Source organism: Aquarana catesbeiana, linkage group LG08 (assembly GCF_042186555.1).
Source record: "Aquarana catesbeiana isolate 2022-GZ linkage group LG08, ASM4218655v1, whole genome shotgun sequence".
NCBI lineage: Eukaryota > Metazoa > Chordata > Amphibia > Anura > Ranidae > Aquarana > Aquarana catesbeiana.
Genome location: NC_133331.1, coordinates 266387907 through 266532085, shown reverse-complemented (window position 1 = coordinate 266532085; position 144179 = coordinate 266387907). Strand labels below are relative to the sequence as shown.

Here is a 144179-nt window from a genome sequence, read left to right as displayed (position 1 = left end):
ATCAATCCGATATCAATACAATATCCCCTCCTCGGGGTCGTATTTAAAACCAAATACTCAATGGCCAAGTATAAAAATTAATATGAGGATAACATTCAATAGATAATCACTATATAAGAACCTCAGACAAATGTGAGAATGTGGATGATAAAGCATACCATTTCAGTTAATCAATTGGATTAAAAAATAGTAATAAAAAATTATTATTAATAATAATAAAATAATTTTGACTAAAATATGGACCTAATGAGGGTAAAATAAAAAAAACGTACAATATATTCAAAAACGGATATATATGTATGCTGGAGTTATACACATATCAGTTTCTGGATATATTTTTTTTAGTCAAATGATTTTTTATAGATTTTTTTTGCAAGTTACAAGTTACATATAAAAACAAAGAAAACAGAAACAATGAAATTGAAAGAATACTATTGCAGAATCACATTCCATTCCGATACATAGTAGGTGAGGTTGAAAAAAGACACAAGTCCATCAAGTCCAACCTATGTGTGTGGTTATATGTCAGTATTACATTGTATATCCCTGTATGTTGCAGTCGTTCAGGTGCTTATCTAATAGTTTCTTGAAACTATCAATGCCCCCTGCTGAGACCACCGCCTGTGGAAGGGAATTCTACATCCTTGCCGCTCTTACAGTAAAGAACCCTCTACGTAGTTTAAGGTTAAACCTCTTTTCTTCTAATTTTAATGAGTGGCTACGACTCTTGTTAAACTCCCCTGTGCGAAAAACTTTTATTCCTATTGTGCGGTCACCAGTACGGTATTTGTATATTGAAATCATATTCCCTCTCAAGCGTCTCTTCTCCAGAGAGAATTAGTTCAGTGCTCGCAACCTTTCCTCATAACTAATATCCACCAGACCCTTTATTAGCTTTGTTGCCCTTCTTTGTGCTTGCTCCAATTCCAGTACATCTTTCCTGAGGACTGGTGCCCAGAACTGGACAGCCTACTCTAGGTGCGGCCAGACCAGAGTCTTGTAGAGCTAGAGAATTATCATTTTATCTCTGGAGTTAATCCCCTTTTTAATGCATGCCAATATTCTGTTTGCTTTGTTAGCAGCAGCTTGGCATTGCATGCCATTGCTAAGCCTATCATCTACTAGGACCCCCAGGTTCTTTTCCATCTTAGATTCCCCCAGAGGTTCTCCCCCCCAGTGTATAGATTGCATTCACATTTTTGCCACCCAAATGCATTATTTTACATTTTTCTACATTGAACCTCATTTGCCATGTAGTTGCCCACCCTATTAATTTGTTCAGATATTTTTGCAAGGTTTCCACATCCTGCGGAGAAGTTATTGCCCTGCTTAGCTTAGTATCGTCCGCAAATACAGAGATTGAACTGTTTACCCCATCCTCCAGGTCGTTTATGAACAAATTAAATAGGATTGGTCCCAGCACAGAACCCTGGGGGACCCCACTACCCACCCCTGACCATTCCGAGTACTCCCCATTTATCACCACCCTCTGAACTCGCCCTTGTAGCCTCCTGCGCTCAGGTGTTACATGAGGACAATTACTAGCAGTCTCATAAATACCCGGCTGATGAGTACTCTCATCGCCTTGGTATCTCTCTCCTTGTGCCCTGACCTTGCTTGCCTGTTACCCGATCCTGAGCCTGCATCCGACCCTGTTCCCGAGCTTATCTAGACCCAGTTCCACCCAAGTTCCTGTTACCTCTACCTTACCCTTCAGCCCGATCCACCCCCTCCCTGTCCTGTTGGTTCCCTGTCCCTCATCTACTGATCTCCCTGTGTATGACCTTGGCCTGGCTAACGTTTATGTTTCTGGAACATCCCTTGTCCACCTGTTTATCTGCTGTGTATGACCCTGGCCTGGCTTATGTCTGAGATTCTGGTATTGCCTCTTTGCTGTATATACTATTTGTTGTTTGTGGGGTTTTGTTTGGTTGGTTGTGCACTGTTTGTATTTACTTATTTATCACTTATCTTAATAAACATCATTATTATTCATCTTACATGCATTTGTGGTTCTCTCTGTACAGTCCACACAGTCTGGTCTACTAATTCCCTGACAGTCAGTAAAAATTAGGAACAATGGTCTGGCAATTACTTGACTGAGTTCCCTAAGTACCCTCGGTTGCAAGCCATCTGGTCCCGGTGATTTATTAATGTTAAGTTTCTCAAGTCTAATTTTACTTCTGTCCTCTGTTAACCATGGAGGTGCTTCTTGTGATGTGTCATGAGGATAAACACTGCAGTTTTGGTTACTAAAGCCCCCCGATTCTCTCGTGAAGACTGAGAAGAAGATCAAATTCAATACCTTCACCATCTCCCCATCCTTTGTAACCAGATGTCCTTCCTCATTCTTTATGGGGCCAATATGGTCTGTCCTCCCTTTTTTACTGTTTACATACTTAAAGAATTTTTTTGCTCTCGTCCACTATGTGTCTTTCATGTTCTATCTTAGCCGTCCTTATTGCATCCTTACATTTCTTGTTGCATTCTTTATAAAGTCTGAATGCTTATGATGATCCCTCAAACTTGTATTTTTTGAAGGCGCCTCCTTTGCTTTTATATGCATTTTTACATTGGAGTTGAGCCATCCAGGACTTTTATTCGCTCTTTTAAATGTGTTACCCAATGGGATGCATTGGCTAATGCCCTTTTTTAATATGCTCTTAAAGCAAACCCATCTCTCCTCTGTGTTCTTTGTTCCTAAGATTTTATCCCAATTTATGCCTTCTAGCAAAGCTCATAGTTTAGGGAAGTTGGCTCTTTTGAAATTCAGTGTCTTTGTATTTCCCTTATGTTACCTATTTGTGTGATTTATACTGAAGCCAATTGACCTGTGATTGCTGTCACCTAAATTGCCCCGTATTTCCACATCCGTGATCAGGTCTGTATTGTTGGTAATCAGTAGGTCCAGTAATGCTTTATTTCTAGTTGGCGCATCTACCATCTGACCCATAAAATTGTCCTGCAAGACATTTAGGAGCTGGCGAGCCTTAGATGAATGCACAGTTCCCTCCGCCCAGTCTATGTCTGGATTATTAAAATCCCCCATTATGATAACACTTCCCATCCTTGCTGCTAATCCAAATTGTGATAGGAGATCTGTCTCCCCTTCTTCCCTCAGGTTAGGGGGCCTATAGTATACTCCCAGTATTATTTTCCCCTTAGCTTCATTCCTTTGGAGCTCTGCCCATAAGGATTCCACCTCCTCCCTAGCTCCCTTAGTGATGTCATCTCTCACATTCACTTGTACATTGTTCTTGATATATAGGCATACCCCTCCCCATTTTTTACCCTCTCTATCCTTGCGATAAAGGGTATACCCTTGAATGTTTGCCAGCCAATCATGAGAGCTGTTGAACCAGGTCTCTGAAATTCCAACAAAATCCAAATCCTCCTCGTACAACAGTATTTCTAGTTCACCCATCTTGTCCGCCAGGCTCCTGGCATTGGTGAACATGCCACGTAGTTTAGGCACATACTGTCCAATATAATACGATGGTGTAGAAAGAGCCATGAGAACACTGGAGACTCTCTCCTCTATCATGTATCCATGAGGATAACAATTTAAATCAAATAGGCATATATAGTTGTAAAAATTATCGTGGAGTAACAGCACCGTCAGACAAATCTAATGGGGATGTAGCAGTAGAGGCAGCTTTTTGGATACATTTATTCTCATTAGGTCCATATTTTAATAAGAATGTATTATTTTGATTAATATTTTTATTCCTATTTCAGAAACAAATGCAGGCACTCCCACCATGAGATTATTTTAAGTTTTTAAGAATAAGATTAATTTTCACCATTAAACGATCATAGCTGTTTATGCCACAGTTATTTCAGGCGAGTGTTCATGGATAAGCACTAAATGCACCCTAAACTTTGGCTTTAATTTGAGGAAACAATAGCAATAATCAAAGAAAATTTATTGTAGATGATTGATTGTTCCTAAAAATTGCTGGGTCAGGGGGCGCTTACTGAGAGTGTATCCTCTCTCAATCCAAGTAAAATTGGATCTTCATCTAATGTCTGTTTATAGTAACAATTACTGTATGGCTGGAAAACCCTAAAAGGGTTAAAGCAGAGTATGTTTCTACATACTGTAATTGCAAGACTGTGTCTGATTCATACAAAGACCTCTTACACAACCCAGGACAGACCTGCTGTTGTTTTTTACAAAAGATTCTTACAATAAAGATTTCAATAAAATGTAAGGGGTGGAAAGATGTACCCCTCACCTTCTAATAGCTGTCATTTGAGAAGGTGTTACCACTCACGTTCTGTTCCAACAACAAAAAGAAGAATTTGCCCTTGTCTTTTCTTCTATTAGGACAGTAAGTGAAGGGAGATTTACCCAAAAAGAACAGAGATAGCAATTAAAAACGTAAAGCTTGTATTTACCATAATATCACATGTGGGCCAATGCCTAAGGCAGCAGGATGAACATTGTAAATGTTGGGGTTTGGCACTGCCAAAGTTGGTATAACTTTTTGATCCCTTCTTCTAGCCCCCCTGTGGACAATTTTGGCTAAATTCAGCAGGAGAACTGGAAAGAAAGGGAAGAAAACAAACCAGAACAATATTGCCCAAAAGAGGCATTGGTACTACAAAAAATGTACACATAGTTACATAGTTAGTCAGGTTGAAAAAAGACACAAGTCCATCTAGTTCAACCACAAAAATTAAAAATAATTATACAATCCCTTACACCATACACCCATCCCATTACATAATCCTTCACCCACAGTTGATCCAGAGGAAGGCGAAAAACCCCAGCAAAGCATGATCCAATTTGCTACAGCAGGGGAAAAATTTCTTATATTATGTAAATTTGGGAAAGAATCCTTTTTTTTTTTTAAGCAATCTACTGAGCTGGCCAGAACCACCTCTGGAGGGAGTCACATTTTCACAGCTCTTACTGTGATGAAACCTTTCAGTATTTAGAGGTGAAATCTTTTTTCCTCTAGACGTAAAGAGTGCCCCCTTTTCCTCTGTGATGATCTTAAAGTGAATAACACAACAAGTTCACTATATGGACTACTTATGTATTTGTACATGATGATTATATCCCCCTTAATCTCATCTTCTCAAGAGAGAATACATTCAGTCCCTAATCTTTCCTCATAGCTGAGCTCCTCCATACCTCTTATCAGTTTGGTTGCCCTTCTCCACACTTTTTCCAGTTCCCCGATATACTTTTTGAGAACTGGTGCCCAAAACTGAACTGCATATTCCAGATGAGGACTTACTAATGATTTGTACAGGGGCAAAATAATATCTCTCTCTCTGGAGTCCATATCTCTCTTAATGCAAGAAAGGACTTTGCTCACTTTGGAAACCGCAGCTTGGCATTGCTTGCTATTATTAAGCTTATGATCTACCAAAACCCCCAGATCCTTCTCCACTATGGATTCCCCAAGTTGTACTCCCCCTAGTATGTATGATGCATGCATATTCTTAGCCCCCAAGTGCATAACTTTACATTTATCAGCGTTAAACCTCATTTGTCACTTAGTTTCCCAATTAGACAGTGAATTGAGGGCGGCTTGTAAATTAGAGACATCCTGTAAGGACGTTAACCCATTGCTTAGCTTGATGGACAGCTAAAGGGAGGAAAGATGAAAGTTACTTACTTTTTGACACTTTATCCACGGCATCATTTTTCAACTGTTCAATTAGGATTTCTTGGGCTGTAGGAACCTTGACCTGTCCCAGGTTAAGTGCCAGAAGAACACTGGGATCAGGAGGGACACACGGCCCCACGCTATGAGCCATGTTGATGGCCAGGCTGGTGACATAAGACTTTTTGGTTTCTGGAACATCTGCAAAAAAGATGGAGATCCATTTGATTTTTTTTTTTATCAGAATGGAAGCCACATCATGTCACTTTTCATCTTCTGATACTTATCATACTCACAACAGGTGTTATTAGCTTCGCAGAAACAGGTAACGCTGAGTAGCACAAGGAATAGTCCAAGCCTGTTCTCCATGTTGATAATGTCTTACAAAAGGACAAGTTCTGTCTTATATACCGGGTTTTGTCTTTGGCTTCAATCCAGGGATTAAAAAAAGCAATCTACCTCCCAGTTTACATATTCCACCTTCCCTTAGCAAGATGTAGCTAGCTTTCTGTGATGGACAACAGAGCACTGAAAGATTACGCAGTGCAAGGCACGATTAGGCTCCGTTAGCTTTTAGAGAAGGGAGTATTGATTGCAAAATACCAATATGAAAATTTCTGAGAAGTTAGCCACCTTTAAAGCAGAACTCCATGCAATCATTTTAACACTCAGTTTAAGTACATATCATTTTCGTAGGAAGATGTTAAGAAAAGGGGTAAATTGTATCGAGAGTCAAAAATTTGGTTTGTAGTTTTGGGTGACAACCTCTGTTAATTTTGAGTTGTCATTAGAAGAGTAAAAGAGGGGACATATTCCAATAGGGACACTAACAAGGAAATGCCTTCATTTTAAGGGAACTTTCTCTTATATCCTGTTGTGCATACAGGACAGGAACTGAATGACAGATAATCGCCCTAATGGGACAGAGATGGCAAACAAAAATGCTGAGGGTTTTAATACTCCAAACTATATACAAAATATTCCAAATTATATATAAAAAATAAATAAATAAAAAAGTTTGGGCTGAACTAAAGCTCCAAGCATGCTATGGTATAGCTTAGAACCAGGAAGCAGCAAACTTTTGTGTATACCTATAAACTGAGGCAGTGGCATTTGTGATTCACAAAATGCATCCTTTTGGTGAATTAGCATTCTGTGGTGTTTGTCAAACATGGTGACTCTGATCCATCCCTAGACACACCATATTCGCATTACACACCACAATGGGCGCCTCTGCTATTTAAGACCACCAATGGGTTTTTCTGACCCCCCCTATCCAACAAGTGACCACAGATTTTCAATGAGGTTAAGATCTCACTGACTAAGTCATGCAAGGACATTCAACTTTTTATCCTTCAACCACTGTGGGGTCATTTTTGCTGTGTGCTATGGGTCATTGTCATGTTGGAAGGTAAACCTTCTTCCCATTGACAACTTTTTGGCAGAGGGCAGCAGATTTTCCTCAAGAATTTGATGGCATTTCGCCCGATCCATTAATCCTTCTATCCTGACAAGTGCTCCAGTCTCTGCTGCAGAGAAACACCCCCATAACAGGATATTACCACCCCCATAACAGGATATTACCACCTCCATAACAGGATATTACCACCTCCATAACAGGATATTACCACCCCCATAACAGGATATTACCACCTCCATAACAGGATATTACCACCTCCATAACAGGATATTATGACCTTCATGCTTTACTGTAGGAATGGTGTTATTTGGATGGTGAGCTGTATTGGATTTCTGCCAGACATATCGTTTGGTGTTGAGGCCAAATAGTTCAATTTTAGCCTCATCTGACCAGAACACCTTTTTCCATATGGCCTTAGAATCTTCAAGGTGTGTTTTGGCAAAGCTCAGTCATGACTGCATGTGGCCTTTGTTGAGGAGCGGCTTTTTTCTTGCAACCCTCCCATACAAGACACAGTCCAGTTGCTTCAGTTTGCTTAAGTGCACATTTGCAGATGATGTTGGCACATGCAAATACAGGGGATATTTCCTAAACCGTACAGGTAAGCCTGATTATAGGCTTGCCTGTAGTATAAAGTGGTTGTAAATAGGGATGAGCTTCGAGTACGAGTCGAACTCATGTTCGACTCGAACATTGGCTGTTCGCAAGTTCACCGAACAGCGAACAATTTGGGGTGTTCGCGGCAAATTCGAATGCCGCGGAACACCCTTTAAAAGTCTATGGGAGAAATCAAAAGTGCTAATTTTAACCGCTAGCCTACCGCCCACCGTCATATGACGGCCGGACGGTAAGCCTATTGTTCTGAGTGGACGTCATATGACGTCCACCGTTTAAACAGGGCATGCGCGCGATCGTGAGCGCGCAGCCCTGTACTGTCGGTGGCGGCGTGTCACCGAGACACCGCTCGTCACCGACAGGGGTGAACAGCCACTGCGCATGGTTGTTTACCACGTGATCGGCCGTGATGAAGTCACGGCCGATCACTAATGGTACATCCCGCATTGCACGGCGCATGCGCGCGATCGTGAGCGCGCTGCGCGTGCACGTCGGTGGCGGCGTGTTCCCCGGGAACACTGCTCGTCACCGACGATAGTTTACATCCATTGGCCAGTACTGTGTACCATGTGATCGGCTGTGATCCATTCACAGCCGATCACTAAGTGTAAACAAAGACCTGTCACTAGCTGTTACTAGCCCTTCTCTCCTCACACACCGTTTCCAGTGTGAGGAGAGAAGAGCCAGGAGCAGTGAGTTACAGATCTTTGTATTTGTAGTGTCTGCACCAACACCACTTCTGTCCCATCGCCCCCCCAATTGTCATCTGTCACCCAACAGTCACCCCATAAAAAGTGCACCTGTCACATAGAGACTGCCATTAGTGACCATCAGCGGTGCCCTGTCACCCACCAGTGACCGTGCCCTGTCACCCGTCACCCATCAGTGACCTGCCCTGTCACCCGTCACCCATCAGTGACCTGCCCTGTCATCCGTCACCCATCAGTGACCTGCCCTGTCACCCGTCACCCATCAGTGACCTGCCCTGTCATCCGTCACCCATCAGTGACCTGCCCTGTCACCCGTCACCCACCAGTGACCGTGCCCTGTCACCCGTCACCCACCAGTGACCATCAGCGGTGCACCCGTCACCCATCAGTGACGTCGCCTGTCAACAATCTGTGACTGTCACTGTCCGTGGCCTGTCACCCATCAGTGACCGTGCCCTCTCACCCGTCACCCATCAGTGACTGTACCCTGTCACCCATCAGTGACCATCAGCGGTGCACCTGTCACCCATCAGTGACCGTCGCCTGTCAACTATCTGTGACCATCGCCCATCACACCATCACCTCTCAGTGAACGTCACCTGCCACCCATCGCACAGCCCATCAGTGACCGTCACCTGCCACCCATCTGTCACCTGTCGCACAGCTACCCGCCACACAGCCATGTCCAAAAGAGGATATACAAGTGAGGAGGCGTTCCAGATCCTCTCTATGACTGATGAGAGCACCGGGGAGCTCTCATCAGAGTCCCATTCTGATTCCAAATCAAGTTCGGCATTTGAGCCGATCGAGAGTAGCAATGGTTCGGATGAAGAATGGGTCCCTGCTAAAAGGGCACGACACTCTGGAACCCAGGAAGTCGCCAGCAACCGGGATTATATTCCCAGTACCAGCTCTGCCACCAGAAATAGGCCCCAGGAAGAAAGGCCCAGTACCAGTGCTGCCGCCAGCAATAGGCCCCAGGAACAAAGGCCCAGTACCAGTGCTGCCACCAGAGATGGGCCCCGCGCACAAATGCCCAGTACCAGTGCTGCCACCAGAGATAGACCCCTCGCACAAATGCCCAGTACCAGTGCTGCCACATCACACCTGAGTTCCAGCACAGGAAATTCAACTCCCCCAACTACTGGAGTGTCACGTCCCCCAAGAGCCAGGGCCGCTACCTATATGCCAGATGGTCTTGCCAACCCAACATGGCTGCCTTCCAACTCGGGATCACCAAATATTCCCCATTTCACAGCACAGCCAGGTGTGCAGGCCAACACCCAAAATTTTACAGAGATCAATTTTTTTCACCTGTTTTTGCCCGACACTTTGCTGCAGTTCATTGTCGACCAGACAAATTTGTATGCCCAGCAGTATATTGCCAGCAACCCCCAATCATCTTATGCCCGTCCGTTTGAGTGGAGAGATTTGAATATGGAGGAGTTCAAATTGTTTTTGGGCCTCACCCTAAATATGGGGCTTACAAAAAAAAATGAAGGACATACCTATTGGTCCACCCACCCCATACACCATATGCCCATGTATTCTGCCGCTATGTCCAGGTCCCGATATGAGATGATTATGAGATTCTTTCATTTTAACGACAACACCCAGTGCCCTCCCCGCAATCATCCAAATTCCGATAAGCTGTACAAGATTCGCCCACTAATAAATTCATTTTCCCAACGATTTGCAGAACTTTATGTCCCCGAGAAGATTATATGTGTGGATGAGTCCCTGGTACCATTTTCAGGCCGGCTAGGAATAAAACAGTATATTCCTACCAAAAAAGCCAAATATGGAGTCAAATTTTACAAGCTGTGTGAGAGAGCCACGGGATATCTATATGCATTCCGCATATATGAGGGAAGAGATTCCCAGCTCCAGCCCCCTGAGTGCCCGGCCTACATGGGCACAACTGGAAAAATTGTATGGGACCTGGCTTACCCACTTCTAAAAAAAGGCTATCATATATACCTGGACAACTTTTATACCAGCCTGCCCCTTTTCAGACACCTTTATATTGAAAAAACCCTGGCCTGCGGAACTTCAAGAAAAAATAGGAAGGGCTTCCCACAATCCATTGTGAACAAAAGGCTGAAAAAGGGGGAAAGAGCAACACTGAGATGTAATGAAGTGCTGGCCTTGAGGTGGAAGGATAACAGGAACGTGCACATGATGTCCACCATTCATGATGACACTGCAGTTGTAGTTCAGCGAAGACGAGGTCCCATTGAAAAACCGACATGTGTCCAAGACTATAATCTCTACATGGGGGGGGTGGATTTCAATGACCAAATGATTCAGCCCTATTTGTCAATAAGGAGGTCCCGATTCTGGTATAAGAAGGTAGCAATATATCTAATCCATTTGGCCATTTACAATTCCTACATAATCTACACAAAATCCACAGAAAGCCCCGCCTCCTTCCTAAAATTCATAGAAGAAGTAGTCACGTCCCTCATCTATCCACAAAGACCCCTCCCAGAATTACCTCGTTCTGATGCTGTTAGCCGACTTCATGAACGCCACTTCCAGTACAACATTCCACCATCGGAAACAGGCCGAAGACGGCAAAAAAAATGTCGTGTGTGCAGCAGAAGAGGTTTTCGAAAAGATACAAGCTACTATTGTCCCCAGTGTCCCTCCCAACCTGGCCTTTGCATTGGTGAATGCTTCGAACTGTATCATACATCCCCAAGTTATTAGCCCATATTTTCCCCATTTTCGCTGATCATTTTCCATGCTTCCCCAAAATAACCATGCCACTGCCTTCAATGTGAACTGACCCTGGCCTGCTTTTTGACTATGCCTCTGCCTACCGTTTGGACTGCTTCCACATGAACTGACCCTGGCCTGTTTTGACTATGCCTCTGCCCACCGTTTGGACTGCTTGCTCGTGAACTGACCCTGGCCTGTTTTGTGACTACTCTTCTGCCTACCGCTTGGACTGCTTGCACGTTAACTGACCCTGGCTTGTTTTATGGACTATGCTTTTGCCTACCACTTGGACTGATCTGTTGCCCTGCTACTATAGTACACAGGGGTCTCACATATGTGAGGGGCTCCAGAAAAGTTTTTCCGGATGGAGATAACAATTTTTTTTGTTTTCTCCCGGTTTTGTAATTTCCGGATTAGGGTCTGGAGTCCGGAGGCTTCATAGAGATTTGGGTGGGTCGAAGCCTCTACCCCTGTGCCCCTGTGCACAGGTCTTACCCGATTGCGGCCCTCAGCCTTCTGCTGACTTACTGCCATCATGCCTTTGCCTGCCGCATGAACGGACCACACATCTGCCTGCTACCTGGACTATGCAAATAATTCGCTGTAGCAAGAGGCAGTATGTTTATGAAGGGCTGGAGAGCGGTACAATAATGTGTGTCTGCAGGTAACAGTGTACCAGGACCAATATTATGGCTGTGCTGGCTGTCTCTGCCTGGACAATTCCTATGGACTGTGCTGTGCCGACTATAGACAATATTCCTGCCTGCTGCCTGGATAGTTATTGCTGTCGCTAAGCACATCCCTGACTGCTGCCTGGACCAGTGCTCTCTTCTGTGGACACTACTAAAAGCACAGGTAATACTTTTTTTTTTTAATCCTTTCCGCAATAGAATTTATTTTGGATTGTAATTCTTGGTATGTACATGCTATGTGTTAGAAATATGAAGGGCCTTCAAAAATGATAGGTTGCCAGGAAATTATCTATGTAATGTATGCTCCTAGAACGCCTGATGGTGCTACTTGGATGTTGGGCCACTGTATGTGGCCAAGCTGTGTAAGTCTCACACATGTGGTATCCCCATACTCAGGGGGAGTAGCAGAATGTATTTTGGGGTGTCATTTTTGCTATGTGTTGGAAATATCTTATAAAATGGACAACTTTGTGTAAAAAAAATGCGTTTTTATTTTTTTTCCACATTTTCCAAAAACTTCTGGAAAAAAAATAACCGTTCAAAAGACTCATTATGCCTCATAGATTATACGTTGGGGTGTTTGCTTTCCAAAATGGGGTCATTTTGTTGGCAATTCCTTTGTCCTGGTGCTCCAGGGCCTTCAAAAGTGTAATAGGTGGTTGAGAAATGAGATGTGCAATTTATGCTCGTAGATCGCCTGATGGTGCTACTTCAATGTTGGGCCTTTGTATGTGGCCAGGCTGTGTAAAAGTCCCACACATGTGGTATCGCCATACTCAGGAGGAGTAGCAGAATGTATTTTGGGGTGTCATTTTTGCTATGTATTTGCTATGTGTTGGAAATATCTTATAAATGGACAACTTTGTGTAAAAAAAAATGCGTTTTCATTTTTTTTCCACATTTTCCAAAAACATCTGGTAAAAAAATAACCGTTCAAAAGACTCATTATGCCTCATAGATTATACATTGGGGTGTTTGCTTTCCAAAATGGGGTCATTTTGTGGGCAATTCCTTTGTCCTGGTGCTCCAGGGCCTTCAAAATTGTAATAGGTGGTTGAGAAATGAGATGTGCAATTTATGCTCGTAGATCGCCTGATGGTGCTACTTCAATGTTGGGCCTTTGTATGTGGCCAGGCTGTGTAAAAGTCCCGCACATGTGGTATCGCCATACTCAGGAGGAGTAGCAGAATGTATTTTGGGGTGTCATTTTTGCTATGTATTTGCTATGTGTTGGAAATATCTTATAAATGGACAACTTTGTGTAAAAAAAATGCGTTTTCATTTTTTTTCCACATTTTCCAAAAACATCTGGTAAAAAAATAACCATTCAAAAGACTCATTATGCCTCATAGATTATACATTGGGGTGTTTGCTTTCCAAAATGGGGTCATTTTGTGGGCAATTCCTTTGTCCTGGTGCTCCAAGGCCTTCAAAAGTGTAATAGGTGGTTGAGAAATGAGATGTGCAATTTATGCTCGTAGATCGCCTGATGGTGCGACTTCAATGTTGGGCCTTTGTATGTGGCCAGGCTGTGTAAAAGTCCCACACATGTGGTATCGCCATACTCAGGAGGAGTAGCAGAATGTATTTTGGGGTGTCATTTTTGCTATGTATTTGCTATGTGTTGGAAATATCTTATAAATGGACAACTTTGTGTAAAAAAAATGCGTTTTCATTTTTTTTCCACATTTTCCAAAAACATCTGGTAAAAAAATAACCGTTCAAAAGACTCATTATGCCTCATAGATTATACATTGGGGTGTTTGCTTTCCAAAATGGGGTCATTTTGTGGGCAATTCCTTTGTCCTGGTGCTCCAGGGCCTTCAAAATTGTAATAGGTGGTTGAGAAATGAGATGTGCAATTTATGCTCGTAGATCGCCTGATGGTGCGACTTCCATGTTGGGCCTTTGTAAGTGGCCAGGCTGTGTAAAAGTCCCACACATGTGGTATCGCCATACTCAGGAGGAGTAGCAGAATGTATTTTGGGGTGTCATTTTTGCTATGTATTTGCTATGTGTTGGAAATATCTTATAAATGGACAACTTTGTGTAAAAAAAATGCGTTTTCATTTTTTTTCCACATTTTCCAAAAACATCTGGTAAAAAAATAACCGTTCAAAAGACTCATTATGCCTCATAGATTATACATTGGGGTGTTTGCTTTCCAAAATGGGGTCATTTTGTGGGCAATTCCTTTGTCCTGGTGCTCCAGGGCCTTCAAAAGTGTAATAGGTGGTTGAGAAATGAGATGTGCAATTTATGCTCGTTGATCGCCTGATGGTGCGACTTCAATGTTGGGCCTTTGTATGTGGCCAGGCTGTGTAAAAGTCCCACACATGTGGTATCGCCATACTCAGGAGGAGTAGCAGAATGTATTTTGGGGTGTCATTTTTGCTATGTATTTGCTATGTGTTGGAAATATCTTATAAATGGACAACTTTGTGTAAAAAAAAATGCGTTTTCATTTTTTTTCCACATTTTCCAAAAACATCTGGTAAAAAAATAACCGTTCAAAAGACTCATTATGCCTCATAGATTATACATTGGGGTGTTTGCTTTCCAAAATGGGGTCATTTTGTGGGCAATTCCTTTGTCCTGGTGCTCCAGGGCCTTCAAAAGTGTAATAGGTGGTTGAGAAATGAGATGTGCAATTTATGCTCGTAGATCGCCTGATGGTGCTACTTCAATGTTGGGCCTTTGTATGTGGCCAGGCTGTGTAAAAGTCCCACACATGTGGTATCGCCATACTCAGGAGGAGTAGCAGAATGTATTTTGGGGTGTAATTTGTTGTATGCATATGCTCTGTGAGAGAAATAACCAGTTAATATGAAAATTTTGAAAAAAAAAAAAAAAAAATCTTCATTTTGCAAAGAATTGTGGGAAAAAATTACACCTTAAAAAAACTCACCATGCTACTTACTTAATACTTTGGAATGTCTACTTTCTAAAAAGGGGTCATTTGGGGGGTATTTGTACTTTTCTCACTTGTTAGTACCTCAAGAAATGAGATTCACCTGATGTACTGAAGGCCTGATCAGATGTTTTCAATTTTCAGTGATTGGCACCATAGTTTGTAGACTCTATAACTTTCACAAAGACCAAATAATATACACTAATTTGGGTTATTTTTACCAAAGATATATAGCAGTATAAATTGTGGCCAAAATTTATGAAGAAAAATTACTAATTTGCTAAATTTTATGACAAAAACAAAGAAAAAGGCAATTTTTCACAAAATTTACGGTCTTTTTTTATTTATAGCACAAAAAATAAAAAACCCATTAGTGATTAAATACCACCAAAAGAAAGCTCTATTTGTGTGAAAAAAAGGACACAAATTTCATTTGGGTACAGTGTTGCATGACTGAGTAATAGTCATTCAAAGTGTGAGAGCACCAAAAGCTGAAAATTGGTCTGGGCAGGAAGGGGGTTTAAGTGCCCTGTATTGAGGTGGTTAAAGGCTAATATGCAAGTTATTGTCATAAAAAGTGTTTGGGGACCTGAGTCCTGCCCCAGGGGACATGGATCAATGCAAAAAAAAGTTTTAAAAACGGCCGTTTTTTCAGGAGCAGTGATTTTAATAATGCTTAAAGTCAATCAATAAAAGTGTAATATCCCTTTACATTTCGTACCTGGGGGGTGTCTATAGTGTGCCTGTAAAGGGGCGCATGTTTCCTGTGTTTAGAACAGTCTGACAGCAAAATGACATTTTGAAGGAAAAAACTCATTTAAAACTACCCGCGGCTATTGCATTGCCGACAATACACATAGAAGTTCATTGATAAAAACGGCATGGGAATTCCCCAAAGGGGAACCCCGAACCAAAATTAAAAAAAAAAAATGACGTGGGGTTCCCCCTAAATTCCATACCAGACCCTTCAGGTCTGGTATGGATTTTAAGGGGAACCCCGCGCCAAAAAAAAAAAAAAAAACGGCGTGCGGTCCCCCTAAAAATCCATACCAGACCCTTATCCGAGCACGCAACCTGGCAGGCCGCAAGAAAAGAGGGGGGGACGAGAGTGCGGCCCCCCCTCCCTCCTGAACCGTACCAGGCCACATGCCCTCAACATTGGGAGGGTGCTTTGGGGTAGCCCCCCAAAACACCTTGTCCCCATGTTGATGAGGACAAGGGCCTCATCCCCACAACCCTGGCCGGTGGTTGTGGGGGTCTGCGGGCGGGGAGCTTATCGGAATCTGGAAGCCCCCTTTAACAAGGTGACCCCCAGATCCCGGCCCCCCCCTGTGTGAAATGGTAAGGGGGTACATAAGTACCCCTACCATTTCACGAAAAAAGTGTCAAAAATGTTAAAAATGACAAGAGACAGTTTTTGACAATTCCTTTATTTAAATGCTTCTTCTATCTTCCTTCATCTTCTGGTTCTTCTGGTTCTTCTGGCTCTTCTGGCTCTTCTGGTTCTTCCTCCGGCGTTCTCGTCCAGCATCTCCTCCGCGGCGTCTTCTATCTTCTTCTCCTCGGGCCGCTCCGCACCCATGGCATGGGGGGGAGGCTCCCGCTCTTCTCTTCTTCTCTTCTTCTTTTCTTCTTTTCTTCTTTTCTTCTCTTCTTCATTTTCTTCTCCGGGCCGCTCCGCAATCCATGCTGGCATGGAGGGAGGCTCCCGCTGTGTGACGGCGCTCCTCGTCTGACAGTTCTTAAATAACGGGGGGGGGCCACCCGGTGACCCCGCCCCCCTCTGACGCACGGTGACTTGACGGGACTTCCCTGTGACGTCACGGGGAATGCCACAGGGAAGTCCCGTCAAGTCACCGTGCGTCAGAGGGGGGCAGGGTCACCGGGTGGCCCCGCCCCCCCCGTTATTTAAGAACTGTCAGACGAGGAGCGCCGTCACACAGCGGGAGCCTCCCTCCATGCCAGCATGGATTGCGGAGCGGCCCGGAGAAGAAAATGAAGAAGAGAAGAAGAGAAGAAGAGAAGAAGAGAAGAAGAGAAGAAGAGAAGAAGAGAAGAGCGGGAGCCTCCCCCCCATGCCATGGGTGCGGAGCGGCCCGAGGAGAAGAAGACAGAAGACGCCGCGGAGGAGATGCTGGACGAGAACGCCGGAGGAAGAACCAGAAGAACCAGAAGAGCCAGAAGAACCAGAAGATGAAGGAAGATAGAAGAAAGAAGAAGCATTTAAATAAAGGAATTGTCAAAAACTGTCTCTTGTCATTTTTAACATTTTTGACACTTTTTTCGTGAAATGGTAGGGGTACTTATGTACCCCCTTACCATTTCACACAGGGGGGGGCCGGGATCTGGGGGTCACCTTGTTAAAGGGGGCTTCCAGATTCCGATAAGCCCCCCGCCCGCAGACCCCCACAACCACCGGCCAGGGTTGTGGGGATGAGGCCCTTGTCCTCATCAACATGGGGACAAGGTGTTTTGGGGGGCTACCCCAAAGCACCCTCCCAATGTTGAGGGCATGTGGCCTGGTACGGTTCAGGAGGGAGGGGGGCCGCACTCTCATCCCCCCCTCTTTTCCTGCGGCCTGCCAGGTTGCGTGCTCGGATAAGGGTCTGGTATGGATTTTTGGGGGGACCCCACGCCGTTTTTTTTTTTTTTTTTGGCGCGGGGTTCCCCTTAAAATCCATACCAGACCTGAAGGGTCTGGTATGGAATTTAGGGGGAACCCCACGTCATTTTTTTTTTTTAATTTTGGTTCGGGGTTCCCCTTTGGGGAATTCCCATGCCGTTTTTATCAATGAACTTCTATGTGTATTGTCGGCAATGCAATAGCCGCGGGTAGTTTTAAATGAGTTTTTTCCTTCAAAATGTCATTTTGCTGTCAGACTGTTCTAAACACAGGAAACATGCGCCCCTTTACAGGCATACTATAGACACCCCCCAGGTACGAAATTTAAAGGGATATTACACTTTTATTGTTTGACTTTAAGCATTATTAAAATCACTGCTCCTGAAAAAACGGCCGTTTTTAAAACTTTTTTTTTGCATTGATCCATGTCCCCTGGGGCAGGACCCAGGTCCCCAAACACTTTTTATGACAATAACTTGCATATAAGCCTTTAAAATTAGCACTTTTGATTATTCATGTTCGTGTCCCATAGACTTTAACGGTGTTCGCATGTTCGAACGAACTTTTTTCCTGTTCGCATGTTCTGGTGCGAACCGAACAGGGGGGTGTTCGGCTCATCCCTAGTTGTAAACGGTTTACAACCACTTTAATTGCGGCTCTTTTGCTTACATTCTGCTGTCAGTGGGTAATCCTTCACTGACAACAGGAATGACTCAAACCACTTGCCGACCAGCCACAATACATATACCGCAGCAGGTTGGCACGTGCAGGTAAAATCATGTACAATGTATGTGATTTTGCCTGCTTGGGCTAAACCCCTCCCCCGACCGCTGTGTCACAGCAAATTGGGGACCGGTGATCATGTGATGCGATCACATGATCACAATGTCAACAAAGCTGTTAGGAATTAATTGCTGTGCTGTGATTACTTATCACATGGTATCTGGGCCAATCACAGCAGCCTGTGATTAGCTGTAACCAATCACAGATCAGTAGTGATCACAGCTGTAATGAATGGTTAACCCATTAATGACAGTTGAAAACTTTGCTGTTACATGTACACAACATGTAATTACACAAAATGTAATAGAAAAAAAATCCCTGATCCACCCCCCCCCCCCCTCACCCCAGAGTAGTACAATGTTACTATAGTGACACTGAACTACTCCGATGAAAGTATATAAAAAAAAAAAATTAAATAAAATGTTCAAAAAGAATTAAATAAAAAAATTATTTGTTTTTAACATACTGTCAGTGTCCCTGACTGGTGGCAGTATGCAAAAATAGTGAAAAAACCCCCAAAAAATTACAACTTCAAAAGCTCACCATGGCTCTAAATGCCTCAGACTGTTTACTTTCCAAAATAGGGGTCATTTCGGGGTGTTTGTATTGTCCTGGCATTTTTTGACCTCAATATATATATACCATAGTTTGTAGATGCTATAATTTTCACAAAAAACAATTTATATGCACTTATTGGGATTTTTTTTGTATCAATGTAGCAGATTTTTATGACATGTAGCAGAATAGATTTTGGCCAAATATATGAGGACATTTGATTTTATTAGATATATATTTTTTGACAGATAGTAGAAAATATTGTTTTTCTTTTTTTTGTTGTTGTTTTTTTTCCATTTATTTCACAAAAAGAAAAAAACCCAGTGGTAATCAAATACCACCAAAAGAAATCTCTATTTGTGTGCAAAAAAGGATATAAATTTCATTTGTGTACAGTATTGCACGACCGAGCAATTGCCAGTTAAATTAGCGCAGTGCTGAATAGCAAAACATTTCTTGGTCATGAAGGGGGTAAAACCTGATAACCCCCCCCCCCTTACTCTATCCAACATAAAAAAAAACATTTGCCTTTAGTTCTAGATTAACCCCTTCCCATCCAGCGATGTACCCATATGTCACTGGACTAGAGTTGGGTGAACAGTTTGAGCTGAGCAAAAGTTCAGCCCGAACATTGCCTGTTCGACGAACAACCTAATTTGGGGTGCGCTTGGGGAAATGTTCGCCTACCGAGCGCCCCACAATGCACTGCGTGCTGCATGTTGATGGGGACAAGGGCCTCTTCCCGACAACCCTGGGTGTGGTGGTTGTGGGGGTCTGTGGGCAGGGGGCCACCCTATATGAATGAGTAGGGGTACATTGTACCCCTACCCATTCACCAAAAAAAGTGTAAAAAAAAAAGACAGGAGGCAGTTTTTGACAATTCCTTTATTAAAAAATAAAAGAAAATGCCCCCGATGTAGATCCATCGTCAATCACAATGCCCGCCACATCGCTGGACGAAAAAAAAATTTTTATAATGAAGGCTAACCGCTGAATGCCCGCTCTGCCGTTTGACAGTTCTTAAATAGGTAAGGGGCGGGGCCACCTGATGGCACTGCACTCTTGTGGCGGTTAGTGACGTCACAAGGGGGCGATGTCACCAGGTGGTCCTGCCCCTTATTTAAGAACTGTCAAACTGCAGAGCAGGCATTCAGTGGTCAGCCTTCCTTGCATGCAAAGTTTTTTTTTTTTTTGTTTTTTTTTGGGTTCGGCGGTGCAGCAGTAGGTTCTGTACACAGTACAGATGCACCACTTTACAGGCAGACTAGGGGGACACCCCAGGCACTATATTTAAAGGAATTTTTCATTTTTATTTTTTCACTTTAGGCATCATTAAAATCACTGCTCCTGTAAAAACGATCTTTAAAAAAAAAAAAAATTGCATTGAAACATGTCCCCCAGGGCAGTAGCCGGGCCCCCATACCCCTTTTTTCTGGCCAATAACTTGTATAAAAGCTTTTGTGTTCGAGAGTTCTGGTGCAAACCAAACCGGGTGGGTTTTCGGCCCATCTCTACACTGGACTTTCGGTGGTTATTACCCCAGTATAGTTTTTTACAGCTGGCGGTAGTCTATCTAATAGCAATCGGAGAGGACGTCCCCTCTCTCCCGCTGCCTTTCCACGGCTCTCTCGGGCTCTGGAAGCGATGACATGACATCACTTGTGATTTACTTGAAAACCATCAGCGCCATTTTTTAAAAATTGAAAGCATTCAAAAAACACAGATCTTGGAGTTTTGAATGCTTTTAAGTGCAGAGGAGGGATTTGGAGTCTTAGACCCTAGATCCCTCCATAAAAAGGACCTGTCATGTGCCTATTGCTATCACAAGAGTGTTTACAGCAATAAAAGTGATATTGCTGACACAAGCATATTTACAGCAATAAAAGTGATAACATTTTTAAGAAAAAATTAAAGCAGGGGGCGTGTCTGGATGCGAATGGAGAAAGACGTGTTGCTGTGAAGCTCCGCTGGCCCTGCTGCTTTCCATTGCCATCCGGAACCGAGGCTTTCACTAGCAACCTCCAAACTACACATCCTTGACCCTGGGGATCCCTTGAGCGTTCCTAGAACTGTATTATTTATCCTGGACATCTGCTCGCTCAGGTTTCCAGCCTTCAGCCGGCCCTGTCCATAAGTCCGCCGCCGCCATCTTGAGGCCTTTGGTACTTCCAGGATCCTCCGCTCACAAGTGCCGCATTATGGGGGACGAACAGCTGCCTACACCTCCGGAGGAAACGGAACGGGCATACAGCAGTGGGGGAACCCCGGGAGACACCAGACGATTGATCGTGGCCTGCTCCCATCACCATCCCGGAGCCTACGGTTTCGGCCGCTCTTCCCTATAGTGCTGTACGGGGAGCATCCCACACTCCTTACCTTGTGCCAGCTCCCCCTGACAGGGACAGATTATCTCCATAGCAGCGGTACACTGCCAACCCCCCAAAAGAACAGTGGCCCAGACGGGACGCCAACCTCCCCCCTCGTGCGGCAGACATTTTAGGATAGGCCGCGGCTTCGGCCTAGTCCCGGAGGTCAGTGGCCATCTTGCTACACCTGGATTCCGGCCTACTTCTGATCCCAGCCTCCTGAACGCCTTGCTTTCCTCACACACACCATGAGAGGTGGATCGGAGTGCTGAATATCTACAGAAACACTGTTATAAACCAATCTCTGATCAGCACCTGGTCCTAGCTGGGAGGTGTAACCCACGACCCCCACAGTTCTCACCCTTCCCCCAGGCCTGGTCTACATCTCCCTGGACCCTCAGGACTCTTTCAAACATCTACAAACTTCCTCAGGCCCCCCCCTGTGTTCTCTACGACGCAGATGCTATCCCTGGGGTCACATGTGGGGCGCTCAATGACAGAAGGTATGTAATCTCTCTACCCTGATCCCTGCCGCTTTCCATTGCTGCCAGATAAATGACCATTGCATCAACCACATGAGATTCCACAATTGACTACTAACATACCCAGACATCCCATGGTGAAATACAGGCTGAAGCAATCTGCTCATTCCCACAAACCGGATCTGCGGCCTATACAGACACTAGATCGTTTCCTGAGCAGGCCCGAATCCCCAGCCCCGACTATGCCCGGTACTGCGACGGCACCTGCAGACAATCCTGGCGAGGTAAGAGACACTCCACAGATTTTTTTTGTCCACCCCATCTACAGAAATGTCAGCTCCTGTCACAGTGGACATATTGGATAATAAGCTACATGCCCTCCTACAGGATTTAACCAGCAATATCTCAAAGGAGATGGGGAAGCTCGCGCACGAGCTGAGAGGGGAGATTGCACATATTGGTGAGCGCACTGACGTTTTGGAAACTAAATTTGATGACTTGATACAGTACGTTCATGTCTTGGAAGAAGACAATGCTGGCTTAAAACAATCAATCTCACAGCTCCAGTCCCAGCAAGAGGATTTGGAGAACAGAGAACGTCGCCAAAACTTGCGTATTAGAGGTGTCCCTGAAGCTATAGGCGATGTAGAGATCCAACCATATCTGCTAAACCTCTTTAACACCATGGTCCCTCAGATACCGGACATAGACTGGAGATTAGTTAGAGCACATAGGTCACTGGCTCCTAAACCCCCTGCAGGAGCAAACCCAAGGGACATTATAGTACTCTTCCATTACTACGACAGCAAGGAAGCTTTGACCGTGGCCACTCGCAACAGATCTTGGCTGGAATTCAAAATACAAATCTTTAGTGACTTGTCTCCTATAACCCTCGCTAAACGCCGTAGCTTTCGCCCAGTGACCACACACTTACAAAATCATCATCTCCCATATCGCTGGGTTTCCTTTTCACTTATCTGCCTCAAAAGATGGTGTCCAATACTCCACAAGGGATCTTCAGGAGAGTGAAGCGTTCATACGCAATCTTGGTCTTCCACCGATGCCTGACGAAGACCCCACACCACTCCCGACGACACCTAAACCCACATCCATACCAAGCCGGATTTGAACCCCTGCTCGCCAGAAATCGCAGAAGACCTACCCTAAACCTCAACGACACCCGTTTCCCAGACTCCCAACCTGAAAAATGTCTTTCCTGCAGTAGGTTCACCTTGGCTTCGGCCCTTGCCCCACTGAATTTCCCCCTGGTTTGGGGAGTTTACATCCATATGCATGGGATGTCTTTTCTTTTCGGTGGACTATAGTTCAGTTTTTCTACTAAGTTTCTTACATTTTGTCAAGAAGATGGCGGGGATCACTTCAGATAAGTTGGAGCCCCTTATGTGTCTCCTTTTGATCCATGGCCACGGCTGTGGATTCCTGGGTGGTTTTTACCCCCCAGGCTACATTTCAAATCTTTTTTGTTTTTTTAGGTCCTTTTTTGACCTATGTTTCACTTTTTGTTTGTTTTGCTCACAATTTTTAGCATTGTCATTCCTCACTAATGTTAAGTACTATTTCAGATCTTCCTTTCACAGGATACACCATGGACTTTCATGCTCATTTTGTCTGTTTATGTTTTTAGGGATGCTGTTTTTGCTCTATGGTCACCATAGCTTAACCATACTTCACCATGATGGCTTTGCGAGTTCTTACCTATAATGTGAAGGGTTTGAACTCTGTTCATAAGCGCTGGTTAGCCTTGAAGGAGTTCAAATCCTCAAATGCAGATATAATCTTAGTCCAGGAGACACACTTCCGCTCAGGGGGATTCTTTAAGTTCGCTGCAAAACATTTTCCTGTTTCATTTATAGCTTCAGATCCCTCTGGCAAAGCAGGCGTTGCCATATTGGTTAGAAAATCCTGCCCCTTAAGAGTAAAATCCTCATTTACGGACCCTCGGGGTAGGTATATTTTCCTGGACTGTGATTATCTCTCACGCTCTTTCACTTTGATCAATGTTTATGCCCCCAATTCAGGTCAAATTCAATTTCTCACTGATGTATTTGGGAAACTCAGCAAATATGCTCAGCCCTTTATGATCGTTGGGGGAGATTTCAACATGACCTTGTCCCCCAGGAGAGACAGACACACACTATTCACTTCCACTCCTTCAGCTAAAGTAGAATGCCAATCCGCTTCCTTCTGTAGACTCATCAGGTCTCATAACTTACTAGATATCTGGAGAATCAAACACCCCACACACAAACAATTTCCCCCCCCCCCCCCCACATAAGATGTACTCCAGACTAGACTATCTTTTTGTCACAGCCCCTCTACTAACATCCTCAGTAGCCTCAGAATTAAATCCTATAACTAGGTCAGATCATGCCTCTGTCCAGCTTGATCTCACCTTATCTACAGCTATACCTAGAACCTGCCATTGGAGACTTAATGATTCTGTTCTTCGAAACCCTATAACTGAAACCCAACTGTCCCAAAATTTAACCAAATTCTTCCAATTGAATAGCGGCTCTGTGGCGGATGTGTCCACCCTATGGGAGGCCCATAAAGCGTACTTTAGAGGCTTATGTATCTCAGCTGGCTCTCGCTTAAAGAAAGATTCTACAGCTCAGAGATTCGATCTTATCCCCAAGCTACAAAAAGCAGAAGGTCTGCTACTAGCCTCCCCTACGGTGGCGCGCTTGCACGTAATCACATCCTTACGCAAACAGTTAAAATCTATTAATATGAGCAAATGCTCCAAGTCCTTACTCTGGGCTAAACAGAAATTCTACAAATTTGCTAACAACCTCATAGGATACTAGTAAATAAACTTAAACCACGCCCATTTCACTCATACCCTGAATTCCTCATCCAAGCTGATGGAACCCCAACACACTGCCCACATACAATGTCAAAAGTCTTTGGATTTTCTATGAAAAGCTATATAATTGCTTAAATACAGACCCCAATCACTTATTCTCCCAAGATGACTTTAATTCCTTTTGTGACCCTTTGAAACTGCCCAAAATAACATCATCTCAAGTAGCCACTTTAACGCTGCTATTATGCCAGATGAACTAGCTAAGGTTATCAAAGAGCTACCTTTATATAAGTCCCCGGGACCAGACGGTCTACCCTGTATCTATTACAAAACCTTTCTTCCAATTCTAAGCCCATATTTAATAGACCTTTTTACTTCTCTACAGAAGGGCAATGCTCCCCAACCGCATTTTTTACATGCCCACATTACAGTTCTATCGAAACCTGGCAAATCCCCATCGTTACCAGATAATTACAGACCCATAGCCCTACTTAATTCAGATTATAACATTTTTACAAAAATTTTAGCCAACAGACTTTCATCTATAATACCTAGCCTTATTCATAATGACCAGGTAGGCTTTGTCTCGGGCAGACGTGCAGGCGACAACACTAGACGCACCATTGACCTGATAGATCTACTTGACAAAACATACCGCTCTGCCCTTAACTTGAGCTTAGACGCTCAAAAAGCGTTCGACAGACTCGGTTGGTCATACATGTTTGCCACACTTACACGCTTTGGGTTCACAGGCTCATTTATATCAGCTCTTCAGGCCTTATATTCCGCTCCACATCCCAAGTACAATTAGCGTCTTTTATGTCCTCATCCTTTTTGCATAGCAATGGCACTAGACAAGGGTGCCCTCTTTCTCCCTTATTGTTTATATTATGCCTGAAACCCCTAGCTGAGGCCATTTGTGTACACCCGGATATAGGTGGGGTCTCCCTGTGACAGAGAGAGTACAAATTGTCTCTTTTCGCAGACGACATATTGCTTACTTTAACGAAACCACATATTTCTCTCCCCAATCTTCACGCGTTATTAGATATATTTAGTAAACTTTCCGGCTATAAAGTTAATACGGCCAAAACGGAAGCTCTTCCAATACATATTCCCCCCCACACTTCTTGTTACATTACAAAACAACTTCCCCTATCATTGGTGCTCTGTCTCCCTTAAATATCTGGGTTTACACTTGACGGCCTCTTATACCACTCTATACCAGGCTAACTTTCCCTCCCTAATATCAGAAACACATGGCCTATTTCGTAAATGGACGGAATGCCCTCTGTCTCTTCTGGGTAGGATAAATGTTCTCAAGATGGCTATACTCCATACTGGCTTTGCAACGAGTAGATGGTCAGAATTAGAAATGAGTGTTACTAGCCCTGTACATCCTTGTTCAATGCTCTGGACCGATTTGACTTCTTCCATATCTCAGCTCAGACATATCTGTCTAGGACCAATGCTATTCACTCTTTCCATATGGAAAAAATGTAATAAAAGGTTCTCTCTCTTTCTTCTCCATGCCCACCTCTCTTAAATGTTCTTTTTAACCCAGATGTTCTGGACAGCCTTTCCTATGATAATGTATATCCTTGGTCTCAGACGGGCATTTTTCAGCTTCGTCACTTAGCACATCCTGTAACTCGCAAATTATTTTCCTTCCCAGATCTCCAAAACAAATTTGATATACCCCAAAAATTTATTTTTTATTAACTTCAATTTAAACACTTCTTCCATTCTATATCACCTACCTTGGTCTTGGAAAAACCCAACGCCTTCGAAACTTTATGTGCTCAAGGCCCATATCAACCTGGTCTCATTTCTTTTATATATAAAATCCTCCATGACTCAAATCCCCCACGCTAGACTCTCATGTATACATGCGAAGATGGACCAAGGTACTCCCAAACCTTTTATCTCTCCCTCAATGGCAGAAGATCTGGACTTCCATATCTAAAGTTTCTAGATGCGTGGAGCAGAGAGAGACAGCTTATAAAGTCCTCATGTTCTGGTATAGAACCCCAGAGGTTATCCATAAATATGACCCCTCTATATCCCAGAATTGCTGGAGATGCTCAAGAGATATAGGAACACAATATCATATCTTCTGGAGTGCCCGTTAATTTTACCATTCTGGTCCTCGGTCCAATCAATGCTTCAGTCTGTGCTGCAGATGAATTCCCAAAAGATCCAGCTCATTACTTGTTGGGCCCAGGCTGGACTGGGACAAAATTTTGGCCCTGGACTTCATCCAGACTGGCCCACTTTGACAGGTCTCTCCCATGCCGGCTTGCCACCCAAGCCCCCCCCCCCCACTAGCCATTAGCCGTTCTACATTATTTCTCTTATAGGCAGTACCAGTGGGGAAGCTAGACATCATTTCACCTGGGGCAAAGAATCAGTTTGGCGCCCCCCCCCCCCCCCCAATGGGACAAGATTAGGCAGGAAAGTGAGGCCGCCCTCCTTCCAGATCGTATGATGAGCTTCTCAGTGTTGACTCCTGAGCATCATGTCTGTATTCAGGCGCGCTGCATAACTAGCCAGGGAGAGGAGGTGAACACTGCGGGGGGGGGGACAGAGGACCGGAGGGAGGCAGCGGTCCACTGTCACTGAAATCGGCCCACTGAGCCATCGGCCCACCGGGAAACTCCCTGTAGTCCCAATGGCCAGTACATGCCTGGTTGGGCCTCCCAGTCCCTGGATTATCTAACCATGCCAATAAGCTGATGTCATATATTCTTTTAGCCGTAAAGAGAGTTATACCTACCCATTGGTTATCTCCCAACTCTCCCACACAATCCCAATTGATCTTGGCTATTGCACAAATACGTAGAATGGAACATGTGACAGCGGTGATACATGATTCTTTACCTCAATTCTCAAAGGTATGGGAGCCTTGGACAACTCCTCTTTTAATCCTGAACCACTATCCTAAATTGTTACCAATTGTCCTTCAGACATCTACTTTTTTCATATTTGAATGGTTAGCCTAAATCTTATTATTATTTTACCTACTATTATCATATATATAAGATGTAAAGATCCATGGTGAGCCCCCCCCCCCTTATTTTCCTCTTTCTTTTTGATTATGACATTGTTAAAAGATGCCTTATTTTCTCTGTATAAAATAATGGTGATACTTTCCTGTTTTATGCTTGATTTTCCCTTGTTTTGTTTTAAAAATTCAATAAACATACAATCACAAAAAAAAAAAAATTAAAGCAACAGTGTAAAAATACAAAAAAAAATAAATTAATAATAATAAAAAAAAGTCAAGTGCCCCTGTCCTCCTGTGCTTGCATGTTCTGGTACTGCACGCACACAAACAGCGATCGTCCCACACATGTGAGGTATCACCACGGATGTCAGATCCTGGGCAGTAATTCTAGCACCAGACCTCCTCTGTAAATCTATAGTGGTACCCTGTAAAGGCTCTTAAAACATTGTCTATAGAGAGTAAATTTTTGTTGTTTGCCGCTGTTGCACGGGCATGCACAGTTTTAAGGCGTGACAATTATTTGGTATCTATTTACTTGGTGTAACTTCATCTTTTATATTTTACGAAAAAACTGGATTATATATTGTGTTTTTTTGCATTACAACTCCAAAAATGTATTTTACCCCCTAAAAATTATGTTGAAAAATCGTTGTGCAAATACCATACGACATAAAAAATTGCAAAATTCACCAATTTATTCTATAGGGCTTCTGCTTTAAATATTATATAATGTTTGGGGGTTCTAAGTAAGTTTCTAGCAAAAAATACTGATTGTTACATGTGAACAAAAAGTGCCATAAAAGGCCCGGATTGGAAGTGGTTAAGAAGGAGGACTGGCTATAAGAACTCCAGGTTAAAGCCTCGTACACGCGATGCAATTGTTGGCCAACCAAGCGTCTGATTTTTTGTCAAAAGGGCGTGTGCCAGGATCTTGTCTTGCATAATAACTGTACACAATTGTCATGCAACAAACACGAATGTAGTGACGTACTACAAGGAATTTCAGGTCTTGAGCGCCACCCTTTGGACCTCTTATGCTAATTTCGTGTTTCGTGAGCATTGATTCCGAGCATGCGTGTTTGTACTTTAGACTTTTGTGTGACAGATTTGTGTACTGACCATCCGGAAATCTGACAACAGACAGTTGTCTGCCGAAAATTTACTAGCCTGCCATCTAACATTTGTTGGCCGAAAGTTGGACAACAATTGTCAAAAGGAGCGTACTAATGGTAAGATTTTAGGACAACAGTCTGTCAACAGACAATCCCCTGCCAACAATCGCATCCTGTGTACGAGGCTTAAGTCTGAAGAGGGATGGCAGGCAATAGGTAATCTATGAGACTTTCATGCTGTTAATCCAACTGTTTTGCTAAGTACACGATAAAGAGCATCCCTTGATTACAACCAGTCGTCCTGTCCCTGCAGCTGAAAAACACCCCCACAGCATGATACTGCCACCACCATGCTTCACTGTTAAGACTGTATTGGACAGGTGATGAGCAGTGCCTGGTTTTCTCCACACATACCGCTTAGAATTTAGGCAAAAGTTCTATCTTGGTCTCATCAGACCAGAGAATCTTATTTCTCACCATCTTGGAGTCCTTCAGGTGTTTTTTTAGCAAACTCCATGCAGGCTTTCATGTGTCTTGCACTGAGGAGAGGCTTCCGTCGGGCCACTCTGCCATACAGCCTCTACTGGTGGAGGGCTGCAGTGATGGTTGACTTTCTACAACTTTCTCCCATCTCCCAACTGCATCTCTGGAGCTCAGCCATAGTGATCTTTGGGTTCTTCTTTACCTCTCTCACCAAGGCTCTTCTCCCCCGATAGCTCAGTTTGGCCGGACGGCCAGCTCTAGGAAGTGTTCTGGTCATCCCAAATGTCTTCCATTTAAAGATTATGGAGGCCACTGTGCTCTTAGGAACTGTAAGTGCAGCAGAATTTTTTTTGTAACCTTGGCCAGATCTGTGCCTTGCCACAATTCTGTCTCTGAGCTCTTCAGGCAGTTCCTTTGACCTCATGATTCTCATTTGCTCTGACATGCACTGTGAGCTGTAAGGTCTTATATAGACAAGAGTATGGCTTTCCTAATCAAGTCCAATCAGTATAATCAAACACAGCTGGACTCAAATGAAGATGTAGAACCATCTCAAGGATGATCAGAAGAAATGGACAGCACCTGAGTTAATACTTAGGACTATGTGATATTTCAGTTTTTCTTTTTTAATAAATCTGCAAAAATGTCAACAATTCTGTGTTTTTCTGTCAATATGGGGTGCTGTGTGTACATTAATGAGGAAAAAAATGAACTTAAAAGATTTTAGCAATTGGCTGCAATGTAACAAAGAGTGAAAAATTTAAGGGGGTCTGAATACTTTCCGTTCCCACTGTATAAGCACGAATGTGCTTTTTGCGCTGGGTCTCATCCTATCGCAAAATGTTTTCGTAAGCTTCAGGCCGGACAAAAGGACAATTTTCCAAAAAGCGGCAACCCCAGTGAGTATACAAAGTATGCTATATTGGTTACAGGTTTACCCAAACAAACAGAAGGCTTTGCTGCTAATTGATGGTTTCGTAGATGGTTTCAGTCTACCTTCCTTCAATGCTGCAGGTTGCTCAATAAATAATAATTTAAAATCTGTACAAGAATTTCCTGATATAGTCAGAAAAACTTTTAAAAGAAGTGGATGCAGGTAGAATTGAAGGTCCTTTCGTTTCCCCTCCATTCGAAGACTTTAAAGTTTCTCCATTAGGATTAGTGCCAAAAAAAGAGCCAGGAGAATTCCGACTAATACATCACTTGTCATTCCCGTTTGGAGACTCATTGAACGATCAGCTCGACGGCAGTGACGTATGCATCTTTTGAGTCAGCAGTTAATAAATTGCGCATTTTAGGTCCTAACGCATTAATGGCTAAGGCGGATATTAAATCTGCTTTCAGATTATTACCACTGAACCCAGCCTGTTTTAATTCTTTAGGAATTGTTTTTGAAAATTAATTCTATTTCGACAAATGTCTACCAATGGGATGGTCGATTTCCTGTTTCAATTTATAGCTTTTTCATCCTTCATTGAGTGGGTAGTGAATACGGTAGCTAAGTCTCAATTTTCCATTCATTATTTAGATGATTTTTTATTTTTGAGGGCTTCCGGAACACAAGATTGTATTAATTTACTTCGGTCTTTCTTTTTGGTGTGTAATTTTTTCGGCATCCCTTTGGCAGAAGAAAAAATGTTTTTTCCAACAACTAACATTAAATTTCTTGGTATAGGTTTGAATACTATAGACATGGAATTTAGTCTCCCTAACGATAAAGTACCGTATTTATTGGCGTATAACACGCACCGGCGTATAACACGCACCCCAAGTTTAGGAGAGAATTTTAAGGAAAAAAACTTTTAGGAGGGAAGTTTAAGGAAAAGAAACTTACATTAAAATGCCCATCAATGCAGCCTCATCAGTGTTCATCTGCAGCCTTGTTAGTGTCATTGCAGCCTTTTCAGTGTCAGTGCAGCCTTGATAGTGCAGCTTTGCCCCAGTGCAGCTTTGCCCCAGTGCAGCCTTGTCAGTGCAGCCTTGTCAGTGCAGCCTTGTCAGTGCAGCCTTGCCCCAGTGCAGCCTTGTCAATGCAGCCTTGTCCCCAGTGCAGCCTTGTCCCCAGTGCAGCCTTGCCTCAGTGCAGCCTTGTCCCCAGTGCAGCCTTGTCCCCAGTGTCTATGCCTCCTGCCGCCGCCGCCGCCGCCATACACATGGTAGTAGTTTTAAATATGGCGCCGCGGAGTTCGGAGGGACTCGGTGCCAGCGGAAGTGAACGAACGCCGCCGAGATACACATAGCCGAGGGTTCTCGGCTCTTTCCGGCGCCGCTCACAGTCCCGCCCAGTCCCGCCCTATGATGGACATAACACAGGTCCAATGGCGGGACTGGGCGTGACTGTGAGCGGCGCCGGAAAGAGCCGAATACACCCGACTATGTGTATCTCGGCTTTGTGATTTCGGCGGCGCTCGTTCAGCACCGCCGAGTCCTTCCGAACTCCGCGGCGCCATATTTGAAACTACTCGCTATGTGAATGTCGGTGGCGATCGCCGACATTTACATAGCGATAGCGGGGATCGGCGTATAACACGCACCCACGACTTTCCCCTGATTTTATGGGGAAAAAAGTGCGTTTTATACGCCGATAAATACGGTATTTAGGTTGACTCAGGTTTTATTAAAATTTATCAGAAGAAAAAAAGTTGCAATAAAAGAAATGCAATCATTATTGGGTCAGTTAGCCTTTGCAGCGAGAGTCCTGCCGATGGGTAGGGTTTTTTCTAGGAGGCTATATAGGTCAATTTCAGGTTTAAAAAATCCATCATCCCATGTTAGCGTGAATTCTGAGATGAAGGCAGATCTTCTGGTATGGCTACATTTTCTTGAGACATTTAATGGTAAGACTTTATGGCAGCAGGATTTCATTCTAGATTCAGAATTTTGTCTAGCCACAGATGCTGCGGGTTCTTTAGGCTTCGGGGTTATTTGGAAAACTCACTGGTGTTTTTCGGCATGGCCTTCCAGGTGGGTAAGTAAGGATTTTTGTAAAAATATTGTTTTACTAGAATTGTTTCCAGTTATTTTAGCTTTAGAAATATGGGATGAGTATTTTGCAAATAGAAGGATTAATAATAAATAATAAATAAACTGCCTATCTGCTAAATCTCCTCACGTTGTGGTTTTCTTGTGGCATTCGGTTCTTCTGTGCCTAAAATGGAACGTCTGGATCAAGGCAAAGTATATTAGAGGTAAGTTTAATATAATTGCCCAATCTCTCTCTCGTCAACAGATGGACCCGTTTTTCTTGTTAATGCCAGAAGCGGATGTAATCGGGGAGCGTTGCCCATCCCATTTATGGGATCTAATTTAATTTATAAGTACATTCAAAGCTCAGTGGCTTATTCCACTTGGAAAAATTATACAGCTTCATGGTTATTATGGTCCACTTTTTTGTCCTCTTTACACACTTATATGTCTGCATGCTCAGAGTTTGGTATTGCTTTTCCTTATATATTATTAAAAAAAGGTCATTCCTGGTCGCATGTTAACAAAGTGGTATCAGGTGTTTCCTTTTTCTTGAAGCTTTATGGGCTTCCATCATGTCAACGTTTCTTTTCAGTCAGACATGTTTTAAAAGGGTACAAAAGAAGTGGAGTTCATAAGGATGATAGATGTCCTGTCACCCCGGTATTATTATCTAAATTGTGTAAGGTTACTCCTTGGGTGTGTTATTCTATGTTTGAATCTGTTCTGTTTAATTCAGTTTTTACATTGGCGTTCTTTGCGGCTTTTAGAATCTCAGAATTATTGCCGCCTTCAAAAAAGAAACAGTCTGGTATTTTATTTTCCAATGTTTATATATTAGGAAATAGTTTACAAATTTTTCTTCCATTCAGTAAGTCAGACCCTTTAGGCTTGGGGTCCTGGATAACTTTGCGAGAATGTGCGGAAGCTGAGATATGCCGGATTAGGGCTTTGAAGGCCTATTTGAAGATTAGGCCAAATTTTCAAAGTTTATTATTTATATATCATAATGGTTCACCGTTAATAAGTTATCAATTTTCAATGGTTTTAAAAAAATGTATGTGTTACTTAAAGTTAGGTCATTTAAGGATAACTATGCATTCTTTTTGCATCGGAGCGGCTACGGAAGCTGCTCGGATGGGTTTAGAAGGGAGTGAAATTAAGAGAATAGGTAGATGGCGTTCAGATTCATATAAACTATATATTCGTCCTTATTAACATACATTTTGGTTTCAGGTATGGATTGTGGGCCACTCATATTTTTTCTGGGCTCAGAAAAGAGCAGCAGATAGGATATACTCGGAGAAGCTGGACATGGATCCATCTTTATTCTGCATTAATTGGCATGGACTTAGGGGTATGGTTCGTAGTGATTTAATTTTTGAATTAGATAGGCTTTATGCTAGCTCCCCCCTCCTAATATCCTAATAGGAGGAAATGGCATAGGGAAATTAAAAACATTTGAATTAATTTCAAGCATGACGGAGACTTTTAGTTTTCTTCACTTACATTCTCCTAATACAGTATTAATATTTTCCGAAATTGTCCCAAGGTTATGTTGGTTACAATCGGTTACTTTTAAGCCACTTGAAAAGGTTTGTAAGATAATCAATAAAGCTTTAGAAAAATTTTTATTTCCTGAATTGGGGTTTTCTTTTTGTCATTTGGAGCTGGAAGGAGGTATTACAGGTATTTATAGGCATGATGGAGTGCATCTATCAGACGTGGGTTTAGATATTTTCAATTTTGACCTTCAAACATGCATTGAGACTGCCGCGGGTTGGGTTGGTGTGGACAGAAGTTCTATTAGTGTCACCCCTCCTGTCGTTTGGGATTTGTAAGGAAATGTTAAATTAAAGGTTGAGTCAGCTTGAGTCTCAGTGGCTGAGCTGAGAGTGGTTTAATTTATCAGTATTTGGTTGATGAAGTTAATTGATGAAATAAGTTGTATTTATTTAAAATATTTATTTATGTATTTATTAAAACCAATAAACCAGTCCGTGGCCAAAAATGTAATTCAATAAAAAAAAAAATGGTGTGGTGTTTTTATTACTCATATGCATGTTTGATTGGTTGTTTTTTGCATATTGCCTACGGTTCCATGAGCTTTTCCTTATCACATGGAGAATATCGCTTCCACTTTTATTCCATTCATTCACTTCTTTTTGAAACAACTCAATAATCAGTCTAGAGATCTTCCTCCTATCAACAACTGTGCGGATGTTTCCCTGGACTTGTAATTGTGCATTTTATGGTGATAGTCTATAAACATTGGTGGAGCTGAAACTTCCATGAAAACATCTTCTCAATACATGTCTGTGTATTGTGCATTCTGGACGATTCATTTCCCCATACACTGTGCAATCTGATTGAATAACATTTAAATCTAATCATCTTTTTGAGCAGCTCAGTTTCCTAATTGAAGTTAAATAAACTAAGGGACAAATTTTTTATTGCGCATCAGTAAGCAGCACACGAGAACGTTCATTGCGCAGGTGCGCGTGTTCGTGCCAAAAATCATGTCCTATGTTATATAAGGGGGAATGCGGTTTGTGTGGATTTGCCTAAAGTGAGGCTACCTTGTTGTGTGTATACTTTGTTATGCAGGCATCGATTTTATTATTGGTTAGAGTTTAGAATGTTTTTAGTACGGCCCCTTTCACACTGGGGCAGGAGGTGCGTCGGCAGTAAAACGCCGCTATTATTAGCGGCACTTTACCGTCGTTTAGCGGCGGTATTCGACCACTAAGGGGTCTAACTATTCAAAATATATGGGAATCACGGTTACTTCACTAATAAGAATTGTTTACTAAAATGTTTTCAGCTGTTACCTATTTTGACCTTAAATTTCTGTAGCGTGATCCACACAAGACAGGGAGGTCTATGGATGGAGTTGGAGGGATGTGTGTATAATGACTGGCCTTTTTCTTTGATATACTCACTTAGCTGTATGAAAGTTTATGCATTTGTCTTGATTTTGTTATCTATGTCCTAAAGATTTGTCTGTCCTGAGTGTTCGCACTTTTGTATGTGGTGTGTTTTGTTTGTTTTTCTGTGCATAGGCAACCTTCACATGATTTTCAAATGGCCGAGTAATTACTTTCACGGTGCTGTGTATTTGCCTTTATGTTATCTTCTTTTTTTTTGTGAACTTTTACTGTGTTTTTCAAAGTTGTAAAATGCTTTGCAGTGCTTTTTCTGTGTTCTGGGGTCTTTTTTCATGATAAAGGTGAACTCCGATATCAATCCTCATAGCATGTGTTCATTTATTTTTAAACAGATCAGATATTCCTTTTTAAGTTTGAAAAGATAAGACTTTCCCTGTTTTTGGTTATCTTGGGATTACATTGAGGGGAAGTTTACATGCCACAGATTGTACATGAAATGTTTGTATTGGTTGCAGTCTCCAATGTTTTGAGGAAGGAAAAAAGCCATAAATAAATAAAATTAAAAAAAAGCAAAAAACTTTTTAATTATTAATTCTGCAACTCCAGTTTACATTTAGAAAAATAATCAAGAAATTTTCATGCACAAACATATGTGCAAAATATGTAGTGGGTGAATGCTCAATTTCTATGCAGATGATGCATGACCCCTAGAAATATGACTACATCCTGGTTCATAGTTATGCCGCGTACACACGGTCGGACTTTTCGTCTACAAAAGTCCGACAGCCTGTCCGACAGACTTTCGACAGACTTTTGGCAGACTTTTGGCGGACTTGCGGCGGACTTGCGGCAGACTTTCTTACGAACGGACTTGCCTACATACGATAACACAAAAGTCTGACGGATTCGTACGTGATGACGTACACCGGACTAAAATAAGGAAGTTGATAGCCAGTAGCCAATAGCTGCCCTAGCGTGGGTTTCTGTCCGTCGGACTAGCACACAGACGAGCGGATTTCTGGGTCCGGCGTAGTTACGACGTAAAGATTTGAAGCATGTTTCAAATCTAAAGTCCGTCAGATTTGAGGCTGCAAAAGTCCGCTGAAAGTCCGCTGAAAGTCCAGGGAAGCCAACACACGATCGGATTGTCAGCCAGCTTTTGTAGACGAAAAGTCCGACCGCGTGTACGCGGCATTAGGTTTTCGTTCAATCAGATTTTTCCAGGAAGTTGATTGATACTGCTGCCAGCATGCCTCGCCAAACCTTCTCTGAGGAGGAGATCAAACAGCCTGAGAAGTTGTCACATTTAGCAGCGGTAATATTACTGCTGCTAAATGTATCAATTTTCCCAGGTTTGGCTCGGTGGACGGACGAACACCCTATTATGTTTAAGTTCGAACTGAGTTCTACTTTGGTCTGAATCTGAAGCACATCCCTAATAACCAGTAATCTAAATTCAGTCCAATTGTGTTTTTGGTGCTAAAATTGTATTTTGCTAGGCAAGGGTTATTCTGGCCAAGTCATAACATATAACCACCCACCATAATCCTTCAAGGCATGGACTTCACCAGATCTCTGAAGGTATGCTGTGGTATCTGGCACCAAGCCATCAGTAGCAGATCTTTTAAGTACTGTAGGTTGTGAGGCTTGGCCTCCATGGACCAGACTTGTTTCTTCAGCACATCCCACAAATGATCCATTGGATTGAGATCTAGAGAATACGGTCAACACCTTAAACTTGTGTTCCTCACACCAGGCCAGGCCACCTTCTTCCATTCAATAAACTAATAGTGCAGCGCTCCAATGTTAATATAGTACATATAATTGTACCACAATATTCCAAATATGCCAATAAAAGTGGAAAAAATGTGTGATTCCAACAAACAGTCCAAAGAAAAAGTAGTATCTTGTGATTTTATCGTTTTATCAGTTGCCAATATCTATAGTGTTTTCAGAGAGCCTCGCTCCCACAGTGCTTCTTTTTTAATTTTTTAGGTGTGTTTTACAGTGTGTAAAACACAATCCAGGAATCCCAGCAGGTCAGAGGATTCCTTTCACAGAAACGGCATCAAGAGCGGATCCGAGTCATACATAAAAACAGAAGCACTCCAATAGTATAATATTGTTAAAATCAATATATTTTATTAAACGAAAGAGGATACATTCACATTTTTTTGCAGGCAGATAAAGCAATCTTCCATTACTTGTGGTCCAGTTTTGATGCTGTGAACACGGGTCAGCATGAGCACCCTGACCGGTCTGTGACTATGCAGCCCCATACACAACAAACAGGGATGCATCTTTTTATCAGAACCAGCATTCACTTTTCCAGTATTTGAACTAAGGTAGCTCTTTTATTGGATCGGACTACACAGGCTGTTACTTTGTTCTGAGCAGCCGACCGTTTTCTAGCCATGTTGCGTGTACGTACTTATCGTAGAGTTCGTGCTGTGCGGGGGCTTGGTGTTGGGGTTCTTACTTTGACACAAGCCCAGTCCATTGACAGGGCGTTCATGGACCAAGAATTCAGCGTGACCAATTCTGTCACATGCCTTTGCTCCGTGAGATCCGTGAGCACTGTTGCGCATCGGTCTTATAAGCGCACTATTTTTTGGAAAAAATTCACTTTTTTGAATAAAAAAATAAGACAACAGTAAAGTTAGCCCAATTTTTTTTATATTGTGAAATATAATGTTACACCAAGTAAATTGATACCCAACATGTCACGCTTCAAAATTGCGCCCGCTCGTGGAATGGCGTCAAACTTTTACCCTCAAAAATCTCCATAGGCGAAGTTTAAAAAATTCTACAGGTTGTATGTTTTGCGTTACAGAGGAGGTCTAGGGCTAGAATTATTGTCACTTTTATTCCTATTACAAGAAATGTAAACATCCCTTGTAATAGAAAAAAGCATGACAGGACCTCTTAAGTATGAGATCTGGGGTCAAAAAGACCTCAGACCTCATATTAAAAAAATGACATTGAAAAAAATGTGCCTTTAAGAGGCATGGGCGGAAGTGACGTTTTGACGTCGCTTCCACCCAGCAGTGTCATGGAGACGAGTGGGCGCCATCTTAGCCTCACTCGTCTCCAGGCACAGTAGAGAGACGGACGCGATCGCCTCCACCGCTACCGACGGCTCCGGTAAGGCACCGGATCGCGGCGGGAGGGGGGGCCCTCTCCCGCCACCGATAAAAGTGATCTAGCGGCGAATCCGCCGCAGGGACCACTTTTATCTGAAAGCCGACCGCCGCACAAAAACGGGGATATCGGGGTTATGGCAGCTAGCTGCTGCCATAACAACGATAGCCGCCGCCAAAGTTTGGACGTACATCGGCGTGCGGCGGTCAGCAAGTGGTTAACATCACATTTTATTGTATTTAATGTTTGCTAATGTAATGTATTTCTTTCCTTGTACCCTAATTATCATGATTGTAATATGCTGTTAATGTCCCTTTTGTCCTCATGCATGCTGGTTTTATTTGACATTTCTTTTGTCCTTCATACATATTTGCCTCCCCAGCATGCTCTCCTGGGCCTATATCCACCTCGCCTAGTCACTTAACAATGTATTTTGTCAGCTCCATAGTAGTGCTTTACCCTATAAACACCCTATAATGTGTAAAAATGTTTTTTGTGCTTTCAATTCAGGCAGAGTGCCAGAGGCTTTTTTTTTGGGTCCCAAAATCATTTGGAACCCTCCCTCCCCCCAACCGCTAAGTCAGTTGATACCAATCCTTTATCTGCTGACTTTGCCAAACCCATACACACTATACCTACCTCTTTTGTGGTCAGATTTATGGATGAATTCCCCAAAGCATGTCGTGCACGGGCCTGCCTGAATACTTTCAAATGGTACTGTTTAAAGTTTTTGTATCCTATTATCATCTTGATATGTAATACCAGAATGTAAAAATGTGCTAAAATGTGTACAGTGTGTATTTATATCTTTGTATTATGACACTTTTTACCTGTCCAGTGGGCTGCCATTAGTGTTAAGTAAGGAGGGGCTGGCCACAGTAATACACATTATTTAGGCATTTATCTCTCAATGAAGTGGAGAGGCTTACCTGTCCAAAACATCTCCCCCCCCCCAATTTTTTTTTTAAATGGCCCATGAGGGGGGGGGGATCTGATAGGTGGACCTTATACCTTTGTCTTTAAATACTCCCTAAAATAAATGTTATACTGATGTTGGCCAAGAATGTTTGTGTCTAATCTGTTTTCAATGTTTATGTGCAAAATGATACATTTTTTGTTCTTGTTTGACTCCACGGTTTCCTTCCAACCCACAGGAATGGCAGACTGTGGCCTCCCACTTTGCCCAGCGGTGGGACTTTCCTAACTGCATAGGGGCAATTGATGGGAAACACGTCCACATCGTCCCCATCTCGGGGTGATACTATTACAACTACAGGGGGGTTCAATAGTATTGTGATGTTGGCTACTTATGAGTTCCTGTATGTGGCCGTGGGGAAGAATGGCCGGATGTCAGATGGTGGAATCATCGCCCAGACGGAGTTCTACAGGCGTCTCCAGAATGGCAGCTTGGGCTTGCCACCTCCAGAAGACAATGCGGAAGGACTCCCATTCATCTTCGTTGCGGATGAAGCGTTTGCGCTGGGGGACCATCTTATGCAGCCATTCTCTATGAGGACCCTCACCCCGGACCAGAGGGTTTTTAATTAAGAAGAGTGGTGGAGAACACATTTGAAATAATGGCCAGCCGGTTCCGCCTATTTCTTACACCCATACACATGGCGGAATATAAACTTAATCCCATCATCCTGTGTTGCCGTGTTCTCCACAACTTTTAAGGAGGAATTCTTGGAACTATGCTGCCTCAGTTGGGCCTGAGGCTGGAATTAATATTAATGAACCAACCCTGACGGCGCTTGAAGCTGGCCATCCTGGCTTGCCTCCCCAGAGTGCCCGCGAGGTCCGTATAAGATACATGGAATACTTTGCGGGTAGGAGGGCCATCGATGTGCCAGACAATGTCTGAGACATTTTTTAATTAAAAATATGTTTTAAACTGAACAAATATTTGCTTTGATTTCCTGCTTGGCTTTCTTTTAGCTGTCTCTTCAGTTATCTTTTATTAATGGTCTAATTTTTTGGCCTTTTTCTTCAACAGTGCAAACGAAATTTCGTTGACACATGAGGTGACAATCTCTTCTCCAGCTAACTATTAATTATTATGTTGTGGGTCTGCTACACACACACACCTTGTTTTTTTTGTGAATGTATGTAATGCATTACTGATGAAAATAATAATAATTTTCAACACCATTCCCTAAATTTTGTTGAGTCCTGAAAATGGCGTGATTGTGTAAAATTAGAAAGCACTGTTGGGTGTAATTTACTAAAGGAAAATACACTTTGCACTACAAGTGCACTGAAATGGCACTTGTAGTGCAAAGTGGATTTGCCTTTAGTAAATAACCCCAATTGTCACTGAAAACACCAACTTTACTACAAGAAATGCTTTTGAGCATTGAAAGAGGAAGCCACACATTGTTGATTATCAATCTTTTTAATCAAAGCACAGTCACATGTGCTTTTCTAAAAGGTTTTTTGAACAAACCAACATGTTTGTTGTTTAACAATTTTTTGGGTCACATTAAAATAATTAGAAATTGCCTTTTAAGGTAAAACAGGCATGTTTAAAACCATAAAAAATACACAACTCTGGAACTTACAAAGTTCAACATTTATAGAAAGTGAAGGCAATATCAGACATGAGTATTTATAAACTGTGTTTGATATTGCGTTCAGCAGATGGGGTGCCCCCCCTGGAAAAGCCAAATTTTGAAGATGCACACAAATTGCCTAATGTCAACATGTGCTGGCTGCCATCATGGGGGATCAATGGACGTGTTTTGTGGGTGAAACCCCTTCCTCTCAGCTACTTTACATTACGCGTACATTAATCTCCCGTGATGGCAGATAGCACATGTTGACACACTGTGTGCATCTTCAAAATTTGGCTTTTCTATAATATCTCAAAAAATTGTCATAAAAATAACAATAATAAAGCTGCAATAAGTTAGGGATTTCTGGGTGTTTTAAATTCTCCCTAAAACATCAATGATGTTCTTCATTTTGTTTTGAACATCATTGATGTTTTGCTTTATGTTGTACAAATCCCTATTACACCCCATTATCTCTCCGATGAGTATCTGGGCACTTTCACTGGTGAAGTGACATTCCTTTTCCATATCACGTTCACCTAAAATAAAAAAAAAAAACACACTATGTATTATAAATATGCAGGCATCCATCTCTTACCTGAAGCTGTGGTCGCAGACACTCACCTGTTGTGGTGACAATTTCCACAACGTCTCCCTCCTCCTCCTCTGGTTGGGTTGGGGGATTTCCAGTGGTGGCCCGTCCATAGGGGGTGCCTGGGGGCCGCCCCCCCAGCCCCCTCCAGGCAGTCAAAAAAAAAAATTATAAAAAATAAATAATTTTTTTTTTAAAAGCTGGCCCTTTAGAAAAATAATACAAAAAAACGGTCCTTAAGTGCACTGTGTTCGGACGCCGGACACAGTGCGATGCCGGACACAGTGCACTTATGGGAAGCTCCACGTCTATGCAATCACGAGATTGCAGATGTGGCGCTGCATTTGCGGGCGCTTAGCCCGCCTTGTGGCGCTTTGTGAAGTGCCGAGTAGCTTCCGCCCGGCCCTAGTATCTATTACTATGGCCGGGCGGTTTGATTGACATCTGAGTATGATGTTACTTCCTGCTTCTCTCTCTGTCTCGAGAGGAAACAGGAAGTATGAGAGGAACGGAGTCCTTCACAGGAGACACCGCTGGAGAGGACAACACATAGCAAGGTAAGTAACGGGGGGAGGGGGGTTTGGTGGTGACACACACTGCTGCAATTTGGGGACACATACTGCTGCAATTTGGGGACACACACTGCTGCAATTTGGGGACACATACTGCTGCAATTTGGGGACACATACTGCTGCAATTTGGGGACACACACTGCTGCAATTTGGGGACACATACTGCTGCAATTTGTGGACACACACTGCTGCAATTTGGGAACACATACTGCTGCAATTTGGGGACACACACTCACACTGCTGCAATTTGGGGACACACACTGCTGAAATTTGGGGACACATACTGCTGCAATTTGGTGACACACGCTGCTGCAATTTGGTCACACACGCTGCTGCAATTTGGGAACACATACTGCTGCAATTTGGTGACACTGCTGCAATTTGGGGGCACATACTGCTGCAATTTGGGGACAAATACTGCTGCAATTTGGGGACAAATACTGCTGCAATTTGGGGACACATACTGCTGCAATTTGGGGACACATACTGCTGCAATTTGATGACACATACTGCTGCAATTTGGTGACACATACTGCTGCAATTTGGTGACACTGCTGCAATTTGGGGACACATACTGCTGCAATTTGGTGACACATGCTGCCGCAATTTGGTGACACATACTGCTGCAATTTGGTGAAACATGCTGCTAAAATTTGGTGACACATGCTGCTGCAATTTGGTGACACATGCTGCTGCCATTTGGTGACACATGCTGCTGCAATTTGGTGACACATGCTGCTGCAATTTGGTGGTGACACAGGCTGCTGCAATTTGGTGGTGACACATGCTGCTGCAATTTGGTGGTGACACAGGCTGCATTTTATGTGACACAGGCTGCATGTAAGGAGGGACTCTGCTGGGGGCACCTGATGTAAGGAGGGACTCCACTGGGGACACCTGATGGCATCTGGTGGCAGGTGACCTGGCTAGTGACACACTCGGGGCTCCCACTGATTCTGCATTATGGTGAGTTGAATGATTTCATTTTATATTACAATGTAATAAAAGAAATAATGCACTTCAATCATCCTGACACCATAACAACAATGGTGCCGGGATGATTGAAGTGCTAACACCAGGTGTTTGGAGCATCTTTATCTGCTGATTGTTAAACTTTCTAGAATACACATATTTCTATTGTTGTGTAGGATCTGTGCCTGCTGTCCCTCCATCCCTCTCTCCCTCTCCCTCGTTCAACTCAGACACTAACCACACCACCTTAGAGCCACGCCCACTATTTAGCTGAAACCACACCCATTTTCACCAAGTGGGAGGGGTCAAAATGGAAGGGCGGGGCCTGGAGCCCCCCATCCTAAATCTTCACCAGCCGCCACTGAGAATTTCCCCATCTTCCTGAGGTGGGGGGTCCATGGTCTCCTCTGATGAGTGGTGTCCTCCGAGTCTTTTCTCCCCTATTTTAAAAAAATAGGTATACTTAGCACACAGATATTTGATGGCAGAAATAGGAATATGAAACATTGCTTGGAAGTGGGGTACAATTGTCTCTTTTGGCAAAGTTGCAAGATGAAGAAATATTTTTGTCCTTTGTCAAGCTTGAATACTTACCTGTTTTGTACAAGTATCACAGATGGAGTCACCCCCTATAGTATACAATGGAGCACCTGTGTGGGCCCCCTAATAAAAAGGGTGTTCTTGTGTCCCACACTAGTGCTCCAGCGTCCAGATGTGTAAACAGCTGCTGAGTGTCCTCTCCTTACACAGAATCTAGTTTGCATTGTATTCTAGTTACTAACCCTTCTAGACAACAAACTTATTTTAACCACTTGAGCCCCGGACCATTATGCTGCCTAAGGACCAGAGGTCTTTTTCCAATTTGGCACTGCGTCGCTTTAACTGCTAATTGCGCGGTCATGCAATGCTGTACCCAAACGAAATTTGCGTCCTTTTCTTCCCACAAATAGAGCTTTCTTTTGATGGTATTTGATCACCTCTGCAGTTTTTATTTTTTGCGCTATAAACGGAAAAAGACCGAAAATTTTGAAAAAAAATGATATTTTCTACTTTTTGTTATAAAAAAAAATCCAATAAACTAAATTTTAGTCATACATTTAGGCCAAAATGTATTCGGCCACATGTCTTTGGTAAAAAAAATGTCAATAAGCATATATTTATTGGTTTACGCAAAAGTTATAGCGTCTACGAACTAGGGTACATTTTCTGTAATTTACACAGCTTTTAGTTTATGACTGCCTATGTCATTTCTTGAGGTGCTAAAATGGCAGGGCAGTACAAAACCCCCCCAAATGACCCCATTTTGGAAAGTAGACACCCCAAGGAAATTGCTGAGAGGCATGTTGAACCCATTGAATATTTATTTTTTTTGTCCCAAGTGATTGAATAATGACAAAAAAAAAAAAAAAAAAAAAATATTTACAAAAAGTTGTCACTAAATGATATATTGCTCACACAGGCCATGGGCATATGTGGAATTGCACCCCAAAATACATTTAGCTGCTTCTCCTGAGTATGGGGATACCACATGTGTGGGACTTTTTGGGAGCCTAGCCGCGTACGGGGCCCCGAAAACCAAGCACCGCCTTCAGGATTTCTAAGGGTGAAAATTTTTGATTTCACTCTTCACTGCCTATCACAGTTTCGGAGGTCATGGAATGCCCAGGTGGCACAAAACCCCCCCAAATGACCCCATTTTGGAAAGTAGACACCCCAAGCTATTTGCTGAGAGGCATGGTGAGTATTTTGCAGCTCTCATTTGTTTTTGAAAATGAAGAAAGACAACAAAACTTTTTTTTTTTTTCTTTTTTCAATTTTCAAAACTTTGTGACAAAAAGTGAGGTCTGCAAAATACTCACTATACCTCTCAGCAAATAGCTTTGGGTGTCTACTTTCCAAAATGGGGTCATTTGGGGGGGGGTTTGTGCCACCTGGGCTTTCCATGGCCTCCGAAACTGTGATAGGCAGTGAAGAGTGAAATCAAAAATTCACGCCCTTAGAAAGCCTGAAGGCGGTGCTTGGTTTTCGGGGTCCCGTACGCGGCTAGGCTCCCAAAAAGTCTCACACATGTGGTATCCCCGTACTCAGGAGAAGCAGCAGAATGTATTTTGGGGTGTAATGTCACATATTCCCATGGCATGTTTGAGCAATATATCATTTAGTGACAACTTTGTGCAAAAAAAAATAAATAAAAATTTGTCTCTTTCCCGCAACTTGTGTCACAATATAAAATATTCCATGGACTCGACATGCCTCTCAGCAAATAGCTTGGGGTGTCTACTTTCCAAAATGGGGTCATTTGGGGGGGTTTGAACTGTCCTGGCATTTTATGCACAACATTTAGAAGCTTATGTCACACATCACCAACTCTTCTAACCACTTGAAGACAAAGCCCTTTCTGACACTCATTGTTTACATGAAAAAGTTATTTTTTTTTGCAAAAAAATTACTTTGAACCCCCAAACATTATATATTTTTTTTAAAGCAAATGCCCTACAGATTAAAATGGTGGGTGTTTCATTTTTTTTTTCACACAGTATTTGCGCAGCGATTTTACAAACGCATTTTTTGGGGAAAAAACACACTTTTTTAAATTTTAATGCACTAAAACACACTATATTGCCCAAATGTTTGATGAAATAAAAAAGATGATCTTAGGCCGAGTACATGGATACCAAACATGACATGCTTTAAAATTGCGCACAAACGTGCAGTGGCAACAAATTAAATACATTTTTAAAAGCCTTTAAAAGCCTTTACAGGTTACCACTTTAGATTTACAGAGGAGGTCTACTGCAAAAATTACTGCCCTCGATCTGACCTTCGCGGCGATACCTCACATGCATGGTGCAATTGCTGTTTACGTTTGACGACAGACCGCCGCTTGCGTTCGATTTAGCGCGAGAGCAGGGGGCGACAGGGGTGCTTTTTTTTTTTTTTTTTTTTTTTCTTTATTATTTTTTTGCTTTTTTATCTTATTTTTAAACTGTTCCTTTCAATTTTTTTTTTTTTTTTAATCATTTTTATTGTTATCTCGGGGAATGTAAATATCCCCTATGATAGCAATAGGTAGTGACAGGTACTCTTTTTTGAAAAAATTGGGGTCTATTAGACCCTAGATCTCTCCTCTGCCCTCAAAGCATCTGATGACACCAAGATTGGTGTGATAAAATGCTTCCCCAATTTCCCAATGGCGCTATTTACATCCGGCGAAATCTAAGTCATAAAATGCTCGTAGCTTCCGGTTTCTTAGGCCATAGAGATGTTTGGAGCCACTCTGGTCTCTGATCAGCTCTATAGTCAGCTGGCTGAATCACCGGCTGCATTCTCAGGTTCCCTGTTGAGACAGGAGAGCCAGAGAAAAACACGGAAGACGGTGGGGGGGGGGGGCATTCCCTCCCATGGCTTGTAAAAGCAGTCTAGAGGCTAATTAGCCACTAGGATTGCTTTTACATGAAAGCCGACCGCTGGCTGAAAAGAATGATACCAAGATGATACCTAAACCTGCAGGCATCATTCTGGTATAACCATTCAAAGTCGTGAATGGCGTACCTGAAGACAAAAAAATGGTTAACAATAAAGCACAGTAAACGGTAAAGTATAAAAAATTGCATACCTGAAAAGCAAACATGATAAAACATAATAACAATAAAACATTGCAGAATAGAATACAGTAAAAAAGAGCAGAACAAGAGAGAGAGAATAGAGAGAGAGAGAACAATAAAACGACAACTATTTTTTTTTATTTTATATATATTTTTTTTTTTTTTACACTTTTTTTGTAACTAACTTTTATAACGGTAACCGGTTCCAGGTTCGGGTCTCTCAAAATGCGATGGCATCTTGGGAGACCCTGTGAAAGTGTGCCTAGTCTATGGAATGCTGTACCCTACGCTAATACTCAACTAGTATATGGTAGCGTTCAAAACATTCACCAATGCAAAGACCAGGATTGTCAAGACAGGAGGGACAATAATAGCGGGTGTCACGCCTATATCCGCGCTTGCTGCAGACACGACATCTTTTTTGGGGGGGTTCGTTGGGTAGGGGTACTCGGGAGGACATAAAGAAAATGCCTCTCATGCAGCCGACTGCATTTGGTTGGGGATGTGAATGGGGGAAGTACGGGTGCTGCAGAAGCGGTGGGTTCCCAATTAGGATTGACGAATGCAGCAGGAAGGGCACTATGGGCACGACGGGCCTGTGTTTGTCTTCTTGGTGGCAGCAGGACACTACTTGTGCTTGCCACCTCACCAGCTTGAACTGCACTTATGGGACTCGCCACGTCACCAAGTGTTACTGCAGTGCTGGTTTGACTACGACCGGGGTGTACTAGGCTGCTGGCGCTTGCCAGTTCAATAAAAAGCTACCAAAAAAACTGTTAGCGATCGCAGGGATCAGGCCTGACTCTGCGAATGCTGCAGTTTAGTTTAGTGTTTTGTAAGTGACAGTGATTGATCGATACTGCACTTGGGTGGGCTGGGCCGGGCGGAGGGGCAAAATGCAGGTGCTAGCAGGTATCTGGGCTGATCCCGCTAACACTGCGTTTTTGGGAACCCTAAACTGCTGGGGACGCTAGTATAGATCTGATCGGATCAGATATTGAACCGTTCAGATACTATACCACTAAGGGAGGCGTATGCTGCGTGCGTGGGTGTTAGCGGTACTGGCGCTAATCTGACGCTGCTTGGGGCTGGTGCTTGCCAGTTCACCAAAATGCTACCAAAAAAACTGTTAGCGATCGCAGGGATCAGGCCTGACTCTGCGAACGCTGCAGTTATGCATTTAGTGTTTTGTAAGTGTCAGTGATCGATCGATACTGCACTTGGGTGGGCTGGGCTGGGCCGGGCGGAGGGGCAAAACGCAGGTGCTAGCAGGTATCTGGGCTGATCCCGCTAACACTGCGTTTTTTGGAACCCTAAACTGCTGGGGACGCTAGTATAGATCTGATCGGATCAGATATTGATCCGTTCAGATACTATACCACTAAGGGAGCTGTACGGTGCGTGCGTGGGTGTTAGCGCTACTGGCGCTAACCTGACGCTGCCTGGGGCTGGTGCTTGCCAGTTCACCAAAATGCTACCAAAAAAACTGTTAGCGATCGCAGGGATCAGGCCTGACTCTGCGAACGCTGCAGTTATGCGTTTAGTGTTTTGTAAGTGACAGTGATCGATTGATACTGCACTTGGGTGGGCTGGGCCGGGCGGAGGGGCAAAACGCAGGTGCTAGCAGGTATCTGGGCTGATCCCGCTAACACTGTGTTTTTGGGAACCCTAAACTGCTGGGGACGCTAGTATAGATCTGATCGGATCAGATATTGATCCGATCAGATACTATACCACTAAGGGAGGCGTATGCTGCGTGCGTGGGTGTTAGCGGTACTGGCGCTAATCTGACGCTGCCTGGGGCGACGCATATCACCGCCGGGCGATCAGGGGGCTAAACCTTTATTCGGTAATAAACGGCGGGTGCCCTGACACTATAAAAAATAAACAAACTAACCAGCGTCACCTGTAACAGTTATACGGTGATCAGTGGTGAAAGGGTTAACTAGTGGGCCATCAAGGGGTTAAAACATTTATTAGATAGTATATGGGGGTCCCTGTCGCTATAAAACGCTGACGGCGAACCTAAATATTTAGGTCCCTAACTAGCGTCACCAGCGACACTAATACAGCGATCAGAAAAATGATCGCTTAGCGACACTGGTGACAGGGGGTGATCAAGGGGTTAAAACTTTATTAGGGGGGGTTAGGGGGGTATCCTAGACCTACAGGGGGGTAATACTAACTGTCCCAACACTGTAACTGTCACAATGCAGTAATCAGAAAAAAAAAAAAAAAAACTGCTGGTGTCAGTTTGTGACAGGGGGGGGGGTGATTGGGGGGGGATCGGGGGGCGATTGGGGGGGGGGATCGGGGTGTTTAGTGTGCCTGGCATGTTCTACTGTGTGTGTAGTGTTGGTGCACTCACATACCTGTGTTCTCTCCTCGGGCCGGAACGGAAATTACCGAGCCGAGGAGAGATGACATCATTTCCTTTGCTGCTGTTTAGCATACAGCAGCAAAGGAATGTTCTCATTGGCCGGCGGCGATCGCGAGGGGGGGGCCACGAACGGATGGCCTCCCCCTCATCTCCGATCGCCGTGGGACAGAAGACGACCGCCTCGGGCACCGGGGGGGGGTCCGATCGGACCCCCCACCCGTGGAAGGCAAATCACGCATATGTACGTGATTTTGCCTGTCCGTGCCACCTTGCCGACGTAAATCGGCGTGAGGCGGTCGTCAAGTGGTTAAGAGAAGTAGGCCAGAAAATGTATTGAACTGCATCTGGACAAAACATGGTGTTTTATTGGCCGAACTAACAATGTTTCCTACGAACGAATAATGTGTCCATGAACATGAATGTTGCCATTTTAAACTGTACAACAGTAAAGAAAAGCAAATGGAGCAGCAAAAATAAACAATTGGAACACAGGACAACTACCGGTACTTACTTTTTTGCAGCACTCTCCTGATCCTTCTATACTGTTCGTGCTCACTTAATTTGAGGTCCGACCACTGCTTCCTCAGTTGATCCTTAGATCGCCGTACCCCAAAATTCCTGAGCAGACTCTTCACAACTTTTGACATGATCTTGGCCTTTCTGACATTGGGGTTGGGGTAAGGTCCATGCTTCCCGTCATAGTCGGCCCTCTTCAATATGTCCATCATCTCCACCATCTCAACAAAGGCCATATTTGATGCCCTAAATCTTCTCCTCCTCCTCGTTGCTGCTATTAGCACGCACCTGTTGTGTCTCCGCCATGTGCTCTTCCCCACTGCGCCGAACAAGAAGGGGCGGGGAATAGACTAGAAAGAACGTCAGGGGCGGGTGGAGTTTCACGCATGCGCAGTGTATATAAAGCGTAACACGCGTGCGTCCTAGGTACGATCTGTGAGCGGAGGAAGGAGTATCGGAAACGCCGATCGTGGTAACGAAGGTAACATTTAAACTTGGGCATATATTGCTTATAGATTGAGGCCTATATTTGGAGAAGATTAGGAGACTTTAGCCTGACATTAGGGTTTGTCTTGTGTATTGCAGATAAAATGGATGGCTTCAATGACCACAACTTCCTCCCCCTGTTCATAGATAAATACAGGGAGCTGCCCTGTCTGTGGCAGGTCAAACACCCACATTATAATCATAAACAAAAGAGGCAGGCAGCGCTGGAGAAACTGCTGGACTTGGTGAAGCCGGTGGTCCCCACAGCAACCATCCCCTATTTAAAAGTCAAAATTGGTGGCCTGAGGAGCACTTATCTTAGGGAGCGCAAGAAGGTGCAGGATTCCCAGAGATCAGGACCTGCAGCAGATGACGTTTATGTCCCCAGGCTGTGGTACTGTGAGAGACTACGGTTTCTGTCAGACCAGACTGAAGTCAGGGAATCCCTCTCAACCCTTCCTTCCACTCTTCCTTCCACCCTATCTTCCACCCCAGCTGAGGCTTCCGATGTCCAACCTGGGACTTCCAGCCAGGAAGAAGTGGAGGAGCCCAGCTTGAGCCAGGTATAGCATTCTTCTACAGATTTCTGCTCAATAAATAAATGATGTTTACTAGATGTTATTATTGATCACTAATTGCTGATTTAATAAAGTGTTTTACATATCAATAGACAGTAGTGGGCAAAAATAATTGGGACAAGAATGAAAAATGCTGGGCTCAGAATGATTGTCTTTTATATTTGTTAACATTCAATTTGCAACAGTCATGAGGTGAAAATTGTGTGTGATTGATGAAGAAAAAACTAAAACTATGTCCCTTTTTCATACACAGGAAGACCTCAGCCAGGAGGAGGCTGTGGAATGTAGCACACAGGAGGAGGCGGGGGCTAGTGGCAGCCAGGAGGTGTCCGGGGTAAGTGGCAGCCAGGAGGAGGCGGGGGTAAGTGTCAGCCAGGAGGTGGCCGGGCCCAGTAGGAGCCTCACAGAATCTCAGGTCCCTCCCCTCCGCCCTCCAAACAAAAGACCCAGGAAGGGGAGTAACGTGGAGGAGTCAGCACTCGGGCTGATTCAGGAGGCTTCTGCGTCCCTCAGAGCCACCCCCACTCGTGAAGAGGCCTTTGCCTGCATGGCTGCCACAAAGCTGCAGGACATGCAGGAGGGCCAACGCCTCATGTGTGAGGACATCCTTTATAAAACATTAACTAAGAGGGTGAGGGGCGAAATCACAGCCAATACCCACCTGTGTGAGTTGCATCATCCTCCTCCTCCTCCTGCCACACCTGCAGTGCTGGGAAAAGGCCATCTGGTGCCCAGGGCGAAGATGGCAAACTGCGCCCCCCAGGTATAAAGAGTCAGTGTCCTTTCAAAACCAGAAAACACTTAAAACAATACAACTATACAATACTGTAGCTGCAGCCCCGTCGCAGTATATGTACTGCAGCGGATCGGCAAATGGTTAAATTGTAAGTTCACTTTACAGAAAATCTGTAAGGTGAACTTACATTGGACCCCCTCCCCATCCCCCCCTAGTCCTGCTAACCTGGAGTCCAGCGATCCCCCGTACTGACCCCTTTACATTACACATCCCCCTGCACCTCTGGACCCCTTTACATTACACAGCCCCCTGCACCTCTTGACCCCTTTACATTACACAGCCCCCTGCACCACTTTACATTACACAGCACCCTGCATCTCTGGACCCCTTTACATTACACAGCCCCCTGCGCCTCGGGGCCCCTTTACATTACACAGCCCCCTGCGCCTCTGGGCCCCTTTAAATTACACAACACCCTGCATCTCTGGACCCCTTTATATGACACAGCACCCTGCAGCTCTGGACCCCCTGCATGTTACACAGACCCCCTCTTCAGTACAGACCCCCCTTCAGTGTAGCCCCCCAGTCAGTGCATATGCCCCCGTTCAGTGCAGACGCCTCCTTCAGTGTATCCCCTCGCTCAGTGCAGACCCCTGTTCAGTGTAGCCCCCCGTTCAGTACAGACCCCCCTTCAGTGTAGTCCCCTGTTCAGTGCAGATGCCCCCGTTCAGTGCAGACGCCCCCTTCAGTGTAGCCCCCCATTCAGTGCAGACCCCCCTTCAGTGCAGACGCCTCCTTCAGTGTAGCCCCTCGCTCAGTGCAGACCCCCCTTCAGTGTAGCCCCCCCACTTAGTGCAGACCCCCCTTCAGTGTAGCCCCGCCGTTCAGTGCAGACCCCCCTTCAGTGTAGCCCCCGTTCAGTGCAGTGTGCAGACCCCCCCATTCAGTACCTCAGATCAGCGTGGCGGCACATGCTCAGCAGATCCCCTTCCCTTGTTTACACATAAACAGAGAGGAGGGGGAGGCAGCTTCACTCTGCTCGGCTGTGCCTGTGTGACATCCAGGGTTGCACAGACAGACAGCCCACGGCCGCGAGAGGAGGGGAGGGTAGGTGCAGTGGCGACAACCTGCACCCCCCCGCACACCCCCTCCTCCTTGCATTACAATATAGATCGCATCTCAATGCCTGTGCCTGTCACTGCGGCGCTGCCACTGCTTTAATCCCGGAGGGGGGCGGTCTAACACCCCCCCAGTGTGTGGTACCCGGGGCGGCCCGCCCCCACTTAATACGCCTCTGCACGCGGCACATTCTTTGCAAGCAGGCGCAGCTCTGTAGTTTTGTAGGGGCAGCCAGTGGCAGTTGCTAAGAAAGTTTAACAGTACACTGCCTGCCAGCACTGCGCCCCCTTCCTACAATAAATTGCTCTGCCCAGGGCATCTGCCCCTTCCGCCCACCCCTTGTACCGGCCCTGCACACCTGCAACACCACAGACACAGCCTGGAAGGAAGCGTGTAAGGAAGACAAGAAAGTGATGGCCTGGGTTCAGTCTGGTCTGACAAAAGATGCAGGCTCTTGTATGACCACAGCCTGGGGACATGTATGTCATCTGCTGCTGTTCATGATCTCTTGGACTTCTGGACCAGATTGTACTCCCTTATATATGGACTCCTCAGACCACCAATTTGGCAGTAAAATAATTGATGTGTGCCCTGGGGGCCAAAGGCTTCGCCAATTTCTGCTGTTTCTCCAGCGTTGCCTCCTCTTTCTTTGGTTATGACCCCTTAATAAATTTTTGGTTTGTTTTATTATACTCGCCTATGTGTGTTTTCCTTCAAAAAGGACAGTTTGTTTGTGAGGAGGCAGGTACATTTAAAAAAAATCAAAGTGAAATTAACAAGAAACACCAACACCAAGCAATCTCCTTGAGATTAAATAATACAAGATAATAATCGTGTTGTGGTAACTTGACACACAAAACACACCCAAAACTATTCTGGAGTTAAAAAAAAAATATATACAAAAAATAACAGGAGATCAGGATTTCAAAAAATAAAAACAAAAAAAACAAAATCTGAAAACATTCAAAAATGTAATTCTTTTCGGGAGATGTGACAAATAAAAATATGATATTCATGAAATCACGATGAATAATAAAGTTTGTGAGAACTCTGTGTGAATATGAGCAGCAAAACAACTTCATTCTTCTAGCATTATAAAGAAAAAGAGAGTGCGCTACATTAAACAATTTAAAACATTGCAGCGTGACGAAAGTGCTATATCCATTACGAACGCTAATTTTACCAGACCCAGCAGTTCTGTCTCTGAATTTATTCTAAGCATGCGTGGCACTTTGTGCGTCGGAATTGTCCACACACGGTCGGAATTGACGCGAACGGATTTTGTTGTCGGAAAATTTTATAGCCTGCTCTCAAACTTTGTGTGTCAGAAATTCCGATGGAAAAAGTCCAATGGACCCCACACACGGTCAGAATTTCCGACCACAAGCTCCGATCGCACATTTTCCGTCGGAGAATCCAACCGTGTGTACAGGGCATTACAGTAGCTACCTTTTGTGATGTCTTGTAGATTCCTGCCCCCCAACTCCCTGACTGGGATCTTGTGGCTACACCTCCCCCACCACCCACAGTCTGGCAGAAGGTCCCCTCACCTAAGCGCCCTCGGGGCCCAGGTACACCTTGCAAAGCCACCAAACACAGAAATGGTTGAACTATATCTGTCCTATCTCCCATGGCATCTGCTCCTCTACTGAACTGCCACCTGGCCACAGCTGGTGACTCTGCCCTAACCATTGTCCAGCTGTTAGTCCCCATGTGCACCTGTTTTTGTCTTAGGTTTACCTCATGGGCATGTCTCGAATGAGACATGAGAGTGGATGATTTTTCCGCTCACTAATTCCCTCTGGGTATTTGTGTCATGGTTATGCAGTAATCTTTCTCTGTCAGCTTACCTTCTCCTCATGTGTTCAGACTAAGAGGCCAGCCACTCACACCTGGCTGGTTTTATAACCTCTCCTCTAAGCATGGCCCCACCCCAGGCCCTATCAGGGAACCCTATATTAACCTGTGCACTGCAAGCCAGCAGTGCTGATCAATCATTGTGTGTTAGCTTTTGTGTGTACTTGCTCTGTTTCCTACGTCTGATTCCAGTTACCGACTTTGGCCTGTTCTCGACTTTCCCTGTCTGCTTGTGACCCTGACCTTTGGCGTGTCCCCGACTATCCCTGGTTGCCTGTGACCCTGAACCTTGGCGTGAACTCTGTTGTCCTTGTCTGCTTGTGGCCCCGACCTTGGCTTATTCCCTTACTATCCCTATCCTTCTGTTGCCTACTGTGGGAGTGAGCTGGGGGACTCTGGGGGTCGTGACCTGGAGCCAGTTGCAGCCCAGTCCATCCTCACCACTAGAGGCTCTAGTGAACACCTGCTGGCTCTTAGACTCCGCGCCCCAGGGAATTTTACGCTCTAACCCCGGTGGGATCCGTGTTGGCATTCCAGCGGCCCTGCCTTCTTTGCCACCCTGACTCCCATCCGCAGCAGTCAGCCGTAGGGTCCACTACCTTGCGGTGCACTCCTGATCCCAACGGTGTGCATCTGTCACCTAGCCTCAAGGTGACCTGACACTTTGACTAAAGTTTCCTTATTTTTCTGACCAACCTTGGGCTCCTCTGTGTCCCCCTGACCCGTCCTCTTGGGTCTGAGTTGGGAGGACTTATAGGCACCCGTACTGACCTAGGCCTGTTAGCCTTACAAGGTCTTGTGATAACGTATGCCGAATTTTCTCAATGTTCTATTGTACTAACCTTTTCTTGCCTTTCTTTTTCCTCTCTTCCCTCCCGTAATCAACTGGCTCCTCGTGCGGTCCCCTGCACCTACCTGGACCTCCTCCTGGAGAGTTCCCACTACTGGCTTCCTTGTTACGGACTCCTATCAACCATATCAGATAAGTACTATCCCCCTTGCTTTTACCCAACACCATGGCTAAGATCCTGTCCCTTAATGTCCACGGCCTAAATTCCAACAAAAAGAGAATTCTGGCACTAAGGGAATTAAAGCAGTCAGGAACTGATGTCATCCTAGTCCAGGAGACACATTTTGACAAAGTTGGTTCCTTCGCATTCGCCTGCAAACACTATCCCCAGGTCTACCTGTCTTCAGGCCCTCATAAACGAGTGGGCGTTTCAATACTTCTTAAACGCGGGTCTCCATTCACTTGCTCTCAGTCCTACCGTGACCCACAAGGCCACTTTATCATTCTCCGGGGCCTGTGGCAATCGCAGGCAGCTACTTTTTGTGCCTTATATGCCCCGAATGTCTGACAACTTTGGTTCCTATCTAAAGTTTATGCCCACCTTTTCCGGTCAGACGATGAGTTTCTAGTGATGGGGGGTGACTTCAACTTAACCCAGTCTGCAGCTTCTGATCGCCATGTGGTGAACCCTAGGGCCCCCCAAACTCCATTCCTTAGACACTCGGAGCTCTTCCAACAAATTACTAGACGATACGCTCTTTTTCATGCCTGGCGGGTTCTCCACCCTGGTGATCGACAGTACACTTTTTACTCTGCCCCCCATCACACACTCCCGTATAGACTACTTCTTTGTTAACAACTTCACTCTTTGCATTGCCCGATCAGCATAGATATTTCCGATCTCTTGATCTGACCATGCCCCTAACCTACTTACGCTTGACCTAGGAACTCCTAACCGTAGGCCCTACAACTGGCAGTTGAATAAATTCCTCCTCCAACACCTCCACTCGCAAACAGAATTGGGAACCTCCCTAAAATTTTATTTTGTGGAAAACAACACCCCTGACATTTCCCTCCCCACACTTTGGGAAGCCCATCAGGCAGTCCACTGACGTCGGTGCCTTGCCTTGTCTTCCACCATGAAGAAAAATGCATGGGCCACAAAACTGCAAGCTGAAAGAGAACTTAAGGTCCTGGAGCACCGGTTGCAACTTTCCCCTTACTTATCCCTACTCAATAAAAAAAACAGCTTACGTGCAACCCTTAGCACTGGGTCGAGTGGAAAAAGCCTTGATCAGATTCAAACACCTATATTACAATAAGGGTAACAAGGCTCACTCCCTTCTGGCTAGGAAACTGCGTGACAGTTCCCATATGATGACACCGCACCACATTAGGAATAAATCTGGATATTTACTGTCCCACCCTCAAGAGATTGCTCTTTCTTTTGCAGAATTCTACACTGATCTCTATAACAATCCTGGAATCCCTTGTAACCCTCCCTCTCACGACTTAGCTCATCGCATCCAACAATATCTTAAGCAGAGTGGGATCTCTCAACTCCAATCCACAGACCTCCCATCTCTAAACGCACCTATTACTGAAGAAGAAATTGAGCTGACTGTTAAATCCCTACATCCCATAAAGCCCTGGGCCCAGATGAACTATCCTATGAGTATTACAAATCCTTTCTCCCTCTGTTAATCCTTTATATGTGTAAACTTTTTAATGCCTTCCTCCAAGACACCCCCATTCCACCGGACATGCAAAGATCCTTTATCACCTTGATCCCAAAGCCAGATAAAGATCCCTCCCTATGTGCCAGCTACAGACCCATTGCCCTTTTGAATTCAGACCTCAAAATTTTCAGCAAACTTCTTTCGATCCTCTTGAACGTAGTCCTTCCCTCCCTCATTCACAAAGACCAGGTGGGCTTTGTCCCACTCCGCCAAGCGGTTGACAATACTAGAAAGGTCATAGATCTGATTGATGTGGCGAACAGGGACAGCTCAGCATCCTTGGTACTCAGCTTGGATGCAGAAAAGGCTTTCAATCCCCTTGGATGGCCCTTTCTGTTTTCCACGTTACATCACATTGGTTTCAGAGGACCCTTCCTGCGAGCGATCCAACATCTTTATTCCAACCCTTCGTCTCAAGTTAAAACTCCCTTTGCCCTCTCCTCCTCCTTCTCAGTGGCTAATGGCACCCGGCAGGGATGCCCGCCTTCACCCCTACTATTTTCGTTGTGTGTTGAACCCCTGGCTGCCTCTATTTGCAGAAATCTGGACATTTGGGGCATCTCAGTTAGAGGCAGGGAATTTAAAATCTCACTGTTTGCTGATGAGGTTATCCTCACCCTGACACAACCTAGGATTTCCCTCCCGAATTTACATGCGGAACTTGATCGTTATGGTGCACTCTCGGGATACAAAATAAACGCGTCTAAATCGGAGGCCCTACCGGTTAACATCCTCGAAGCTGAAGTTGATCACTTGAAGGCCAATTTTCCCCTATAGTTGGAAACTTACTGCCTTAAAATACCTGGGGATATATATCACCCCAAAGTTCGCTACCCTGTATCAGGAAAATTCTCCCCCTCTTTCGTTCAATCAGAGCTATGCTACTGCAGTGGAAGAAACATCATATCTCCCTCTTAGGATGCATCACCTCAATCAACATGTCCATCCTCCCAAAACTTTTGTACCTGTTTCAAACATTGCCAATCCCCGTTCCTTATGAAAACCTGAGAAAGTTACAAGCTGACCTGATCCAATATGTTTGGAATCATAAAAGACATAAGATACCCCGTTCAGTAGTCATGGCAGCACGCTCAGATGGGGCCTCGCATTTCCTAACCTTATAAAATACTACCAAGCGACTCAGTTGCGGGCAATAGACTCATGGTTGACCCAGCGATCTTACAACAAATGGACAGAAATTGAAAAACTATGGCTTGCTTCTGTACACCTGAACAATTTACTTTGGAGTGCGGATGTGGAGGTAGACCCTAGCCGTTTGCTGGGATCCATGTCCCATCTCCGACAGCTCTGCCGCAAAATATTGCGTCAGCATGAGCTGTCATTCAAAAATATATTGATGACCTAATTTATCTGCAACCCCAAAGTGCCAGATAGCCTCACTCACCAGATGTCCTCGCCATGGACGTCATGGAATTCATTCCATTTTGGGAATCTAGTAGATCCTAGGTCTCGCAAAATATTGCCATTTGCTGAACTTCAGGACAAATTTGATCTGCCTCGCCAGGTGATTTACAGATATCTGCAAATTCGCCACTATGCCCTAACTATAACCCCAAACCTGCAATTCCCCCCACATCCCCCTTTAAAAACGTAATTCTAGCAGGCTCAGCCCAGAAGGGTTTAATTTCCGATATATATCGGATACTGAATGCCTACTCCATAACTGTGCAGGGCAAACACGCTTACATGCTCCGTTTTGAGAGGGCACTCGGTGAGGAAAACCCCACAGAGACCTGGCAGGGGATCTGGTCCCAAGCAGCTCAAAGCACTTTTTGACCACTATACAAGGAAAACGCCTATAAAAATCCTCTATTTTTGGTACATGACCCCAGATGTGCTCCATGCCATCTACCCCACTAGCTCCGACCACTGCTGGCATTGCCATGGGGACAAAGGTACCCTCCTTCATATCTATTGAAGCTGCCCACTGATTACAGCATTCTGGAACTCGGTTCAACAGATGCTGAACCACCTTTTTGAGGTACCTGTCCCCATGACACCGAAATTCTTTTTACTAGGCTTCTCACCACTGAAAATTCTCAAACACTATAAAAAGCTATTAAGTCACATCTCACAGCTGCACGTTGCCACGTTGATCTTTACTGGAAGCGACGCTCCCCGCCTTCCCCTGATAACCTGTACGCTAGAGTCAAAGATGTGGAACTGATGGAGAAAATGACCACCAGGATGCAGGACAGAATGGAGGCCCACAATAAGGTGTGGGAGTTGTGGCACCTCTGGGAGGACCCACCCTGAACATGTAGGTGAGCTAATATGATGACCTCTTACTTTCTTTTTCTCCCTTCTCTCTCTTCTCTTCTTGTTTTATTTATTTTTTTGTGATTTTTATTATATTACACTAGCTAATATATACTGTTATTTAGCGTATATTCAGGTAAATGTTGAATTATTTAACCTAAACTGGTTGCAAAGGCTGAAGGTTTTTACAGATTCTGTGTGCTGCTCCCCCCACAGCCCCCCTAATACTCACCTGAGTCCCCTCTGGATTCATTGATGTGCACAGGAGCCTCGGCTATCCCAGGTCTCTCTCTCCATATTGGCTGAGACAGCAGCAGGAGCCATTGGCTCCCACTGCTGTTAATCACAGCCAGTTAGCCAATGATGAGAGAGTGGGGGGCAGGGCAGAGCCGAAACTCTTTGTGTCTTATGGACACAGAGTGGGGGCTCAGGAGCGAGCACACACCAGTGTCCCCATAGCAAGCTGCTTGCTAATGGGGGCACTGGTCAAGGGGGAGGAGCCAGGAACGCAGACGGGAGACATGAGAAGAGAAGGATCGGGGCTGGTCTGTGCAAAAACCATTACACAGAGCAGGTAAATAAAAAAAATAAAAAAACATGTTATAAAGAACCTTTCATCTCAATTTAAGATTCTGCAGTGAGCATGTTTTCCCACCCGGTTCAGTGTTAGTAATCTATAATTGTTCATTGTATGTAATGCTCCCAGTATGGAGAAATTATATTTAGTTTTAATATTTCTCATCAGTTTTGTATGTATTGCAGTTTCACAACATAAAGGACAAATTCAGTAAATATTTATTTAAGAGTTAAAGCGGAACACAGAAGGCATAAATTGGATAAAATCTTAGGAACAAAGAACATGGAGGAGAGATGGGTTTGCTTTAAGAGCATATTAAAAAAGGGCATTAACCAATGCATCCCATTGGGTAATAAATTTAAAAGAGCGAGCAAAAGTCCTGGGTGGCTTAACTCCAATGTAAAAATGTATATAAAAGCAAAGGAAATAGCAAATAGCTGATTAAAGAAGAACTAAACTCTCTCAAAGTTGTTAAGCCAGCTGCCCAGCTGTACATGGAGATATATGCTATAGGGCCAATATAATCAGTATTTACTGAAGACGGCGATGATATGTTCATTTTTCTTGGGTATGTAGCTACTGACACCTAGAAAGGCAAAAGAGAATGTTGTAAAGTAAGCTTACACATTCATAACTTATACATTAAAGGACAACAGGACCCCCCCCCCATCCCAAGACTTATATTGATCTGTCCTCACTCCTCTACTGCCCACTTGGAGCCACATGGCCTCATCACTAGAAGCCTCCCAGTTCTGCTCCTTCCTTAAATCTCCATTCAATTCTATGGAGAGGCTGTCCACTTTTGGGACAAATAATAGACAACCTTTCCATAGGAATGAATGGACAGCTCCCACACACTGGGAGAGCCACACAGCTTTAGGCATATATTTCCACTGCTCTCTTGAAATAAGCTGTGGGACTACTCAATGAGCCCTATTGCATTACATGCAGCTGTGACTCTTTAATCTCCATGACTGGCATTTGTGGGGAATAATACCAAGACTTACTCACCGAATATATCCTGTTGAAATTAAGCTTAAGCTAATCCTTGCAAAGTGTAACTCATCAATGTCACACCCCTAAACAGCCTGTATACTGGATCAGTGGATGAAACGTGGCCTCAGCCTAAACTCCAACCAGTCCACGACCTCTAATGCATTTCACCCCACGCAAAGGGCATAGTCATAGAGGTTGACTAAGCCCTGTGGGTGGGGCAAAATGCATCAGTAAGCATGGCCCAGGAGGAGCCTAGGCTAAGGCCACTTTTCATCCACTGATCCAGTACAACACAGGCTGGTTGACTAAGCCCTCTTGAGTTTGCAGCATGAGCAATCCATGTTTAGCTCATTATTTATCTTATGTATGCTGCCATTTTGGCATCAGGAAAATGGAAACTTGTATCAAATACTTACAGTAATTTTCTCAGTCTCAGTCAGACTTTTATACTTGTTGAGGCTTTGAAGGGGTCCTGGTGCTCTTGCATGCATGCATTCTGTGCCATATGTAGTAAGTTGCCTTACTGTATATGTTTCCCTATATACATGTTATGTACATTTATGTGTTTATGACACTTATCACTGTTTATATTTTTAGACTGTTTTCCAATCTTCTGCTCTTGAGAACCCCCAGACCTTTGAGTTAAAATGCGTAGAAATACCCACAATTCTTTTTTCCCCAAGGGGGTTACCTTGCGGGCGCGCTCCCGAGTCCAGCATTCGGTGTCCATAGACAGAAATGCCGTAGTCGGCCCCGCCCCCCTGCCACCCCATCATTGGATTTGATTGACAGCAGCGGGAGCCAATGGCTGCGCTGCTATCAATCTAGCCAATCAGGACACGAGACACCGGCTAGAGCTGGTGTGCTCATCCATGGCACAAGAAAAAGAGGGTTCAGGTAAGTAAAACGGGGGCATTTGGGGGCTGCTGCACTGCAAGAGGTTTTTCACCTCAATGCATAGAATGCATTGAGGTGAAAAACAAGGAAGGTTTACAACCCCTTTAAGATTGTATTTAATAAAAACTATATTTGTATTTTTTATATATTTGTCATAGTGGTTCCTTTCCAAAAGTCCCTTCCATAAACCTTCTTTCTGTATCTACTTACCGGGATGTGGCACCATCATGGCTACCAACCTGGGCATTTAGCATTTTTGATTTCAAACTTTTAGAGATTTAAACAGATCCTGTGGGTGTTGATAGGGGCGGAGCTATATCATGTATATTACCATGGATTGGCATCAGGAAAGGAAAATTACCATAAGTATTTGGGTTTTCTGTTTTTTGCTCTCTTTGTCCCAATGGGGGAATTTACCTTCCCTTCCTGTCCAATAGCCAAAACAGGAAGCAGGAGGAAATCCCTGCAAATTAAGGGAATTTCTTTGGGATCCCCAGGTCACCAAAACTAGTGTCCCCATTGGAAGATTTCACCACTATTACTTTTCTGGGGACTACCCAAAATTTGGGATTTTCTTTTTCTTTCACTTTCAATGATAACGGTAAACAGGACAAATAGAGAGGATGAATCACCCTAACAGGGACACAGACAGGTGTTCTAATTTCTCTCCACTCTATTCAAAACTAAAAAAAAAGTTTTGCCTTTAGTTATACTACTTTTGCATTACTTTCTGCATTACTTTCGGTACAGCCATCTTATTTTTACCTTCCTATCTGACTGCAATGCATTTTGCTAAAATGGCAAATTTTCACTGATATCTCCAATATTTCCCAATATTTCAGGGCAGTGAAACCCCCAGAAATTTGCTCATTCCTTGCAATCTGCATTTCTATAATAACAAACAGGGACTAGAGGATCCACAGTGTGTAGCCGTTTCACAATAGGACGAACAGCAGTCTCACCCACACATTTTTTTATTAATATCAAACTTTCATACATAAACAGAAAACACAATGTTGTCATTTGTTTTTAATGGTGAGTGGTGGAGACAATTCTGTGTTTTCTATTTATGTATGAAATTTTAATATTAAAAAAGATTTTTGTGGGTGAGACTGCTGTTCGTCTTATTGTGGAACTACTAAACACTGCGGATCTTCTGGTCCCTGTTTGTTATTGTGCATAGCTTTTTAGTTCCTGGGACGCCACCTAAAACATTTTTAGGTGAGTCAGTACCCCTTTGAATTTGGACACTGTTGGAGTACTCACATGTCCTGGGTTGGATCCTGTTTTTATGTATAGTTTAATCTGCATTTCTACTCAGACCCATAATAAAGGATGGCACTCCTAAGTCTACTGACTACTCACCTACATCCAGTGGTGCGTTATCGCTAAGGAACTGCCAGTATGTCTTATCATTGGTGCTTCCAGCAAGGTGGTTAATGGCCGTGATGTAAACTCCCCAAGTGGAATTTTGTGACTCGAAGCTGAGGAATAACAAGGCAGATAAAAGTTAAGTGTTCAGGGATACAACACTTTTACATACAGTATCTCACAAAAGTGAGTACACCCCTCACATTTTTGTAAATATTTTATTATATCTTTTCATGTGACAACACTGAAGAAATGTAAAGTAGTGAGTGTACAGCTTGTATAACAGTGTAAATGTGCTATCCCCTCAAAATAACTCAACACACAGCCATTAATGTCTAAACTGCTGGCAGCAAAAGTGAGTACACCCCTAAGTGAAAATGTCCAAATTGGGCCCAAAGTGTCAATATTTTGTGTGGCCACCATTATTTTCCAGCACTGCCTTAACCCTCTTGGGCATTGAGCTCACCAGAGCACTGGAGTCCTCTTCCACTCCTCCATGACCACATCACGGAGCTGGTGAATGTTAGAGACCTTGCGCTCCTCCACCTTCCATTTGAGTATGCCCCACAGATGCTCAATAGGGTTTAGATCTGGAGACATGCTTGGCCAGTCCATCACCTTACCCGCAGCTTCTTTAGAAAGGCAGTGGTTGTCTTGGAGGTGTGTTTGGGGACGTTATCATGTTGGAATACTGCCCTGTGGCCCAATCTCCGAAGGGAGGGGATCATGCTCTGCTTCAGTATGTCACAGTACATGTTGGCATTCATGGTTCCCTCAATGAACTGTAGCTCTCCAGTGCCGGCAGCACTCATGCAGCCCCAGACCATGACACTCCCACCACCATGCTTGACTGTAGGCAAGACACACTTGTCTTTGTACTCCTCACCTGGTTGCTGCCACACACGCTTGACACCATCTGAACCAAATAGGTTTATGGTACCAGTAATTCATGTCCTTAGTCTGCTTGCCTTCAGAAAGCTGTTTGTGGGCTTTCTTGTGCATCATCTTTAGAAGAGGCTTCCTTCTGGGACGACAGCCATGCAGACCAATTTGATGCAGTGTGCGGCGTATGGTCTGACCACTGACAGGCTGACCCCCCACCCCTTCAACCTCTGCAGCAATGCTGGCAGCGCTCATACGTCTATTTCTCAAAGACAACCTCTGGATATGATGCTAAGCATGTGCACTCAACTTCTGTGGTCGACCATGGCGAGGCCTGTTCTGAGTGGAACCTGTCCTGTTAAACTGCTGTATGGTCTTGGCCACCATCTTGCAGCTCAGTTTCAGAGTCTTGGCAATCTTCTTATATCCTAGGCCATCTTTATGTAGAGCAGCAATTCATTTTTCAGATCCGCAGAGAGTTCTTTGCCATGTTGAACTTCCAGTGATCAATATGAGAGAGTGAGAGCGATAAAACCAAATTTAACACACCTGCTCCCCATTCACACCTGAGACCTTCTAACACTAAAGAGTCACATGACACCGGGGAGGGATAATGGCTAATTGGACCCAATTTGGACATTTTCACTTAGGGGTGTACTCACTTTTGTAGCCAGTGGTTTAGACATTAATGGCTGTGTGTTGAGTTATTTTGAGGGGATAGGGGACATTTACACTTTTATACAAGCTGTGAGGAGGAAGATGATTTGGATCCAGGGTAGGGGCTGCTGCTCCAGGAGGATCCGGGAAGAGCCGAGGCTTCTCTTCCCAGCCCAACATGATTAGGGGGGGAGCCACTAATGGATGGGCCGCCACTGACTCTGACCATGTTTTGCACCAGTTTATTATACTTCAAATTACAGTTATTCTCGGTCTGGTCATTTAGCTTATTAAGCATCTGGTTACAGTATTGCTTAAACTTCAAACAGCAAATAAGAAATAGTTTTTGTCATTTTTAGGCTGGAAGTTCTCACCTGAATTTATTAGGATCTAGTTCAGCAGCCTTTTGCATGACCTGCAGTAGAGTGGATCCTTCTTTCACTGCTACGATAATAGGATAATGAAACTGTTCTTCTGATAAGTCATTCACAATCGTGTATCCCACTGAGATAAAGTGAGCTGCATAAAGGTGGAAGACAAAACAGGTTATGAATACAGATGATGAGAAACACAACTTTAAAAGGAATGACAGTGTTTGTGTTGTAGCTCTCCAATACAGCTTATTTAGTTGCTAGTTTTATTGGAAATTGTTAAAAATTCCTAAATTACCTTAACCCTTTCTCCACCAGGTCCGTACGTCGTACAGACCTAACGGCGGGGGTATTGCACACAATCCGGTGGCTGCAGCCACCGGATTGTGTGTGAAACTGACAGGCAGTCTTCTGCCTGTTAGGGTAGAGCATTCAGGTGGCCGCCCGATCACTCTCACACACCCCGGTACTGGCGCCCCCCCCCGCTCGCGCCAGTTCCCACTAGACTAGCAGTGATGTTTCCCTCTACCTCCCCATTGTGTTTTAGAGAATGTCAAGCCTAGGATTCCATGCTTCACATATGGTGGGAATGTCCAAGAATCAGAGGATTCTGTAACAAAATGTTTAATCTTGTCCGGAGAATCTCAGGCCTCTCTGTTTCGAAATCTCCTCAAATAGCGCTGCTGAATGCCCACATTCCCATGATTCCTAAACACGCTCAAAAATTGATATTGTTTACGCTTCTGGGAGCAAAAATCACAATAGCTAAGGCCTGGAAGCAGCCCACGGTTTCTCCTGGCCGCCAAGAGAAAGATTTTGTGGATCATGCCCCAAGAAAAAATGGTCAGTATAATAATGGATACCGCAAAAATATTTGAGGCAACATGGGAACCCTGGGCTAGACACATAGGAATCTCCCTTATCCCTGGAGTCAATGCGACATGAACAAGCTCTCAAGTTTTTTAAACTGACACCCCTCTCCCGAACCCTCTCTCTCCTCTACTCTCTTCTCCCCCCTACACTTTTCTGTTATTATCATAAAGTTTAAGATAGCAAGAGTGTTTGCTCTAACAATCTTGAATTAGAGTATGCGCCTTCACCAGGGACGTTGCTAGGGGGTGGCTTTTGGGGCTATAGCCCCGAATCTGGGGCCAATAGTCCAGAGTTTCTGCAGGGGTCCCCAAAGGGGAGGGGAGGCTCTCTGGGGACCCTTATGTAAGTGGGGGGCTCTCTGGGGACCCTGATGCAAGGGAGAGGCTCTCTGGGGTCCCTGATTTTAAGGCAGAGGCTCTCTAAGGACCCAGATTTAAGCGGGAGGCTCTCTGGGGACCCTAATGTAAGAGGGGCTCTCTGGGAACCCTGATGTAAATGGGGGGCCCTCTGGGTACCCTGATGAAAGGGGGAGGCTCTCTGATATAAGGGGGGCTCTCCGGGGACCCTGATGTAAGGGGGGACTCTCTGGGGACCCTGATGTAAGGGGGGACTCTCTGGGGACCCTGATGTAAGGGGGCTCTCTGTGGACCCTGATGTAAGTGGGGGGCTCTTTGGGGATATATATATACACAAACACGTATATTACTGTATATACATGTGTATGCCCGCCCAAGCGTATGACTTTCTTTACTACGCTGCTATGGGCTCTAGCCCCAGATCTTTTGTAGACCTATCAACACCCCTGGCCTTCACCATTATCACAGTTGCAGGAACTCACAAGCATTTGCGATAATCTCTGAAGGAAACTCTCTGTTCAGACGAGATTATAGCGGAAGTATGCATATTACTCACCTTTGGACTCTCTGCTGGTATTTCTGAGCTCCGAGACCAGTTCTGACCTCCAAAGAGCACTTATTCTATCTTTCGAGCCAGTCGACCCCTGACAGTGTGAACCCATATGGGGTGTCAGGACCGACGACCGACTTAAGTGCACTTATAGGTTTTTACCCCTGTTCACCTGAAACTCAGGAACATTCCGTAGTTTGGGGAATAAATGTTGTTGAATGATATTTGTTTATTCAGTTGACTAGCCCTGTTTGTTCTAGGCTCTGTCTCAATGTGTAATGGTGGGTGGCCATAAGATGTAATCTACTGCTTTTCAATAAATCTTTTGAAAATGAAACCCCCCCCCAAAAAAATATTTGAGGCCCCCCCACCCCCACATATACACATGCACAAACATGAAAATGTCAATTACGATACACATGTTACATATTGCCGTGTATGCCGGAGTGAGAGCAATAATTCTAACACCAGACCTCCTCCGTAACACTAAACTGATACCTATAGGGGGCTTTTGAAGCGTTGCCTATAGAAAATATAGGGTACTGAAGTTTGACGCCATTTCACAGGTGCAAAAAAAATTAAAGGTTTGGCATGTTGGGTATCTATTTACTGGGCGCAACCACGTCTTTTATATTTTACCAAAAATTTGGGTCATTTTTTGCGTTTGTTCACCCTAAAATTCACATTAGTGTGTTTTTTACTGAAATATTGCGTTTCCTAGACCTTTGCGGTAATATAATGTGACATAAAAAAATGGAACTATCGTTTTTTTATTCTCTAGGGTGTCTGCTTTCAGAAAATACATAATGTTTGGGGTTTTGTGTAACCTTCAGGCCTAAAATGATTTTTTAATCATGTGTGCAAAAAAACGCAAAAACGGCTCTGGCAGCGAAAGGGTTAAAGGGCCAATCCACCTAGAAGTGGTGGTAGAGTCGTGGGCTGAGTCAGCTGCTGGCTTAGGTCTTGGGTACTCCAAAAGTAACATCTCCCTCTCATAATTCTCAGCTCAGTTCCTGTCCACCTGGGAGTTTTGCTTGACCACTTTTAGCTTCTTCTGTTACATTCTAAATATTATAAAATCAATATAAAATCCAGCAGGGTTAGTGAATTCTAATGGGCACAGCAGGTCTGCGTACCCAGAAACTTGGACACTCCAGGAGATAGGAGAGACTGCCAGGTAGTAGTGTAATTCTCTAGCATCTACGAAATGAAATGAGCTTTGGGTGGACTGATCCTTTAAATCAACAATTGTAAAATGTCACTAAACCTACTATCATAATTTATGGGGGGTAAAAACCTACTGAATTTGATTGGATATTTGAAATATGAAATAGTTATGCCTCTTATTATTACATTTATGAAAAATAAATTGCTATTCTTATCATGGTTTAAGGTAGGTATCAACATTATAAACCAATGTCCACAAATCAGCATTAAAACATGTTTTGTCCATTTAAAAGTTTCTAACGATTGCCTAATTGAACATTAATGTGGTGTATATAAACGTCCATCCCCTTGTCTGCCCCATATCTAAGCCCAGATGGGTGAAACGTATTAGAGAAGCAGACCCAGGATGTAGGATGTAGGGTGCTGTCTTTCAATAAAGTTGCTGAGCTTTGGCAACGTCATTGGAGCGTAGCCCTTTTCTTCATAAAAGAGGAAAGTTGTCCAAATTAAAGAGTATTCCCCTAAAGTGGGAGTAAATTCCCATACCTGCATTATAAGGCCTACCTATAGGTAAACGTGCGCCGTTTAGGGGATATTTACTGTACATGCAGCCAGTGACATCACCTGGCGCATCGGCTCTAAAGGAACGGCCACCGGGGCTGTTCCATCAGAGTCCTGTGCTGTATACAGCAACTCCCGCTTGCATGTGCGGGAGCAACGTCATTGCGGCTCTGGCCACTCATGCAGTGGGAGTCCACAAACCCGGAAGAAAAACTGGTCGAAGCAATGGAAGCCCTGTCAGCGGTGAAAGCTTGCCGCTGCAAGGGCTTCATTCTAAGGTAAGTTTGACATAATCTGCTAGTATGTGATGCAAAAAATAAATAAAAAATCGCCGGTGGTTTACTACTGCTTTAACCAGTTTAAATTGGAGCAAGTGTATCCATTGAAATATTTCCCCTTACCTCTTGCTCTGGCGAACACTGTAGAAGCAGCCACTGCCACCCCACTGAAGGTCCCTATCTGGTCGTTTGCATTGTATTGCTAAAAACTCATGCTTTGTGCCCATACCATTCAAACTAAGCATGCCCTGACATGGCACCAACAAAACAAAAGATGCCATTAAAGGACCAAGCACCAAGAACCATGTGCCAACCCAATAAAGTAAATGAATAGAGTCTCATTAACTTTTCAATGTACATTTTTGTAGCCATTATTTTTTTTTATACTATAGTAGACATTGTTTAAAAAAACTAATGGCATCATCTAATGGTAAAAAGTGATGCAGTGAAAATGTGTAGCATTCCATGGAGAATTCAACAAAATGGTGGCTCTTTGCCCACAGACACCAACTCCCTGTTGCATAAATGTGAATGAGATGGGTAAAAGATGGCTTCAGCTCCTGTTCTCAAGCTGTAGTAAACTCCTCAGATCTGTTTCACCCTTTTATTTTACGATTAAGCCCCAAAAGGGTGAAACGTGTTGTTCTCTACAGGTAAAGAACAGGAGCTGAAGCCATCTTTTTACCCATCTCATTTACATTTATACAACAGGAAGTCAGGCTCTGTGTGCAGACGGCCACCATTCTGTTAAAGTCTGCTAGCCGATCTGGTCTGTCTCGTACCTGTCTATGCATATGCTGATCTGACTAATTTGGGGGGGGCATTCAAGAGGTACTTTTTTATTGTTTTGGATTCCATGAAGAATATTACTTTAGGATTTGATGTATGTGATTCAGTGCTTTGCTACTAAATAAAATAAATGAATTACCATCATCTTCTGGACATGGCAGATGCTTCACAGAGACATAGCTTGTACCCCACAGGAAAGGCAGCACCTGGGCAGCAGCGATGGGCAAGGAGAATGTCTTCTTGGGTATTAGGTCAAGCACTTTTTGTATTGTTCCAGAACAATCCCAGCTTATTAAAAAATCCTTCTCTGCAGCCAGCAAAGCCTAAAAAAACAGGAGACACATGATTTTAAACTAAAAGCATGCACTGCTATATCTACAGCCATGGCCAAAAGTTTTGAGAGTGACACAAATATTAATTTTCACTGCAAGTTTGCTGCCTCAGTTTTATGATGGAATTTGCATATACTCCAGAAAGTTATGAAGAGTGATCAGATGAATTGCAAAGTCCCTCTTTGCCATGAACATTAACTTAATCCAATAAAAACATTTACACTACATTTGTGAAGAAGGCTTCAGGGGGCCCAAGAAAGTCCAGCAAACGCCAAGATCGTCTCCTACAGTTGATTCAGCTGCAGGATTGGGACACCACCAGTGCAGAGCTTACTCAGGAATGGCAGCAGGCAGGTGTGAGTACATCTGCACGCACATTGAGGAGAAGACTTTTAGAAGGATGGCGTGGTGTCCAAAAGGGCAGCAAAGAAGCCACTTTTCTCCAGGAAAAACATCAGGGACAGACTGATATTTTGCATAAGGTACAGGGATTGGACTGCTGAGGACTGGGGTAAAGTCATTTTGTCTGATGAATCCCCTTTCTTATTGTTTGTGGTATCCGGAAAAAACCTTGTCTGGAGAAGAAAAGGTGAGCACTACCATCAGTCCTGTGTCATGCCAAAAGTAAAGCATCCTGAGACCATTCATCTGTGGGGTTGCTTCTCAGCCAAAGAAATGAGCTCACTCACAGTTTTTCCTAAGAACACACATGGTGTAAAGAATGGTACAAAAACATCCTCTTAGAGCAACTTCTCTCAACCATCCAAGAACAGTTTGGTAACGAACAATGCCTTTTTCAGCATGATGGAGCACCTTACCATAAGGAAAAAGTGATAACTAGGTGGCTTGGGGAACAAAACATCGAAATTTTGGGTCCGTGGTTAGGAATCCTCAAGAGGCTGGTGAACAAAAAAACTCCCACTAATTTTAATTGACAGCACGCCAGTGCGAATTGCAGAGGTTTTGATAAAGAACTGCAAAAATTGACTCTTTGCATAAACTTAATGTAATTGTCAATAAAAGCTTTTGACACTTATGAAATACTTGTAAATATACTTCAGTATACCTTATTAACACCTGACAAAAAGATCTAAAAAAAAATGAAGCAGCAGACTTTGTGAAAATGAATATTTGTGTTATTCTCAAAACTTTTGGCCATGGTGGTATACTGAGTGAAAACTTTTTAAAATACGTTCACCCTACTCTTCGAGTCCACTTCACTCTATTAGACCCCTTTCACACTGGGTAAAACCGCCCTGCTAGTGGCTGAATACCGCCGCAAAAACAACGGTAAAGTGCCGCTAATAATAGTGGCACTTTACCACCGACGCACCTCCCGCCCCAGTGTGAAAGGGGCCGTTCGTGCCAAATTCAAGCAGCGCAGTGCATTACTGTATGATGATTGGCCAAAGCATGCACCATGACCTGCATGCTTTGGCCAATCCCAACGCCTTCAGCTAAGAGAGCCATAATTGGCCAAAAGCAGGGTGCCTTTTGCCAATCATGGCTCAGGGGGACTAAGTCCACGCCTCACACTATATAAGGCTTTCTGCATGTCGGCCCCGTGTAGTGTGTTGTTGGCGTGAACGGAGAGAGAGTGTCATTTAGATTGAGCAGGCAGGCAGGTTATTCAGTTAGCTGCAGTGTATTTAATATATACATACAGACAGTCTCTTATATATATATCCACTATATCAGGTTTAGCTATATCTGATTGCAGGTTTTTTTCCAGGTGTACTTTTTCTAATATACTTCAGGCAGGCAGGTTATTCAGTTAGCTGCAGTGTATTTAATATATATATATATATATATATATATATATATATATATATATATATATATATATATATATATATCCACTGTATCCAGTTTAGCAATTTCTCACTGGAGGCCATTGCTGGTCTACTTTTTCTAATATACTTCAGACAGGCAGGTTATTCAGTTAGCTGCAGTGTATTTAATATATATATACAGACAGTCTCGTATATATATTCCTGGTGTACTTTTTCTAATATACTTCAGGTGGTGTACACAGTACACAATACAGTGCACCCATAGTGCAGTTTCTACTACTTTTCTGGTGGTGTACACAGTACACCCATAGTTGTTATTACACTTCTGTTGGTGTACACAGTACCGTGCACCCCTAGTGCAGTTGCTACTACGTTTCTGGTGGTGTACACAATGCAGTACACCCATAGTTGCTATTACACTTCTGTTGGTGCACTGTACACAGTACTGTGCACCCCTAGCGCAGTTGCTACTACTTTTCTGGTGGTGTACACAGTATACAATACATACAGTGCACCTATAGTTTCTATTAGACTTCTGGTGGTGTACACAATACCGTGCACTCCTGGTGCAGTTGCTACCACTTTTCTGGTGGTGTACACAATACAGTACACCCATAGTTGTTATTAAACTTCTGTTGGTGTACACAGTACCGTGCACCCCTAGTGCAGTTGCTACTACTTTCATGGTAGTGTACACAATACATACAGTACACCCATAGTTGTTATTACATTTCTGTTGGTGTACACAGTACCGTGCACCCCTGGAGCAGTTGCTACTACTTTTCTGGTGGTGTACACAGTACACAATACATACAGTGCACCCATAGTTGTTATTACACTTCTGTTGGTGTACACAGTACTGTGCACCCTTAGTGCAGTTGCTACTACTTTCCTGGTGGTGTACACAATACATACAGTGCACCCATAGTTGTTATTAACCCCTTCCCGCCGAGCGTATGCAGATATGCGGCCTGAGCTTTCAGGGGTTATACCGACATGATGCCCGCAGCTGCAGGCATCATCCCGGTGCTGTTTTTTAGAGCGGGCGATCGGCTTTCCAGGGATAACAACCGATGCGGCTAAAAGCCGCTTGATTGTTATCCCGGAGGAGCAGGAGGGGACGTCCCCCCTCCCGCCGCTTTGACCAGGCCTCCCATCTCACCGGAAGACCCGATCCTCGATACGCTACTTCCAGTGGCTAGAGACAGACTGGCACGAAGCTGGAAATGGCTTTGTTCCAGTCTTCTGAATGTAAGCACAGAAGTGACATCACAACGTCACTTCCTGTTTGCTCGGCTGCCAATGGCGCCAGATTTAAAAAAATATACAGTATTCAGAATCGCCGTTTTTGGCGATCTGAATACTTTGAAGTGCAAAGGAGGGATTGGAGGTCTTTTAGACGCCCGATCCCTCCAAAAGAGTACCTGTCACCACCTATTACTGTCACAAGGGATGTTTACATCCCTTGTGACAGCAATAAAAGTGATCACAATTTTTTTTTTTTTAAAAACACAATTTAATAATATAAAAATAAATAAAATAAAAACATTTTTTAAAGCGCCCCCGTCCCCGCGAGCTCGCCCAGCAAAGAAAACGCATACGGAAGTCACGCCCGCATATGTAAACGGTGTTCAAATCACACATGTGAGGTATCCCCGTGATCTTCAGAGCGAAAGCAATAATTCTAGCATTAGACCTCCTCTGTAACTCTAACCTGGTAACCGTAAAAAAAAATTTAAAGCGTTGCCTATGGAGATTTTTAGGTACCATAGTTTGTCGCTATTCCACGAGTGCGTGCAATTATAAAGCGTGGCATGTTTGGTATCTATTTACTCGGCGTAACATCATCTTTCACATTATACAAAAAAATTGGGATAACTATACTGTTTTGTTTTTTAAAAATTCATGAAAGTTTCCCTTTTCCCAAAAAGTTGTGTTTAAAACACCGCTGCACAAATACCGTGTGACATAAAATATTGCAATCGCCATTTTATTCTCTAGATTCTCTGCTAAAAATATATATATATATAATGTTTGGGGGTTCTAAGTAATTTTCTAGAAAAAAATATGGATTTTAACTTGTAAACACTAAATGTCAGAAATTGGCTTAGTAATGAAAGGGTTAAAGCGTTTGTAAAGGTGTTTTTTTTTTTTTTTAAAATAACAAACATGTTATACTTACCTTCACTGTGCAGCTCGTTCTGCACAGAGTGGCCCCGAACCTCGTCTTCTGGGGTCCCTCGGTGGCTGTTTCAGCTCCTCCCCGCAAGCATTCACCACCTTAATGCGAGCTCCCTCGCACGGTGGTGAGTGCTTGCGGGCGCGCTCCCGTGATACAGCCGGCGGCTATAGCCGCTCGCTGTATCACTCGGCCCCGCCCCCGGCGCGCCGCGTCATCGGATGTGATTGACAGCAGCGCGAGCCAATGGCTGCGCTGCTTTCAATCCATCCACTGCAGCCAATCAGCGGCCAGGGTGAGCGGAGGAACAGATGTCGGGAACGCGAAGCTGACTTTCGAGGCGTCAGGTAAGTAAAACGGGGGGGCTGGGGGCGGCGGTTCTGTCAGAAGTTTTTTCACCTTAATGCATAGAATGCATTAAGGTGAAAAAATTTTTACCTTTACAACCCCTTTAAACTTCTGTTGGTGTACACAGTACCGTGCACCCCTAGTGCAGTTGCTACTACTTTCCTGGTGGTGTACACAATACATACAGTGCACCCATAGTTGTTATTACACTTCTGTTGGTGTACACAGTACCGTGCACCCCTAGTGCAGTTGCTACTACTTTTCTGGTGGTGTACACAATATATACAGTACACCCATAGTTGTTATTACACTTCTGTTGGTGTACACAGTACCGTGCACCCCTAGTGCAGTGGCTACTACTTTTCTGGTGGTGTACACAGTACACAATACATACAGTACACCCATAGTTGTTATTACACCTTTGTTGGTTTACACAGTAGCGTACACCCCTAGTGCAGTTTCTACTACTTTTCTGGTGGTGTACAGAGTAAACAATACATACAGTACACCCATAGTTGTTACTACGCTTCTGTTGGTGTACACAGTACAGTGCACCCCTAGTGTACTTACTACTACATTTCTGGTGGTGTACACAATACATACAGTGCACCCATAGTTGTTATTACACTTCTGTTGGTGTACACAGTATTGTGCACCCCTAGTGCACTTGCTACTACTTACTACAATACAGTAGTGTAGTGTGGTTTTGCTAAACAAAATTTACAGCATGTCCAGAAGGCCACCAAGGAGAGGCAGAGGCTCACAGGCCACTAAAAGAGGGCAAGCAGGCTCTGTGTCTACAGTCGACAGTGCTGGTTGTGGATACGGTGCATCCTCAGCACGTGGCCATTGGGCACGCTTGTCCTTTTTTTCTGCAGCTGGCCATGTTATTGAGCCACAACATGCAGAAGAGCTGGTGGAATGGATAAAAAATCCCTCCTCATCCTCCTCATCCTCTGTCACCCAGGCTCAGAGTAGTTTGCCTGCCAATGCAGCTGCCAAAGCAGCCTATTCCATTGGCTCCATGTCAACAGTCACTCCATCCCTAGCCCCACCATCGTACACGGAGGAGTCCCCCGAACTATTCGACCACAGTGTCGGGGACATGCTGCAGGAGGATGCGCAGCAATTTGAAGACTCCGATGATGGTACCCAGGTTGAGGATGGGAGTAAGGTGAGTCTAGAGAGAGGGGGTGCCCAAGAAGGTCAAGAAACTGGCAGTCATGTTCCCTGAGCTGCAGCATACTGCCAAGTTTGTTCCAGTGAGGAGGAGGGAGGGGATGATGAGGTCACTGACTCTACTTGGGTGCCTGATAGAAGAGAGGAGGAGGCACATCTCCAATGAGGCAGGATGCCCTCCAGGGGGCAGCTTAGGGGCAGCCACCCTATTGCATCACACCACAGAGCTAACCAGGTGCAGGGCGCTGCTGACTCCCAGCATATTTTGAAAAGTTCTTTGGTGTGGGCCTTTTTTGATCACACCGTTGCTGTTTGCAACATATGTCTGAAGCGTATCAAGCGTGGCCAAGACAGCAGCTGCTTGGGCACCATATGCTTGACCAGACATATGATGACCTCCCATGCAGTCCATTGGCAACAGCATTTAAAATACCCACATCAAAGAACAAGGTGGACCTCTTCTTGCTCCTCATCAGCTGGAATCTCCAACCCCACTATACCTCCAGTCCTCTCAGAAACCTGCACTGAGAGGAATGAAGGTATAGAAATAGGTGTCCCAAGTACTTGCGGCCAATCTGCTAGTGGTACACCAACATCGGATTTTAGCAGGCAAATTTCCCTACCCCAGTTGCTAGACCATCAAAAGAAATTCGGCCCCAGCCTAAGGCCCAATTTTCCACAGAGTGTATAGGGCAGGCCATATAGTATATACAGGCAGTCCCCTATTTTCAAACATCCAACTTACAAACAACTCCTACTTACAAACGAAGGGAAACAACAGGAAGTGAGAGGAAATCTACCCCTAGGAAGGGAAATTCTCTCCTGTAAGAGTTAATATGGGAAAAAGGTGTCTCCACTCATGCTTTATCACCAACCCTTGTTTCCCTAATAACCCAAAATTTTCTAAATCCAATTTCAGTGGGACAGAAAGTGAGGTGAAATCTTCTGAACAGGGCCACAGACAGCAAAACAAATGTTACAGGGGTGATGATAATCCTTCCCTATGTTTTCCAAAAAGCTTAAAAATAGATTTTTTGGCTGGAGCTACACTTACAAAATGTGCCTGTTCCAAATTACAAACAGATTCAACTTAAGAACAAACCTACAGTCCCTATCTTGTTTGTAACCCGAGGACCGCCTGTATACTGCTGATGTTCAGAGTATATAGGGCCTGTGGGCCCCACACTTTTTTTTTATTTGGGTGCAGGGTTCCCCTTAATATCCATACCAGACCCAAAGGGCCTGGTAATGGGCTGGGGGGGGGCAACATTGCATTACAGCCGCAAGCAGTTTTAAATGACTTTTATTCCTTTAGAAATGACATTTTGTGCAGGGACTGTTCTAAACACGTGAAAAATGCGCCACTTTACATGCATACTATAGACACCCCCCAGGTATGATATTTAAAGGAATATTTCACTTTTATTGTTTCACTTTAAGCATTATTAAAATTTTTGCAGGTAAACAAATGTGCATTTATTATTTTTCTAAGGAGCCTGCAGAGCATTGTACCTGGGATCTGCTGATTACGGGTGCAATGTCAGGCTTCTGCAGACTCTCAGGATAACTGTCGGGCAGGCAGCTACGAGCAGGAAGATCAATGAACTACAAAAGCACTCACAAGTGCCCTCGAAGTTTGTTGAGAACTATAAGCTATAAGACACAATGGCTGACTGTACTTGTCTATTCGTCACAGGAAACTGCAAATAAATGGCATGGCTGTGTGGGTGCAGCCCCGCATGGCAGGGTTGTTTTCAAATTGTATATTACGGGTGTAACATGCAGGGCCGGCCCTACCATGGGACCCAGTGGGCCATGGTCCCAGGCGACATTTTAAGAGGGGTGGCCTGTGGGACTGCTGTGGACGGCTGCATTCAATGAGTGTGCAGCCCCTGCTGCCTGTGAGACAGTTTCACACAGAGCAGATCGTTCTGCTTGTAAGAGCCACTGAGTGTGTGACACTGTAATGTACTGTGACAATGTAATGTAACTTCATGCAGAGAGAGACCAGCTATCAAAATTAAGCGTTGATGTCTGGGTGGGCGTGACCCAGCAGCTATCAAACACCAGCCAATGGGATGGGATCTGGGTGGGTGGCTGGATCTACGTGTATGTGGCATGCCCACTTTCTTAAGCAGCCCAATCATTGGCTGGTGTTTGATAACTGCTGGGTCCCACCCACCACAGGTACCGCCCACCCTGGGTCCCACCCACCCCTTGACATCAGAGAGAGACCAGCTGTCAAAATTCAGCGGTGATGTGGGGGGTGGGCGGGACCCTGGGTGGGCGGGACCCAGCAGCTATCAAACACCAGCCAATGATTGGGCTGCTTAAGAAAGGGGGTGGGGCCACATACACATAGCAGCCCGCCCAGATCCCATCCCATTGGCTCGTGTTTAGTAGCTGCTGGGTCCCGCCCACCCCCCGATATCAACGCTTAATTTTTGACAGCTGGTCTCTCGCTACATGAAGTTACATTACATGACGGTGTCACACACAGTTTCACTAAGCGTCAATATGGGCCTTAGTGTGAAACTCCCTCTCCTCAGTCAGTACCAATCAGTGCCACCTGTCAGTGCCAATCAATGCCACCTGCCAGTGCCAATCAGGTGGCTTAGTGGTACTAAGCACCTATAATCGTGTGAAACGCATTCTGGTCTTGTGGTGTCACTCTGGGATGTCCCAATAAAGGATTTTGGATCACAATCGTGATGTGCAGCATATTCTTCTTTTTATACAGTGCTGTATACCTCCTTTTTTTTTTTTGGTTGTTGTAGCTTTTTTTTTTCCCCTGACTGCCTCCTTTTTTTAAATTGTCAGCTGCAATTTTTCTGACTGCGATGCTGGTGTTCCCCTTTTCTTATTTTTTTTTATAGTTGTTACATTTCTGTCAGCATCACTTCTCATTTTAAAGTGCACCAAACAGAACTTTTAATTCAATAAAGTGCATCCAATCACACATTTCCCAGTTTCTATTAATTAATAACCCTGGGAGGCCAACAAGGAGAGACAGATGTTCCCACGGCACTGTGAGAGGGCCAGCAGCGTCACAGGCAAAGGTGGACGTGGTCTGTCTTCAGGCAGGGCACATTTGTCTCTGTTTAGTGATGTTGCCCGTGCTATCCAGCCATAGCATGCAGAGGAGGTGATGGACTGGCTTACTAAACCATCATCATCCTCTATGACCCAAGCTGACACTAGTGTGCAATCCACCGTAACTGCCAGAGCGGCTTATTCTGTCTCCTTGTTCACAGCTACTCCTGCCATAGCCCCAGCATTATGCATGGAGGAGTCAGCTGAATTATTTGAACACAGCGCCAGCCACTTGCTTCTCGAGGATGCACATATATTACTTGATTCTGATTCAAATTGGCAGTCAGAGTGGTAAGTGGGGTACCCCAAGGCTCTGTCCTACGACTAATTCTGTTTAATTTATTTATAAATCATAGAGAGGATGGGATAAATAGCTCAATCTCAGTGTTTGGTGACGACACAAAAATAAGTAGGGCAAAACCATCACTGCAGGATATAGAAACCTTACAAGAGGACCTGAATAAATTGATGGAGTAAATTAGTTGGCAAATGAGGTTTAACATTGAATATTGGCACGCATTAAAAGGGGGATTTACTCCAGAGATAAAATGCTAATCCTGCCACTTTATAAAACTCTGGATCGGCCAGATCTGAAGTAGCACTACATGTATTCTCCCTGGAGAAGAGACGCTTGAGAGGAGATATGATAGTGATATACAAATATCTCAACAGTGATCCCAGCGTAAGTATGAAACTTTTCAGTCAAGAGGACACGGGGCCACACAATGAGACTGGAAGAGAAGTGGTTTAACCTTAAGCTGCGTAGGGGGTCTTTCACTGTCAGGGCGGTAAGGATGTGAAACTCTTCCACAATCAGTAGTGTCAGCAGGAAGTATTGATAGTTTTTAAAGACTCTTGGACGTGCATCTTAGAAAACACAATATACAGGGATATGGGAAATTATCTACACAAACACACACACGCACCAACACAGGTTGGACTGGATAGATGTTGTCTTTATTCAACCTTACCAAATATATAACTATGTTCCCCCAACTGTAGCGTATTGCCAAGATGGCTCCAGTGATGATGAGGATGGAGGGGATCATGATGATGAGGTCACTTATGCGACTTGGGTGCTGGATAGAGCAGAGAAAGAAAAGTGAGGCACAACCCCAACGAGGCAGAATGTTCTCTACAGGCAATCATATTGGAACAGTAGAGAGCAGCCACCCTATTCCACAGATTCTCCTTGCCCACTTCCCACAGCTCCACCGTTTAGGCCTTTTTTAGCACATGTGCAGCTAATCGTACTGTTGCAATTTGCAATCTCTGCCGCAAGCAGATCAAGCATGGAAAAAACACCAGCCATTTGGGTACCACATGCTTGACAAGGCATTTATCCTTTCAGCCCATTGGCAAGAGCACCTGAAAGCCACACACAAGGGACACAATTCTTCTTCTCACTTCTCACCTTTCATGTCTACCCCCGCTATATCTCATGACCTTTCAGCAGCCTCCACTGACAGGGATGATGGTATAGTGAAGGATGTCACAGTTCCTTGCAACACGTCTGCCAGCAGAGTAAAGCAGGCAATTTTTTCTGCCCCAGGTTCTGCATTGAAAAAAAAATACACTCCCTTCCACCCACATGCCTAGCATCTTAATTCCAGCTTGTTCAAATTGCCAGCTTTGGAACTCCTGCCTTTCTATCTGGTGGATTCTGCTCCCTTCTGTGAATTTGCAGAATGTGCTGTACCATAATGGCAGGTTCCCAGTCGTTATTTCTTTGCACATAAGGCCATTCCAGCTCTGTACCATCACATGGAAGGCAATGTTGTGGCATTGTTGGGCAAGGCAGTCAGCAGCAAGGTCCACATTGCTGCTGAAACATGGTCCAGCAAGCATGGTCAGGGACGATATATTTAGTTCACAGCACACTCGGTAACTCTGCTTGCAACTAGGAAGGATGCAGGACAATGCTTAGTGCTGGAGCTTGTTTTGCTGCCATGTCCCAATACAGCTGGTGGTGATGATGCAAGATCTGTCAGCTCCATTCCCTCCTCCTTCTCCATGCATTCCTCTATCGAATTGTCCCATGAATCACCAAACCCCCTAAATTTCCCCTAAGCATTTAAGGGGCTATTCAACAAGTCAGGCTAAACGTTGCCATGCAATTCTTCAGCTGGTTTGCCTAGGGGACAGGAGCCACACCGGAGCAGAGATTCTTTCAGCTCTGCAGGGGCAGACCAAGAGGTGGTTCACGCCATGGCAGTTTGAGCCAGGAATGGTGGTGTGCAATGATGGCACTAACCTTCTGTCGGCCCTTTGACAGGAAAATTGACACATGTACCATGCCTGGCACATGTCCTCAATTTGGTGGTGCAGTGTTTCTTAACCGGTTCCCGACCGGCGCACGCCGATGTACGTCGGCAGAATGGCACGGCTGGGCAAATGGGCGTACCTGTACCTGTACGCGCACCGGCCGGGAGCTCCATGAGTCGGGTCGCGGGTCCCGCGGACTCGATTGCCGCGGGGATACCCGCGATCACCTCATGGAGAGGACGAACGGGGAAATGCCGTTGTAAACAGCATCTCCCCGTTCTGCCTAGTGACAAGTGTCACTCGATCTCTGCTCCCTGTCATCGGAGCAGAGATCAGTGACGTCACACATACAGCCCATCCCCCTACAGTTAGTAATCACTCCCTAGGACACACTTAACCCCTCCCCGCCCCCTAGTGGTTAACCCCTTCGCTGCCAGTGCTATTTACACAGTAATCAGTGCATTTTTAATTGCACTGATCGCTGTATAAATGACAATGGTCCCAAAAATGTGTCAAAAATGTCCGACATGTCCGCCATAACGTCGCAGTCACAATAAAAATCGCTGATCGCCACCATTACTAGTAAAAAAAAAATTATTAATAAAAATGCCATAAAACTATCCCCTATTTAGTAAACGCTATAACTTTTGCGTAAACCAATTATTAAACGCTTATTGCAAATTTTTTTTTACCAAAAATATGTAGAAGAATACGATCGGCCTAAACTGAGGAAAGAAAATGTTTTTTTATATATTTTTGGGGGATATTTATTATAGCAAAATGTAAAAAATAATGTGTTTTTTTCAAAATTGTCACTCTTATTTTGTTTATAGCGCAAAAAATAAAAATCGCAGAGGTGATCAAATACCACCAAAAGAAAGCTCTATTTGTGGGAAAAAAAGGACGTCAATTTTGTTTGGGAGCCACGTCGCACGACCGCGCAATTGTCAGTTAAAACGACGCAGTGCCGAATCGCAAAAAACGCTCTGGTCAGGAAGGGGGTAAAATCTTCCGGGGCTGAAGTGGTTAAACAGGTACCCAGGGCTGCAAGATCTTCTAAGGCAGGCCAGAAGAGTCTGTAGCTATTTCATACAGTCATACACAACCAGTGTCCGGTTGGATTAAATTCAGCGGGAACTCCATCTGCCCATAAACCGCCTGATTTGTGACATGCCCACCAGGCGGAGCTCAACTTTGGCAATGCTGCCGCAGCTGCACATGCAGCAGAGGGCTGTCAACAAGTACCTGCGTGAGTATGCACAAGGACAAGCTCAGGGGGACTCAGCTTTTTTTCCCCACACCAATGACTGCTGATAAAAGATGAATGCACTTTACTGTCACCTTCTGAGGAGGCAACAAGGATGGTGAGCCTTATCAATGCAGGCATCAGTGACAAAATCCCTTTTGTGTTCCTGCTGGAGCATACTCTGTGTGGCATTATGGACAGGGCAGTTGAGGCAGAGCAGCAGGAGGAAGATGAGGGCTTCCTTTATTCTCAAAGCCCACTTAATGCAGACACCATTCTTGCGACGCTACAGAACACACAGGAGGAGAGAGAGGAGGAGGACTCTGTCAAATTTGGAGGCATTGAAGCAGAGCAAGACATACATCAAACCTTAAGAGATGATTTTCATTCTCCAGAAACCTTGGGAGTAGTATGTGGCTGGGAGGAGGCAGTTCCAGATACTGTAATCATCAGTGACCCAGATGACTCTGCAAAATTGCGGTACATGGGCTCCCTTATTCTTTAAAGCCTGAGAAAGGACTCGAGAATTTGTGGCATCAAGGAGAAGGCTTGTTATTGGTTGGCAACCCTCCTTGACCATGGTACAAGGGGAAAGTCTCGGAACTCATCCTGCCCCCACAGTTTTGAGACTTCTGTTGGTCAAAGGAGAAGCGGTGGAGAAGGGAGTTGCCTAAGTGATGCATTTCAAAAAAAATTTATCCTCGGTGCCCAGGGCTGTTACTTTCAAGATCGCCTCAGCAGCATCTGCATCATATGGTGTAATATTATCTAGGGGCAAAAACAGGCAGGGCGAGCTTTCCAGTAGACGATCCACTCGGTTACTAGGTCATGAGAATAGACCACTGGCCAGAACTTGCCCAGTATTTAATTGAGCTGCTGGGCTGCCCTGCATCCAACGTGCTTTCCAAGAGGCATTCAGTGCTGCTGGAGGTTTTGTGACAGATAAAAGAGCGCATCTGTCCACAGACTCCGTTGACCGGCTGACATTTGTCCAAATGAATCAGTCCTGTATTAGAAGCAGCTATCAAGACTCTGATGCCGATGTCGCTGATTACGTGTTATTGGGATCTCAAATCTCTACAAGACTGTCTAAGCTGCCTAGCTTTGTGGGTGTTGATTTTATCTTGAAGTCATTTTTTGGTATAGGTTTTATGGGATCAATAAACACCCAACAACCATTTTTTATGCACCTGTTTGACAGGTGCATCAGATTTCAATTTTTTACAGCAAGGCCAATTCTTGCTATCATCAAGGCACCACCAACACCCAAAGCCAAGTTTTTCCACAACTGTTTGACAGGGGCATCAAATTTACATTTTTACTTGCTTTTAACAAAGAGTACCTCTATACGGTTATGGTGTGAAGGCACCCAAAGCCCAATTTTTCCGCACCTGTTATACTTCTATCCAAAATCTGCGAAAGAGACACCAGAATGTATCTAAAACAAATTGTTAATCTTTGCCTGAGTGTTATATAATTTGGCCCCTTCACAGAAGTCTTGCTCACTGTGGTGCAAAACTTTGTTATTTCCATCCAAATTCTGCCAAAGAGACACCAGAATTTATCCAAAAAATCTGTAATCTTGTTTTGAGTGCACTAAATTGCAGCCTCATCATACAGACTGGCTCCCCAAGCTGTTGTTTACTAAGTAAAGAAAGCTTGCAGGGAAAATCTATTTAAATGTCATTTTTTTCTTTATAAATGTCAGTTTTGCTGAAGCAGGTGCTATACACGGTACAGATGCGTCACTTTACAGGCAGACTAAGGGGACCCCCAAGCACTATATTTAAAGGAATTTTTCATTTTTATTGTTTCACTTTAAGCATAATTTAAATCACTTCTCCTTTAAAAACAATCTTTTTAAAAAAACATTTTTTGCATTGGTACATGTCCCCCAGGCAGTACCTGGCCCCCAAACCCTTTTTGTGGCCAATAACTTGCATATAAACCTTCAAAATGAGGACTTATGATTTTTCAAGTTTGGGTCCCACAGACTTTAAAAGGGTTCGCGGTTCCAAACTTTTGCGATGTTCGAGATTTCTGGCCTGAACCAAACCGGGGGGTGTTCGGCCCATCTCTAATTACAAACTATCAATCAATAAATGCTGTATACATGCTGTTCATACCCACTTAGTCAGTATGGTATTTGTTTTCTATATTCTGCAAAAAACCTGGTCGATCTCTCCCCCCCTTCTGTCCAAGCCCGCAAGTTAGCTAGGGATTTTGCAGCTGTGGTGGCAGCTCTGCACATGCTCAGTTTTCTGTGTATTTTATACCCTAAACATTTCCTTCCTATTACATCTGAGCAGCCCATGCGACTATAGAGTTACACATGTGGGTGTATACACGGTGGTAAATGACAGTCTACTCCCTACCTCCTCATCCATGCCCACTAACCAGCTAAACACAATGGGGGTGGGATATAACATGTAGATTGATGTTATTCTTAATTCTTCATGATCCCATCGCACACGTTCCTGGATAAGCTCTCAAAAGTTTGGGTGCTGCAGTAACAACCAGCTGGAAACTGGTTCAGAAAGTCACAATGGGGATATTTGCCAGCACACCATGGATCAACAAGGTAGCGTCCAAATGGATTGTTTATTGCATGATCACATCACAGAAGAGTGCAACGTTTCAGAGTTAGCAGGACCCCTTCGTCAGGCATGTGATGAAGGGGTCCTGCGTGACGCCGAAACATTGCACTCACCAGATGTCATATGCGTATGACAACTTAAAACAGTTTATTGATATTATTTATTTTTACTCTGTATTCCAAAGGCAGTTTTTTATTTTGAACATGTGATTAGCAGCAGAGGACTAGAAGCTCCTCCTGCTTATGTTTCCCTGTGGGCAGGCTGGGAAAGATCTGGGTCATGTGACAGCTGTATACTGTATCACATAGGAAAAAGGTACTTAGATTTTTTTTCTTGTTAAAATATTTACAGTGCCATCATCCACATACAGAAACAGAAGAGACAATGTAAATGAACTGCTTGCCGACCAGCCGCCGTCATTATACTGCAGCAAGGTGACACGATCTCGCAAATCGCCATAGGTGTACATCAGCTCAGCAACTCACTCTTGTGGGCACGCGTGCGCTCCCTTTGGCCAGCAGGGGAGCCAATCAGCTGGTCCGGCGGACTCGATGTCTGCTGGCCACCTGCGATCATTCCCTGCAGTGGTAGAACGGGGATCTGCTCGTTCTGACAGGGGAGATCATGCAGATGCTGTCTTTCTGCTAAGCAGGAAGATGGATCTATGTGTTTCCCCAATCACACAGTCCCCCCTACAGTTAGAAAACACCTGCAGGGAACACATTTAACCCCTTTATCACCCCTGATGTTAAACCCTTCCCTGCCAGTGTCATTAGTACAATAATGCCCTGTACACACGATCGGACATTGAATGGACATTCCAACAACAAAATCCACCGGATTTTTTCCGAATGTTGTTGGCTCAAACTTGTCTTGCATACACATGGTCGCACATGTTGTCGGAAAATCCAATCATTCTGAACGCGGTGACGTAAAACACGTACGTCGGGTCTATAAGCAGGGCAATAGCCTAGGGCTTTCGTCTTTTAATTTATTTTGAGCATGCGTGGCACTTTGTGCGTCGGATTTGTCTACACACGATCGGAATTTAAGGGATCGGATTTTGTTGTCGGAAAATTTTATAGCCGTGCTCTCAAACTTTATGTGTCGGAAATTCCCGATGGAAAAAGTCAGATGAAGCCCACACACGATTGGAATTTCCAACAACACAATCCGATCGCACTTTCTCCGTCAGAAAATCCGACCGTGTGTACAGGGCATAACAGCGCAAATTTTTAGCGCTGATTACTGTAATAATGTCACTGGTTCCCAAAAAAGTGTCAAAAATGTCAGTTAGGTGTCCGATCTGTCTGCCGCAATGTCGCAGTCTCGCTAAAAATCACTGATCACCGCTAGGGATGAGCCGAACACCCCCCGGTTCGGTTCGCACCAGAACCCGCGAACGGACCGAAAGTTCGCACGAACGTTAGAACCCCATTGACGTCTATGGGACTCGAACGTTCGAAATCAAAAGTGCTAATTTTAAAGGCTAATTTGCATGGTATTGTCCTAAAAAGGGTTTGGGGACCCGGGTCCTACCCCAGGGGACATGTATCAATGCAAAAAAAACTTTTAAAAACGGCCGTTTTTTCGGGAGCAGTGATTTTAATGATGCTTAAAGTAAAAAAAAAAAAAGTGAAATATTCCTTTAAATATCGTACCTGGGGGGTGTCTATAGTATGCCTGTAAAGTGACGCGTGTTTCCCATGTTTAGAACAGTCCCTGCACCAAATGTCATTTTTAAAGGAAAAAATCTCATTTAAAACTGCTTGCGGGTTTAATGTCATGTCGGGTCATGGCAATATGGATGAAAATCAGTGAGACAAACGGCATGGGTACCCCCCAGTCCATTACCAGGCCCTTTGGGTCTTGTATGGATATTAAGGGGAACCCCGCACCCAAATTAAAATAAGGAAAGGTGTGGGGCCACCAGGCCCTATATACTCTGAACAGCAGTATACAGGCGGTGCAAACAAGACAGGGACTGTAGGTTTGTTGTTAAGTAGAATCTGTTTGTAATTTTGAACATTTTTAACGTGTTTAGCTCCAGCCAAAAAATCTTTTCTAAGCTTTTTGGAAAACATAGGGAAGGGTTATCACCCCTGTGACATTTGTTTTGCTGTCTTTCCTCCTCTTCAGAAGATTTCACCTCACTTTTTTGTCCCAATGAAAAATGTTTTTTGAAAATTTGGGTTTTTTTGTGGAACAAGGATTGGAAAGCATCAGTGGAAAGGAGAAATTGTTTTCCCATATTAACTCTTACAGGAGAGAATTTCCCTTCCTAGGGGTAGATTTCATCTCACTTCCTGTTGTCTCCTTCCGTTTGCAAGTAGGAGTCGTTTGTAAGTTAGATGTTTGAAAGTAGGGTCCTGCCCTATATACTCAGCAGAAATTTGGGCCTTAGGTGTTGCTGTGGCCACAACACTGTAAGCCCTCACAGGGCCCTGCTGTGAAATATTAGATCAAGAATTGTAATTACATGCCCCTGTTGAACAGGAGCTGAAAAATTAGGCCTTAGGCACTGGTGCTGGTGCCACAACACTGCAACCCCTCACAGACACTCTAGTTGGAACGCAGGAACGAGCCCTGCTGCAAAGTATTGCTTCAAAAATTGTAATTACACGCCCCTGTTAGACAGGGGCAGAAAAATTGGGCCTTAGGCACTGGTGCTGGTGCCACAACACTGCAACCCCTCACAGACACTCTAGTTGGAACGCAGGAACGAGCCCTGCTGCAAAGTATTGCATCAAAAATTGTAATTACACGCCCCTGTTAGACAGGGGCAGAAAAATTGGGCCTTAGGCACTGGTGCTGGTGCCACAACACTGCAACCCCTCACAGACACTCTAGTTGGAACGCAGGAACGAGCCCTGCTGCAAAGTATTGCATCAAAAATTGTAATTACACGCCCCTGTTAGACAGGGGCAGAAAAATTGGGCCTTAGGCACTGGTGCTGGTGCCACAACACTGCAACCCCTCACAGACACTCTAGTTGGAATGCAGGAACGAGCCCTGCTGCAAAGTATTACATCAAAAATTGTAATTACACGCCCCTGTTAAACAGGGGCTGAAAAATTGTGCCTTAGGCACTGGTGGTGGCGCCCAGAACCAAAAATGTTCTTACAAGCTATCAGCGTGATGATTGAGGAGGAAGAGGATAATTACTCAGGGATAGTCACTCAGCATCAGCATAGGCAGTCTTTGAAGGGATCTGAGATTTCAAAAAAAATTATTCGGTTACATCAGCATCAGGTGCTTGGTAGCTGGTGGTGATCCAAGACTCATTCATTTTTATGAAGGTCAGCCGATCGACCGAGTCGGTGGACAGACGCACCCTGTGATCGGTTACCACGCCTCCAGCAGCACTGAATGTGCGTTCCGAAAGAACGCTGGATGCAGGACAGGCCAGTAGCTCAATTGCATACTGTGCAAGCTCTGGCCAGTGATCCATCCTCAAGACCCAGTAACCCAGAGGATTTTCGGTGGGAAAGGTGTCCAAGTCTGATCTTGCCCCTAGGTATTCCTGCACCATGTAAAACAGACGCTGGCGATGGTTGCTGGAACCGATCATACCTTGGAGCTGCGGACCAAAAAATTGTCTGAACGCATCGGTCAGACGGCCACCTTCTCCACCGCTCCTTCTTTGACTGACCGAAGCCTCAGCAACACGTTGTCCAGAAACAGGAGTTTGTAACCTCCCAGTCTCTGGGAACGCGTTGCACAGACCTTTCTGCAAGGCCTCCCGAAGATGTTTCATCCTCTGCTCCCTCTGCGATGGCAAGATAAGGTCCGCAACCTTACCCTTGTAACGTGGATCAAGGAGGGTTGCCAGCCAGTATTGGTCCTTCTCCTTGATACCACGAATACGAGGATCCTTACGCAGGCTTTGCAGGATCAGGGAGGCCATGCAGCGTAGGTTTGCTGAGGCATTCGGTCCGGAGTCCTCTGGGTCACTAAGGACAACAACGTCCGCAGCCACCTCCTCCCAGCCACGTACAAGTCCATGTGTTCCTTGGGACTGATCCCTTAAAGACTGCTGCTGATGCTGAGTGCCAGGCTCCACCTCCATACTGACACAATCTTCCTCCTCCTCCTCCTCCTCCTCGTCCTCTTCCTGTGTGATCGGCGGGCACGCAGGAACACTGTCTGGATAAAGGGGGCCTTGAGAGCTAAGGAATTCCTCCTCTTCCTGCCTTTGTTCTGCCTCAAGTGCCCTGTCCATTATTCCACGCAGCGTGTGCTCCAACAGGTGGACAAGGGGGACAGTGTCACTGATGCATGCACTGTCAGTGCTCACCATCCTCGTGGCCTCCTCGAATGGTGACAGGACAGTGCATGCATCCCTGATCATGGCCCACTGGCGTGGGGAAAAAAAACCAAGCTCCCCTGACCCTGTCCTGGTGCCATAGTCGCACAGGTACTCATTGATGGCCCTCTGCTGCGTGTGCAGCCGCTGCAGCATGGCCAACGTTGAGTTCCACCTGGTGGGCATGTCACAGATTAGGCGGTTCTTGGGCAGGTTAAACTCCTTTTGGAGGTCCGTCAGCCGAGCACTGGCATTATATGACCGGCGGAAATGCACACAGACTTTCCTGGCCTGCCTCAGGACATCCTGTAAGCCCGGGTACCTGCCCAAGAACCGCTGCACCACCAAGTTAAGGACGTGAGCCAAACAGGGCACATGGGTCATTTGTCCCTGTCGGAGGGCAGAGAGGAGGTTGGTGCCATTGTCGCAAACCACCATTCCTGCCTTAAGTTGGCGTGGCGTCAACCACCTCTGAACCTGCCCCTGCAGAGCTGACAGAACCTCTGCCCCAGTGTGGCTCCTGTCCCCCAAGCACACCAGCTCAAGCACCGCATGGCATCTTTTGGCCTGCGTACTTGCGTAGCCCCTTGAACGCCTACGGAGCACCGCTGGTTTCGAGGAAGAGGCCATGGAGGAAGAAGAAGAGGAGGGGGTGGAGGAGAGAGGTGTGTCACAATCAGCATTTTGGAGGCGTGGTGGCGGAACAACCTCCAACACTACTGCACCTTGTCCTGCATCCTTCCCAGCTGCCAGCAGAGTCACCCAATGCGCCGTGAAACTTAGGTAACGTCCCTGTCCATGCCTGCTGGACCATGAGTCAGCGTTAATATGCACCTTACCGCTGACCGCCCTGTCCAGCGAGGCATGGACATTGCCTTCCACATGCCGGTAGAGAGCCGGAATCGCCTTCCGTGAGAAAAAGTGGCGTTTGGGTACCTGCCACTGAGGAACCGCACATTCCACAAACTCACGGAAGGGGGCAGAGTCTACCAACTGAAAAGGCAGCAGTTGAAGTGCTAGCAATTTTGCCAAGCTAGCATTCAACCGCTGGGCATGTGGATGGCTGGGAGCAAACTTCTTTCGGCGGTGCAGCAGCTGGGGCAGGGAAATTTGCCCGGTACAATCTGACGTCGGTGTACCAAAAGCAGATTGCCCACAAGTACTTGGCTGTGACACACCTAATTCTACACCTTCATTCCTCTCACTGCAGGTCTCAGAGAGGACTGAAGGTCTAGTGGGGTTGGAAATCTCAGCTGATGAGGAGCAAGGAGAGATCCTCTTTGTTCTTTGGTGTGGGTCTTTTAGATACGCTTGCCAACGAACTGCATGGCAGGTCAACATATGTCTGGTCAAGCATGTGGTACCCAAGCGGGAGATGTTTTGGCCACGCGAGATACGCTTGAGACATATGTTGCAAATAGCAGCGGTGCGATCTGATGCACTCGTCTCAAAAAAGGCCCACACCAAAGAACTTTTTGAATAACGCGCAGAGACTGCAGCGCCCTGCACATGTGGAGCTTTGGGGTGTGATGCAGTCAATGTGCTGCCCTTAGGCTGGCCCCTGGAGGGCATCCTGCCTCGTTGGTGATGTGCCGCCGCCTCCTCCTCCTCCTCCTCCTCCTCTCTCCTATCAGGCACCCACGTTGAGTCAGTGACCTCATCATCCCCTCCCTCCTCATCACTGGAGCAAACCTGGCAGTATGCTGCAGCAGGGGGAGCATGACTGCCAGATTGCTGTCCTTCTTGGGCACCCCCTCTGTCCGTGCTCATGTTACTGCCTTCATCGAGCTCAGTATCGTCATCAGAGCCTTCCAAACGCTGGGCATCCTCCTGGAGCATGTACCCAACACTGTGGTCAAACAGTTCGAGGGAATCCTCATGAGGACATGGTGGAGCTAGGGAAGGAGTCACTGATGACATTGAGCTGAGGGAAGAGGCCGCTGCTTTGCCAGACAAAGCACCCTGGGCATGGGTGAGAGAGGATGAGGAGGATGAGGACGGCTTGGTCATCCACTCGACCAAGTCTTCCGCATGTTGCGGCTCAACACGGCCAGCTGCCGAAAAAAAGGCCAAGCGTGTCCCATGGCCACGTGCTGATGAGGATGCACCGTCTCCACGACCAGCACTAGACACAGAGCCTGCTTGCCCTCTCTTATTGGCTTGTGACTGTCTGCCTCTCCTTCTTGGCCTTCCAGACATACTAATGGCCTGTAGCTGCACTAAGCTGGGATAGAACACCTGTAATTTTCTTCAGGTAGCTTTATATACTGTAACCAGACAAGCCTGCCTGTCAGTAGGAAGATAACAGGAACGGATCTAGCTGAACACTGTGAGCAGGACGCACTGTACTAAATGTAAATAGTCTAGCTGCCTGACCGTGGTACTAATAGGATCAAATAGAACACCTGTAATTTTCTTCAGGTAGCTTTATATACTTTAACCAGACAAGCCTGCCTGTCAGTAGGAAGATAACAGGAACGGATCTAGCTGTACACTGTGAGCAGGACGCACTGTACTAAATGTAAATAGTCTAGCTGCCTGACCGTGGTACTAATAGGATCAAATAGAACACCTGTAATTTTCTTCAGGTAGCTTTATATACTGTAACCAGACAAGCCTGCCTGTCAGTAGGAAGATAACAGGAATGGATCTAGCTGAACACTGTGAGCAGGACGCACTGTACTAAATGTAAATAGTCTAGCTGCCTGACCGTGGTACTAATAGGATCAAATAGAACACCTGTAATTTTCTTCAGGTAGCTTTATATACTGTAACCAGACAAGCCTGCCTGTCAGTAGGAAGATAACAGGAACGGATCTAGCTGAACACTGTGAGCAGGACGCACTGCACTAAATGTAAATAGTCTAGAAGATAACAGGAACAGATCCAGCTGAACACTGTGAGCAGGACGCACTGCACTAAATGTAAATAGTCTAGAAGATAACAGGAACGGATCTAGCTGAACACTGTGAGCAGGACGCACTGCACTAAATGTAAATAGTCTAGAAGATAACAGGAACGGATCTAGCTGAACACTGTGAGCAGGACGCACTGCACTAAATGTAAATAGCAGGAACGGATCTAGCTGAACACTGTGAGCAGGACGCACTGCACTAAATGTAAATAGTCTACAAGATAACAGGAACGGATCTAGCTGAACACTGTGAGCAGGACGCACTGCACTAAATGTAAATAGCAGGAACGGCTCTAGCTGAACACTGTGAGCAGGACGCACTGCACTAAATGTAAATAGCAGGAACGGATCTAGCTGAACACTGTGAGCAGGACGCACTGCACTAAATGTAAATAACAGGAACGGATCTAGCTGAACACTGTGAGCAGGACGCACTGCACTAAATGTAAATAACAGGAACGGATCTAGCTGAACACTGTGAGCAGGACGCACTGCACTAAATGTAAATAGTCTAGAAGATAACAGGAACGGATCTAGCTGAACACTGTGAGCAGGACGCACTGCACTAAATGTAAATAGCAGGAACGGATCTAGCTGAACACTGTGAGCAGGACGCACTGCACTAAATGTAAATAGCAGGAACGGATCTAGCTGAACACTGTGAGCAGGACGCACTGAACTAAATGTAAATAGCAGGAACGGATCTAGCTGAACACTGTGAGCAGGACGCACTGCACTAAATGTAAATAGTCTAGATAGAAGATAACAGGAACGGATCTAGCTGAACACTGTGAGCAGGACGCACTGCACTAAATGTAAATAGCAGGAACGGATCTAGCTGAACACTGTGAGCAGGACGCACTGCACTAAATGTAAATAGCAGGAACGGATCTAGCTGAACACTGTGAGCAGGACGCACTGCACTAAATGTAAATAGCAGGAACGGATCTAGCTGAACACTGTGAGCAGGACGCACTGCACTAAATGTAAATAGTCTAGATAGAAGATAACAGGAACGGATCTAGCTAAACTGAATACAGTGTATATATATATATATGCAACACCTGGGATGCATATATATATACACAATACACTGTAAGTGCAGCTAACTGACTGACTGTTCTGCCTAATCTATCTAACTCAAATCAAATGACACTGTCTCTCTCTCTCTCTATCTCTCAGCACACCGGAACACACACTACACAGGGCCGCCGTGCAGGCGGCCTTATATAGTGTGGGGTGTGTACTAAATCCCCTGAGCCATAATTGGCCAAAGCCACTCTGGCTTTGGCCAATTACAGCTCTCTCTACTGACGGCGCTGTGATTGGCCAAGCATGCGGGTCATAGTGCATGCTTGGCCAATCATCAGCCAGCAATGCACTGCGATGCCGCAGTGAATTATGGGCCGTGACGCGCCACACGAATTTAGCGCGAACGGCCCATATCGTTCGCAATTCGGCGAACGGGCGAACAGCCGATGTTCGAGTCGAACATGGGTTCGACTCGAACACGAAGCTCATCCCTAATCACCGCCATTACTAGTAAAAAATAAAAATAAAATAAAAATGCCATAAATCTAGCCCCTAGTTTGTAGACGCGATAACTTTTGCGCACACCAATCAATATAAGCTTATTGGGATTTTTTTACCAAAAATATGTAGCAGAATACATATCGGCCTAAACTGATGAATAAATGTGTTTTTTTACTTTTCTTTTTTCAAATTTTCACCCTTTTTTGTTTATAGCGCAAAAAATAAAAACCGCAGAGGTGATCAAATACCACCAAAAGAAAGCTCTATTTGTGAGAAAAAAAGGACATGAATTTTGTTTGGGAACAGCAATTGTCAGTTAAAGCGACGCAGTGCTGTATCGCAAAAAATGGCCTGGTCAGGATGGAAGTGGGTAAATCCTTCCGGGTCTGAAGTGGTTAAACAGTGTGTGTTTAGTATCACTTTAAGGTCTGCATATATCTTTTTGAGATGTGCAAAGAAAATACCTGTTGATCCTTCCAGAAGTTTAGTGAGAAATTAACTTCCGGTGCTGTCTGTAGTGTTATCTCAAGCAGTGTTATCAGCCCTGCCCAGTTTGGTGTGGACTACCAAAATAGTCTCCTCTATGTTATGGAGACGAGGGCAAGGGGACGTGTTCTGTAGTTTTGTCTTCGGATGACAACACAGCTCCTACATGAATACAGTATAATGCGTGAGTTTTGTCACTCTGAACCAAGTAGTATGTTACGGGCAGGATCACCAGATAAAATAATAAAAAAACCTGAAAAAGGGAAAACCAAAGCAGCCAGCACATCTGAGAACTGGTGAGCCACAATATATTACATTTTTGTTCTAGTTTTTTTTTTATATATACACTTATATACACCTCATCCTAAACATACAAGTGTACTGTTCATACCTGTCCAGCTAGGCCTGTGCTGTAAGCATTGCCAATGAGTCCATCTTTTTGATGCTCCAAAATTAAATCCAGGAGTCCAGACAGAGCTGTCCTAACTTCTGTAATTGTTTTTTCAGGGACATTTTCCATGCCAAGCACACAAACCAACCCCATCGCTACTACGGCTGCTGTGTCTGTGAAGGCAAAGCTTTGGTTATGCTAATAATGAAAACCTTTGACGTTAGATAAATAACACATTTTCACCTCTTTCCATCAGTCGCCTCTTATTGCTGCTGTAGTGTTGTCATCTTCCAGTACACTTTCCCAGTTGGGACTGCAGAATTTTTCTTTAACAATGGAATTAGGCATATTTTAAATTAAAAAACTATGCTGTCTTACCCTCTGAATATTACCTTAGAAATGAGTTCACATATCATTAAACCATTTGCTGACCAGCCGCCGCAGTTTTACTGCGGCAGAATGGCACAGCTGGGCGAAACGACGTTACCTTAGGTCAATTCGCCTTTTGGGCCGGAGGCGTGCACGCTCGCAGCATGTGCCCAGAGCCGATGCGAGTGCCCGGCGGGAGCGATGACCGCCGGGCTCCCGCGATCGCTCGTGACAGATCCCGGTTCTTTCAGGGGAGTAGAGACAGATCGTGTGTTCATACTATGTATGAACACCGATCTCTCTCTCCTCCTAGACAGTCCCATCCCCCCTACAGTTAGAACACACCTAGGGAACACAGTTAACCCCTTGATCGCCCCCTAGTGTTAACCCCTTCCCTGCCAGTGACATTTATACCGTAATCAGTTGATTTTTATAGCACTGATCGCTGTATAATTGTCCATGGTTCCAAAAATGTGTCAAAAGTGTCCAATTGGTCCGCCGCAATATCGCAGTCCCGATAAAAATCGTAGATCGCCGCCATTACTAGTAAAAAAAATAATAATAATAATAAAAATGCCATAAATCTATCACCTATTTTGTAGACGCTTTTGCGCAAACCAATCAATATACGCTTATTGCGATTTTTTTTACCAAAAATATGTAGAAGAATACATATCGGCCTAAACTGAGGAAAAAATTCGTTTTTATTTTTTATAAAAAATGTGGGATATTTATTATAGCAAAAAGTAAAAGATATTGTGTTTTTTTTTTTAAATTGGCGCTCTTCTTTTGTTTATAGTGCAAAAAATAAAAACCGCAGAGGCGATCAAATACCACCAAAAGAAAGCTCTATTTGTGGGGAAAAAATGACGTCAGTTTTGCTTTGGTACAGTGTCGCATGACCGCGCAATTGTCATTTAAAGTGACGCACTGCCGTATCGCCAAAAATGGCCTGGTCATTGAGCAGCCAAATGTTCCGGGGCTGAAGTGGTTAAAACAGTGGCATAACTATAGTCATAGCAACCCATGATGCCACTATGGAGAAGGAGGCTCCTCTAGGGAGGTTTTCTGATGTCTCCAATCCAGAAGAGCACAGGATCATTTGCTTGGTAGTCACAGATCTCCTTCACATGCTCTCTATATGAGTAACGGTGAGTACATTTATTGCCTTCAGAGTCTTTGGTCATTCTGGCAACCATTTTGATGTTAACTCTGTATGTGTAATGGACAAAATGTCTTGGGCATTAAGATGCAAAGCAGGCATAGCTCTGCAGAAAATTGTGGGTGTGGCCAAATTACAGTAACAGTGGGAGTGACCTAAACGGCTATGGTTAAATAAAACCTCAGCCTATGCGGCTATGGGTCAAAAGTGTGTAATTGGGCCAGGTGTAAGTAACATACAGAGGTCAGGAGCAGGTAACACACAGAAAACAGAGAACAGGAGTAAGTAATGCAGGAGCAGGTAACACACAGAAAACAGAGAACAGGAGTAAGTAATGCAGGAGCAGGTAACACACAGAAAACAAAGAACAGGAGTAAGTAATGCACAGAGTACAGAGGTCAGGAGTAAGTATCACACAGAATCAGAAGTAAGTAACATACAAAGAACAGAGGTCACCAATAAGTAATGCGCAGAGTGCAGGGGTCAGGGGTCAGGTATAAGTAATGCACAAATTGCAGGGGTCAGGGGATAGCAATGTAAATATTGTAGGGTTTAGGAGTATGTAACACACAGATTACAGAGGTTAGGAGTAAGTAACACATGGATTGCAGTGGTCAGTCATAAGTGACACACAGAGAGAGCAGAAGTCAAGCCAGAAGTGTGGAGCGCATGGAGAGCAAAGGTCAGGCATATTTAACAGAGATCATCAGTAAGTAACACAAGGAGAGCAGAGATCAGTGGTAAATAATGCATGGAGGTCAAAAGTCAGAAGTAACATGTGGGTAGTATAGGTCATCAGTAAATAATGCATGAATAGTAGAGATCAGAAGTAACACATGGAAAGCAGAGGTCAGACATTAGCAAGACACGAAGAGCAGAGATCAGGAGCAAATTACAAAGAGAGAACAGAGGTCGGAGTAACAAGTGGACAGCAGAGGTCATCAGTAGGTAATACATGGAGTCCAGAGGTCAGGAGTAAGTAATGTACAAAAAGTAGGAGGTTACACATTAACAACACACCAAGAGCAGAGATCAGGAGCAAGTAACGAAAAAAGAACAGACTAGGTCAGGAGTAAATATTGAGTGGACAGCAGAGGTCATCAGTAAGTAAAACATTGAGTTCAGAGGTCAGAGGTTACACATTAGCAAAACACACCAAGAGCGAGATCAATAGCAAGTAACGAAAAAAGAACAGACTAGGTCAGGAGTAAGTAACGAGTGGACAGCAGAGGTCATCAGTAAGTAATACATTGAGTTCAGAGGTCAGGAGTAAGTAATGCAAAGAAAACAGAAGTCAGACATTAGTAACGCACAGAGAAAAGAGATCAGAAGCAACTAACGCAGAGAGAGCAGAGGTCAGCAGTGAGGTCAGCAGTAAGTTATACACTGAGAGCCTGGGAGTTGGGGCCTGCGCACTGCAAGATTTAGGGTACACTGCCAGGCTTTTTATAATTAATAGAATTTTGTCAAAATACATTGATATTAGGTGTGTTTGATATTGCAGAAATCTGACCATAGGTCCAGTTCATATACTCACCTACAAAACCACACACCTCTGGTGTAGCTTGATTGGCCACAATGCGTGCGGCTGAAATAGCATAAGGGCTGGACATGGTGCAGAGACCGAGAAGGTCAAGACCCACCTGGTACCAGGTGGTTTTTACGAATCCATTTGGAGATGGCCCATTTTCTGTAATAAGAATCAGTGATTATTCATATACTCTAACAAACTCATAATCAATCCCACAAGGAAAATCTTTCCAGTTTGGACAGCAAAAATAATCCTGCAGAGGCCCGAAAACTTTTCCCCACTAGAGTCATACTTTACACGTGATATTTTTAATTTGCACCAAAGCCATCACTATTTATGGAACCAAGTACAACGCAAGCCTTAGTTTTGGGTGCCGTTTATTAGACGTTAATACCCTTCCACTGTTCCCCCATCTCTAGCTCTCAGTTATAGGCACGACAGCTCACCAAAAGAGTGTGGAGTTGTTTTTTAAATGAAATGCAAACTATAATGATTTTCGTGAATTTTATATCTTTTCAAAGTACTGTTGTATAATTTTTGTTTTAGTACATTTTTTTACATTTGCTATATGTGAACAAATAAACATTAAAGTGGTTGTAAACCCACTTTAAAAAAAGAAAAAAAGATAAAAAGGCATAAAAGCTAGTATGCATAGCATACTAGCTCATTATGTAATACTCACCTGAGATTGAAGCCCTCGCTGCGGTGCCCATACATAGCACTGGCCGGCGACATCACTCCCTGGGGTTACTTCCGGGTATCGCGGCTCAGGCACTGTGATTGGCAGAGCCGCGATGATGTCACTCCCGCGCATGTGCACAGTAACGCCACACTCACTGAAGCAATGGCACATACGCGCCGTTGCTTCAGTTTGTGTCAGTGCGCATGTGCCGATGACGTCGGCACATGCAAATACAGGGGATATCTCCTAAACCGTGTAGATTTAGGAGATATCCTGGGTAGCTACAGGTAAGCTTTATTATAGGCTTACCTGTAGAACAAAGTGGTCTGTAAGGGTTTACAGCCACTTTAAATACACGACAAAGGACATGTTGAGCACTGTTGGATAGCTACTCAGACATAATAGCAGATGCTCCCTGACACCAAGCTGGCTATGGCTGATTGACACTGTAAAGTGAATGTAAACCCTTACATATAACCCAGTGAAGTGACTGGCCACAGGTGATATACAGAGATTTAACAAATCCTCCTACATAAGTTGTACCCATCTATCTGCAGCCTTCTCTTCTCTACATCTGTTCAAAATGCTGAATTATAAAGTTTGTCTGAGAGTTCAGAAAAAAGGGGGTGGAGAGCAGAAGTCAACCCCTGCAGAGCTCAGTGAGGAAACCTCTGACAGCTGATTGGAGAGAAGGGACACCCCCCCCCCCCTCCACACAGGAACAGAATTGAGGCTGTCAATCCCTCCCCATCAGGAAAACATGTCAGACGTGATTCAGGTTGATAGCAGAGGAACGAAGCAGCAGATAAAAGTGATACTTAGTGCTCTTAAAGGAGAAGTCCAGCCTAAGCTCGTTTTGCTGGGCTTGTCCTAAGGGTCACAGGAGTGCAATTCATTTTGCACTCCTATGACCCGTTTTCAGCAGAGAGCGATCTGAAGTCCAGGCACCGTGCCATCCCGTCCCGGGGAGTCTGGATGCGCCAGGTGCCTGGACTGATGGCTGTCTCAGCCTCTCAGCGAACCGCTCCCCACCACCTCCACAGCTGAGTGCTCCAGTGAGTGTGGAGGAGCAGAGAGGAAAGCTGCTGACTTACAGTCAACAGCTCTCCGCTCGGGGATCTGTGAGAAGTGAGCCATCGGCGGTGTTTGATGGCTCGGTTCTCAGTGAAGAGGCGGTGGGGGGGCGATGCTGCATCCACCTAGGTAAGTATGAAGGTGGGAAAAAACCCCAAACCCATAGTTCTCGTTTAACCACTTCCATACCGGGCCATAGTAAAATGACGGCCGCAGGAACCCTCCCTCCCTCTGGGTGGACCTCATATGACGTCCTGGGCTTCCTGGCATTGTGGAAAGCGCGCGCCCCGCATCACTGGGAACCCGATGCTCGTGCCCGGCGGCCGCAATGTCCTCCGGGCACCCACGATTGCTCATCACAGAGCAGGGACGTGGATCTGTGTGTGCAAACACACAGATCCACATCCTGTCAGGGGAGAGGTGAACTGATTGTATGTTCCTTGTATATAGGAACACCGATCGGTCTCCTCCCCTCATCAGTCCCCTCCCCCCACAGTTAGAATCACTCCCTAGGACACACATTTAACCCCTTCATCGCCCCCTAGTGTTAACCCCTTCCCTGCCAGTGACATATATACAGTAAATCAGTGCATTTTTATAGCACTGATCGCTTTATAAATGTCAGTGGTCCCAAAATAGTGTCAAAAGTTTCTGCAATGTCACAGTCATGATAAAAATCGCAGATCGCCGCCATTAGTAGTAAAAAAAAAAAAATAATATTAAAAATGACATAAATCTATCCCCTATTTTGTAGAAGCTATAACTTTTGCGCAAACCAATCAATATACGCTTATTGCAATTTTTTTTTACCAAAAATATGTAGAAGAATACATATCGGCCTAAACTGAGGAAAAAAATTGTTTTTTTAAAAAAAAATTTGGATATTTATTATAAGAAAAAGTAATAAATATTGTGTTTTTTTCAAAATTGTCGGTCTTTTTCAGTTTATAGCTCAAAAAATAAAAAACGCAGAGGTGATCAAATACCACCAAAAGAAAGCTCTATTTGTGGGAAAAAAATAATTATAATTTAATTTGGGTACAACGTCTCATGACCTGCAATTGTCATTCTAATTGTGACAGCACTGAAAGCTGAAAATTGGCCTGGGCGGGAAGGGGGTGAAAATGCCCTGTATTGAAGTGGTTAATTGAGACAAGTACACTCTATAGAGGGATATGCTTTGTTCATGTTTCATGTGTGAGGTTTTCAACCACTTTAAGCTGTTAAACCCTGTAGACAATTACCTTTTAGCCACTTGATGCACGTCCACAATACATTTACTGTGGGCAGGCGGTAGCTACAGTCTAGGCAATGTACCCGTATGTCACTGCGTGTTTCCAGGTTTTTGGGCGTGCGTGAGCGTGTCCCCTTCTGACCCATATGATTTGTCAGCAGGTTTCAGCAAGTGATTTTGCCTCTATACCTGCTTATCAGTTGTTGTCAATCACACACAGAGTTCTGTGTTTACAAACACATAGAACTCTGTACAAAGACTGCGATCTGGCTGTTTCTTCTCTCTGAAAAAAACATTACTAGTATAGCGTCTATAGCTGCATAAATTCCAACATATATACCATAGTTTGTAGACCCTATAACTTTCGCACAAACCAATTAATTACACACTTATTGGGATTTTATTTAACCAAAGACACGTAGCAGAATACATTTTGGCCTACATTTATGAAGAAATTTGATTTTATCGGATGTGTTTTTTAACAGAAAGTGGAAAATATTGGGGGGTTTTTTCAAAATTTTTGGTCTCGTTTTGTTTATAGAACAAAAAAAAAAAAACCCAGGGGTGATCAAATACCACCAAAAGAAAGCTCCATTTCTGTGAAAAAAAATATCAATTTAATTTGGGTACAGCGTTGTATGACTGAGCAATTGCCAGTTAAAGTAGTACAAAAAAAATGCCCTGGTTATGAAGAGGGTCAAACCTTTTGGAGGTCAAGTGGTAAATGAAGGAAAATATGAAAAGGACTCTAAAGCTCCAGCTACTGGCTTGACAGAAGACTACTAATATTCCTATGCAGTATTTTATATTTACCTGACAAACTAGTATACCAATTCAATTTTTTCTGGCCATGATTAATAAAGTATATACAAAAACAGCTACAGTATACATTCTTTTTTAACACTGTTAAGGTTTCTTTTTGACCAGAGCTCATTTTTAGAACTTACCAAAAGCATGCAGCTCTTCACGAGTCTTGTTCTCCAAAAGTTGGACGAGATTAATACTTCCTTTTTGGACAGAGATGTCGCTGGGATCAACACACGAAGAGCGAAGAGCCAGAACATAAAGGGCCACTTTCCCTGAGGTAAAGGACAAATCTACAGAGAAAGAGAGAAGACCAAAATGAATCACCCAGAAGACAACCAACCAAAGACTGGACAGCTGGCCATATAACCAGAAGAATACGAAGGATGAGATCCACTCTTCAGTCACCATTTTCCCCAGATGGGTAAAGGGGACAATAAAACAAATTCTGTTAGTTTTAGAAATTGGGCCAATTGGGAAGATTCATCCTAGTCACCATTGTCACTTGAGCTAAAAGAGATGGTTGCATTTTACAGTTATCACCAGAACAGGAAGTGAAGGAAATCTTTCAATAGGAACATTTGTTGCAGTGAGGGGACATATTGTGCACCAAAAGAAGAGGTAAGGGGAAATATTCCATTTGGAAATCTTCCAAATGGAATAATCTAATCTAATCTAACATCTTTTGTCCTCAAAGATGTCTACAAAACAAAAAGTGAGAAGAGATCAGGTGTTCTAGCCATTCCCTACTCTAAAATGAAAAAAAAAATGTTTTGGCCTTACATATACAGTGCATCTGGAAAGTATTCACAACGCTTCACTTTTTCCACATTTTGTTATGTTACAGCCTTATTCCAAAATGGATTAAATTCATTATTTTCCTCAAAATTTAATACCTCAAACAATACCCCATAATGACAACGGGAAAGAAGTTTGTTTGAAGGGGGGCGTGTCTGGACGTTCAACAGGGAGGACGTGCACTGCCTTTGCTCTGCCTAGGCTATCCGCATCCAAAGCCATCCCTGCCCCTCCTCATCCCATCGTGGCTACTTACACACTTCAGGGGTATCTGGACACTCATGGCTACAACCCCTGGGGAATATTCAACCCTCTTGGCCCTTTTTGACCCCTGGAAGCGGTTCGGGGCCTACAACTCAGTCCGAGCCTCGGACGCCCGCCGCCATCTTGGGCCTTACCTGGCATCCGGAGCCTCCCGTTCTCCGTAGCTCCGGACCGGAGACCCCCGAGAAGCTCCTGCACTGCATCCAGCCCGCACTCGGGATTCTTCCGCCCCGGTATCCTCCATCCGGAGATCCCTCCTCTGACACACCGACCCCCGGAGGTCCGACGCCACCCAACGGCCCACCGCTCCGTCATATTTCGCCTTCTACACAGCGGTGAGTACCTGACACTCCTCCACCTAACATCCACCTCTCGGTCGGCCCCCCATTAGTGGGAAATCTTGTTTATGGGCCCATAAGAAGCCACCCGAGACCTCCGCGCTATCGGTGCTCACCCGGCCGGATTAGCCTGTCAGGAAAGTCCGAGGCTCCGGCCTACCCACGGAGGTCGGCGGCCATCTTTGTACTCCAAATACTCCCTAATCACATTTGTAACTTTACTTGCTCAATGCAAACAATGCACCTATTCATCTAGAGTCTACTTCAATCAGTTCTCCCCTTGATCTACAGCTGAGGGGGGACTTTCAATATCCGCAAAAGTTTTTTTTTTTTTTTTTTTTTTCTTTTTCCTTTATAACCTTTACAAGCAACCACAGTATATAGAAATATGACTGACACTGAGCAGATGTAGATGCGAAGTGCCCCACACGACTACCGGCCTAACAGTTCCAGTTATGCCTTCCAAATCAACTAAATCTCGTTCCGCAGCAGGTAAAAGATCTGGCAAAAGGTCACTGTCTAATTCAATATCTGCAGTCTCTATTCAACAATATTTGTCTAACGCACGCGGCACTCAGGCCCGAACCTCGAGACTAAGCGCCTCTCCCTCATCTCACATTGCCTCTGTGAGGGGAAGCTCTCCAGCCTCTTCATACTGCTCCGATCTCATGGAGGACCCAGGTTCCCCTGCTGGCTCCGAAATATCTACGCTGATGAGCGGTCTTAAAAAAGAACTTGCAGGCATGTTTCATAACCTGGAAAAATCTATTAAAAAAGAGATATCTGCAGTTAGGACTGACATGTCCCACATCCTAGTCAGAGTGGAGGAGACGGAGCAACGGCAGGACACCCAAGCTCTAGCTATTAAAGAACTGCAAGACACTGTTACCCAGCTAGCATTTGCTCAACGGGCCTCCCTATACAAGCTCGAAGACCTCGAGAACCGCAATCGAAAAAACAACATACGGGTCAGAGGCCTACCCGAGGCTACTGGAGACAGTGACCTAGAACCATCAATACGAGGAATTTTCAACACCATTATGGGTAATCCTGTCACCGCACCACTCCGCTTTGACCGGGTACACCGGGCTCTGAGACCCCGCAATACTAACTCTGACCAACCCAGAGACGTTATCTGTCGCCTGCATTACTTCGAAGATAAAAATGCAATTATGATGAAGATGCGGGGCCTGCCTAACATAGATTTTGATGGGGCGACCATCACCATATTTCCAGACATCCCCAAAGACACCTTAGACCGGCGTAGAGCTCTAAAACCGCTTCTTGACCTCTTGCGCACAGAAGGGATCACATATAGATGGGGCTTCCCAGCCTGCCTGATTGCCACAAAAAATGGCCGATCCCACACACTAAGGTTCCCGGAAGAACTTACAACCTTTTTGCAAGCTCTTAATCTTCCACCCTTGGAACTCTCAGGCTGGCAAAACTCCATTCCTAAATTCTCGAATCTTACAGATTCAGTCTGGAGAAAAACCCCTTCAAAGGCAAGTCGCTCCTCTCTACCGGGTTCTGCACAAAAGAATGGATGAACTGCGCAACATTGTCCTTTGCCCTTTCTTCATTCAACCACGATTCACCAGTACAGAGGCTTAATCTCCTACAGCAAATTGATGCCAAGCCAGAATTCAAATGTTAATTTTTTTTTTTTTTTTTTGTACACTTACCTGACTATTTTTGATAAACTCTGACCTATGTTTAGTTTGACCAATGATCTCCTTTCATGTTCTTTTGTTAGTTTGTTGATGTATCAGTATTGGTCTACAATTTATGCTGCTCAGTAGGCTTCTCAAGGTTTAAGTTGATTTTTGCCTCTACCTACATGACCTCTTATTTTTACTTAGCTGGAACTAATTTTGTCTATTTTTAATTACAAGTTGATTATATGATAAAGGCCGAACGTTGTTGGGGCGCGTTTCTTATATTGCTCCTCCCCGACAACACAACCCAGTCCCCCCCTCCTTCTGGGGTTGACGAGGACGTGCGGCCTTAGAAGTTATTTTACCCAATCCCTTTTTAAGGTTTTGGATGGCCGCTCGATCTCTCTTTCCCCAATGGGACCACTGCAGATTTCTGCGTGTTATTCATACGTTTCCCAAAAGTTCTTTAATTCATGTATATGATTTTTCTATAAGCTCACTCTTCCTTTCTCCCTTTTTTTTTCTTTATCTCTTACCTTACTCTCTCTTCTTCCTCCTTCCCCCCCCCCCTCTCCCCTGCTGGCATGCATGGAAGCATAGACTGAAGTGTTCTACCTAGATGTAACAATGACTACATTGAAACTCCTATCGTATAATGTTAGAGGTCTTAATGTCGCAGCTAAACGGCACCAAACATTCCGTGAACTAAAACAAGCCGCTTGTTCTATTGTTTTTCTTCAGGAAACACATCTAACTCATACAACACCAGTTAAACTGACCTCACCTCTTTTTCCGCAATGGTACTACAGTTTATCTGACACTAATAAAGCTAAGGGAGTGGCCATTGGATTTAGCAGAAGTATATCCTTTCGTTTGTCTGACATGCTAGCAGATGATTCGGGCCGCTTTCTTTTCCTCCAGGGTTTCATCGGTAATACTCAATGTACTCTAGCAAACGTTTATTGCCCAAACCAAAATCAACCTACCTTTTTATCAAAAATCCTAACCAAATTATCACAATTTGCCAAAGGTCTTATTATATTAGCAGGTGATATCAACATGTCCCTAGATCCTACACTAGACACGTCCCAAGGAAGATCTAATATCTCCTTTAAACGCCTGAAATTTATTAAAAGAAGACTCTTGGACCTCCAACTTATGGATGTCTGGCGCCTCCTTCATCCCAAAGAAAGAGACTTTTCACACTTCTCCACAACACATTATTCATACTCCAGAATTGACAATATATTTCTAGATCACTTTCACCTCCCCCTCTTACAGTCTGCCCACATAGGCACCGCAACTATCTCGGATCATGCACCTGTTTCGATGACGCTGTCTATGCCTTCTCTACCACGCCGCACTAATAACTGGAAACTCAACGATTCCCTTCTAACTAATGAAGCCGAGGTTTCCATAATGTCCTCTCATCTTTCACAATTTTTCAAGGAAAACAAACCCTCTGATACTTCCCCCTCCATTGTTTGGGAAGCTCATAAGGTCACTATTAGAGGTCGGTTCATTGAACTTGGTGCTAGATTGAAAAGAGAGCATGGTCAGCGACTCGAACAGGTCCTACAACAAATAGCTACTCTTGATAAACAACATAAACTGTCTCTTCATAATGAACATCTCCAATCACTCACACTTAAACGAGAGGAATTAAAATCTCTTCTTAACTTAGACACTAAGAGAAAATTCCAACGCTTATCACAAAAATACTATGAATGGGGAAACAAACCAAGTAGGTTATTGGCTAGGTCATTAAAAGCTAAACAAACGCAGTCCTTTATTCCCAAAATTAAACTACAATCAGGAGAGCTCGCGCATGCAACCCCAGACATAGCAAAGGCCTTCAAGGAGTTTTATGCAGATCTCTATAATGTCAAAAATGACTTATCCTCTTTACCTCAGGAAGAGAGACGTAAACGCATGCTCTCCTACTTAAAAGAAGCTAAACTACCTAAATTACCTGCATCAATCTTTAAAGAACTAGAGGCAGACTTCTCGGTAGAGGAATTTCAGGCTGCATTGAAGTCCACTCCCTCTGGAAAAGCACCCGGCCCGGACGGGTTCACTATTCTATACTACAAGACATTCAGTGACATCTTGCTTCCCCGTCTTACAGCTTATGCAAACTCAGTTTCCCAATCCTCAGGCTTACGCCCAGAATCCCTCTCCACTCACATTACTGTCATCCCTAAACCTGATAAAGACCCTACCCTCTGTAATAGTTATAGGCCAATTTCATTAATAAATACAGATATCAAATTATTTGCCAAGGTAATGGCGAATCGCCTACTCCCCCTACTGCCCAACTGGATCTCCAAAGACCAATCGGGTTTCATTCCCAATAGAGAAGCAAAAGACAATTCCCTCAGAGCGATTTCCCTAATTCAGTATGTTCGGAGAAGCGCCCAGCCCACCCTACTCCTTTCCACTGATGCTGAAAAAGCGTTTGATAGGGTGGACTGGGACTATCTTAGAATGACATTGAGACATTTTGGACTGGGTCCTAAGATGTTCTACCGTATCTTATCCCTCTACTCTAACCCCACAGCACAAATCAGAATCAACGGGACGCTGAGTGACTCTTTTGCTCTACATAATGGTACAAGGCAGGGATGCCCCCTGTCCCCCCTCCTTTTTGCTATTACCTTGGAACCTTTTCTAGCGACAATTACGAACAATGATGATATTCAAGGTATTCGAGTTGGTAAAAGTTCCCATAAATACGCAGCATATGCTGACGACATATTATTTTTTATTCAACAACCCCGTATCTCCATACCTAACCTAATGTCAGCATTTTCCGTTTTTCAGTCAATCTCTAATTTCAAAATAAACCTATCAAAATCGGAAATTTTAAACATTAACCTCTTCCAATCCGAGGTGTCTTCCCTGAAACCTCTCTTCCCCTTTAGATGGGAACCAAAACATATGAAATATCTAGGTATTTACCTCACTCCCAACCTTCACTCCCTTTTCCGACACAACTACATTCCATTGCTTAACAGGATTAGGGAAGATCTACGAAAATGGTCCAATCTGTCTCATACCTGGCTAGGAAAAGTAAATATTATTAAAATGAATATATTGCCCCGTATACTCTTTCTTTTCCAAATGCTCCCACTAGGGGTTCCAGTGGGGTTCTTCACCATTTTGCAAACCATGATCTCCCGTTTTATTTGGAGGAACGGTCACCCCAGGATATCTAGAGAGATACTATTTCGCTCCAAGATGTCTGGGGGACTGGCACTACCTAATTTTAAGGCGTATTATCAGGCGGCTGTCCTTTCTAGGATAGCCGACTGAAAGTATGCTCTTGATTCAAAATTATGGGTTCAACTTGAATGTCTTTTGAGCGGCGCTGACCTCTCGGTAGTCCCTTGGATACCCCGCTCCTACAGGAATCTTGACCGTTCCACCTCAACACTCACTATATCCTCATTGGCTATATGGGACGCCCTACATAAAAAACTCTCATGGGGTTATAACTCTCCTTTAACACCTCTTCTAAATCACAAATATTTTCTACCAGGTTTACTAGACCCCGGTTTCCAAGCGTGGAGACCCAGAGAACCCCTCTTACTACATCACGTCCTCCGTGGCAATACACTTAAACCATTACATTTGATTATTGACCCCAAACCTGCCTCATTTCTAGACAAATGGAGATACTATCAACTACAATGTTTCTTAAGCTCTCTCCCTCACCCGCTTAGAGGTTTGCAAGATCTAAATCGAATAGAAGATATATTCTACCCAAAAGACCCTCCCTTACGTAGTATCTCTCTATTTTATAGAGCTATTATTGCCCTTCAAAATCCTGAGTTTCCACCCTATTTAGCAAAATGGGAAGCTGATCTGGGTTCTCCCATCTCGGACAATCTAAGGGATAGGATATTACAATTGGCCCACACTTCCTCCCTAGCTTCTAAGATGGCAGAGGTCAATTATAAACTACTCACTAGGTGGCATTATACCCCCGTTAGACTTCACCAAATGTTCCCCGCCAGTTCCCCATTGTGCAGGAGGAACTGTGGGAACGAAGCCACTCATGCACATATTTGGTGGTTTTGCCCACTCATTCGCCCCTATTGGAAGGCCATCTGCAACTTGATTTCACAGATTTCGGAGGTCAATTTGCCCATGGACCCGTGGACTGTCCTTTTTCATGCCTCTGCAACCTCCATAGGCCCATATAAGCGTCCACTCATTCCTCATCTTTTGAACACAGCCAAAGCTTTAATACCCGCCTTCTGGGGCCAAGTGGCAATTCCGCCTATTAGGACCTGGTTGCAGAGGGTTGATGAAGTTCAACTCATGGAGAGTATTACCCATAACAGCAAAGGGACTTCAGAAAAACACTCAGCCACTTTGGCTCCTTGGGTAAATTTTCAGTCCACCTCTACATACAAGGATATTATTGTACAGATCTCATAAATTCACTACTTATATATCGTCTTAAAAAAAAAAAAAATTTTGTTCACTCAACATTTCGCACATGTATGCCAGCACTCCCCCCCCCCCACCCTCTTCCCTCCCATTTTACCCCCTATCCTATTTACTATCCCCCCTTTTCCTCTTTTCATTTTCTCTCCTATTATCAAGTTTTCTGCATCTTATGCTTTCTGTTCGTTACATTACATCTCTCTTACCTAACTGCAGCAAGGTTTTTCATCTTGTTTTTATATTTTGATTTCTATGTTTATAAAGACAGAAGTCTTCTTTTCTACCCAATTGATACATTGACACTCATCCTCCTTTCTGAATATACAGAATTGTTTAATGTATCTCAGGCTTCTTGATATTTATTGTACATTTCAGAGCATTGAAACTGACTTTGCTTCTCTTAATGTTTGAACCCAGTTTGTGACATAAATGTTTCTTTTTATAATTACTTTCTTTCATAAAAACTCAATAAAAATTTATTAAACAAAAAAAAAAGAAGTTTGTTTGAAATATTTGCAAATTTATTAAAATAAAAAGTAAGAAACAAAATAACATGTACATAAGTATTCACACAAGAAGGAAGGAAGGGGGAAGTGCCAACAAAGTGCAGTATCACAGGGGGTTTATTAAAGACGACAGTTAAAAACACAAAAACTAAGATAAAGGAAGGCTTATCCTAAACTGGTGAGTCCTTACTCCTGCATGGTCCGCCGCGTTCAGGTTCCCTGGGAAGCAGTGGAGGTGGAAGAAAGTTCCTGTGGTGTGTAAGAAGTCCATGCCTGGAACACCTGGAACTCCTGGAACGCTCGGGCGGATGTGACGTGACCAGTCAGCGGACAAGCCAGTTTACGATAAGCCTTCCTTTATCTTACTTGTTGTAAGTGTGACTAGAAAGTTTTCAAAATTGAAAAAAGAAAAAAAAATACATTTTTCTTTTTTTTTTCAATTTTGAAAACTTTGTGACAAAAAGCGAGATCTGCAAAATACTCACCATACCTCTCAGCAAATAGTTTGGGGTGTCTACTTTCCAAAATTGGGTCATTTGGGGGGGGGTTTGTGCCATCTGGGCATTCCATGGCCTCTGAAACTGTGATAGGCAGTGAGGAGTGAAATCAAAAATTTACATCCTTAGAAAGCCTGAAGGCGGTGCTTGGTTTTCAGGGTCCCGTACGCGGCTAGGCTCCCAAAAAGTCTCACACACGTGGTATCCCTGTACTCAGGAGAAGCAACAGAATGTATTTTGGGGTGTAATTTCACATATGCCCATGGCATGTTTGAGCAATATATCATTTAGTGCCAACTTTGTGCAAAAAAAAATTGTCTTTTTCCCGCAACTTGTGTCAAAATATAAAATATTCCATGGACTAGACATGCCTCTCAGCAAATAGCTCGGGGTGTCTACTTTCCAAAATGGGGTCATTTAACCTGTCCTGGCATTTTATGCACAACATTTAGAAGCTTATGTCACACATCACCAACTCTTCTAACCAATTGAAGACAAAGCCCTTTCTGACACTTTTTGTTTACATGAAAAAAAAAATTTTTTTTGCAAGAAAATTACTTTGAACCCCCAAACATTAAATATTTTTTTTAAAGCAAAGGCCCTACAGATTAAAATGGTGGGTGTTTCATTTTTGTCAACACAATATTTGCGCTGCGGTTTTTTCAAACGCATTTAAAAAAAAAAAAAACACACTTTTTAAAATTGTAATGCACTAAAACACACTATATTGCCCAAATGTTTGATGAAATAAAAAAGATGATCTTAGGCCGAGTACATGGATACCAAACACGACATGCTTTAAGATTGCGCACAAACGTGCAGCGGCAACAAACTACATACACTTTTAAAAACCTTTAAACACCTTTACAGGTTACCACTTTAGATTTATGGAGGAGGTCTACTGCTAAAATTACTGCCCTCGATCTGACCTTTGTGGTGATATCTCACATGCATGGTGTAATTGCTGTTTACATATGACGCCAGACTGATGCTTGCATTCACCTTTGCGCAAGAGCAGGGGGGGACAGAGGTGTTTTTTTTTTTTTAATTATTTATTTTGCTTTTTTGTTTTATTTTTAAACTGTTCATTTCATTTATATATTTTTTTTTATCATTTTTAATGTTATCTCAGGGAATGTAAATATCCCCTATGATAGCAATAGGTAGTGAGAGGTACTCCTTTTTTTTTTTTTTTTTTTTTTTTTTTAAATTGGGGTCTCTCCTCTGCCCTCAAAGCATCTGACCACACCAAGATCGGTGTGATAAAATGCTTTCCCAATTTCCCAATGGCGCTGTTTATAGCCGGCTAAATCCAAGTCATGAAATGCTCGTAGCTTCCGGTTTCTTAGGCCACAGAGATGATTGGAGCCATTCTGGTCTCTGATCAGCTTTATGGCCAGCTGGCGGAATAACATTCTCAGGGACAGGAGAGCCAGAGAAAACCATGGAAGACGGTGGGGGGGGGGGACACTTTCCCTCCCACTGTTTGTAAAAGCAGTCTAGAGGCTAATTAGCCATTAGGATTGCTTTTACATGAAAGCTGAACGCTGGCTAAAAAGAATGATACCTAAACCCGCAGGCATCATTCTGGTATAACCACTCAAAGTACAGCAACATACCAGTACGTTGCTGGTCCTTGTTAGGCATATATTGTAATCTTTTTTTTTTTCATGCAGCCTGTGGGCTGAACGAAAAAAAGAGATTGATCGGTGGGTATGCCCACCATTAGAATACCTCCCTTCATCCACCCACTTCTAATGATGGGCATACATGCACCATTTTGTTTTTAACTGTGGTGGTGAAATCACCTCCTACAACGCTGGAGTTACAGCTTTATGTATCGTAGGAGCAAACGCTGTTGCTGTCAAGATAAATACATCCGCACTGCAGCAGAATGGTGTACCTGCGAAGCAAATTATGGTTAACAATAAAACAAAGTAACATTACAGTATAACAGTAAAACTTACCATACCTGCAAAGCAAATAAAAAAAAATATTAAAAAAAAAACATTTTTTAAACGCAACCTGTGCCTAAAATATATATATATATATATATATATATATATATATATATATATATATATATATATATACTGAAGCATGGGGGCATCTGCCCCAAAAGTTAGGAACAAATCGCTCCTCCACTCCTGCGGCCCCCATGCTTGGGCATATATGCTCTTTTTTTTTAACTGTGGTAGTGAAATCACCTCCGACAGCGCTGGAGTCATGGCTTTATGTATCGTGGAAGCAAACGCTGTTGCTGTTAAGATAAATAAATCCACGCTGCAGCTGATTGGCGTACCTGAAAACAAAAAAAGGTTAACAATAAAATATTGCAGAATAAAATACAGTAAAAAAGAGCAGAACAATAGAGAGAGAGAACAATAAAACAACAACTATTTTTAATTTTTTTTATTTGTAACTGTAACGGTTCGGTTCCAGGTTCGGGTCTCTCAAAATGCAATGGCATCTTGGGAGACCCTGTGAAAGTGTGTCCTTGTCTGTGCAATGCTGTACTCTACGCTAATACTCAATTAGTGTATGGTAGCATTAAAAACATTCACCAATGCAAAGACCAGGATTGTCAGGACAGGAGGGACAAAAATAACGGGTGTCACGCCTATATCCGCGCTTTCTACACACACAGCATTCTCTTTGGGAGGCTCGTTGGGTAGGGGTAATCAGGAGGACATAAGGAAAATGCCTCTCATGCAGCCGGCTTACTGCATTTGGATTGGGAAGGTGAGGTGGAGCACCGTCTGGAAACAGAAGGGCTCTGACGATCTCTTCCTGGAATTTAAGGAAGGATCCAGTCTGTCCTGAAGCTCTGTATAGCACATATGCGTTCAGCAAAGCCAATTGAAATAAGTATACAGACACTTTCTTGTACAAGCGTCTGGCCTTACGGGCAATTAGGTACGGCGCCAACAACTGGTCGTTGAGGTCCACCCCTCCCATATTTTGGTTATATTCGTGAACACAGAGAGGTTTCTCCACAACACCAGTCGCCGTAGTAATTTAGACTGTCATGTCTGCATAAAGGGAGGTAAGAACGAAAACATTCTTATTATCCCTCCACTTCATAGCGAGCAAGTTATTACACTTCAAGCAGGCTCTCTCCCCCAGCCTAAGACAGGAATCTACAAGCCGCTGGGGAAAGCCCCGGCGATTAGATCGCACGGTGCCACATGCTCCAATCTGATGATCAAACAAGTGACTAAAAAGTGGCACGCTCGTGTAATAATCGTCCACATACAAATGGTACCCCTTTCCGAATAAGGGTGACACCAAGTCCCACACAATCTTGCCAGCGCTTCCTATGTAGTCAGGGCAGTTTGTCGGCTCTACGTGACTATCTCTTCCCTTGTAAACCATAAAACTACATGTATAGCCTGTGGCCCTGTCACAGAGCTTATACAGACCCCATATCTGGCACGCTTGCTAGGAAGATACTGTTTGAATGACAAGCGGCCAGAAAACTTAATCAGGGACTCATCAACACAGACAACTTGATGGGGATTAAACAAGTCTGCAAAACGTTGGTTGAAGTGGTTTACAAGGGGCCGAATTTTGTAGAGCCGATCGTATCCAGGGTCTCCACGAGGATGACAGAGTTCATTGTTGTTGAAGTGCATGAACCGCAAAATCTGCTCGTATCGTACCCTGGCCATGGAAGCAGAGAACACAGGCATAGTTGCCAACAGTCCCGATTTTCCTGGGACAATTCCGATTTTGGGACCCTCGTCCCGATTTAAGCTTGTCCCGATTGTTTTCCCGGGATTTTGGTTTTGTCCCGAGAAAATCGGGAATGTTTTTGGCAAAAAATGGCAACGGCTACACAAAAATGGCCGCCGTTGCCTCCATGAGTGTTTCCCCTTGTGTTCAGTGCAGAGGAGAGGGGCAGCCAATCGGCTTCTCTCTCCAGTGTACAAATAGAAAATTCTATTGTACACTGAAGCCTATTGGCTACAGGGATTGGCGACCCCTCCCCGCTCTCCACTGAACACAAGGAAATGTTCAGTCTCCACCCGCCCGCTGCCGCCAACCCTCCGCTCCGCCCCGTGTGTCTGACGAGCTCCACTGATGGAAGGACTGGGGCTTGCTGGCTGGGGACAGTGCACTGATGGTCCTGGCTCCCCCCTTGCAATGAGCGGGGACACAGTCACACTGATGGAAGGACCATGGCTCCGCTGGCTGGGGACAGTGCACTGATGGTCTTGGCTCCCCCTTGCACCCCGTCCCCCCATGTCACCACCATACCTGTTTCCCCCCTCCCCGTGTCACCACCATACCTGCAACCCCCTCCCCCGTGTCACCACCATACCTGCCACCCCCTCCCCTCGTGTCACCACCATACCTGCACCCCCCTCCCCCCATGTCACCACCATACCTGCCACCCCCTCCCCTCGTGTCACCACCATACCTGCACCCCCCTCCCCCCATGTCACCACCATACCTGTTTCCCCCCTCCCCCCATGTCACCACCATACCTGTTTCCCCCCTCCCCCCATGTCACCACCATACCTGCTTCCCCCCCCTCCCCCGTGTCACCACTATACCTGCCTCCCCCCTCCCCCCGTGTCACCACCATACCTGTTTCCCCTCCTTCCGTGTCACCACCATACCTGCTTCCCCCCTCCCCCAACCCCCCGTGTCACCACCATACCTGGTTAACACTCTCCCCCCGTGTCACCACCATACCTGCAACCCCCCCATATCACCACCATACCTGCAGCCCCCTCCCCCCGATATCACCAGCATACCTGCAGCCCCCTCCCCCCATATCACCACCATAAGTGCAGCCCCCTCCCCCCATGTCACCACCATACCTGCCCCCCTCCCCCATGTCAACACCATGCCTGCACCCACCTCTCCCCCATGACAACACCATGCCTGCACCCGTTTCCCCCCATGTCAACACCATGCCTGCATCCCCCTTGCCCCATGCCTGCACCCCCTCCCCCAAACCACCACCATGCCTGCACCCCCTCCCCCAAGTCACCACCATGCCTGCACCCCCTCTGGCCTAGTCACCACCATGCCTGCACCCCCCAGGTCACCATCATGCCTGCACCCACAAATCACCACCATGCCTCCACCCTTCTCCAAGTCAGCCTGTAACACCTGTAACACCTGTAACAGCCTTCTCCAAGTCAGCCTGTAACACCTGTAACACCTGTAACAGCCTGAAGTCACCATGCCTCCACCCACACACCTCTCCCCCTTGTCACCACTCTTGAGGAGATGTAGCTAGACTGCAGCCAACACTCCATCTGCTGCCAACACTCCGCTGAGGGCACTGATTTGAGGCACTCCGCTGGGGACACGTGATGTAAGAGGCACTCCGCTGGGGATACCTGATGTAAGAGGTACTGTCCTGGGGACACCTGATGTACGGAGGCACTCCGCTGGGAATGCCTGATGGAAGAAGGCACTCTGCTGGGGGCACCTGATGTAAGGACAGACTCTGCTGGGGGCACCTGATGTAAGGAGGGACTCTGCTGGGGGAACCTGATGGCCTCTGGTGGCAGGTGACACGCTCAGGGGTCCCACTGATTCTGCATTATGGTGAGTTGAATTATTTCATTTTATATTACAATGTAATAATAGAAATAATGCTCTTTAATCATCCGGACACCATAACAACCATGGTGCCGGGATGATTGAAGCGCCAACACCAGGTATTTGAAGTATTTTTATCTGCTAATTTGTTAAACTCTGGAATACACATTGCTATTGTGGTGTAGGATGTGGGTCTGCTGTCCCTCCATCCCTCTCCCTCTACCCCCCTTTCCCTCTCCATCCCTCATTCATCTCAGACTCTAACCACACCCCATTTGAGCCACGCCCATTTAAGCCATGCCCACTATTTTGTGTAAACCACGCCCATTTTTTTCTTTTCCGCATTTCTCTTTTCCCTATGCCACGCCTACAAACGCATGCCCCGCCCCCTAATTATAGTGTGACTCCCCGAACAGCCAAAAAAGTGTCCCGAAAATTTTTTTTACAATGTTGGCAACTATGCACAGGCATATGGTAAATTGGGTCAGTGGACCAATATGACCGCAACATACTCATTTTAACTATGCCCATGATGAGGGATAGGCCCAGAGAGGTCTTAAATTAGGAAACCGTAATTGGTTTCCAATCTCTGGCAAGGGAAGACTGGGGATTAGCAGCGTATTGACCAGCATACAAATTGCTTTGGTCCACAATAGATCTATAAAGATCTTCGGTGAAAAACAGCGAATAAAAATCAAGTGACGTAAAATCAACTGTTTCCACCTGAATGCCGGGTTGACCAGTGAATGGGGGAAGTAAGTACGGGCGCTGCAGAAGTGGTGGGCTCCCAATTAGGATTGGCAAATTCTGCAGGAAGGACACTATGGGCACGACGGGCCTGTCTTTGTCTTCTTCTTGGTGGCAGCGGGACACTACTTGTGCTTGCCGCCTCACCAGCTTGAACAGCATTTATGGGACTCGCCACGTCACCAAGTGTTACTGCAGTGCTGGATGTACGACCAGGGTGTACTAGGCCGCTGGTGCTTGCCAGTTCACCAGAAGGAATAGCGGCACTAGTACTTCTCTGCTCCATACGAGAGCCCTGCGGTTCTTGCACCTCAACAGCAGAAGAAGATCGGGGTGGTGTACGCCTGATCTTGGCAGGACCACAACTCTGTCATCAGAGCTATCTGTCATGGAGCTGCTGTCATCTACAGGATCGTATTCTGAGCCTGAATCTGAAAGATGAGTGACTTCCTCTTCACTATCTGTCATGCTCAGAAACGTGTAGGCCTCTTCACTACTGTACCTTCGATTTGCCATTTTGGGCTCTAAATTTTCTGGTACAGTAGTGAGACTCACAGGTAAAAAAAGCTCCTAGACTGTCAGCAAATGTAACAAAAGCTACCAAAAAAACTGTTAGCGATGGCAGGGATCAGGCCTGACTCTGCGAACGCTGCAGTTATGTGTTTAGTGTTTCGTAAGTGACAGTGATCGATCGATACTGCACTTGGGTGGGCTGGGCTGGGCTGGGCGGAGGGGCAAAATGCAGGGGCTAGCAGGTATCTGGGCTGATCCCGCTAACACTGCGTTTTTGGAAACCCTAAACTGCTGGGGACGCTAGTATAGATCTGATCAGATATCGATCCGTTCAGATACTATACCACTAAGGGAGGTGTATGCTGCGTGCGTGGGTGTTAGTTATACGGTGATCACTGGTGAAAGGGTTAACTAGGGGGCAATCAGGGGGTTAAAACCTTTATTAGGCAGTATATGGGGGTACCTGACGCTATAAAAAGCTGACGGTGAACCTAAATACTTACCTGGCTAACTAGCGTCACCTGTGACACTAATACGGAGATCAGAAAAAAGATTGCTTCGTGACACTGGGGTGACAGGGGGTGATCAAGGGGTTAAACCTTTATTAGGGGGGGTTAGGTGGGTACCCTAGACCTAAAGGGGCCTACCGCTAACTGCCCTACCACTTATAACTGTCACAAATGACACCAATGCAGTGATCAGTAAAAAAATAAAAACTGCTATTGGTGTCACTGTGACAGGGGGTGCAGGGGGGGTGCTCGGGGGTGATTGGGGGGTGATTTGTGTGCCTACATGTTTTACTGTTAGTGTAGTGTTGGTGCAGACTTACTTGATGTCCTCTCTCCTCGGTAGCCGGAACTAAAAGACCGACATGAGGAGAGATGGCATCACTTCCTCTGCTTCTGTTTACATTACAGGACCAGAGGAAGCTTCTCATTCATCAGGAGCGATCGCGAGGGGGTGGCCATGAATCGGTGGCCTCCCCCTCAGCATGGATTGCTCCTGGAACGATTCCAACCACTGCAGACACCGGGGGGGGGCTATCGGGCCCCCCGCCCGCTGGGAGGCAGGGACGTACAAGTACGCCCATATGCCTGCGCGTGCCATTCTGCCGACGTACATCGGCGTGCGGCGGTTGGCAAGAGGTTAATAAACCCCCTGTGATACTGCACTTAGGTGGTGCTTCCCCCTTCCTTCCTTCTTGTGTTTGTTTGCAGATCTGGCTCAACTCTGAGGATAGCAGCCACACAGTGCATTACAAACTTGTGCCCAGGCATCAGAGACTATGATTACCACCCCAGCAGCTACTGCTGCATATTTTGCCACAACTACTGTCCAGCATAAACTCCATGTGCCTGATCTTATGACTTTTTGTACATAAGTATTCACAGCCTTTGCTCAATACTTTGTTGAAGCACCTTTGGCACCAATTACAGCCTCAAGTCTTTTTGAGTATGATGTTACAAGCTTTGCACACCTATTTTTGGGCAGTTTCTCCAATTCTTCTTTGCAGAACCTCTCAATCACCATCAGATGGATGGGGAGCGTCGGTACACAGCCATTTTCAGATCTCTCCAGAGATGTTCAATCGGGTCAAGTCTGGGCCACTCAAGGACATTTACAGAGTTGTCCAGTAACCACTCCTTTGTTACCTTGGCTGTGTGCTTGGGGTCATTGTCCTGTTGGAAGATGAACCTTGGCCCCAGTCTGAGGTCCAGAGCGCTCTGGGGAAGGTTTTCATCAAGGATGTTTCAGTACATTGCTGCATTCATCTTTCCCTCAATCCTGACTAGTGTCCCAGTTCCTGCCACTGAAAAAACATCTCCACAACATAATGCTAACACCACCATTCTTCACTGTAGGGATGGTATTGACCAGGTGATGAGCAGTGCCTGGTTTCCTCCAGACATGACACCTGTCATTCAGGTCAAAGAGTTCAATCTTTGTGTCATCAGACCAGTGAATTTTGTTTCTCATGGTCTAAGAGTCCTTCAGGTGCCTTTTGGCAAACTCCAGGTGGTCTGTCATGCATCTTTTACTGAGGAGTGGCTTCCGTCCGGCCACTCTACCATACAGGCCTGATTGGTGGAGTACTGCAGAGATGGTTGTTCTTCTGGAAGGTTCTCTTCTCTCAACAGAGAAATGATGGAGCTCTGTCAGAGTGACCATTGGGTTCTTGGTCACCTCCCTGGCCAAGGCCCTTTTCCCCCGATTGCTCAGTTTGGCCGTGCCCACTCTAGGAAGAGTCCTGGTGGTTCTAAACTTCTTCCATTTATGGATGATAGAGGCCGCAGAAATTTTTCTGTAACCTTTCCCAGATCTGCAATCTTGTCTCTGAAGTCAACAGGCAATTCCTTGGACTTCATGGCTTGGTTTGTGCTCTGACATGCACTAATAACTAATAATCTGTGGGACCTTATCTATTAACTGTGGGACCTTATATAGACAGGTATGTGCCTTTCCAAATCATGTCCAATCAACTGAATTTACCACAGATGAACTCCAATCAAGTTGTAGAAACATCTCAAGTTGATCAGTGAAAACAGGATGTACCTGAGCTCAATTCTGAGCATCATGGTAAAGGCTGTGAATACTTATATACATGTGATTTCTTTTTGTTCTTTATTTTCAATAAATTTGCCAAGACTTTTTTCACGTTGTCATTATGGGGTATCGTTTGTAGGATTTTGAGGAAAATTATGAATTAAATCCATTTTGGAATAAGGCTATAACATAACAAAATGTGGGAAAAGTGAAGTGCTGTGAATACTTTCCAGGATGCACTGTACATTAAGTAAGAAGGGTCCAAGCTTTGATGGAAAAATTATGTGATGCAGCAAGCTTCGAGTATAGAAACTAGGAAACAGTCATTTACAATTAAGAGGTATGACAGGTCTTAGAGGCAGGCCATGGCCCACCTTGGACTGCAATGACAAATGTTATGTGAAGGGTAGGTGAAAAGCTCAATAAAGGCATATGGTTGTTATGGACAAGGGTAACACCTTTATGCCGTGTACACAGGGTCGGAATTTCCAACAACAAATGTTCCATGGGAGCTTGTTGTTGGAAATTCCGACCGTGTGTAGGCCCCATCGGACATTTTCCGTCAGAATTTCCGACAAACAAAATTTGAGATCTGGATCTCAAATTTTCTGACAACAAAATCCGTTCTCGTAAATTCTGATCGTGTGTACACAATTCTGACGCACAAAATTCCACGCATGCTCAGAATCAAGCAGAAGAGCCGCACTACGTCACCACGTTCTTGGCGTTCAGATTTCCCCACAACATTTGTGTCACCGTGTGTATGCAAGACAAGTTTGAGCCAACATCCGTCAGAAAAAAAAACATGGATTTTGTTGTCGGAATGTGCAATCGTGTGTACACGGCATTATACTTTACATCATTTTTTAATAGATGCAGCAATAATTTAAAAAATATATATTTTTCCAGGTAGCAATTTATTTTATAGACATATATAAACTTGGGGAGTGTTCTTTACAATTCCTCTCTTGCCATTGGGGCAGGAAGTATGGGGAACTAAAAGCAATAATAGAGGTTCCTCCGACAAGTTATACAACTACAGACTTACAGACTTTTTAAAATATATTTTATGTGATTCTGTATCTTCAGGTTCTTTTCTCTGGGTGCTATGTGATTAGTTATATATTTAAAAAAAATGATATTCCATATTTTATAAATTAAATGATATAAGTTATATAATCTCATTAAAAAAATCAAGCTAGTGAGAGGAATGTCTTTAATGTCTGCATTACATAAGGGCATTTGAGGGCATAATTCTAAAACTGAACTCCATGCACAGAGAAAAAAAAATTTGATTCAATAGATAAACTGGATATAAATCTACTCTGTGAGCAGCAGATGCTTAAACCCCAGATATTACTTTGTTAAAGTAGTAGTGACATCATCACTGCACTGCATATGTCTGTGTAGAGCAGAACTGTGGGAGGAGCCCAGCAGGTTCCACCCACTACAGGCTACCTGTGGAAAACTACAGGAGGGGGCGGAGACAAGACCAGTCATCCTGCACAAGAAGAGAGTGCAAGAGTGACTGGTCTTCATTACAGGAAGCTCCTGCGCAGAGGAAAAGTTTCACAGTGCAATACCGGATAGACATGGAGGAACGATCAGGGTTCAAGTAAGAATACACATTATATTTGTAACTAAACCAAATCTATTCAAAGATTAATTAGGAACAGTGATATGTCTCCTCCCCCAGTCAGTCCCATCCCTTCACAGTTAAAAACACTCATGAGGGAACACATTTAACCCCTTGATCACCCCCCAGTGTTAACCCCTTCCCTGCTAGTGACATTTACACAGTAATCAGTGCATTTTTATAACACTGTTCGCTGTATAAATGTCAACGGTCCCAAAAATGTGTCAAACGTGTCCGATCTGTCCGCCGCAATATTGCATTCCCGCTAAAAATCTCAGATCGCTGCCATTACTACTGAAAAAAAAATAAATAAAAATGCCATAAATCTATTCCCTATTTTGTAGACGCTAAAACGTTTGCGCAATGCAATCAATATACGCTTATTGTGATTTTTTTCCCAAAAATATGTAGAAGAAAATATATCGGCCTAAACTGATGAAGAAATGTATTTTTTTGCATTTTTTGGGGAAATTTTTTACAGCAAAAAGTATAAAATATTGTTTTTTTTTCAAAATTTTTTTGTTTATAGCACAAAAAAATAAAACCGCAGAGGTGATCAAATACCACCAAAAGAAAGCTCTATTTGTGGGAAAAAAAATATGTAAATTTTGTTTGGGTATAACGTCGCCTGACCGCGCAATTGTCAGTTAAACCGACCCAGTGTTGTATCACAAAAAATGGCCTGGTTAGGGGGCAAATCCTCCCAGGGCTGAAGTGGCTAAAGTGCATTGACCACTGGTGAAGAAGGTGTTTCATAAACCCCAAAAATTCATTGGAACAAAAATGGAAATTGAAGCGCCACACCACTGCCAAGAGGTCCAGATACAACTTTATAACAATAAAAGTCAGGACAATCCAAAAAGTATTTAACGACGATCCAAGAATGCCCCTTCTTTAGGGCTGGAAAAGACATAAGGACATCTCCATATCAATCCAATATCAATACAATATCCCCTCCTCGGGGTCGTATTTAAAACCAAATACCCAATGGCCAAGTATAAAAATTTATATGAGGATAACATTCAATAGATAATCACTATACAAGAACCTCAGACAAATGTGAGAATGTGGATGATAAGGCATACCATTTCAGTTAATCAATTGGATTAAAAAATAGTAATAAAACATTATTATTATTAATGATAAAATAATTTTGACTAAAATATGGACCTAATGAGGGTAAAATAAAAAAACGTACAATATATCCAAAAACGGATATATATGTATGCTGGAGTTATACACATATCAGTTTCTGGATATATTTTTTTTAGTCAAATGATTTTTATAGATTTTTTTTTGCAAGTTACATATAAAAATAAAGAAAACAGAAACAATGAAATTGAAAGAAAACTATTCCAGAATCACATTCCATTGCGACACATAATAGGTGAGGTTGAAAAAAGACACAAGTTTATCAAGTCCAACCTAAGTGTGTGATTATATGTCAGTATTACATTGTATATCCCTGTATGTTGCGGTCCTTCAGGTGCTTATCTAATAGTTTCTTGAAACTATCAATGCCCCCCGCTGAGACCACCGCCTGTGGAAGGGAATTCTACATCCTTGCCGCTCTTACAGTAAAGAACCCTCTACGTAGTTTAAGGTTAAACCTCTTTTCTTCTAATTTTAATGAGTGGCCACGAGTCTTGTTAAACTCCCTTGTGCGAAAAACATTTATTCCTATTGTGCGGTCACCAGTACGGTATTTGTATATTGAAATCATATCCCCTCTCAAGCGTCTCTTCTCCAGAGAGAATAAGTTCAGTGCTCGCAAACTTTCCTCATAACTAATATCCTCCAGACCCTTTATTAGATTTGTTGCCCTTCTTTGTGCTTGCTCCAATTCCAGTACATCTTTCCTGAGGACTGGTGCCCAGAACTGGACAGCATACTCTAGGTGCCACCGGACCAGAGTCTTGTAGAGCGGGAGAATTATCATTTTATCTCTGGAGTTGATCCCCTTTTTAATGCATGTCATTATTCTGTTTGCTTTGTTAGCAGCAGCTTGGCATTGCATGCCATTGCTGAGCCTATCATCTACTAGGACCCCCAGGTCCTTTTCCATCCTAGATTCCCCTACAGGTTTTCCCCCCAGTGTATAGATTGCATTCACATTTTTGCCACCCAAAAGCATTATTTTACATTTTTCTACATTGAACCTCATTTGCCATGTAGTTGCCCACCCCATTAATTTGTTCAGATCTTTTTGCAAGGTTTCCATATCCTGCGGAGAAGTTATTGCCCTGCTTAACTTAGTATTGTCTGCAAATACAGAGATTGAACTGTTTACCCCATCCTCCAGGTCGTTTATGAACAAATTAGGATTGGTCCCAGCACAGAACCCTGGGGGACCCCACTACCCACCCCTGACCATTCCGAGTACTCCCCATTTATCACCACCCTCTGAACTCGCCCTTGTAGCCAGTTTTCAATCCATGTACTCACCCTATGGTCCATGCCAACGGACCTTATTTTGTACAGTAAACGTTTATGGTGCACTGTGTCAAATGCTTTTGCAAAATCCAGATACACCACGTCTACAGGTCTTCCTTTATCTAGCTGGCAACTCACCTCCTCATAGAAGGTTAGTAGGTTGATTTGGCAAGAACGATTCTTCATGAATCTATGCTGATTACTGCTAATGATATCGTTCTCATTACTAAAATCTTGTACATAGTTCCTTATCATCCCCTCCAAGAGTTTACATACTATTGATGTTAGGCTAACTGGTCTGTAATTTCCAGGGATGTATTTTGGGCCCTTTTTTAATATTGGTGCTACATTGGCTTTTCTCCAATCAGCTGGTACCATTCCAGTCAGTAGACTGTCATTGTCAGGAAAGGGTCCATCTGCTGGGAATATCTATCATTTGGCGTGCAGTACTGAGGTCCACCAGCAGGTATCTCCTGGCAGTTTGGAACTGTCAGGGGAGCCTTTCCCTGCTGGTGTTATGTCATTGTTGGGCCGCCGTACTGGCGTCCACCAGCGAATGGATCCTGGCAGTATGGAGCAGACAACACCTCCTGCGCTCAGGTGTTACATGAGGACAATTACTAGCAGTCTCATAAATACCCGGCTGATGAGTACTCTCATCGCCTTGGTATCTCTCTCCTTGTGCCCTGACCTTGCTTGCCTGTTACCCGATCCTGAGACTGCATCCGACCCTGTTCCCGAGCTTATCCTGACCAAGTTCCACCTACGTTCCTGTTACCTCTACCTTACCCTACAGCCCGATCCATCCCCTCCCTGTCCTGTTGGTTCCCTGTCCCTCATCTACTGATCTCCCTGTGTATGACCTTGGCCTGGCTAACGTTTATTTTTCTGGAACATCCCTTGTCCACCTGTTTATCTGCTGTGTATGACCCTGGCCTGGCTTACGTCTGAGATTCTGGTATTGCCTCTTTGCTGTATATACTATTTGTTGTTTGTGGGGTTTTGTTTGGTTGGTTGTGCACTGTTTGTAATTACTTATTTATCACTTATCTTAATAAACATCATTATTATTCATCTTATATGCTTTGTGGTTCTCTCTGTACAGTCCACACAGTCTGGTCTACTAATTCCCTGACAGTCAGTAAAAATTAGGAACAATGGTCTGGCAATTACTTGACTGAGTTCCCTAAGTACCCTCGGTTGCAAGCCATCTGGTCCTGGTGATTTATTAATGTTAAGTTTCTCAAGTCTAATTTTAATTCTGTCCTCTGTTAACCATGGGGGTGCTTCTTGTGATGTGTCATGAGGATAAACACTGCAGTTTTGGTTACTGAAGCCCCCGATTCTCTCGTGAAGACTGAGGAGAAGAAGATTAAATTCAATACCTTCACCATCTCCCCATCCTTTGTAACCAGATGTCCTTCCTCATTCTTTATGGGGCCAATATGGTCTGTCCTCCCTTTTTTACTGTTTACATACTTAAAGAAATTCTTGGGATTTTTTTTACTCTCCTCCGCTATGTGTCTTTCATGTTCTATCTTAGCCGTCCTTATTGCACCCTTACATTTCTTGTTGCATTCTTTATAAAGTCTGAATGCTGATGATGATCCCTCAACCTTGTATTTTTTTGAAGGCCACCTCCTTTGCTTTTAAATGCATTTTTACATTGGAGTTGAGCCATCTAGGACTTTTATTCGCTCTTTTAAATGTATTACCGAATGGGATGCATTGGCTAATGCCCTTATTTAATATGCTCTTAAAGCAAACCCATCTCTCCTCTGTGTTCTTTGTTCCTAAGATTTTATCCCAATTTATGCCTTCTAGCAAGACTCGTAGTTTAGGGAAGTTGGCTCTTTTGAAATTCAGTGTCTTTGTATTCCCCTTATGTTACCTATTTGTGTGATTTATACTAAAACCAATTGACCTGTGATTGCTATTGCCTAAATTGCCCCGTATTTCCACATCCGTGATCAGGTCTGTATTGTTGGTAATCAGTAGATCCAGTAATGCTTTATTTCTAGTTGGTGCGTCTACCATCTGACCCATAAAATTGTCCTGCAAGACATTTAGGAACTGGCGAGCCTTAAATGAATGCGCAGTTCCCTCCGCCCAGTCTATGTCTGGATAATTAAAATCCCCCATTATGATAACACTTCCCATCCTTGCTGCTAATCCAAATTGTGATAGGAGATCTGTCTCCCCTTCCTCCCTCAGGTTAGGGGGCCTATAGTATACTCCCAGTATTATTTTCCCCTAAGCTTCATTCCTTTGGATCTCTACCCATAAGGATTCCACCTCCTCGCTAGCTCCCTTAGTGATGTCATCTCTCACATTCACTTGTACATTGTTCTTGATATATAGGCATACCCCTCCCCATTTTTTACCCTCTCTTTCCTTGCGATAAAGGGTATACCCTTGAATGTTTGCCAGCCAATCATGAGAGCTGTTGAACCAGGTCTCTGAAATTCCAACAAAATCCAAATCCTCCTCGTATAACAGTATCTCTAGTTCACCCATCTTGTCCGCCAGGCTCCTGGCATTGGTGAACATGCCACGTAGTTTAGGCACATACTGTCCAATATGATACGATGGTGTAGAAAGAGCCATGAGAACACTGGAGACTCTCTCCTCTATCATGTATCCGTGAGGATAACAATTTAAATCAAATAGGCATATATAGTTTTAATCATGGAGTAACAGCACCGTCAGACAAATCTAATGGGGATGTAGCAGTAGAGGCAGCTTTTTGGATACATTTATTCTCAATAGGTCCATATTTTAATAAGAATGTATTATTTTAATTAATATTTTTATTCCCATTTCAGAAACAAATGCAGGCACTCCCACCATGAGATTATTTTAAGTTTTTAAGAATAAGATTAATTTTCACCATTAAACGATCATAGCTGTTTATGCCACAGTTATTTCAGGCGAGTGTTCAAGGATAAGCACTAAATGCACCCTAAACTTTGGCTTTAATTTGAGGAAACAATAGCAAGAATCAAAGAAAATGTATTGTAGATGATTGATTGTTCCTAAAAATAGCTGGGTCAGGGGGCGCTTACTGAGAGTGCATCCTTTCTTAATCCAAGTAAAATTGGATCTTCATCTAATGTCTGTTTATAATAACAATTACTGTATGGCTGGAAAACCCTAAAAGGGTTAAAGCAGAGTATGTTTCTACATACTGTAATTGCAAGACTGTGTCTGATTCATACAAAGACCTCTTACACAACCCAGGACAGACCTGCTGTTGTTTTTTACAAAAGATTCTTACAATAAAGATTTCAATTAAATGCAAGGGGTGGAAAGATGTACCCCTCACCTTCTAATAGCTGTCATTTGAGAAGGTGTTACCACTCACGTTCTGTTCCAACAACAAAAAGTAGGATTTGCCCTTGTCTTTTCTTCTATTAGGACAGTAAGTGAAGGGAGATTTACCCAAAAAGAACAGAGATAGCAATTAAAAACGTAAAGCTTGCATTTACCATAATATCACATGTGGGCCAATGCCTAAGGCAGCAGGATGAACATTGTAAATGTTGGGGTTTGGCACTGCCAAAGTTGGTATAACTTTTTAATCACTTCTTCTAGCCCCCCTGTGGACAATTTTGGCTAAATTCAGCAGGAGAACTGGAAAGAAAGGGAAGAAAACAAACCAGAACAATATTGCCCAAAAGAGGCATTGGTACTACAAAAAATGTACACATAGTTACATAGTTAGTCAGGTTGAAAAAGGACACAAGTCCATCTAGTTCAACCAAAAAAATAAAAAATAATTATACAATCCCATACACCCATACACCCATCCCATTACACAATCCTTCAACAACAGTTGATCCAAAGGAAGGCGAAAAACCCCAGCAAAGCATGATCCCATTTGCTACAGGAGGGGAAAAATACCTTATATTATGTAAATTTAGGAAAGAATCCATTTTTTTTTAAAGCAATCTACTGAGCTGGCCAGAACCACCTCTGGGGGGAGTCTATTCCACATTTTCACAGCTCTTACTGTGATGAAACCTTTCAGTATTTAGAAGTGAAATCTTTTTTCCTCTAGACGTAAAGAGTGCCCCCTTTTCCTCTGTGATGATCTTAAAGTGAATAACACAACAAGTTCACTATATGGACTACTTATGTATTTGTACATGATGAACATATCCCCCTTAATCTCATCTTCTCAAGAGAGAATACATTCAGTCCCTAATCTTTTCTCATAGCTGAGCTCCTCCATACCTCTTATCAGTTTGCCTTCCCTTCTCCACAATTTTTCCATTTACCCGATATACTTTTTGAGAACTGGTGCCCAAAACTGAACTGCATATTCCAGATGAGGACTTACTAATGATTTATACAGGGGCAAAATGATATCTCTCTCTCTGGAGTCCATATCTCTCTTAATACAAGAAAGGATGGACTTTGCTCACTTTGGAAACCGCAGCTTATCATTGCTTGCTATTATTAAGCTTATGATCTACCAAAACCCCCAGATCCTTCTCCACTATGGATTCCCCAGTTGTACTCCCCCTAGTATGTATGATGCATGCATATTCTTAGCCCCCAAGTGCATAACTTTACATTTATCAACATTAAACCTCATTTGTCACTTAGTTTCCCAATTAGACAGTGCATTAAGGTTGGCTTGTAAATTAGAGACATCCTGTAGGACGTTAACCCATTGCATAGCTTGATGGACAGCTAAAGGGAGGAAAGATGAAAGTTACTTACTTTTTGACACTTTATCCACGGCATCATTTTTCAACTGTTCAATTAGGATTTCTTGGGCTGTAGGAACCTTGAACTGTCCCAGGTTAAGTGCCAGAAGAACCCTGGGATCGGGAGGGACACACGGCCCCACGCTAAGAGCCATGTTGATGGCCAGGCTGGTGACATAAGACTTTTTGGTGTCTGGAACATCTGCAAAAAAGATGGAGATCCATTTGATTTTTTATCAGAATGGAAGCCACATCATGTCACTTTTCATCTTCTGATACTTATCATACTCACAACAGGTGTTATTAGCTTCGCAGAAACAGGTAACGCTGAGTAGCACAAGGAATAATCCAAGCCTGTTCTCCATGTTGACAATGTCTTACAAAAGGACAAGTTCTGTCTTATATACTGGGTTTTGTCTTTGGCTTCAATCCAGGGATTAAAAAATGCAATCTACCTCCCAGTTTACATATTCCACCTTCCCTTAGCAAGATGTAGCTAGCTAGCTGTGACGGACAACAGAGCACTGAAAGATTACGCAGTGCAAGGCACGATTAGGCTCCGTTAGCTTTTAGAGAAGGGAGTATTGATTGCAAAATACCAATATGAAAATTTCTGAGAAGTTAGCCACCTTTAAAGCAGAACTCCATGAATCATTTTAACACTTAGTTTAAGTACATATCATTTTCGTAGGAAGATGTTAAGAAAAGGGGTAAATTGTATCGTGAGTCAAAAATTTGGTTTGTAGTTTTGGGTGACAACCTGTGTTAATTTTGAGTTGTCATTAGAAGAGTAAAAGAGGGGACATTTTCCAATAGGGACACTAACAAGGAAATGCCTTCATTTTGAGGGAACTTTCTCTTATATCCTGTTGTGCATACAGGACAGGAACTGAATGACAGACAATCGCCCTAATGGGACAGAGATGGCAAACAAAAATGCTGAGGGTTTTAATACTCCAAACTATATACAAAATATTCCAAATTATATATAAAAAAATAAATAAATAAAAAAGTTTGGGCTGAACTAAAGCTCCAAGCATGCTATGGTATAGCTTAGAACCAGGAAGCAGCAAAATTTTGTGTATACCTATAAACTGAGGCAGTGGCATTTGTGAATCACAAAATGCATCCTTTTGGTGATATGGCATGGTTTTGTCAAACATGGTGACTCGGATCCATCCCTAGACATACCATATTCGCATTACACACCACAATGGGCGCCTCTGCTATTTAAGACCACCAATGGGTTTTTCTGACCCCCCCTATCCAACAAGTGACCACAGATTTTCAATGGGGTTAAGATCTCACTGACTAAGTCATGCAAGGACATTCAACTTTTTATCTTTCAACCACTGTGGGGTCATTTTTGCTGTGTGCTATGGGTCATTGTCATGTTGGAAGGTAAACCTTCTTCCCATTGACAACTTTTTGGCAGAGGGCAGGCCAAGCGCCTCTTCCCGACAACCCTGGGTGGGGTGGTTGTGGGGGTCTATGGGCAGGGGGCCACCCTATATGAATGAGAAGGAGTACATTGTACCCCTACCCATTCACCAAAAAAAGTGTCAAAAATAAAGACAGGAGGCAGTTTTTGACAATTCCTTTATTAAAAAATAAAAAAACAATGCCCCCCGATGTGGATCCATCGTCACTCAGGATGCCCGTCGCATCGCTGGACCAAAAAAAAAAATGCTCCACCCACAATGAAGGCTAACCGCCGAATGCCCGCTCTGCCGTTTGACAGTTCTTAAATAGGTAAGGGGCGGGGCCACCTGGTGGCCCCGCACCCTTGTGGCGTCACTGACACAGCATGTGTCGGTCAGTGACGTCACAAGGGGGCGATGCCACCAGATGGTCCTGCCCCTTATTTAAGAACTGTCAAACTGCAGAGCAGGCATTCAGCAGTTAGCCTTCCTTGCATGCAAAGCTTTTTTTTTTTTCTTTTTGGGTTCGGCGGTGCAGCAGTAGGTTGTATACACAGTACAGAGGCACCACTTTACAGGCAGCCTAGGGGTACCCCCCAGGCACTATATTTAAAGGAATTTTTCATTTTTATTGTTTCACTTTAAGCATCATTAAAATCACTGCTCCTGTAAGAACAATCTTTAAAAAAAAAATTGCATTGATACATGTCCCCCAGGGCTGTAGCCAGGCCCCCATACCCCTTTTTTATGGCCAATAACGTACATATAAGCCTTTGTGTTCGAGAGTTCTGGTGCAAACCAAACCGGGTGGGTGTTAGGCCCATCCCTGGACTTTCGGTGGTTATTACCCCAGTATAGTTTTTTCCAGCTGGCGGTCGTCTAATAGCAATCGGAGAGGATGTCCCCCCTCTCCTGCCGCCTTTCCATTGCTCTCTCGGGCTCTGGAAGCGATGACATCACTTCCAATTTACTTGGAAACCATCAGCGCCATTTTTTAAAAATTGAAAGCATTCAAAAACACAGATCTTGGAGTTTTGAATGCTTTTAAGTGCAGAGGAGGGATTTGGGGTCTTAGACCATAGATCCCTCCATAAAAAGGACCCGTCATGTGCCTATTGCTATCACAAGAATGATACAGCAATAAAAGTGATATTGCTGTCACAAGCATATTTACAGCAATAAAAGTGATAAAACTAATTTTTAAAAAATGAAAGCAAAAGTGTAAAAATACAAAAAATCTAATAAATTAATAATAATAAAAGAAGTAAAATGCCCCTGCCCTCTTGTGCTTGTGTGTTCTGGTACTACATGCATACAAACAGCAATCGTCCCACACATGTGAGGTATCAGATCCTGGGCAGTAATTCTAGCACCAGACCTCCTCTGTAAATCTATAGTGGTAACCTGTAAAGGCTCTTAAGGCATCCCCTACAGATAGTAAATGTACGTTGTTTGCCGCTGTTGCACGGGCATGCACAATTTTAGGCGTGACATCTATTTGGTATCTATTTACTCTGTGTAACTTCATATTTTATATTTTACAAAAAAATTGGATTATATATTGTGTTTTTTTGCATTACTCCAAAAATGTATTTTACCTCCTAAAAATTATGTTTGAAAAATCCAGCTGTTTTGCTAAGTACACAATAAAGAGCATACAGAAATAACTTTGATATTTATTGAGAAAAACACAGAGCATGGAAAAAGTGAAACTACACAAGCCAGATGAAATGAATAAACCACTTCATGTTCAAAGAAGCCCTCCAATTTAAAGAAAAAGAAAAAAAAGATTTACATTAACGGCTTTACCCCCCCCCCCCCCGCCAATTGTGACATTTCTGTAATACATGTACAAATCAGCATTTTATTGTTAAAAAATTATTTAGAACCCTCAAACATCATATATTTTTTAAAAGCAGAGACCTGGAGAATAAAATGGTGATTGTTGCATTTTTTTATGTTGCACATTATTAGTGCAGTCATTTTAAAACACACATTTTTAGGAAAGAATACATTTTAATGATATTTTAATAACTTTTAGTGCACACAAACACAATATAAAACCCAATTGGTCGGTAAAATATAAAAGATAATGTCACACCAAGTTAAAAGATAGCTAACATGTCATGCTTCAAAATGAGGAATGGCATCAAAATACGGTACTTAACCACTTCCTGTCCACGCTATAGCCGAAAGACGGCTGCAGCGTGGACTTAATTTGCTGGGGGGCATCCCTGGACATCCTTCCGTGCTTGAGCGGCCTGCATGCCCCTGCAGGGCGTGCGCGGCGCGCTCTGTGATCAGCGAGTCTATGAGACTTGGCTGATCACAGATCAGAGTAAGGGGTCGATCCAGACCTCTTACCACGTGATCAGCTGTCAGCCAATGACAGCTGATCACTGGCGGCTGAGAGAGGGACATCGGTCCCGATCGTGGAGAGGCTTCTGTGCCCCCCAGCGTCACCTACCAATGCCCACAGTGTCACCCATCACTGCCCACATTGCCACCCATCAGTGCCCACAGTGCCACCTATAAATCACCAATCAGTGCGTCATCACCAGTGCTGCCTATCAATACCACCTACCAGTGCCCATCAGTGCCGCCTACCAGTGCCCATCAGTGACATCTATCAGTGCCACCCATCAGTGCCACTCATCAGTGCCACCCACCAGTGCCACCCATCAGGGCCCATCAGTGCTGTCTTATCAGTGCCCATCAGTGCCGTCTTATCTGTTCCCATCAGTGCAGCCTCATCAGCGAATATCAATGAAGGAAAAAATTACCTGTTTGCAACAAACTATGAAACCATTTGTGTGAAAAAAATGATAACATTTTCATTTGGGTACAGTGTAGCATGACCGCGCAATTGTCATTCAAAGTGTGACAGCGCTGAAAGCTAAAAATTGGTCTGGGCAGGAGTGGGGTTTAAGTGCCCAGTAAGCAAGAGGTTAAAAATCTCCATAGGCGATGCTTTAAAAGTCTTTATGGGTTACCGGTATAGAGTCAAACAGGAGGTCTGGTGATAGAATTTTTGCTCTCACACTGACATTCGCGCTGATCTCTCACATGTGATTTACTTTTTTTTTTTTCATTTTTATATTTGTTTTATTTAAAACTTGTGATAGCAATAAGCATGGCAGGTCCTCTTTATGGAGAGATCTAGAGGCTCTACAACCGCAGATCTCTCCTCTGCCTTCAAAAGCATTTGGTCAAACTGAGATTGGTTTGATCAGATGCTTTACAAGCCGGTAAGACAGGATGTTTCTTCCTTTCCTATCAGAGTACACGGACAGTGGCAGTAATACTAGGTTCCCCGATTGCTTGAATGCTTAGGAGAGCCCAGTAAAGGTTTGGATCTTATTTTACTTTAATAAAGGTGTATGCATCAGAGTACAGCCATCCAACTTCTTTTTCTTTCACAGCCCGGTAAAGGTGGCGGGGGGAAGGGGGGGGCTTCTGTGCCTTATAGAGGTGATCGAGCCGCTGTATAGAGTGTGAGATTCAGGGGGATGAGATTTTCAGCCCATTTTATTTGAATGGGCTGAAATCAAACAATTACACCAAAAGTAGTGCATGCACCCCCACTTTTAAAGTTGGTGGAGGTGTCCATAAAGACATGGATGAGAGAGTTTGGGGTGGAGGAACTTGACTGGCCAGGACGCTGGCATTGGGGACCTGTAAGCGATGTCATACAAGTCACTTCCTGGTAAAGAACAAGACAGGGAGGACAACAGACGCCCTCCTCTCTACCTGGCGGCACCCAGTATGCCAGTCCTGGGCCTGCAGATGGGCAAGCGGAGCCCAGGAAACATAGCAGGGGTGCGTGGGGTGGGGGGGGCACTTTTCTGGGCTGAGTGGAACCATTCGGGCAGCAGCACAGCCATCCGAATGCTTCTATCTGACATGCAATACCCTGCTGCTTGCCCGCAGCAGAGCTAAGTGTTAAGAAAAACTACCTGCTTGGACCTGCATGTCCTGGGTGTCACGCGATATAAGTTGTGCACCCCTGGGAAGGTGGATGGGATATATTAGACAGCAAGTGAACATGTTGTCCGTAAAGTTGATGTGTTGAAAGCAGAAAAAAAAATTGGCAAGCGTAAGGATTTGAGCATCTATGACAAGGGTCAAATCGTAAAGGCTAGATGACTGGGTCAGAGCAACTCCAAAACTGCAGCTCTTGTGGGATATTCCAGGTCTAAAGTGGTCTAAAGAAGGAAAACTGGTGAACAGTGACGGTGCCTCCATAAGGGCGCATGGGCGCCGCACCCTCTCTCCTGCCACCCCTCTATCACCAATAGATAGATTCATGCATTGCAAGGTGCCCGGGCCTCTTTTCAGGTGCAGGGTGCCTGAATTACAGTGGCGGGGGTGGTTTTGAAGCACCTGATTAGAGCCATAGGCTCTAATAGGCATCAAAAAAGGTGACCTGCGAGCGTCATGCTGGGCGCTCGCAGGTCACTCAGCTGTGTTAGAAAAGCGAATGAGTATTCGCTTTCCTTACACTAAACCGCCTTTCTGCCTATCAGGTGCTCGGATCTGTTACCCGTCACCTGATTGGACGCCAGGCGTCCAATCATATCAGAGGACAGGAAGAGAGGACGGGAGAAGACATTGAGGAGCATCGAGGAGCTGTCCCACAGAGACAGGTAAGTGCAGACGGCGGGCCGGCAGGGGGCACACTGGAAGCATTTGATATGGCACAGTGGCTATGTTTGATGGGGCACAGTGGGAGCAATTGATGGGCACAGTGGCGGCAATTGATGGGCACAAGTGGCTGCATATGTTGGGCACAAGTGGCTGCATATGATGGGCACAGTGGCTGCATATGATGGGCACAAGTGGCTGCATATGATTGGCACAAGTGGCTGCATATGATGGGCACAAGTGGCTGCATATGATGGGCACAGTGGCTGCGTTTGATGGGCAGAAGTGGCTGCATATGATGGGCACAAGTGGCTGCATATGATGGGCACAAGTGGCTGCATTTGATGGGCACAAGTGGTTGCATATGAAGGGCACAAGTGGCTGCATATAAATAGCACAGTGGCTGCATATGATGGGACAGTGGCTGTGTTTGATGGGCACAATGGCTGCAATTGATGGGCACAGTGGCTGCCATTGATGGGCACAGTGAGGCTGCAATTGATGGGGGGTTCAGTATTTTTAAGCTCATTTGTGCCCCCCCAAAAATTTTGAGCACCAGCCGCCACTGCTGGTGAACCCGGGACAGGGTCATGGGTGACCAAGGCTCATTGATGAAATGCTGGTTCCGATAGAAATGTGTCAGAACACACAGTGCATCATAGTTTGTTGTGTATGGGGCTACGTAGCCACAGACCGGCCAGGGTTCCCATACTGACTTGTATCCACAGCCAAAAGCATCTACCATGGGCAGGTGAGCATTACAACTGGACCATGGAGCAATGAAAGAAGGTGGCCTGGTCTATGTTTGTCTCAAGCACTGTTGACTGACTCCCCCACCTCTATTCTGAGCACCGGCCAGGGTTCCCATACTGACTTGTATCCACAGCCAAAAGCATCTACCATGGGCAGGTGAGCATCAGAACTGGACCATGGAGCAATGAAAGAAGGTGGCCTGGTCTATGTTTGTCTCAAGCACTGTTGACTGACTCACTACCTCTATTCTGAGCACCAACTACTCTTTTGGTAAAATAATACTTTTGCTAATTTGCGTTCACACCCCTGTGTTCTTGATCTTGGCATCATAATAAAAATATCACCCTCCTGAACCTTATTCATTTATGATACATGCTAGAACTCTATTATGGAGTATGAATATGCACATATTACAGAACTCTGAGTTGACAAACTGCTCCAGATCAATACACTCCTTGCACAGAGGAAGCTCTTGATGCCCTGAAAAGTAGAAAATGGTCCATGGTAACGGAACTTGAGATTTGGGTACTATTGAAGAAGCTCATAAGAACTTGAGGTTTGCCCACTGGGTTTTATTCCAGTTATTGGTGTACCTGTAGCTTTCCAGCATTGGATCTGACACCGAGAGACCTTGATTATTTTTGTTCAATACGTTTTTACAGAATTTTCAAGATTTTAAAAGAAAAATTGGTTTGACAAACATATCGACACAAAAGAAAGGAGAACTACATTCACCAGCCACTTTATTAAGTACACCTTGCTAATACCCGGTTGGACCCCCTTTTGCCTTCAGAACTGCCTTAATTCTTTGTGGTATAGATTCAACAAGGTGTTGGAAACATTCCTCAGAGATTTTGGTATATTATTGACATGATAGCATCACGCAGTTGCTGCAGATTTGTCGGCTGCACATCCTTGATGCAAATCTGTTCCACCTCATCCCAAAGGTGCTCTATTGGATTGAGATCTGGTGGCTGTGGAGGACATTGGAGTACAGTGAATGCATTGTCATGCTTAAGAAAACAGTTTGAGATGATTTGAGCTTTGTGATATGGTGCATTATCCTGCTGGAAGTAGCCATTAGAAGATGTGTACACTGTAGTCATAAATGGATAGATAGATTCATCAACTATACTCAGATAGGACATGGCATTTAAACAATGCTCAGTTGGTACTAAGGGACCCAAAGTGTGCCAAGAAAATATCCCTCACACCATTTCACCACCAGCCTGAACCGTTGATCCATGCTTTAATGTTGTTTATGCCAAATTCTGACCCTACCATCTGAATGTCACAGCTGAAATCGAGACTCATCAGACCAGGCAAAATTTTTCCAATCTTCTATTGTTCACTTTTGGTGAGCCTGTGCGAATTGAACCCTTAGTTTCCTGTTCTTAGCTGACAGGAGTGGCACCCGGTGTGGTCTTCTGCTGCTGTAGCCCATGCTTCAAGGTTCGATGTGTTTTGCGTTCAGAGATGATATACTGCATACCTTGGTTGTAACTAGGGATGAGCTTTCTGTTCGGGTCGAACATTGGCTGTTCTCCCATTTGTCGAAAACTGAACATTATGGGCCGCTCGTGCCAAATTCGAGCGGCGCGTAACGGCCCATAATGCACTCCCTTTCAAGGTCAAAAGGTTTGGATACGGCAATAAAACTGCAAACTATAAGCTTTAAACTATTTCCTTGCACTTGACATTCATGAGCTTAAAGCTGTAGTCCATCTTGCAAGCATTTTACAATTCACATCTGCTTCTTTCCATTTCCTATTTGAGCAATGATGACATGTTGTGTACCTAAACAATATAAAAAAACAGTGTAGCGCTGGATTATAAAGGAAAGCGCATATAATAATATATGCGAATATACCAAAACCCGTGAATTTTAGAAGTGAGTAAATGATGAAGACTGTGTATCACTATTCTGAAGTGATCAAGCACACATGTGTAAAGATCATAAGTGACTCTAGGAAGTGTTCAAATAAACCTATGTGTGTTTGAGAACAGGGAATAATGTGAACATATACGTATATATAATGTGGATAAATTATGTGAGCCAAATATCAACATAAACAACAAAGGTTAATGCCGTGATGATTGGCAGTGTATAATCAAGAAAATATGTCAACCAATTGACGTTGATTATTCCAAAGAACTTATGATACTCAACAATATTGAAATTGTTAAACAGACACAAAAGAATCATATACTATAAATAAAAATTCCCAGACATGGTGAGAAATATATGGAATGAATGGATGAATTAGGACCAACCCAAAAAGTTCATATACTGCAAATAGGTGTAGAGTCCCAAACTTGGTGAAATTTCAACATATATTCCGATTCAGTGTTCCACTGCAACTGTAGCCCACCACCAAGAGAATACAGCTGGAGGCTTACCGGACAGCCTGCGACCACCCTTATTCAGGGGGGTCTAAACAGGCTCAGTAGAGATGTATGGGTCCAGTGGATATCTCCTAGAAGGGCTCCATAGGTATTCTGCCAATTGCACAGGAAGATATTGCTTCTGGTCACCGGGTACTCTCCAAGGGTGTTCCTCTCATGGCAAACCGAGGGGTTTCCAGGCAAAGTACAGCAATAATTGTCAGCAGGTGCCCCAAAAAGAAAAAGAGGACTCCGATAGTGCAGACCAATCTTACTGCTTTATTTAAAAATGATACCAACAAATAAATCTAAAAACGAAGCTTCTGACAGGGAATAGTAACAAAAACGAACTCCACCGCCGTTTAAAATCAAATCGCGCATGCGCAACACGAGCTCACGTTGTGACCCTACGGTACCCCTGATGACGTCAGTTGTGACGAAACGGCCGTAGGGTCACAACGTGAGCTCGTGTCGCGCATGCGCGATTTGATTTTAAACAGCGGTGGAGTTCGTTTTTGTTACTATTCCCTGTCAGAAGCTTCGTTTTTAGATTTATTTGTTGGTATCATTTTTAAATAAAGCAGTAAGATTGGTCTGCACTATCGGAGTCCTCTTTTTCTTTTTGGGGCACCTGCTGACAATTATTGCTGTACTTTGCCTGGAAACCCCTCGGTTTGCCATGAGAGGAACACCCTTGGAGAGTACCCGGTGACCAGAAGCAATATCTTCCTGTGCAATTGGCAGAATACCTATGGAGCCCTTCTAGGAGATATCCACTGGACCCATACATCTCTACTGAGCCTGTTTAGACCCCCCTGAATAAGGGTGGTCGCAGGCTGTCCGGTAAGCCTCCAGCTGTATTCTCTTGGTGGTGGGCTACAGTTGCAGTGGAACACTGAATCGGAATATATGTTGAAATTTCACCAAGTTTGGGACTCTACACCTATTTGCAGTATATGAACTTTTTGGGTTGGTCCTAATTCATCCATTCATTCCATATATTTCTCACCATGTCTGGGAATTTTTATTTATAGTATATGATTCTTTTGTGTCTGTTTAACTAACAATTTCAATATTGTTGAGTATCATAAGTCCTTTGGAATAATCAACGTCAATTGGTTGACATATTTTCTTGATTATACACTGCCAATCATCACGGCATTGACCTTTGTTGTTTATGTTGATATTTGGCTCACATAATTTATCCACATTATATATACGTATATGTTCACATTATTCCCTGTTCTCAAACACACATAGGTTTATTTGAACACTTCCTAGAGTCACTTATGATCTTTACACATGTGTGCTTGATCACTTCAGAATAGTGATACACAGTCTTCATCATTTACTCACTTCTAAAATTCACGGGTTTTGGTATATTCGCATATATTATTATATGCGCTTTCCTTTATAATCCAGCGCTACACTGTTTTTTTATATTGTTTAGTTTGTATGCCCTTGTATTTGGGTTATTGTGTTTTAGCTGCAGGATTCCTTTCACGGTTTTTTTATCACTAGTTCTCATATTCATATTGAACACCGAGCGCAATTTCTTTCCCCCAATTTTGATGTTGTGTACCTGTCAAGTACCAAAATTTGTTGATTGCCAGCCACAATTTGCTTTTGTAATTTGCTGTAGGCTGACCCCACCTTGCCTTCAATAGAGCAGTTACTTGGATCATTCAGTCCATAATTCCACCTGAATGGGACCACAAGATGGTTTAGATAGTATCAGCTTGACATCCATGTTTATCAGATCATGTGTCCAGAGAAGGCGGCAGTGGAAATTCTTGCCAGTATTTTTGCCATGAAAGGTAGAAAGTTCTTTTTCATCCATATATGTCATAGCCTTTAGCATATTATAAACAACTGATTCAACAAAGTTTCAAATCATGACTAGAGTGATGAATTTCACTCACCCCTCTTATAAATTTAGGAAAACAACCCAACATATTATAATTCATGCTATGCCAAGCCATTGTGCAGCATCTCACCTTAGATGTCAAATATATTGATCAATGCGATTTATATAATATGTACAGATGTTATGAAAATTATTTTAGGTTTAAATGCTTCTCTTTGGTTTTAAGATGAAGTTCAAGAAATAAAACATAATGAAGATAAAAAATTAAAAACAAAATATACCTGGGAAAGGGAGAAAAATTAAAAAATTAGGGCGTTGAAGAAAAAAAGAAATAAGGTCCATTGCTTGATGAATATTGAGAGAGTCCATGAATTCTTTATAATTCCTTGTATAGCGATATATTGTCTATTCAGCGTTTCTCACTAGCCAGCAATGTCAGATACCTCTAGTGCTTCTGCTATTCACATGCAAACGAGCATCTCCGGCAATATCTGAAAGACAAAAACTGTCCAACAATAAAACTCATTAGCAAGCTCCTTAAACGTTGTTTGAAGTTAAAACAAAGCACTATTTACACATTTACAGTTTGAAGCTAATTCATCCCCACTGTTAGAGAAGTGTCATTTGCATTCAAAAACAGATCTGGAGAATGTACATCTTCATTTATGACACCCTGTACCCCCTTCAACTGCTCTAAAAATGTATCACGTTCCCCTCTCATCTTGTCATACTCAATCTTCAGGTGGTCATATTTCTGTTTTAACTGAGAAAACAGTATCCAGGTCTTGGACCTTTTCTTATTATTTTTTTGGTCAGCTCTGTTTTTCATATTAATATCACCAGGGCTTTTTTTCTCAAACAATAGGTGCTGGAACTCAACCACGACCCCCCAAAACCCTCCACCCACACACACCCTCCAAATCACATCAAATAGTGGGCGTGGTCCTTCAAATTTCACGAACATTAGGAGGGTCTTAAAGGGGCATTAAATACCAATATTGCATTACATACAGAGTGCAGAGTTCAGGGGGGTTACACACAGAGTGCAGAGCTGTCACTTGTAAACATAGAAACTGAACTTCTGTGTTTACAAGTGATTGTGGTGAGCAGGCCCCCCCAAGGGTCTGAGCCAGAGGTGGTGTAACTGAGTTCCACCAAGTTCCCCCTGAAAAAAAGTCCTGAATATCACCTATATTTGACCCGGTGTCTCCTCTCTAGGTGTTATTGTAAGATATTATCTTTTGATCTTTCTCTTCAGTGTTTGTCCTAAACAATGTGGCTAAATCAATTTTGACAGCCTGCTCATTTGACTTTCCCCATAAATAGTTTGCTCTCAACAATGTCTTTTAAATCATGGGGATTTGGGGTAACTAATAAATTATTTTGTTATCTTCATGCAACGCATCTAGAAACATACTCATATGTATCAAGCCACCATGCTCAAATGCAAGATTATTACCGACCAATAATTCCATAATAGTTGCTATCCTGTGTGACAATTCATAGGGAGATTCACTTTGCATTTGTTGGATCTTCCCATGTATAGTAACATCAGAACGTGCACCATACAAAACACATAATGATTCCAGTAATATGTCCTCAGAGGCTGAATACAGATTTGTTTAATTCTCATCCAAAAACCACTTCCTATAGAATGTTGTATGACTCTTTCTAAATCAGATGGGTTTAGACTGTACATATCTCTGATATTCTGCAAGTCACAAAACCATTTTAAAAATCTGTTTAAATCATGGCAGGGAATCATGCCTATTTCTTTAAGAATTGCATCTAATTCTTTTGGTTTCAAAGGCTTCATTACAAGTTAAACTTCACCTGTATTATTATTATTGTTATAAACTGTGGTGGTCACAGTGGGGGCAGCTGGTAATGAATTATCAGATTTAATACGAGGTTCTGTTTCATTTGATAGAAAGTTTGTGTCTGTATTTTGCTGCAGATTGCTGAATCCAAGATTTGATACATATCTGCATTCCTGAGATCTCTTCTCTAATTCCATAAATCTTAATTTTAATCTCTCATTTTCCTCTGATAATTCATCACAGCATTTAGATTTCTCAAGCAAAGCTCCCCCAATGGTAACTGCATGCAATTTTAAATTTATTCTCTCAGTGTCTGATTGGTTTTGTAACCTCTCACAAACCTTGTTGCTATTATCAACTGCATTCTGTAACTGGGTAATTTCCTCAACCATATCCTTCAAAGAACTTCCCATTGTTAAACAGCAAGATAATAAGCCCTGTACAATACAACCTTTTCTTTTACTTTCTGACATTTTGCTATCAAAAACATTTTTCTCTAAAAATTCCTTCATCATAGTCCATGTCTGCTTACATTTTTCTGGAGTTTCATAAGGACCGCCACCGCGCTTAATACATTTTAATACCCATCTGTTAACTTTATCAGAACTGACACTAGCTTCACACCGAGTAAGAATTTTGACTATATTACTAATAATTAAAAAAAAAAAGGAAATATTTTACTCACCGCATTAGTTACTCCTTCAGCTTCCAGTTCAGGTCTTCTGGTACACGACACAGTCCTTCTTTTGTTGTTTCCATTCTCCAGAGAATAATTCTGGGGTTTCCAACTTGTTTAATTTTGTAAATCAGACTCTCTTATGTCACAACCAGACATTAGAGTCACAGCACAGCTCTTGGGTCTCCATCAGACTTTTGTCCACCTCACAGGATTGTTGTCACCACCGACTTCTGTCACTAGGTCCTGAAAATGCTCTTCTGGTCACTTGAACGCCACCAATGTAGTGATATATCCTTCAAAGAACGGGTCACGGCACCAATGTAGTGCTATATGGTATAGCGGGTAATTAATTCATTAGTAGTTATTATAATCTTGATATAAGTACTCTTTCTGCAGCTACCAAATTCTTCCAGAGAGATGAACTTTATTTATTTCCAACACAGAACAAAGTCCAAAGTCCACAGATGACAAAAATCCAACAAAGTAAATATAACTCAGAGTCCCATTTTTCCAAGACCTGCGCCTTCATAGTCACACACAGACAGAGAATAGACTGAACGCCATGTTATATTCACTAGACACTGAATGGCTGAGCAATTTGATTGGCCGTTTCCATTTAGGCCTTTGATATACTTCTGTCTTTCAGAGTCTTTCAGACAGACAATGACCCCTAGCCGTGAACAGCTGCAGTCATAAACTGCCCTAATTTGCATTCTTGCATATTAACATCAACAAGTCCCCTTTGATATGTGTAATTAGATTGACAGATACCACCGTGACCTGCCTAGAATGGACTTGTCCTAGAATTCCTACATGTAACACCATATATAAAATACATACACATATATATATATATATCATATATATATATATATATATATATATATATATATATATATATATATATATATATATATACACACACATACAAAACACACTACAAGTACTAGCCCAACTTCTGAGAAAGAAACAGGAGATATGATCAAATTCGTTGATGAGGCTTTAATACTGCCTGAGCCAGATTGCCCTTCAGAGCTTGAACATAGGGAATGGCAAACACCTGACCCTGAGGTCATTGAGAAGCTTGATCCTCATCTTCTACCACCTGGCCCTGAATCTGCAGTTACGGATTTTCCTCTGGAATCATGGAGCCCTGCCCATGGCAGGAGCTCAGCAGGGAATTCCCACCCAACACCTGAAGAGCATTTCCCCATTCGACTGAGAAGAAATATACATCCTCCAAAGAGACTCACTTATGATACTTTGGGGGAAAGCTTTGATAAGCTGATTCATACTATTCAAAAGCTCCCCCGCCTCAACCCCCTACTGTCAATTGGGAGACTCTGCTCTGACCTCTGACACTTATGGGTGGGACATGGCAATTGCCCTGAATTAACTGAATGTGTATATAAATGGTTGAAGCAAAATCCAGATGTGTGTCAATACTTGCTTAGTTTAGATTGTGGTTAATGTCATTATAGACCTGTTAATAACTTTTCCTTCCATAATGTTTAAACAGTTTAATGTCTCCACCTCTTTGGGGACCAGGTCAGTTGCATCCAGAGGGACACCTGCAGACAGCTTTGCTTCCCATTTACAGAGGGCCGGAGGCTGTTCCGGGTCCTACAGTGACACCTGCACTTCAGATCCAGGTAGGCCGCAAGGGGTGTGACAGAGGACAGACGCCATTCCCAGAGCCAGGATCCAGAGGGAGTTCTTGAAGGAGTCATCCTTATCATCTGCAATCTCTGTGACGCTGGTGGTGAGTGGGCATTTGCCCATTTAGTTCTTTCGTCTAAGACGCTGCATATAGACATCACTTACTCAGCCCAACTTCCTGGTACTTGTGGTACTACTGAAGCCAGTTTATTCTTTTCACTGAACACTCTATGTAGGCATCTGTGCCCTGTTCAAACTTTTCCTATGTGGCTTAATATTATTGTATCCAATAAGATTACAGATGGTAGAAACGTGAAGTAAAACAAGGATAAACCCCAGATCAACTAAATTTGTTCTACCATACCATCAAGGATCACCCTATTCAGAATACTTCAAAGCTAGCTGAAGATTTGATGGATTTCAGGGAGCAATATTCAAACCCTTTTTATCCTCTCCTTATTTGCTTAAAGGAGTTGTAAAGGCAGAAGGTTTTTCATCTTAATGCATTCTATGCATTAGGATAAAAATCCTGTGTTTAGCAGCCCCCCAGCACACCCTTAATTACCTACCTAAGTCCTTTCTCTCTCCAGCGATGTCCACGATCCCCTCAGCCATCCAGGACACTCCTCCTGATTGGCTGAGACAGAGCAGTGGCGCCATTGCCTCCCACAGCTGTCAATCAAAGCCAGTCAGCCAATCAGGGGAGAGAGGGGGCGGGCCAGGTCGGCGCTTCATGTTTAATAGATACACGGAGCTCCGACTCGGCTTGGGTGCCCCCTGTGGCAAGCTGATGGCTGAGGGGCACTCAAAGAAGGGAGGGGCTAGGAGCAGCAAAGAGGGACTCGAGAAGAGGAGGATCCAGGCTTCTCTGTGCAAAATCAACTGCACAGAGGAGGTAAGTATAACATGTTTGTTATTTTAAAAAAAAACAGACTTTACAATCACTTTAAAGTGACTAAACTTGTTTTTTAGCACAAAAGGTCTGCTCTTACTTTTCCTGGAAGTCTATTTAAAGAAGCCAGTCACTTTGAACACAATAGTTTGAATAGTGTTTGTCATGTTGTGTTGATGTAATGGCCTGTGGGTTGAGGAAACAATAGGGAGTGGATTTGACATAGGAAGTAGAATGTCAGTTCCCTACCCTTCTGCCAACCTGTTCACATGAGTTATTGTGACAGAAATAGGGTCTAACTGAATTCAGGTCATACTGTCTACTTTGTATTTCTGTTTGCTACGGAAGGGTTCTAAATTATCAAATAGCAAATCATAAATAGTGTTATATTGTTCTGATAAAATACCTTTATGATCTACAGTGTTATGTTATGCACTTTTGTGTGTCCCTTTTACTACAGTAAACAAACTTGAACTGTTTCACTGGTATTGTGTAAGTTTCTTGTTATTGGTGACAGTTGGTAAAAAAGACTGATTCCAGGCTGTTGGAGGACTTGCAGAGTCGGGGCAACCAGTGGGGTACAGATTCGACCTTCAGGAGGGTAGCTCTACATTAACAAACAAAACAAACAAACAAAAATGAAAGGAAAATGTGAGGGAAGGGCGTTTACCCACATGGACTTTTGTTTTCCTTGAAGCTCTGCTGGTAGAGCCCGTGAGTGTGCTCCCAGCAAGCAAAGTAGCAAGTAGCGACCATAGCATGCTTAGCACTGTGCAGCATTACAGGCCTCCTCAGATGACCATCCAGAGCACTGTGCATTACAGGCCTCCTGAGAGTTTCGACTCATGACAG

General features: G+C 43.9%; 2 protein-coding genes across 3 annotated transcripts in view; both read right to left on the bottom strand.

Annotated features, from left to right (window-relative positions):
• Positions 1–6183, bottom strand: part of LOC141106411 (cobalamin binding intrinsic factor-like) — a 68563-nt gene extending 62380 nt beyond the window's left edge. The window contains exons 1-2 of one of the 2 annotated variants that reach the window (XM_073597178.1): positions 5918–6183; positions 5634–5822 (exon numbers count right to left, since the gene is read on the bottom strand). In XM_073597178.1, coding sequence (XP_073453279.1) covers positions 5634–5822; positions 5918–5990 — 262 coding nt within the window. In that variant the 5' untranslated portion in view covers positions 5991–6183. The remainder of the gene's footprint in view (positions 1–5633; positions 5823–5917) is intronic. The other variant, XM_073597177.1, reaches the window with a different exon arrangement.
• Positions 6184–59470: 53287 nt separating this feature from the next.
• LOC141106409 (cobalamin binding intrinsic factor-like) lies at positions 59471–127762 on the bottom strand. Its single transcript, XM_073597176.1, has 9 exons — positions 127500–127762; positions 127221–127409; positions 100685–100834; positions 96754–96906; positions 93686–93858; positions 69163–69346; positions 64453–64597; positions 62534–62652; positions 59471–59861 (listed from the first exon to the last, which is right to left on the bottom strand). Exons 1-9 carry the CDS (start codon positions 127570–127572, stop codon positions 59800–59802), a joined length of 1248 nt encoding a protein of 415 aa, XP_073453277.1. The 5' UTR covers positions 127573–127762; the 3' UTR covers positions 59471–59799.
• Between the last annotated feature and the right edge of the window lie 16417 nt (positions 127763–144179).

What these genes read in the sequence shown, in the direction of transcription:
- LOC141106409 (XM_073597176.1), bottom strand. Translation starts at nt 127,572, where the DNA reads ATGGAGAACAGGCTTGGATTATTCCTTGTGCTACTCAGCGTTACCTGT. An exon ending in CGAAGCTAATAACACCTGTT is followed by an intron (nt 127,410 to 127,499) that starts GTGAGTATGATA and finishes TCTTTTTTGCAG; the next exon opens with ATGTTCCAGACACCAAAAAG. An exon ending in GCCATGTCCAGAAGATGATG is followed by an intron (nt 64,598 to 69,162) that starts GTAATTCATTTA and finishes ACCTTTATGCAG; the next exon opens with CTCACTTTATCTCAGTGGGA.